The 144,179-nt window shown below is 37.4% G+C and overlaps 5 protein-coding genes across 14 annotated transcripts in view; 1 reads left to right on the top strand and 4 right to left on the bottom strand.

The window, feature by feature from the left end:
• LOC142335831 (uncharacterized) overlaps positions 1-4,756 on the bottom strand; it is a 10,683-nt gene extending 5,927 nt beyond the window's left edge. The window contains exon 1 of the mRNA XM_075384159.1: positions 3,219-4,756. Coding sequence (XP_075240274.1) covers positions 3,219-4,756 — 1,538 coding nt within the window. The remainder of the gene's footprint in view (positions 1-3,218) is intronic.
• Positions 4,757-26,148: 21,392 nt separating this feature from the next.
• On the top strand, positions 26,149-46,135 carry LOC142336783 (uncharacterized). The gene is made up of 6 exons (XM_075385701.1): positions 26,149-26,238; positions 30,920-31,147; positions 35,701-35,978; positions 41,026-41,252; positions 44,704-45,185; positions 45,784-46,135. Exons 2-6 carry the CDS (start codon positions 30,927-30,929, stop codon positions 46,067-46,069), a joined length of 1,494 nt encoding a protein of 497 aa, XP_075241816.1. The 5' UTR covers positions 26,149-26,238; positions 30,920-30,926; the 3' UTR covers positions 46,070-46,135.
• A 12,752-nt stretch (positions 46,136-58,887) lies between these two features.
• LOC142335872 (U4/U6 small nuclear ribonucleoprotein Prp3-like) lies at positions 58,888-66,183 on the bottom strand. 2 transcript variants are annotated; one of them, XM_075384217.1, is made up of 3 exons: positions 66,092-66,183; positions 61,015-61,203; positions 58,888-60,944 (listed from the first exon to the last, which is right to left on the bottom strand). In XM_075384217.1, exons 1-3 carry the CDS (start codon positions 66,092-66,094, stop codon positions 59,037-59,039), a joined length of 2,100 nt encoding a protein of 699 aa, XP_075240332.1. In that variant the 5' UTR covers positions 66,095-66,183; the 3' UTR covers positions 58,888-59,036. The 2 variants fall into 2 exon arrangements, with proteins under 2 accessions (XP_075240332.1, XP_075240333.1); XM_075384218.1 differs by having other exon boundaries at positions 58,890-60,944; positions 61,028-61,203.
• Positions 66,184-66,624: 441 nt separating this feature from the next.
• LOC142335871 (uncharacterized) lies at positions 66,625-99,056 on the bottom strand. Of its 9 annotated transcripts, XM_075384209.1 has the most exons (5): positions 92,582-92,705; positions 83,625-84,001; positions 69,191-70,417; positions 67,790-68,706; positions 66,625-67,131 (listed from the first exon to the last, which is right to left on the bottom strand). In XM_075384209.1, exons 3-5 carry the CDS (start codon positions 69,775-69,777, stop codon positions 66,812-66,814), a joined length of 1,824 nt encoding a protein of 607 aa, XP_075240324.1. In that variant the 5' UTR covers positions 69,778-70,417; positions 83,625-84,001; positions 92,582-92,705; the 3' UTR covers positions 66,625-66,811. The 9 variants fall into 9 exon arrangements, with proteins under 9 accessions (XP_075240324.1, XP_075240329.1, XP_075240325.1 ...); XM_075384214.1 differs by lacking the exons at positions 83,625-84,001; positions 92,582-92,705 and adding an exon at positions 98,584-99,056; XM_075384210.1 differs by lacking the exons at positions 83,625-84,001; positions 92,582-92,705 and adding an exon at positions 97,193-98,422.
• A 3,169-nt stretch (positions 99,057-102,225) lies between these two features.
• On the bottom strand, positions 102,226-105,266 carry LOC142335870 (protein PTHB1-like). The gene has a single exon (XM_075384206.1). The coding sequence runs from the start codon at positions 105,261-105,263 to the stop codon at positions 102,555-102,557; it is 2,709 nt and encodes a 902-aa protein (XP_075240321.1). The 5' UTR covers positions 105,264-105,266; the 3' UTR covers positions 102,226-102,554.
• Between the last annotated feature and the right edge of the window lie 38,913 nt (positions 105,267-144,179).

Here is a 144,179-nt window from a genome sequence, read left to right as displayed (position 1 = left end):
TGATTTGTTTAATTGGGGCAACTTTGCATTTGCCTATTAGGTAACAAGTTTCAACATCAGTGGCTGAGTTAGGAACTGTTTTCAAGTATGCAACGGCTGCAACTGCTACAGCTGAGGCGTCGACAAATATATGGATTTCATTTTCACTTTCTGGTGAATGGCAACTCTTATTCAGAGTTCTGTTCAATGTCACTTCTGGGGAAGAAAAGTATAAATCCAAATTCTTTTGAAGTGGTTTAACTACTTGAGGGGCAATTTGATCGTCCCATTTTTTCCCAAGTTTCCACAGTTCTTGAAGAACTATTTTGAAACGGATCGTTGATGGCGACATTATTCCTATTGGGTCGAAGATCGAGGAGACAAGACTAAAGATCTTACGTTGAGTGTATGCTGAGGCATCTTTTGGGAAATCAGTGAGAGGTTTCATAAAAAAGCAGTCTTTCTCAAGATTCCATTTAACACCAAGAACTCTAACAATATCTGTCTTGTTCTCTTTGTCTTCTGGAGGGATTTGGTTTAGAATTAGAGAGCTGTTTGAAACAAATTTTGTGAGTCGAAACCCACCTGTTTGCAGACAATTTTTTGTTTGAAAAACTGCCTTACAAGCGTCTTGTTCTGTTGCATGTGATTGGATGTAGTCATCCATGTAAAAGTGCTTTCTGACGGCTTTGAGGGCTTCTGGGAATTGTTGACTGTTTTCTTTGGCACAATGGTTAAGAACGTATATTGCGCACGAAGGTGAGCAATTTGCTCCAAAGATGAGTCTGGTAAATTGGTACTGTTGTATCTGATTGTCTGCTAACCAAAGAAATCGAAGAGCAGATTGATCAATCTGATGGATGGCGATTTGCATAAACATGCCTTCGATGTCCGCAAGAACTGCAACGGGATGTTCTCGAAATCTCATCAGGACACCTAAAAGGTTATTAAGGAGATCTGGTCCTGTAAGAAGGTTTGAATTAAGCGATTGGCCGCGGAATTTTGAAGCGGCATTTGCAACTCGGCGGACTTTTCCGGGCTTATTGATATTTTCCACAGGATGGTGTGGCAGGTACCAAATTCTGTCTGGTTGAGGATCTTGCATTTCCACCGGTTTGACATAGTTTTTCTCGAGGTCTGTCAAGAGAGTCTCATTGTATTTGTCCTGCAACAAAGGTTTACGTTGAAGGCGTGTATTGAGGCTTTTGACTTGGTTCAGTGCAGAATAGAAGTTGTTTTCCAAATTTATTTCTGATTTCCAAGGCAGTTTGATTTCATATCTCTCACCATTGTGATTGATGGAGTTCTTCAAAATATCAAGAAACTGTTCTTCTTGCTTTGTGTAAACTTGTTCACGGTCCTTCTGAATGCCATCAGCTTCAATACTCCAGAACTGTTGAACAAGTTCGTCAAGTCCGGGTTCATCTGATCTGTTTCTTGACACATGGAAAATAAATTTCTTCTGCTGAGTTGCGGGCTGTTGAGTGGTGGCTGAGATACAATTCTCATATTCACCAGCGAGGGTCCAACCAAGTTTAGTTTTCACACCAAACGGTTGATTTTGATTGCCAGGTATAACATGTGTAGGGTAGGTGAATGCGAATGCGTTAACACCGAGGAGGGCGCCGATTTTGCCATCGGCAATATTTGGGAAATGTATGTGGCGCAAACTGTTGAAGGCATCACAAATTTGATTAAGTTCAAAAGTTTTTGCAGCTGCGACGTTCAGAGACGGGGTGCTGAACGTCCGAGAGAGTTCAAACGATATTTCAGTTGACTTATATGGAGTTATTGTGACTGGCTCAACAATTTTTGAGAGGGACATGCTGTTCTCTGTATTGAGAAATTGTAGTGGTACTGACTGTTGTGTTTCACGGGGAAGCTCAAGAAATTCAGCTACGGCGTCCAATACAAAACTGAATTGGCTACCGGGGTCTATGAGGGCGTAGGTATCGAAGGCTTTATTCCCCTTGAGGAATGAAACTGGAATAAGCTGCAATTGCTCATACCAATTCTTCGGTGTTTCTGAGCATTGGTTAATGCTGAACGATTGGTTAATTGCATTGCCGTTTAAATTACGTCGTTGCACGTTTTGCTGGCTTTGGTTGTTGAAAGTTTGGCCATAACGGTTGTTGGGGGCTTTGTTTGTTTGACTTTTCTGTTGAGAAGATGTATTTGGAGTTTGACTTGAAGCTTTGCTACTAGACGAAGCTGTTGGATTGTTACCAGAAAAAACTTCAGTAGAAAAAGCTGCTGTAGGGCGTTTGATTTGCTTGGCGGGATCATGAAGGGTTGTGTGGTGGAATCCACTGCAAACCTGACATCGTTTTTGCGATGGGCACGATTGTTTGTGGTGTTTGTTGCTCAAGCAGTTTGTACACAAATTATTTTGGCTGACAAGGTTGTATCGATCACTTGGTGAGCACAATTGATACTCAGGGCATGTGGCAATGCTGTGTTCTTGTTTGCACTTCTCACAAGATCGTTTTGTGTTAAAGGTTTTGTTCGGAACGTTTTGTGAAATTGACGGTTGCTTTTGCTGAGGCCCAAAGTTCCATTGTTTTCTACTGTTTTCCGCTGATGCGTTGTTGACTGACACTGAGAGATTGCCACTGTATTGCTTGGTTTGCGGGTTGTTCGAGTTGACAAACTTTGAGGCTTGAGAACTGATGGTTCTTTGATTGCTTTCTCGACTCACTTTGTCGTAGATTTGAGCTTGGAGCCCCAACCACTGTTGAAAATCCACAAGAGTTGGGTCTGAGTTGAGCTCGGTGAGACAATGTTCTGTCCATTTCAGAACCAAATGATGTGGCGTTTTCTCTTTGGCTTTCTTAATGAGTGTTGTAGACTGGAGGTCTGCTGTAAAGCCAAGGTATTGGAAGGCTTGCACAAGTCTTTTCAAAAATGAGGAAAAGGCAATGAAGCTTTGCTTGTTTTGGAAGTTCATTTGCCAGTTTTCAAGCTGGTTAATGAACGCATTAACAACTATAGTACGATCACCGAAATGTCGGATTAGTTCATTCAGTGCTGTCTGATAATAGGATGGATCGCAGGAGTAAGCATGAATCAAGTCTTTTGCTTTCCCACTCACAGAATTCTGTAAGTAAGTTATACGATGAGTGTCTGTAATGGAAGGGTTGTTGTGAATCATTGTGTTGAAATTATTGATCCACTCGTGAAAGTGGATAGGATCACCATTGAAATTCTGAAGTTTCAAAGGTGGCAATTTGATTGAATGCTTGAAATCAACATTTCCTTTTTCCTGTGTTACATTAGGGTTCGAGTATGCTGAGCTTATGTGTTGATTGACAGTGGGCAGTAAACTCTGGTTAATTAAAGGCTGGTTCAACTGATTTTGTCCAGCAGGATTTGAGTGTTGATTAATGCACATTGGGGCATGGATCGTGGAAGTTAATGGAGCTTGACAGTTCGATGGAACTTGAGAGTCAGGAACAAACTGGTTGTTACACAACTGACTGGGTTGTGTCACATTTTGGTTAACTGGGAAAGTGCTGGCAAAACCGTGTTGACTGTTAACAGGTTGTGGAAATTGCGGAGGAGCCGCAATTCCGTTTGATTGTGGAGCTACCTGGTTTGGCAGAAAATTAGGAGCTGCAGGATTTAAGACGGTATTTTGATGCTGTTGTTCCATCAGTTGTACGGTAATTGGAGGAACACTTGCGGAATGTACCCCAGTTATAGGATTAATATATTGATTGGATTGTAGGCAATTGTTTTCTGCCACTATTTTATCAGTTGTACTTGGAAGATGTGAGGTTCTGTTTGCCACTGTGGGTAAGCAGGGGAGTTTTTGCAGATCACAGTTCAACACTTGACTATCGAGGTATCCATTTGTTCCTATTTGAACCTCAGAAGGTCCAACATTCTGTTGTAGATTGGGAAAATTATGATATTGAGGATTTCTGTTGGCATATGAATCCTGATTGTTTCTTCGCTTTGGCAACTTTAAATTAAGGGTTTTCTCCAATGCCGAGTTTTGGGCAAAAAGACCATCTGCTTGTAATTGAATAGTTGGATCTGCCAAAATGAAGGGGTTTGAAAGTGAGTGATTACCTGAAAGGTTCAAATTTTGGATTGGAGGCAAAAGGTTCTGCGACGTGTCAGAGTTGTCACTCAAGTTGATTTGAGCTGTTTCAATATCGCAGACATCTCTATTTACCAGGTTGGAGGCAATTTCAAGTTTCCCTGATCTTGTTGGAGATGTGAATTTTTGGCTGATATCTTTGTCAAAGCAGGGAAAAGGATTCGGAACGTTTAATTCGTTTCCAAGTTTAGTTTTGGATTTTAGAAGACTTTCATGAACTTCCTTTTTAGGATTTCTTTGATGGGCTTCAAGCACATGTTGAATTTGAAGTCCTGGTTCATTAGATGTTTGCAGAAACAGTGATGGTTGTCTTGGCCGTGGTGGTAATGGAGGCGGCTGATTGAAGATGTTACTGCTGGTCTGCTTTCCTTCTATGTCGCGCTGATGCTGGATTCGTTCCTTGTCGTCACTGGGCGCAGGTGTTGATTGCCGAGACAGGTTTCTTCTGCTGGAGATCATGCTGACATCATCTCTAATGCGACTAGAAGACTGACTGAGCTGGCCATCGTCGTCCAACAGATCAACTTGCAGTTCCAGTTCATTGAGGCGAGTTATTAGTGTCGTTTGCCTATTCAATATTGATGATGCAGTGCTCTGATGTGGCTGCTGTCTCATCACTTCCTCTGAGAGTTTCTTGAGCTCTGTTTCCTGGCCTTTGATTTTGTTGATCATCAAAGACAATGACCGGAAACTCTTTTTCTGCTCCACAGTTTTCTCAAGGAGATCGAGCAGTTTCTTCATTGACATTTCTGTCGCTTTGAACATATTGATGGCAAACTGACATTCAGCGCTGTTCTGCTTTGACATATTGGTGGCTGCTGCTTTGTTGTAGCTGATTGTTGATGATGTAGGTGAAGAAGCTCGTTACTGAAGGTGAAAAACGGCTTAGAACCGGAGCGACGCAAATTTTTGATGTAAAAAAAAAAGTTGTCTAAGGTTTGAATGCTAATGATCCTAGTTTTTTCTTGTTCAAAAGACCGGCGACGCAAATTTTCTCAAAAAGTGATGTCCTAGAATGTGTTTTGTGTGCTAAATCTTGCCTTTTGCGCTAAAAAAAACTTAAAAGCTTTTCCGAACGTTCGCGCGCTTTAATCGACTTTCGTTCAACAGACTTAAATAATTGCTTGTTTTTTGTTGAATTAACACAAGTTTTGGTTAAATAGCTGGCTTTAACTGTTTTAACTAGTGTCTCTGGCTACTGTAGTTGACAGGAAACTTGTGCTTTGCTACAATTATGCAGTTGAACCAATATTAGACCAGAACTCAAATAATTGTTACATTAAACTCCTTTTTCTTGAAAACTTCAAAACACTCGTCTGTTTCCCTCAAATAGGAATAGATTACCAACCAGAAAGCTTATGAAACTACCCAAGAAAATTTGTCTTAACTCCCTAACCCTAAACAAACACTATGATTAATAAATACCTCTCACAGTTTTTGCGAATTTATAACTTTGAAACCTGTTCTTTTTCTAGGAGTTTATTGTTGTTGTGACGGCTAAAGATAAGAAATTAGTAAAAATGCGATGCGTTTAGGCAACAAGGGCTACAGAAGGGCTACTGAATGCTAGAAATTTGCAGAGACGAATCATATTGTGGAAATCTTTAGAACTCTTTGGTGTATTGTCTTTTTTCGGGTTTTGCAAAAGCTTTTTCGTTATCTTTAAAACTGTGTGACTTTGTCTGCTGTTTTTCACTCTGTTTTCGTTATTTATAGATTGCATTGACTCTAATAAACTCTCAAAACTTTCTCCCACAGATAACGTCTGAGATCTGCTTTTCAAAAATATTGAAAGTAGAAAAAAAAAGAGACATCAAATTTTCTGGTGACTACTGGAACCAATTTTCTTCGAAAACTCCTCTTCTGCTGATGGTAACGTCTGAAACCAATAGGGATAAAGGGACTTCGCAGACGGCAACTTCGCAGACCGAGGACTTCTGCAAAAAATCAAGTTTTGGAAGTTTTTTCCAAAAAAAATTAAAAAGCTAGTTATTTTCGTCAAATGAAAGTTTTGATATTTGCTGTGGCGCCTAATGACTTTCTATTTACTTCCATATACAGGTGAAACCATCAAACTGAATGACAATGACTTGTTGTAGGGGTTTGTTTAGTGGTTTATTCGGCAATTCAAATGAATATGTAGTCAGAAAATTAGCTTGTGTTTTTAGAATTTTCTGATTTCAAAAAATTTTTCCTGACATTTCTCATTTATATGATACTGATTGGATAAATCGATGAAAATGGCTTTCTGTTTGATTACAAACTAATTCAGGAGAGTAGTTTAAGGGTTTATTCCGCAATTGAAACGGATATGTAGTCAGAAAGCTAAATTGTGCTTTTTGATTTTTCTGAATTCAAAAAATTTTTTCTGACATTTCTCATTTGTATAATACTGATTGGATATATCGATGCAAATAGCTTTCTGCTTGATTACAAACCAATTCAAAAGAGTGGTTTAAGAGTTTTTTCCGCAATTCAAACGGATATGTAGTCAGAAAACTAAATTGTGTTTTTTGAATTTTCTGAATTCAAAAAATTTTTTCTGACATTTCTACTTTATATAATGCTGTTATGATATATCGATAAAAGTGGCTTTTTGTTTGATCGAAAGCCAATTCCGAAGGGTGGTTTAATAGTTTTTTCCGCAATTCAAATGGATATGTAGTCAGAAAACTAAATTGTGTTTTTTGAATTTTCTGAATTCAAAAAATTTTTTCTGACATTTCTCATTTGTATAATACTGATTGGATATATCGATGCAAATAGCTTTCTGCTTGATTACAAACCAATTCAAAAGAGTGGTTTAAGAGTTTTTTCCGCAATTCAAACGGATATGTAGTCAGAAAACTAAATTATGTTTTTCGATTTTTCTGATTTAAGGAACATTTCTCTAAATTTTGTGCGTTTTTTTCGCATAATTTTCTTTCAAAGTTAGAAAATTGCCTTTACTCGCTTTGAAAATAATATTACTAGTCAAGGTTTATCAATCGAGGTGTTATAGTAACAAAAAGTTTTTTTTTTTGGGACAAAAATCAATTTTTTGAAGGCTTTTTGTCGAAAAAAAGTAGAGATTTTGGATGGCTCTAACCGGGGAACAGGACATCAGAGGTAACGTCTGAGACCTCGGGCGGACTTCTGCTGGTGACGTCTGAAACCAGTAAAAAAAACAGATCCTCTCGTCGGGGTGACGTCTGAAACCCAATTTCCAAAAAAAATCGTCTGCTGGGTAACGTCTGTAACCCAATCTTGGCTTCGTCGCTGAAAAAATTGCTTGTCTTTTCTTTTCTGTGACTTTTCTGTGTCTTTTCGGTGTCTTTTCTGTGTCTTTTCGGTGTCTTTACTGTGTCTCTTCTGTGTCTCTTCTGTGTCTTTACTGTGTCTCTTTTGTGTCCTAAGAGACTTTTGCCAGTAACAGGGGAGACTTTTGTCCTCAAAATTGTTTTGGGGAAAGAAGGTTTTGTTCTTTGAACGAGGGGTAAACCATAAAATGTAAGAGAATGTAGATAAGGTTCAATTACATTGTTCTAGACAGTTTAGTTTGGTAAGTTTTTATATCAGTTTTAAGTTGCGGGAACAACCAACTCGTTTTGGTTGCGATAAGGACAAATGTTTTTTCAAGTTTTACTTCTGACTTGATTGTTGCATGACAAAAAGATTCAAAAATTCTTGTGGGGTGTCAGTATTGACCAGACTTACGCAGTTGTTAAAGTCGGCCAAAGTTGTTTTCATGGCTCAAGTAAAAAAAATTTCATAGGCAGTTTGGGCCGAGCATGGTCCCTTCATAGGTCCAGACATAGCTTTTTAGTATTACAGCTAAGGCATCCTTGGGGCGTACACGCCCGAGAGCATTAACAATTGAGCGCATGAACGTCTGATGAGGGTCAATTTGTTTTATGAGGGTCTGATCAGATAAAAGACCTGTCTGGTTTGGGAACAATACGGTTCCATGTTCGATTGCGCAATCTGTATTGCCAAAATGTATTCTGATATATAAGATGATGTAGCGGATGAAATACTGAATGTACACCTTTAACCAATCAGCTACTGAGAAGACAAGACTCTATTCTTTTTTATTTAGCGCCTGCACACCTGACTTCAGTCAGTCTAGAACATCAGATAGCTGCAGTATGCGTATATTCTACAAGTTGCCTCCGGTGATATTTATATTATACACCGTTATAAATGAATTAACCTTCAGTGTTTTACAGAGTAGGTTGTTCTACGAGAACTAAGTAAGTCTACTTCACGCGCAGAAATAGGTAGCCCTAACTCTTAATACCTTAAGGCTGTAAAAGGAGCCCAACAAGAGTCTGACGTAAATGGTGCGACCAGTGTGTTGACAAACTCTATTCGTAAAAAGACGTAAAAAGAGCTCACAGAAAACACAATTATATCTCCTCCAGAGAAACGAAGTTTTAGAGTATATATCTATGCATTCTTTCATACTGTTAGTTTTATTAATAGGAGTCACAATGCTATCAGACAGTTCAGCTGTAACGGTTAAAAAAATATTCTACTACTAAAATCACAATGAGCCAAAAGCATAGCCAAACAATGATCGCAGCGGATAATTGATCCGAAAGCAACCAATTGGCTCTACTAAGAAAAGAGAATGAATATGTGATAGAAGAGATTGAAACCATTTAAAATTACACAATTGCACAATTAGGATCAACTAAATATACTTTTGAATTAGGTATTACAACTGAAAGCTCAAAATTTTGGTAAAACGCAACAAAACTATCTCCCTCTATCAAATAAAGCTTCACAGATTGCTCAAACAGCGTTCCTTTATTAATTAATAAAAGTTTATGGTCAACGAAAACATCACGATACGTTTTATTCGCAACCCAAACACAAGTAGACACATTTTTTCTTTTTTTAAATCTATGAGACAGTATTCTGTCCACTAATAGATACATCATTTGAATTCGTAATAGGAGTGCTTGATGGGATGTACACTGCTGACAAAATAAGTTCAACCAAAGAAAATCATCAACCGAGTTTCTCAAAAAATAGCACTTACACTAAATGCAGCCGCTGCACAGTCGAGAGCGGAAAGCGTACATAAACAGCTAGACAGGGAATAGATGATTTCAACCACTAGATAAAACCATTTTTACGTTCAGTTCGAGATTTACATCTACCAGAACTAAAAATATTACAAATACCTATACTTCTATCCTCGTTCAATCGTCGTTTTTGGAATAACCCTGTCCGTCACATTTCCAGCTACACAATCAAACCAAAAAAATCTCGCTTTCGGGTCTCAAACATGCCAGAAGTATTAAAATAAATTTATGACTTAAACTGCTTTTCAGAAAGTTATGTATGTATTTCAAATATACCACCAGCACTCATATACAAGTTAAGAATTGAACATTCCACAATCACAATGCGGAATCATAATGCGGAAAACATTCTGAATATATTTAATAAAAACATAGAAGCAAATACTTTCATAAAAACATTAACAATAAAACAACAAAGTTTAGCAGAATTGTACTTTCACAACCTATTGATACAAATCCGAAAGCTTTCACTTATTGATTTAGAAAAGGAACAAAATTTTTGAAAACAATCATAACTTTCAGCAACCAATCAACTCTACTGAACTGCCACAAAGTTCAAACCAAGAGGTAAACACTACCTTGCCAATTTTACCTAAAGTTAACGCACCCTACCTTGTCTACAAAGAAAAAACTGAGTTCTTGTTTAATACTGAACCAGTAATTCTAAAGACTTCAACTCAACATTCAAAACGAACTCCGAATAAGAAACAGAATATTGAAAAGACAGCGCAACACTTAGTGAATCTTTTTAGACAAAAAAATAAAAGAAAATTAAACAACTACGAACACCCGTATTAATTACAAGTAGCATCAACTCAAACTCCTTCTCTTGTAGTGAGAAGAATTTCACAAATTTTATATGCCTATTTAAGAGTCTGAATTCCAATACAACAGTCAATAAGAGCCTCTGATGGAACAGATCCAAGATGAACTACAGAGGACTTTACAAACGCTATTACAGCAAATATGACCATGACAGCAGTACCAGAACAAACCGGTTCTCTTTTTCACGGAAAATGGATTCTATAACGAATTGCTATGAAAGAAACAGCATTAGAAGGCCTGAAAAGGATAATAATGGTATGATTAGAAAAGAAATGCATAATCAATTGAGTAACTGTCCCGGCATAAATCGTACTTATGAATATCAAATCAACACTAGTATCGTCAATACGATTAACAAACCTTGCACTCACTTTGGATTTAAAATCTGAAAACATTTACTATAAAAACACCCGGATAAATGTAACACTGAAACGGGGTACTGTCTCCAAATCACGCTATCAAAACAACTGCAAATCAGGAACCAAATGACCCATTTGCAACAGACGACGATCACAGGCCCTAATGATATAAAATCAAAAACAATATTTTATTGAAACAGTAACAAACAATGAAACTAATAGTGATCATAAACATAATGCATAAATCCCATGTATAAACAAGTGGTTTTCAAGACAATCTATACGACCAATCGCATCTTTTTAGAATCAAAATAATCACTAATCAACTTTAAAGATGTAAGGAAGATTGCCCGTACTATGCTACACAATATCAAAATAATTTCATACAGTATCAAGAAGAGTTTAACTTTGCTTCTGGTAAACCCTCTTACGAGTTTAAGAAGTTACACTTAACAAACTAAACTGAGCACTAATTGTGTCACTTACGCAAAAAAATCGAAATGATAACGTTATACCACAAGAATCAAAAGTGTACCGCAAACAAGAATAGTACAAACATTTCAGAAAAGAAAGTTGGTTTGGCGCGGTACATCCAAATATACAAATTGACGCTAAAACCGACTATGCTATTACCCGAGTGCTTAAAAGTCAGCAACGGACAAGTCTTTCTTTTTATTAACGATTACGTGATCTCGGCAGAAATCTCAAGTAAACTGCTCTTTTTACTCACAGAAAAATTTCCCTTCTTGGGTTATTTTATCACGGGAAACAGAAATACATTTGCTACACTAAAAAACTCAAATGTAATGCTTAATTTTCAGTGTAAAAGAGTTTCTCCCCCTCTATATACTAAAAACCAATGTTTCGAACGAGTCCCTGTTTTCTAACAGCAGTAAAATTTGTAGATCAAATGACACGCAAAACACACCTTTGTTTGTTAAAAACACCATGAAAACAGGATATTTTTTATCAGCTGGGCACGCATGACGCAGACAACGACTATTCTTACCCTCTGACGCTTTAACCAATTAAGGAGTGAAATAATGTTATTGTATTCAAACCCGACGAATATGAACGCCGCTTCCCACTTAGCCAAAATGACTGGAGAAAATCTGAAATTCTTTCGATAAAAAGGAAATGTAAACAATTAGTAGATGACGCAGTGGAGAAGTATGAATTTGCAAATATTGTCAACTTTGCAATGTTAGCACAACAAGCTCGATCACAAGTCAAGTACTCAAAGTTACTGAGGCAAAACAAAGAATAATTTAACAAAGATTTAATGAACGGCGATTAATTTACATTTCGCCACCTAGACTGGCGTGACCTTATGATCAAAATTTTTCTGAAAGACTCTTTCATTGGAATCTTTGGCTTTTCCTGGTACGTATTAAAAGAAATAGCTATTGCATGAACAGTGTTTAATTTTGTACCATGTTATTTGTTATTTTCGAAGCGCTTTTTACGCATACGTTTTATAAACTTTTTTGATTATCACGTTAGCAAAAATAATTATGTCACATATAATTGAGATTATTTCACAAACTATCCTACATGTATTACAAATTGACTTGAATAACCATAATCACCATCTTCTAGAAGACGGCAAAGAAGACATTCTGCAAATAGCTAGCATACACTCTCTCAAAATGATTTGACTGTATCACACAAAAAATTTGAAAACTTTTATCTCAAATATAAGAAGAGCATCGACTCAAACAACATCAATTTACTGTTGCTAAAAGCTACCAATTTGATCTCAACCCAAACAAGATCCTAACCCTTTAGATCTTGAATATTTGAACAACGGTAAACGAAAACGAACCCAAGCTATTTCCTTGCCACAAAATCTCTTTTCAGAAAGATTCTGATTAAATCTTCCTTAAATTTCCAAATGAACTGATCCTTAAGTTACCAAGTAATAGAAAATAACACTACTTTTATTTCAGTGACACCGGAGTTGTCAACAAACCCACATCAACTCAAGCAGAGGGATCAACAGTTCCCACCAACGTCGAACCAACTGAATACGATCTCATCATGCTGGACGCCCATGATATCCTTCCCTCGCCACTTACACCTCTGGTACTGACTCCTCCAATGCCCGAACCAGTGAGCGAGATGCAAACGACGGCGCTCTTCAAAATAGCGCTAGCGTCACCATAGCCTCAGTCTGCGGCTGCCGCAACATACTCACGGGTGAAACCATTCCTCCTCTTCTTTAGGAGCTGAATAGCTTCCGGTCCTCAGAAGAGATAATAACTCCTTGACGCTGCTGTTAGGAACAGTTAGCTTGTCCTGGGAGCTACAGCAGGAAGATCAGCAGCCAGCATCGCAGGGACCCTCATGGGCTGATGAATTGGCTGCAGAACAGTCTCAGCGCCCAATGCCAGACAAGGTAGTAGCAAATTCATATTACTCTGGATGAGTGCAAATGCCACAGCCTAGAACTCAACCCTTAATCTACCTTCCTGCGCAAATGCAGACACCACTAAAAGTAAGAGCTTCGTATTTCATGACACGATACATCAACCCTACGGTACCAGCACTACGACTACAATCAGCCGTTCATCAATCTCCTCTATATGCGAGACTGGTCCACAGATAACTACCTGTGTACTGATCATTTTCTCCGAAGAAGTCCCGGCCCAAAGACCGCAGCGACCCAGCTTCCAGTTCCACCAGTTAATTAACCCTCTCGGGATCAAAACAAAACACGGCATTCAGGTCCTAAAATGATCAACTACATCTCCACATCCCCAAAGCACGCACCCAAACCCTCTTCTCGTTCATGCACCACTGGGCAAATGGAAATTGAGTACATGGAGGAAGGCCTCAAACAAAAAATTCCCTTGAGTGTGCCTGATGCCTGACAAATCCTAGGTTTACGGAAAGATTTTGGCACACGTCAGAGTATTTCTTTGCTTTGGTGTATCATCAAAACAACTATCTATACACGATGTTCACAATGGACACAGCTCCCTATGATGTTTACTGGAAATACGATTAAATCTATTTGCAGTGGGATTTTTTACATTCCACGGAGACGGATTTTAACATTCAGTCACACAAAGTCTACAGCACAAAAATTTTGCAAATAAGGTAGTTGTGATACTGTGCAACTATTTTGTTGTGCAACATCACTTTCAAAAAACCAACCCTCTCATGCAGTTCAGTTCGCGACTCAAATATGTAAATTGGATATATTCTTGTGCCATTGATCCCAAGTACTACAAAGGAGCATTGAGGAACCTTGATAGCATCAAAAACTATTCATTCTTTGTTCCCCTGTACGCTACGACGCATCGGCCAATTTTCGTACAGATCCAATATCGGCAATGTGTAGAGGGAGGGGCAAAGTGTATATACGGCCAGACTTTCAGCCTACTCTGCCGAGATTGTATAGCCGATAATTTAGCAAGCAGAGAAGCATCCCAAAAGGAGGAAGAGATCTTGGACCATTTTCTTGCTATGCAATTGCATTGCAACGCGGATCTTTATGCTCAGGCGCTTGCTGCTTGCTTGGCACGCTGCAACAACTTCCGCGAACTCTTCCCGGATCCTGACAACCAGGCCCCGGACTTTGAATTAGAGCACCGTTTATGGGCGCAGTCCTAGCCCCCTGCGCACTGTCCAGAAAAATAAGACACCACTCTCCGAAATCTCAGAAATTTATATTTGTATGTCTCTAGTTTTTTATCATTCCTTTTCTCTCTTTATATCAATATTGCTTTTCACGAATTGATGATAAGGAACATTTTCTTTTTCTTCTCTTATCTGGTTGGAACTCACTTAGAAGCATAAATACTTATAAAAGTTGAAACTCCTAAGTAGCTCACAATAGCTAATGATGGGTTCTAATCAGCAGATAAGCTGGTAAATCTGATCGGAATAAAAAGGTTCTTAAGGAGAGTTGAATCGAAATCTCTCTGTACCAAGGACAGAGAAAACAGACTACGAGCTGGGAACAACTCTTCACTACACAACAGTGGGGAGGCAGCAGGATATTGCCGTCACTGGCCAGCACAACCTGTAACTGGCACCCTTACTGGGTATACAAACGAAAGGATGTGGATTACTCACTGACGACTCTAGTCACACACTTCACTAGACAGAGACCTCAGACGACAAAACCAGTCACTGACTCCACAATTCGACAAGAATGGCACACTGAGCGTATTTCAGCTACATTCTAAAGACGGACAAAAGAACGTTTAACATAGGACGGATGTAGAATTTGAAAAACTGAATGTACACCTTTTATTATTCAGCGACTGAGAAGTCTCTGTTCTCTTTTTTATAGCGCCAGCACACATTACTTCAGTCTCTCTAGCATAGTAGATAGCTGCACTATGCGTAAAATTTAGAAGTTGACACGGGTGATATGTATTTTATACACCGTTATAATTAAAGTTTACCGACATTGTTTCTCAGATTTAGTTATTCTGAGAGAACTAGGTAAGTCTATTTTGCACGCAGAATTAAGTAGCCCTGACTGTTTATACATTAAGCCTGTAAAAGGAGCCCAACAAGGGTCTGCCTTAATACAAAATTTAAAGTTAGGCTCAACACTAGACATTTTAAGGGCTATTTGGCCTTAGTTTTAACTTTTTGCTGTGAACAAGTCTTTGGCCTTTTGCCAATCTGTGAGAGTTTCATTTCAAAACAATTCTTTCAATCACATTCGTTTGTATTTTCGCGCAGCATTGTTTGAAATTCCAAAATTCTTTGACTGGGCGAAAAAACATGAAATCTTTCTCATTATTTCAATCTTTTCTTATCATCTTGGGAGACATGAATTTTCTGTCGACTTGTTTTTAGATACAGAAATTTGTTGTTTCGATGATATTGATTATTTTTTTCACAAAGTCACTATCTAAAGCCGAGCAACCACATCACGCAATTCAATAAACTTATGCAAAACCAGATCTAGGTTCAACCAACGGAAATTATCAATGGTAGAATTGAGTTAGAAGTAAACGGAAGGTTTTGTTGAGTTACAACAGCCTTCGCAAATGGGGGCAATGGTAAAGCAGGATAACAAAAGAAATGGTTGGCACTCCCTATGTTAAATTGATCCTGTTTTTTCATAAGAAATTTGACCCTTTAAAAATTTTTAAGTTTGATTGCCTGGAATTGAGATTTTTTCAAACAACTCACCTGTTTTTGACGTATCTCTGAGATGTCATTCAGCGCGGGGATGAATTCTTAAAACTTTTGCTTCAAAACTTATTTTTCCAAACTTATGTCTCAATGCTACAACGGAAGAAGAAAACGTGAAAAAGATTCGTATACAGGGGAAAAAAAGAGTTTTTAAGGTAGTTGACGGCTAATCTAAAATGAGTCATATTGCAGACTTGAAAATCTTCTATATTAGAATATCATTGAAAAAAGGGAAAAGATTGACAGAAAAACTTCCTAGAGAACAGAGGCTCTGGTTCGAATACAAAAAAGATGTTTAAATATAACAAAGGCAAAAACTGTCTATTCTCTTTTCCTGTTTGAAACAAACAAGATAAAAAATATCAAACAAGGTAAATCATCATATCCAAAATGAAAACCGTATGTTTGAAAATTTTACGCCGGAACAACTTTTTGTAGAGAACGCACTTCAAAAACTAATTGAAAAAGTCTTCGAGCTTAGTACTTATTCAATTTCCAAATTTTCTATGTTTGAACAAGAATCACGCCAAAGAACCAAAAACATCATAGGGGAAATCGAGCATGCAATTGCTCTCCCTGATCACTCAAAGTATCACTCAGACCTTGAATAACTACTCAAATCCGCCAGAGAGACAGCAAAAATTAAATTTTAGGTATCAGAACAAGAAATTTGAATAAATTTTTATCGTAAACTTTTATCGTATACTTTCTGCGTCCTAGTTTAATCTTTTCAGTCAATTACAATTGAAAATTAAAATAGAACTCCTGGTTAAAATGAAAGAACCACATACAAGTCGATGCAGCTGCGACAGCTTTCGGCAAGCGATTATCTTCTCTTTATTAAAAAATGTCCTAATGGTAAAAACATATGAAAAACCGGTAAAACCAAACAATAACAATAACAAAATATGACCTAGAAAGACTTCAAATTGAATATTTTTGTTTAAATTTTTATCATGCAAAAAGGCCTCTCTTGCGAAACAAACCGTTGTCAATTAATTCATAACCAATATTTCCATATTAAGCTAATTGCTGTTAATTCTTTTCGGATTACTATCAGCAACCTGGCAACATCGCCATGAATTTTTTAAGAAGATGGAGCTCGCTAAAATTATTGACCTTTTGTCAGTTGATTTAGTTTCAACATGTTAACTTTATCTCTAAAATCTGTCAGTTAGTAAAAACTCATCAAATAAAAAAACTTCCTTGAGCGACAGGATCCTGCATTCTAATAATCCGACCCTCCAAAAATTATGCATTAGTTTTGTGAGTGGAGATGTGGACCATAAGTTTATCGCTTCGTGCTGAAACAATAACTCAATAAAGTGACTACATTTTTTCTTCGATAGAACCTCAGGGCTTTGCCAATTTTAATTTCAGCCACAACGAAAGGAGAAAACGTAAAAAAACATTCGCATACAGGGAAAAAAAGAATTTTTAACGTAGTTGATGGCCAATCTAAATTGATTCATATTGCACACTTGAAAATTCTTCTCTATTAGAATATCAGTGAAAACAGGGGAAAGATTCATAGAAAAACTGCCAGTAGAACAGAGGCTCTAGTTCGCATAAAAATGATTTTTCAATATGTCAAAGGCAAAAACTGTTTATTCTCTTTTCCAGTTTGAAACTGGCAAAACTCGAACAACTTTTTGGAGAGAACGCACTTCAAAAACAATTTCAAAAAATCTTGGAGCTTAGTACTTATTCAATTTCCAAATTTTCTAGGTTTGAACAAGAATAACGCCAAAGAACCAAAAACATCAGAGGGGAAAACGAGCAATCAATTCATGTCTCTGATCCCTCGAAGTATCACTCAGACCTTGAATAACTACTCAAATCCGCCAGAGAGACTGCAAAAATTAAATTTTAGGTATCAGAACAAGAAATTTGAACAAATTTTCATCTTAAACTTTTATCGTATATTTTCTGCGTCCTAGTTTAATCTTTTCAGTCAGTTACAATTAATAAGCATTAAAATAGAACTCCTGGTTAAAATGAAAAAAAAGAACCACATAAAAGTTGATGCAGCTGCGACAGCTTTCGGCAAGCGATTATCTGCTCTTTATTGAAAAATGTCCCAATGGTTAAAACATATGGAAAACCGGTAAAATCAAACAAAAACAATAACAAAAAATGACCCAGAAAGACTTCTAAATTGAAGTTTTTCGTTTAAATTTTTATCATGCGAAGAAGCCCCTCTTGTGAAACAATCCTTTGTCAGTGGATTTATAACCAATATTCATATATTACGCAAATTGCTGTTATTTTTTGTCTGATTACTATCAGCAACCTGGCAACATTGCCATAAAGTTTTTAAGAAAATGGAGCTCGCTAAAATCATTTCACTTCTTTCAGTTGATTTAGTTTTAACATGTTAACTCTATCTCTAAAATCTGTCAGTTAGTAAAAACTCATCAAATTAAAAAACTCCCTTGAGTGTGAAGATCCTCCGTTCTAAAAATCCGACCCTCCAAATATTATGCGTTAGTTTTGTTAGTGCGAAAAATTTAGCGCGTAAAAATTAGAAGTTGACACGGGTGATATGTATTTTATACACCGTTATAATTGAAGTTTACCGACATTGTTTCTCAAATTTAGTTATTCTGAGAGAACTAGGTAAGTCTACTTTGCACACAGAAATAAGTAGCCCTGACTCTTTATACATTAAGCCTGTAAAAGGAGCCCAACAAGGGTCTGCCTTAATACAAAACTTAAAGTTAGGCTCAACACTAGACATTTCAAGGGCTATTTGGCCTTAGTTTTAACTTTTTGCTGTGAACAAGTTTTTGGCTTTTTGCCAATCTGTGAGAGTTTCATTTCAAAACATTTCTTTCAATCACATTCATTTGTATTTTCGCGCAGCATTGTTTGAAATTCCAAAATTCTTTGACTGGGTGAAAAAACCCACTGGGTGAAAAAAAATGACTGGGTGAAAAAAAATGAAATCTTTCTCATTATTTCAATCTTTTCTTATCATCTTGGGAGACATCAATTTTCTGTCGACTTGTTCTTAGATACAGAAATTTGTTGTTTCGATGATATTGATTATTTTTTTCACAAAGTCACTATCTAAAGCCGAGCAACCACATCACGCAATTCAATAAACTTATGCAAAACCAAATCTATGTTCAACCAACGGAAATTATCAATGGTAGAATTGAGTTAGAAGTAAACGGAAGGTTTTGTTGAGTTACAACAGCCTTCGCAAATGTGGGCAATGGTAAAGCAGGATAACAAAGGAAATGGTTGGCACTCACTATGTTAAATTGATCCTGTTTTTTGATAAGAAATTTGACCCTTTAAAAATTTTTAAGTTTGATTGCCTGGAATTGAGATTTTTTCAAACAACTCACCGGTTTTTAACGTATCTCTGAGATGTCATTCAGCGCGGGGTTGAATTCTTACAACTTTTGCTTCAAAACTTATTTTTCCAAACTTATGTCTCAATGCTACAACGGAAGAAGAAAACGTGAAAAAGATTCGTATACAGGGGAAAAAAAGAGTTTTTAAGGTAGTTGACGGCTAATCTAAAATGATTCATATTGCAGACTTGAAAATCTTCTATATTAGAATATCATTGAAAAAAGGGAAAAGATTGACAGAAAAACTTCCTAGAGAACAGAGGCTCTGGTTCGCATACAAAAAAGATGTTTAAATATAACAAAGGCAAAAACTGTCTATTCTCTTTTCCTGTTTGAAACAAACAAGATAAAAAATATCAAACAAGGTAAATCATCATATCCAAACTGAAAACCGTATGTTTGAAAATTTTACGCCGGAACAACTTTTTGTAGAGAACGCGCTTCAAAGACTAATTGAAAAAGTCTTCGAGCTTAGTACTTATTCAATTTCCAAATTTTCTATGTTTGAACAAGAATCACGCCAAAGAACCAAAAACATCATAGGGGAAATCGAGCATGCAATTGCTCTCCCTGATCACTCAAAGTATCACTCAGACCTTGAATAACTACTCAAATCCGCCAGAGAGACAGCAAAAATTAAATTTTAGGTATCAGAACAAGAAATTTGAATAAATTTTTATCGTAAACTTTTATCGTATACTTTCTGCGTCCTAGTTTAATCTTTTCAGTCAATTACAATTAAAAATTAAAATAGAACTCCTGGTTAAAATGAAAGAACCACATACAAGTCGATGCAGCTGCGACAGCTTTCGGCAAGCGATTATCTTCTCTTTATTAAAAAATGTCCTAATGGTAAAAACATATGAAAAACCGGTAAAACCAAACAATAACAATAACAAAATATGACCTAGAAAGACTTCAAATTGAATATTTTTGTTTAAATTTTTATCATGCAAAAAGGCCTCTCTTGCGAAACAAACCGTTGTCAATTAATTCATAACCAATATTTCCATATTAAGCTAATTGCTGTTAATTCTTTTCGGATTACTATCAGCAACCTGGCAACATCGCCATGAATTTTTTAAGAAGATGGAGCTCGCTAAAATTATTGACCTTTTGTCAGTTGATTTAGTTTCAACATGTTAACTTTATCTCTAAAATCTGTCAGTTAGTAAAAACTCATCAAATAAAAAAACTTCCTTGAGCGACAGGATCCTGCATTCTAATAATCCGACCCTCCAAAAATTATGCATTAGTTTTGTGAGTGGAGATGTGGACCATAAGTTTATCGCTTCGTGCTGAAACAATAACTCAATAAAGTGACTACATTTTTTCTTCGATAGAACCTCAGGGCTTTGCCAATTTTAATTTCAGCCACAACGAAAGGAGAAAACGTAAAAAAACATTCGCATACAGGGAAAAAAAGAATTTTTAACGTAGTTGATGGCCAATCTAAATTGATTCATATTGCACACTTGAAAATTCTTCTCTATTAGAATATCAGTGAAAACAGGGGAAAGATTCATAGAAAAACTGCCAGTAGAACAGAGGCTCTAGTTCGCATAAAAATGATTTTTCAATATGTCAAAGGCAAAAACTGTTTATTCTCTTTTCCAGTTTGAAACTGGCAAAACTCGAACAACTTTTTGGAGAGAACGCACTTCAAAAACAATTTCAAAAAATCTTGGAGCTTAGTACCTATTCGATTTGCAAATTTTCTAGGTTTGAACAGCAATCAATTCATGTCTCTGATCCCTCAAAGTATCACTCAGACCTTGAATAACTACTCAAATCCGCCAGAGAGACTGCAAAGATTAAATTTTAGGTATCAGAACAAGAAATTTGAACAAATTTTTATCTTAAACTTTTATCGTATACTTTCTGCGTCCTAGTTTAATCTTTTCAGTCAGTTACAATTAATAAGCATTAAAAAAGAACTCCTGGTTAAAATTTTAAAAAAAGAACCACATAAAAGTTGATGCAGCTGCGACAGCTTTCGGCAAGCGATTATCTGCTCTTTATTGAAAAATGTCCCAATGGTTAAAACATATGGAAAACCGGTAAAATCAAACAAAAACAATAACAAAATATGACCTAGAAAGACTTCTAAATTGAATTTTTTCGTTTAAATTTTTATCATGCGAAAAAGCCCCTCTTGTGAAACAATCCTTTGTCAGTGGATTTATAACCAAAATTCATATATTACGCAAATTGCTGTTATTTTTTGTCTGATTACTATCAGCAACCTGGCAACATTGCCATAAAGTTTTTAAGAAAATGGAGCTCGCTAAAATCATTTCACTTCTTTCAGTTGATTTAGTTTTAACATGTTAACTCTATCCCTAAAATCTGTCAGTTAGTAAAAACTCATCAAATTAAAAAACTCCCTTGAGTGTGAAGATCCTCCGTTCTAAAAATCCGACCCTCCAAATATTATGCGTTAGTTTTGTTAGTGGAGATGTAAACCACATATTTGTCGCTTCTTACTAAAACAATGACTCAATAAAACGACTAGAATCCTTCTTCGATGGATTCTCAGGGCTCCGCCAGTTTTAATTTCAGCCTCAAGGGAAGGAGAAACAGTAAAAAATATTCGTATACAGAGAAAAAAACAACTTTAACGTAATTAGCGGCCAATCTAAAATGATTCATATTGCAGACTTGAAAACACTGCTATAATTAAAATCCATTGAAAAAATGGGGAAAAGATTGACAGAAAAACGTCCTAAAAATACAGGCTCTCGTTCGCATAAAAAACGTGTTTTTCAATTCGCCAAAGGCAAAAAATTTCTATTCTATTATTCAGTATGAGCCTAAAAAAGATAAGAAATATCAAACAAGGTAAATCTTCATGTGCAATTTAAAACCCATATGTTTAAAACTTTACGCCGGAACAATTTTTGGAGGAAACGCTCTTCAAAAACTATTTCAAGAAGTCTTCGAGCTTATTGCCTAATCGATTTGTTTGAACGCCAAAGAACCAAAGAACCAAAAACATCATAGGGCAAAACGGGCATGCAATTCCTTTCTATGATCCCTCAAAATGTCACTCAGACCTTGAATAACTACTCAAATCCGCCACAGAGACAGCAAAGATTAAGTCTTAGATATCAGAACAAGAAATTTAAATAAATTTTTATCGTGAACTTTCATTGTATAATTTCTGCATCCTATTTTAACCTTTTAGTTCAGATACAATTAATAAGCATTAAAACACAATTACTGATTAAAATGAAAACGCCATATACAGGTCGATGCAGGTGCGCCAGCTTTCGGCGAGCGAATATCTGCTCTTTATTGAAAAATGTCCCAATGGTTAAAATATCATGAAAAACCGGTAAAAGAAAACAATAACAATTACAAAATATGACCTAGAAAGACTTCTAAATTGAATATCTTTGTTTAAATTTTTATCATGCAAAAAGACCTCACCTTTGTCAATTTTTTCATAGCCAATGTTTATATATATTACGCTAATTAGTGTTAATTTTTTTTCTTCTGATTACATTCAGCAACCTGGCACCATTGCCATGAAGTTTTTAAGAAAATGTATCTCGCCAAAATCATTGAACTGTTTTTAGTTAAGTTAGTTTCAACATGTTAACTTTATCTCTAAAATCTGTCAGTGAGTGAAAACTCACTAATTAAAAAATCTTCCCTGAGCGTAAAGATCCTCCATGCTAATAATCTGACCCTACAGATATTATGCGTTAATTTTGTGAGTGAAGATGTGAACCACAAATTTGTCGCTTCGTATTGAAACAATAACTCAATAAAGTGACTAGAATCCTTCTTCGATGGAACATCAGGGCTTTGCCAATTTTAATTTCAGCCTCAAGGGAAGGAGAAAAAGTAAAAAAAAATTTGTATACAGAGGAAAAAAACAACTTTTAACGTAATTGGCGGCCAATCTGAAATGATTCATATTGCAGACTTGAAAACACTGCTATAATAAAAATCCAGTGAAAAAAGAGGGAAAAGATTGACAGAAAAACGTCCTAAAAAAACACAGGCTCTGGTTCGCATAAAAAACTTGTTTTTCAATACGCCAAAGGTAAAGACTGTCTATTCTATTATTCAGTATGAGCCTAAAAAAGATAAGAAATATCAAACAAAGTAAATCTTCATGTGCAATCTAAAACCCATATGTTTAAAACTTTAGGCCGGAACACTTTTTGGAGGAAACGCACTTCAAAAACTATTTCAAGAAGTCTTCGAGCTTAGCGCCTAATCGATTTGTTTGAACGCCAAAGAACCAAAGAACCAAAAACATCATAGGGCAAAACGGGCATGCAATTCCTCTCTATGATCCCTCAAAATGTCACTCAGACCTTGAATAACTACTCAAATCCGCCACAGAGACAGCAACGATTAAATCTTAGATATCAGAACAAGAAATTTAAATAAGTTTTTATCGTGAACTTTCATTGTATACTTTCTGCATCCTATTTTAACCTTTTAGTTCAGATACAATTAATAAGCATTAAAACACAACTACTGATTAAAATGGAAACACCATATACAGGTCGATGCAGGTGCGCCAGCTTTCGGCGAGCGAATATCTGCTCTTTATTGAAAAATGTCCCAATGGTTAAAACATTATGGAAAACCGGTAAAAGAAACAAAATATGACCTAGAAAGACTTCTAAATTGAATTTTTTTGTTTAAATTTTTATCATGCAAAAAGACCTCACCTTTGTCAATTGTTTCATAGCCAATATTTACATATATTACGCTTATTGGTGTTAATTTTTTTTCTGATTACTATCAGCAACCTGGCACCATTGCCATAAAATTTTTGAGAAAATGTAGCTCGCTAAAATCATTGAACTATTTTTAGTTAAGATAGTTTCAACATGTTAACTTTATCTCTAAAATCTGTCAGTGACTAAAAACTCACTAATTAAAAAATCTTCCCGGAGCGTAAAGATCCTCCATGCTAATAATCCGACCCTCCAGATATTATGCGTTAATTTTGTGAGTGAAGATGTGAACCACATATTTGTCGCCTCGTGGTTGAACAATAACTCAATAAAGTGAGTATAATACTGCTTCGATAGAACGTAAGGGTTTCACGTATTTTAATTTCAGAAGTAAATTTTTTATGTTGGCTTCCGTTTCATACTTTATAGTGTTTGTGGGGTAATGTAACTAATTTCTTATCTCATACTCAACATTTTGACTTCGAATTTAATTTTGGATAATAAAAGTAAATTTGATGTCTCACGAGCACTGCAGTTGGCATAATCCCTACCGTGTATCAAATACAAAAAATGCAGTTTTTCTTGCAGTTAACATTTTTTTTCTCTGCAGATAACTTTATGGAGGCCTGAGTTCCATGTCTCGAGAAGCGATTATCTACAGAGTATCAAACAACTTAGTTATAATTTCAATTACACTCCATTTTATTAAATAGAGTAAACGCTGTTGAAGCAGGAATCGGACTGCGTGTATAGGCAATCTGATCTTGTTTAAAATAATCTCATAATTTTTAAATTTGTCTTACTAAGTAAATAATCTATCCAGCCAGAGTTTTATTGCGTAATTTTCTTAACTTTCTAAGCCTTCCGAAATAAATTGACCAATCAGAACTCAATATATAAAAACGCGACCAAATTATTGTAAACTGCGTGCAAAACGCAAAAAAAACCTTCTAATAATCTAATTTCTTGTGAAACTATTAAACTAAATTGATTAACACTCCTTTTTATATGTTTTTATGTCGTGAAAACGTATTGTTGATCAATCTTAGCCAAAATCGGCTCGAACAATAGACTTGTTTGCCCACTAAAGTCGTTGCTTTAAGTTGCACGTTCTCGGTTCTTTTTTGCGCTGATGTGAGCTTGAATACAATTAGCTTCATTGATGTGTCAAAACGCTGCTTATGCTACTATGCAGAAGTAAACCTATGAACGTCCGTTTTTTGACAATATTGTTGATTCTACCAAAAAAAAATACCGCAGGAAATTTTCATCGTTTAAGTCAACTGAGAATGTTGCATATATGTGATATCGCTACTTTACTGTTAAAACGAAGTAGCCAACTAACGCAAAAACCGATTTGTTGACCAAGTTTGACGTCCTTCGCGGTCTCAGTTACAAATATGCATTATACTAGTTGTGTTGCTCAATTAATTTAATCTAGAACCTAGCAATTTTGTTAATATCTGCGTTGACAGGCGAAAAACGTGAGGATTCAGAAAGAACTCGGAGCAGAGAAAACGAAGAAAAAACTATCTTGCGTTTCAAGATGGCCTGGATACATTATATTTGGACGTGCCGTACACAGCCGTTAGAATTGATTAAGAATATTAGGATATTAAGAATATTAAGAATATTAAGAAAATTAGTCCAAATTTTTAGGAAGGATATTAAAGGATATTAATTTAAGGATATTAAGAATATTAAGAAAATTAGTCCAAATTTTTAGGATATTGATATTAATTTAAGGATATTAAGAATATTAAGAAAATTAGTCCAAATTTTTAGGATATTAAAGGATATTAATTTAAGGATATTAAGAATATTAAGAAAATTAAGAAAATGGTTCCCTAATATTCAAAGTTAAAATTTCAAAAATTTACGCAAAATTAAATTCACACATTGCAATTTTTGGAAAGAAAAAAATAGACCAATGATTCCCTACGCTAGTGCTCTGGATCAGATCGCTGATGCGAGATCTGAGATTTGTCGACGTCTGAGATGTAAAGCATCTATAAATCCCAATGTATCTTTTTGTAAAGATGTCGAATTTTGCCTAACTTTTAGTGACACGAAAATGACAACACCAAAGCAAAGTGTGATCTAATCTGTTATAATATGCTAATAATATGCACCCACTAAGCTGTGGGGGTGGGTGCGCTCAAATGGAAAAGACCCCAAGTTTTATCTCCTTGTCTGATCACTGCAATTCGCTAAAAAACATTTAAAATCAATCACGTGCACATTTTAAAATGCCGAAAGTCTGCAGTGCCAGAAGTTAAAATGCCAGAAGTTGCTACTTAGCCAGAAGTTGACTTCCGTTGACTTTCATCATTTTAAAATGTGCGCGTTTCGTGTTTTAAGCATGGTTACGTGACTCTGTAGAATTCACTTCGAAATTCTGACTTAATATCTTGAACTCCTTCGCGGTTCTCGATAAACGCCAGAAATTCTCAGTGAATTCAAGCAGAGTAACGTAACCATTACAGAACGTGCGCGTCAGGGCGTCAAATTTTCCGACCCACTAAAATGAGGGGTTGGTATGGGCGTTCATTCATTCGAGTTCATAGTATTCGAATGTGCACGAATGAGACTAAAATTGCACGTGTTTAATATGGAACTGAGTTGAGGCCATTCTTTATTTATGGGAGCTTAATTTAACTTGACGGGGTAAGTAATCTCAATTTATACTAAAATCTTGGATCTGTTCTGCCCCCACTCCACCCCCCCCCCCCTCCCCCGGTGCTTTTTTATGCCCCTGAAATACAAATTTTGTGTTACTACTATTTAAAAATACGCCTGGGGTGTTAAAGTTAGGATCTATTCTAATTCAGCCCCCCCCAGTGTTTTTACGCCCCCCAGATACAAATTTTATGTTGTTATATAACAAATTACTATGTAACAAAATAGCACGTGCGCTTGGGGGCGTAAAAAATATTAGCCCGCTAAGCTGGGGGGGGGGGGGGGGGGGCAGAACAGAATAGATCCTAAAGTTATATGCCTACTAGCAGGAGGATAAACAGAATAGGGGTCTTTCCCATTATAGCCCCCCAGCTTAGTGGTGAGACAATCTATAACCCCCTAATCACGGTAATTATACCATAATGGGGGCTATAATTTCATGCGGGGGCTATAATGGGAAAGACCCCAGAATAGATCCGAAATCTTTTTCTATGTAAAACTGCATAAATATTTTGGTTGACTGCAAATTTGAAGCCAACATCTATCTCCTCTCCCTCTTTCAATGGAGCAATATTGGGGTCTTTCCCATTATAGACCTACCCCCATCTTAGGGGTCATATAACCTTAATCCCCCATTTATGGTAATTATACCGTAATGGGCGGCTATAATTTCGTGTGAGGGCTGTAGTGGGTGGGAAAGACCCCAAAATTGCGGCCCAAAAATTATTTCTACGCCCCCATCTGCCCCCCCCCCCCGTGTTTGCCCCCCTTTCACGGAGGGGGGACTTGATAGAGCCCAAAATGTACAACCGATGACAATTTAGACCCACAAGTTACGAAATAGAGATATTTTCCGTTTAAACCCCCAGTACGTTACGCACCATGATACTTTTCCGTTTGTGCGCCCCCCCCCCCCAGCATAGTGGGTACATATTATTGTCAGGTTAGTGGGTAAATATTTTATATGCACCCCCAGACGCACGTCCCATATTTTGACCCCCTCCCCCCAGCTTTGTTGCCATTTAACTTACACGGTCATTTAAACATACAATAGTGGGCGCTATAATGTAATTTCATGGAAAAACATACAATAGTGGGCGCTATAATTTCATGGAAAAACGGGGCTGCGATGTGAAAACCCGAAAAAATATTGTGGGAAAGACTCAAATCCTGTAACCGTCAATCATGATTCCGTTATTTTCCTTTGACTAAATAAGGATCTTTTCCGTTTGCCCCCCCCCCCCCCGAGGGGCAAAAATCTTGGATAAATTTGGAAACTTTTACAAGAGCTCACTGTTGAAATAACATTAAATGTGACCAGATTCCACCAATGTATTTCGCAGTGTATTTTTGAAAGTTTTTTGTACACTTCTTTCCTGTTCAAGGGTTATGACATATTTTCAAATCTTTGGGCTATTGTTGAGTCAATGACGGATAATTTTGTTTAGTTTGTTCTAAATTAGAGAAACTTGGTTGTTTCATATACGTAAATAATTATTTGAAAACAACCTGCTTTCAGGTGGGCTCTTTTTGAACACAAATTTCTGGAAATTAGTGTGTTCCCGTTCGGAAATAATTAGATAATTGAGGGTGGTTTTTGGGTTTTAGTTCTCTTTGCTGGAAGTTCTTTACAAAAATCAACACCCAGTTCTAGTTTCCTACTTTTGATATACTGACTAACTGTCACAAATTCCCTTCTTCTCCGCCGATCATTTGATATTCCAATATTTTGTTTTAAAATAAAATTTGCGTTGAATTCTTCTAAGGACAGCGTTAAAAATAAAACAATATACATTGACCACAGAAAGTGGTGAGAAAATCTTGGATAAAATTGGCAACTTCTACAACAGCTCACTGTTGAAATAACGTTAAATGTTACCAGATTCCATCAATGTGTTTCGCAGTGTGTTCTTGTCAGTTTTTTCGTACGCTTCTTTCCTGTTGATGGGTTAAGACATATTCTGGAAACTTTTGGCTGGTGTTGAGTTAATGACGGATAATTTTGTTTGGTTTGCTCTAAATTAGAGAAACTTGGTTTTTTCATATGCGTAAGCAATTATTTGAAAACCACTTGGTTTCAGGTGGGCTCTTTTTGAATAAAAACCTGTCCTGGAAAAAAGTGTGTTCCCGTTGGAGAATTTTTAGATAATTGAGGGTGGTTTTTGGGTTTTAGTTCTCTTTGCTGGAAGTTCTTTACAAAAATCAACACCTAGTTCTAGTTTCCTACTTTTGATATCTTGACTAACTGTCACAAGTTCCCTTCTTCTCCGCCGGTCATTTGCTATTCTAATATTTTGTTTTAAAATCAGATTTGCGTTGAATTCTTCTTAGGACAGCGGTAAAAAAAACAATACACCTTGACCACAGAATATGGTGAAAAAAACTTGGATAAATTTGGCAACTTCTACAACAGCTTACTGTTGAAATAACGTTAAATGATACCAGATTCCATCAATGTATTTCGCGGTGTGTTTTGTCAGTTTTTTCGTACGTTTCTTTCCTGTTCAAGGGTTATGACATATTTTGGAAACTTTCGGCTAGTGTTGACTTAATGACCAATAATTTTGTTTAGTTTGTTCTAAATTAGAGGAACTTGAGTCTTTCCCATTTTAGCTCCCATGTAATTATAGCCCCCCATTATGGTATATTTACCATGATTTGGGGGGCTATAGGTTATCTGACCACTAAGCTGGGGGGGCTATAATGGGAAAGACCCGAAACTTTGTTGTTTCGTATGCCTAAGCAATTATTTTAAAACCACCTGGATTCAGGTGGGCTCTTTTTCTACACAAACTTCTCCTGGAAAATAGTGTGTTCCCGTTCGGGAACAAGTAGATAATACAGGGTGATTTCTGGGTTTTAGTTCTCTTTGCTGGGGGTTCTTTACAAAAATGAACACCTCGTTCTAGTTTCATACGTTTGATCTCCTGGCTAACTGTCAAAAATTTCTGTTCTTCTCCACCGATCAATTGCTATACTAGTATTTTGCATTTAAATCAGATTTGCGTTGAGTTCTTCTAAGGACAGCGTTAAAATAAAACAATACACATTGACAACAGAAAGTGGTGAAAAAATTTTGGATAAAATTGGCAACTTCTACAACAGCTCACTGTTGAAATAACGTTAAATGTTACCAGATTCCATCAATGTGTTTGGCAGTGTGTTTTTCACAGTTTTTTCGTACGCTTCTGTCCTGTTCAAAGGTTAAGACATCTTTTGGAAACTTTTGGCTGGTGTTGAGTTAATGACGGATAATTTTGTTTAGTTTGTTCTAATTTAGAGGAACTTGGTTTTTTCATATGCGTAAACAATTATTTGAAAACCACCTGTTTTCAAGTGGGCTCTTTTTGAATAAAAACCTGTCCTGGAAAATAGTGTGGTCCCGTTTGGGAATAATTAGATAATTGAGAGTGCTATTTGGGTTTTAGTCCTCTTTGCTGGGGGGTTTGTAATGGCTAAGATTTTCAACTTTTTTCGCGTGAACTAACTTTTGGTAGTAAACAATTATTTGAAAACCACCTGGTTTCAGGTGGGCTCTTTTTGAATAAAAACCTGTCCTGGAAAATAGTGTGGTCCCGTTTGGGAATAATTAGATAATTGAGGGTGCTTTTTGGGTTTTAGTCCTTTTTGCTGGGGGGTTTGTAATGACTAAGATTTTCAACTTTTTTCGCGTGAACTAACTTTTGGCAGTTTGTATGGCCAACACGGGCTTGGCAATTTTGGCAAACTCCGCTCAATGTTCTTACGTAATTTTGCAGTAAAGTACTTGATTTTATAGTCTTACAGCTTAGATCTTACATATTTTCAGCGTTTTCAAGCGTAGATTTTGCATATTTTTTTTTAAATTTTAGCGTTTTCTAAGAGTACATCTTTATAATTTTTGCGTTTCTAATTGTAGATCTTAGATAATTGGGGCGTTTCTAATCTAAAATCTTACAACAGGTTTTCGTTTGCTCTAGCATAGTTTGATCGTTTAGACAGACTTTTTTGTGATATTCGAACCACTGACCTTCCGCATGCTCGTCGCCCTTGTTTCACTGTACCACTTGATCCTAGTTGTCTTCAAAAGTGTATTCGTTATAAATAGGACTCAAACATTCGGGTCTTTCCCATTATAGCGCCCCCATGAAAATATAGCCCCCCATTATGGTATATTTACCATGATTTGGGGGGCTATAGGTTATCTGACCACTAAGCTGGGGGGGGGGGGGGCTATAATGGGAAAGACCCAAACATTCTACGTGGTGATTACCTTGAACCCTTTGGTGTTTCTAACCCCTTCTAAAAATAGATTTACCTAAGTTTAACGTTTCTAATCGCAGATATTATGAATTTAGCAGCTCTACGTGTTGCTGTTGCATAGCTTTAAGACACTTCTCTGTACCGATTAAAATTAACATTTTTTGAAAACTAATCTACGCTTATTAACGAACAAAAAGAGCAGAATAGCTAAAAGCTAAATTTCGTCTAAAAACACTTAGAGACGCCAATTAACAAACGGTGATGTTTTCTTTACAACGCATTTAGCGTATATTTCAAATAAATTCAACAGATTCAACGAGAATCTGACACCTCGGCCCAGGGCAACTTATGGTGCATTCGGTTACTATTAGAATAAATATCTTTGAGGCTTCACAACTGACACCTTGAATTATTAAACTGGTTTCAGCGCATAAATGGGTAGCACTCAATCGGCTCAATTTGACGATGACAACCAGGGTAGAGGGTGTGAGTTGGGTGGTCTGAGGGGAGGGGTGCTTGCGGACTATGAGACCATCTACAACTACTTTGATGAAGATGGGAAGGGAGACGAGGGAGAGATCACACTCCACTTCCATGATCAGTGTTCTGCAGGGATGAATTCAGCACCACAAAACAGCAAACAGGCAAAATCCAGGTATTTTAACTACCTGGCAAAATTTTATAGTCTGTTTCAGTCCTTGCACTTCAGTAATCATATGGCTCTTTATGCACACATAACCAACCAGATGTTATAATCACGCGACTTACGATCAATTACCCGACCTATGATCAGAATATAGTGCAAATTTGCCCTCTGATCAGACCGTAGTGCGACCTTTGTCCAACCATCGTGCGACTCAAGCGTTTCCCAGACCATGTGTCTGGGTCGCACCACGCCACCGGTATGGGACCCAAGTGGTCTGATCAGAGCCGTCTAGTGTCGCGCACCTAAGCCTGGGTATCAGTTTATGATAATGGCCAATATTCTACCGGGCATATAAATTTTCTCTGCGTTTTTCTTCATTTACAATTGTTCCCTTCTCATTCATTGGGCAATTTAAAAATTACGGTTAATTAACAGCAGTCACCAATTTAAAAATGCTCTCGTTAGTTGCGAACTTAACAAAGGTTCATCAAAAAGAAGCAATTTTGACTCTTTTAATTATGGAATCCTATTTAAATTTCGTCAAATTGTACGAGCCCAAAATCATTGAGGCAGGCTCCTTGATTACAGCTGTCGACAATGATTGCGACAATCTGTTGTAGGTTACTGATTGTAGCAACTCCAACATTAAGATTTTACTGCCATTCTCTTGAAAGCTTTTTTCAAGATCAACGACAGACTCCCAAAAACTCTAAAGTGATTTTGGCAAAAAAAATGTCTGGTTAATGGCACTTACAGTTTTGTCTAATTTTTTTTTCGGCTGCATATCTCAAGTCACGGAAAAAATCATAGGCAGCTGGTTTGCAGGCTGTCCATAATAGAATGAAAATGTCAAACGATCTTTTTTGCTTTTAGAATTCAACTGTTTATTCTCTAAAACAAATGAATGATATCTAGACAAGAAAACTGCAAAAAAACGATCTGTTCTCTGATCATGACCTGCAATTTTGTCTCCTTGATAGTGTCAAGTGACTGTATGGCCGCCGAAGAGAACTATGGTTCCCGTTTTTCCTTATATTCGTTTTTGTTCTGTATGATAAACCGGAATGCCTTTACAATATTTGGTACAACTGATTCGGTTGCAAAAGAGGGACTAGTGCTGAGATAGAAGGCGCTGCAACCTATGCTCCTGCTTGAGGAGGTAACACTGACAAAAACGAGCCATTTATTTTTGGCGTGTTTGCCTGACTATCAAATCTCTGATGATATTCACATCGGATCCTTTTGGAAGTTTAATTCGTGTGTAATTGGTGATGGCTAGTTGCAAAATGTTAACACGAGGTGAAACTCTTCCTCTAGCAGTTGGACACCTACAGTTTTAGACACTGAATAGGAAACTGATATACAGCTTTTGTATGAACTCACGTGATCCAAATACTTGCTCTTTCCTAAACAGGACAGACTAAAAGAAGGCTTTTTGAAACCAAATTTGATCTGAAATTTATCTAAGTATACTGTTTTTCAAAAATAAATCTTTGCACATTATCAAAGGATTTGAAGACTTCCAAAAAATTTTCGGAAGGATAATTACACCTCTGGGAATCAAGTATTTTCACATCAAGGAGACATTGACAAGGAATCCGTCAAACACTTTGAGAGTCATTTTGGTAGTCAGATCGTTACAACAGTGCTAATTGTTTCATGAAAACTTTCGGCAAACATGAGACTGTGTGTTCAGGGATCTTGATCTCAGCACCAAGTAATTCGAGTCCCTGCGCTTTGTTTTACTGGATCTTCTTCTAGAAGTTCAGATGGTGACCAATGTTCACATTTGTCCTTTAGTTTAAATATAAGTTTTTCTTTTCTGGCCCCTCCTCGCATAGAATTTGCAACTTCATTTTAACTCAATTTCTTCAGAGCTACAACGCTGTCATCAACAAATACTGTAAAAAAAAACTTGGTGAGAAGTTTGAGCGTTGTTTCTTATTCATTTTGCGCTATACAATAATCCGCGTGAACCAAAGACTTCTTGTGCACCTTACTGGAACGGCCTGGCTTTGTTCGGTGAACCACTTCAAATGATCAGAGTCGGTGTGATCACAAAACTGATGAGATCGGAATAAGTCGGGTATTGCTGTTGTAGATATTTTTCTTTGTTAGGATGAAATTCTCCAACGCTCACTTTGTGGTTTCCGAAACTGAAGTTAAGCCGTCAGACACTATCATCTTGGCCGCTAGGCCAATTTGTACCAGCGAGCAGGGATTTTGTAGCTCTAACGGATAGAAGGTTTCTGATCTCAAGACACATTTAGGCAACGAAAACAGTATTTTCTAGCTATTAAAGTCTGTAGAATCCTTTAAGTAACATTGCAGAGTTTTTGGCCAGCAACTGCGACCGTTTATTGTAAAATTTCCCCAAAACGAAACGTATCGTAGAAAATACTGAAGCGTACATTTCTCAAAGACCAGAAACTTGCTGCTAACTTGCTTTTCGCATGTTTTTAATTTATTCAGTAAGTCCAAACAAAAGTTTGCCTGCGGAATGTGAGTAAAGTAATCAATTTGCTTGTACAGCGCTCTGGGTATCAGTCGCACGTTACAAAATTTTTTACGGAAGGAAAGTTATGCCCGAACTGAGGTAGAATTGATTGAATTGTCATTTAGTGTCTACCACCTGATATGTCGTTTTTGATTGGTTCTCCAATTTATCGACAAAAAATAATTTTGCCTGCAGGAACTTCACAGAAGTCATGTTTTTGATTTTTTTTTGAGTGAACGTTGAATGCAGAGAACCCTAAGTTACGATGTATCGGCTGCATAAGTTTTCCATAACCTGGGTCAGACCTGTAGAGCAAATTCAATTGATTGGCCAGTGCTTGACTTGTTTCACATAGCGTTCTTGTTCATTTCTCAACTTTCAGTTGATGTGATTTGATTCACTAGAATCAATATGATTTTAGGGGCTACTTTACTTGGCATTGAACTCAAATTTGGACAGAGAGCCGAATATTCTGATAGGTGTTTACCACAAATTATAACCTTCTCCCACCCAACACACAAGAAGAAGGTGTACCTTGGATTGATCTCACTGCTTTGCCTGCTGAGAGTCTGTGTCTTGCTAAGAACCCTCTGCGTAGATTTCTGAAAAACATTGTTGACCATTATAGAATTTAATGATAATCTAGACGATGTTAGATGGGCAGTTTTCAAAATTTTTTAAAAAAAGTATATCGGTCTAACAAGATTTGTCATCAAATCAAAATAAACCAATTTGTCTCATAGGACAGCAAAAATACTTCTGATCTAATCTCTTATTAGATTGCCATAACCAGCTCCTCCGCAAAATTGTTTGATTATCTTGCAAAATTATCCATGCAGCCAGGTTGACTTGAAGACTAGCATCTATCACCTGCGAAAGTGGCATCAGTTTGATACCTTCAATTTGTGGCCCTCAGCTTTGTTAGAGCGTGTTTTTTCCAGCCTCTCAGCAGTCGTTCCAAATTTTATCTAATGGCTTTTATGTGATCTCATGTTCTCTTTAATGGGTGTAAACAAATACCAGAGGGGGTTGCTATACCAACCCAGTGTTCTTATACGTTTCCTTCGTGATGTCTCATTAGGTTAAAACAATAATTCTATCATTAATTTTAATACAATCAACCGGAGAAATTTTGTTAACCTTTTTTTGAATCTTTTTTTTCACATAATAAAACGATAGACTCATTCAGTGTATGGGCAGTCTATGTAGATTGAACAATGAACAAGATTTTTGCAAAATTGAGCATGAGCATGATTTCAGAAACAATTTGAATGATGAGAATTATTTAGATCATAATTTTGTACCTTGATCAGACAAAAAAGATGTCAAATCAAAATTTTTAAAAATGTTGAAGATAGGACATGTCGGAATGGCATTAAAACTGTTGTTGCAAGCTGAAAAGACGAAAAGGCACGTTATCACGTCCTGAGTTTCATCTTTTGTTATCATCAGAATTGGTTCATTGCAGTCCGGTAGCAATCTATTTTTTTATGCGGCGCAGTCACAATTCGGCGCACCCTAATTTATCCCGATTTTCTATCATGATCATTGTAAATTTTAACTTGGACATAAAAAATCCAGACTAAAATACAGAATTAAAAATACTATGATTCATTCAGGGATGAAAAAATGCAAATCCAGCCCGGGTATCCGCAGCAAGCGGGATTTTGACAAGTTTACACTGGCGAGACTTCTAAATGTACATACTTTTTACAATAACTTCGATCAGTTTAGCAAAAGAAATGGTCTTCATTTGATTTGCACTTAACTTTAATTTACCTAAAACTTTAGCCTCAAATTGTTTTTACTCTCTGAACTTTTTACCGGACCTTGCCAGAAAAACAATTTAAAAATTTACAATTGAATATTGAAAAATCCGGGATCAACGCAAAAAATTTCAGTCAAAAAGCTAGCGGAAGAATCTGAGTCGAGGTAACGTCTAGCTTGTCACTAAAGTTCAGCTAAAGTCTGTTCATAGTACATTTTGTTCGAGCAATATGTCTCTTCATAAGTCTGCACTTTGACCTGGGATCAGTAGGGTTCACACAACAAGAGTGTATTTTAGACCTCGTTCACACAGTGGAAATCAGAACAAGAAAAGAACAGACAGCAATAACAATATCTATGGCAACATGAGCCAATCAAATTATGCCACGTCATCCAAATACGGGGACAGAAAAGGGACAGCTGCTGGAGGCGCCAACAATCGCAAGTCCCGTAGTCTCTATGAGGAGAGTTTCTGTGGGGGAGGAGCAGAAGAGAGGGCGCAGGGAGCAATGTGCGAGCCGATTTACAATAAGGGCAAACGGGGACAATCAGGGGAGAAAATTTATCACAACACAGGTTGGAACACAAACTTGCTCGGGTTGACAATTGGAAGAAATCATGTAAGAAATTTAATAAATATAGCGAAAAAATTTTGAAACCCGGGTCCAGGTGTCAACGTCAAAAATCGCTCAAAATGTAAGATTGTGGTTTTCAGCGCTGTATGCGGTGAATACGATTAAAATAAAACTTTTACCGTTAGAAATTGCGCTTCGTCAATTCACCGGAAAGAAATCGCAATTTTTAGCAGTAAAATCTTAAATTTACCACTTCCTGTCGGTGGTCGAAAAAGATTTTTCTTCTCGTTAATCGGTGAAAATTAAATTTCCACTGCTAAAAATTGCTAATCTTACAGCAATTCACCGCTAAAAAAAACGCACATATTACGTCAATTAACCCGTAAAAAAACACTGCAATAAGTTTGGCTGTAAATTTTTATAAGACTTCCGGTTCTTAGCGTTGAAATATGTTCATCGCTTCCTATTGATAGCAGTGAAAAAATGTTTTTTATCACTTGAACTGTGGAAATAAAACTTTTGTAACTCAATAGCTAATCATACAAAAATTCATTCCTAAGAACCGCAAATCTTACAAACATTCAACGCATATACTATACACTATAGTACCAAAAAGCTACGAACAGCATGATTCATGCTTCATAAAGATGATTGGCGCAATAAAGATGATTGAAATTTAGAAGTTTAAGAGAAATTTCATTCTCACTTTCTCCGTTTAAACAGAAAAGGTGGTTAAACCACTCTGGTCTTTCAGCGTTTGCTACGAGATGTCAGGCTACTAAGATGTTTTTCATGGACGAAAACATAAGGGCAACTCAAGTTGAAATCAACAACCAGTGCACAGTATGCATACAAACGTTAGTTGAAAAAAAAAACAGTTTCGACGTCCAAAAATCGAGCGGAAGTCCCCCAAAATTGTAAAAAAAATCAGAAAAAAGTTAGTTACCGACGTTTTGAAAGATCCCAAAACCTCACTGGAGCGCATTAGAGTGACTTTTAACGGTTCCTCTTGCTACGACATAATTTTCAAAGTAAGTTAGACAAATTCTCAAAAATTTGTTTTTGTTCAGGAAATGCTGCAATAAACGTCAGTTTAAAGAAAGAAAGCAAGTGTTTTCGGTCAAAATGGTTTGTCAATTTGCTCGAGAAGCCCTTTTCTTTCTGGCAGATTGTTTTTTAACTCATGAAACAAAGGTGCGCATCTCCAGTGAGGAAATTGTTAGAGTTTTTTGAAATCGAACGAGATTTCACACAAAAAAATTGAGTCCGGACAAACGATCACTCATGTTTTAGGGTGCAATACGATCAGGGGAAGGAAAATTCTTGCTAATTGTCCGAACACGCTAAACGCTAAGAAGAAAAATTGCGAAGAAAAATGCATCCAGGACATAATTGCCAAGTTGTTACGCTAAGAGATGTAGGATTTTCATGGTCTAAAATACAAACGCAACTCAAATTAAAATCAAGATCCAGTGCACATATGGCGTTTTTTCAAGAAATGCTGCAAAAAAAAGTCAGTTTGAAGAAGAAAAGCAAGTGTTTTCGTTCAAAATGGTGTATCAATATGCTCAAGAAGCCGTTCTTTTTCGGCAGAATGTGGTTTTTACTGATGAAACAAGGGTGCGCATCTCCAGCGACGGAATCGTTAGAGTTTTTCGAAGAAATGGTACAAGATTTCTTGAAAAAAGCACAAAAAATTTGAGTTCGGACAAACGATCACTTATGTTTTGGGGTGCAATACGATCAGATGGACTGAAATTGCTTGTTAAGTGTCCAAACAAGCTAAACGCTGTCGGTTATATGGAAATTTTGAAAATTTACGAAGAAAAAATGCATTTCCTGGACCTTATTTTTTAGCAAGATAATGCTCCTATGCATAAATCAAAAATTATTGGCAATTTTTCCAAGAAAATGAGTGGAAGGTACTGGAATGGCCCGTATACAGTCCAGATCCGAATCCTATTGAAAATTTAATGGTGTTTTTGAAGCAACAATTGTGAAAACACACTTTTTTGTGAACATTTACAAGTGTGAAATTTGGAAAGAAATTGAAATTGAAGCAGACGTCGTGATAAACCTGTATGAAAACAATACTAATTGTCTGCAAGATCTTTAACAGGCTAAACGTGTAATGATGCGTTATTAGAGAACAAAATTAAACTCAAAATGTTATATTATTTGATGTTTATAATGCTTGTTAGAAAATCATCTGGTGTACGTAGCTTTTTGGTACCATAGTGTATTTTCCATAAACCTACAAGCGACCTGATTTAAATTCAAAAAATATCTCAAGAGAAAGTGAAGGATGACGCAGTGAAAATAAAAGTGGATGGCATGGAGGAGGTGAAAAGTTCGAAACAATAGTGCGGAATTTTTTTTTGAGAGAATTGCGTTGAATGCAGTAATAATAAAAATTTCACCCCTTCAAAATATCCAAATCATACAAAAATTCACCTCATTCATTGTATGCACCGCCAAAAGATGCAAGCGCTTTTCGGTAAAACGTTTTTCACAGCTAATCATCGCATTTCCCACGTTTTGTGTAGCAGTGAATACTGGTGACACTTCGACCTGGTTGAGAGACACTTAACTGACATCTGACCGGATCGACCTCCAAGTCCAAATTAGTACTGGGCAAGTAAAAACCTGAATGTTTATAGAATTATCAATACGTTCACAACACTGATGAGTCTGAAAACTGACATGAGCACAGTTCTGAATCAGCACTCATTTAAGGCTTGCAATTAGACGAGCCCAGTATTGAAGGTGAATTGATGTTAGGTACTGTCGATTAAACGAATACAATCCAACCATAGTCCGGAAGATACCAATAAAATCTGATCGCAATAAAATTGTATCTTCCGGACTATGATGATAGGATTGTATTTAATGACGTCAGTCAAACAAGCTGATAGACAAGCAAGCAGAATTCTAGTCGGGTTTCGAGATTACATCTCGTAGTGGATGAGAGACATGGCAATGAGCAGCAGTCTCCCAGGGCTCGCAATCGCTAATGAACTAAAAGTTACCTGTTTTTGTTTCTCTGGTGCCTTGAAATGCATTTCAAAGTAGAACTACTATGCGTTGTCTTGTTTGTAATGGTTAACAATGTTTTTTTTTGAAAATTTGCATAACTATTACATAGCATTCGGCTTTTCTCATGTCGGCTTACTTTTACTTTCGCTCACTCCCGTTCATTGTTTTTAGTTATCTTGATTATCTGGAACTGTACGCAAATTTGGTCATCAAATTTTCTTAAAGGTTTATGCACATGCTCAGTTGGTTATAAATAACAAAGAGCACAATAACAAAACACTATAACGTGCAAAATCAAATTAAAATCTGGTCCCAAAACAAATAGAAAAAGTAAGGCCCAAGGATGAGGGTGGGAACAAAGCCAGTTTCGATCAGAATGACTGACGTCGGGCAAAGGGATACCAGGCCATCTAGACAATCAACGCCGATCAAACCAACTTGAGTCGCGCACAAGGAGTAAGACCCGCTTGGGTCGTGCACAGGGTACTCGGACATTATTGGGTCGCACACTGGAGGCTCCAGACTAACTTGAACTTGTAATGCAAAGACGTTGCCAGATCCTCTTGGGTCGCTTACAGGGACTGACAAGTTTAGCCGTTGAAGTAGCAGCAGTCATTGATATAGTGTTTTGTTTTCAGGAAAATAAATGTCATTTTATGCAAATGAATTTTGAGATCTTTAGTAAAAAAACATATATTCCAAACACTGAAACAATTTCAGCTCAACAGCAATTTCCCAAATTTAGTCTTAGGTGTGTTCTATGTTCTTCATCAAGTAAAACTGGGAATTACTTTTCAAAAAGCAGTTCACTCGGGGGTTACCCAGGTCTAGGTACAGAATTATGAAAAGACAATGCTCGACCCAAATGTACCATGAAAAGACCATACTCGACTCATTTGAGCTATGAAAAGATTTTAGCTGGACTTTAAGACATTCTGGACTTTAGTTCGACTCAGATTTTAGCTGGACCCAAATTTTTACAAAAGACTTTAGATCGACCCAATACTTGGTCGAACCACTAATCCCTCAAAAAACTTCACGATTTTTTTAAAAATAAGACAGTTCATAATTTTGGAGGGGAAAACAAACTGAATAACGCCGAAATTCTGTCATGGCTAATGAGACTAGGACCAATACACTTAAGCTAGCTGGTTTCATTGAATCAAGTAATGTGGTAATATACTCAAGCTTCGATAACTTAAGATTGATTATCCTAAGATTGGTCGAAGATCTTGGGCTTTTGGCAGTTTTCCAACTGTTTCTTAAGTTGAACTGCTCTGGTGCAAAGCTCCAGTTCTGCTCCTGTTCTGCTTCTGTATGTACAGAAGCAGAAAAAAAATGAAAAATTTTGGATTTTGAAAAAAATAGACTTATGAAAAGACTAATGGTGGACCCATGAAAAGACCTTTACTCGACTTTGTTGGTTATGAAGTGAATAATGGTGGACCCATGAAAAGATCTTAGCTGGACTTTCTCGTTTTGAAAAGACTTAAGCTCGACCCATGAAAAGATATTAGTTCGACTTTAACTAGGAAGCTCGACCGTGTAATTATAGTCAATGTTGCCCCCCCCCTACTAGACTTTTATAGTCTTTTCATAAGTCCAGGCCTAGGCCTGGGTAATCTTTTTTCGAGTGACTGGCCGGTTTCTTGGTTGGAGCTCATGTTTCTGAGCAGACTTTCCATAATCTGGAACGATTTCTGATTAGGCCGTACAGACTCTGGAAAGGGCTCTCTTCCAACTATTTAGATCCTACTACAACGTTATCCAGACTGTAGACCACGCACCGCCCAGACAATTCAGACTCTGGGCGGCGTTCTGATCTGATTTTCCAGACCGTACGTAATGCGCTGATCAGACCTAGCAGTTTTATGGGTGGTGCCCTGATCAGAATTTCCTAGTCCTGCCAGACTCTGTGAAGGGATCGCAGTTTACCCCCGTATTGGATAAAATCAAATAATAAAAAATTAACCAGTAATAGTTCAGCAAATTAAGCATTGTGTTAATATTAGGCAACGACGCTGCCGGAAGCAAACCGCGAAAGCAGAACAAACTCAAAACTGAGAAACAGATCAACGCCGAGTTAATGGCCAGAAATGCTGAAAACCAATTGAGGGCGATGGAAAAGAAAACAAAACTGACAGAAAGGGCTGCTAAGAACAGACGGAGTAAGAGTGAGGCGAAACAACCCATACAAGTTGACACGCAGAGTGCCGAGTATTGGCAAAAACGACGGCAGGAAAAGATTTTTTCCTTTTCCTATGCAAAATTTTTAGTCAATTTTCAGAAAAAAAATTGTGCTCAAAAATTTTCACTCTAAAAATTTCTCGTGAGAGAATACATAAAGATGGAGTGTTTGCACGCAAATTTTTGTTTTTTTGGGGGGGATGACACAGGAGAAAATTGCAGAATACATAATTTTTCATATGAATTTCTCGGGTAGGGCATCGCCATTGGTCGTGTGATTTACATGAAACTTCATAAGATTTCCAATTTAAAATCAGTTTCTTTGCGCATGGAGATTTGTACTTTTTCACATTCATACAATTGTGTGCACCAACTAACGAGTGCTTTGCTCCCGCGACCAATTCTATGGACTAATTTTAGTTGAGCCTCGCCCTTAATATTTACTTTACTAACCTGTAAAAAGTAAAAAAAAATAGGTGGTCAAAATTTTGCATGGGTTGAGAAAAGATTTCCAAATTTTCTTCTAGGACAGTTAGTTTCGTTGATTTTTCCTTGATAATCCAGTACTGAGTCCCATTATTTTTTGAAAGAACGCAAACGTTCTATGTCCTCCATGAGAGCTTAAGATAAAAAGCTTCTGAATTTGTGGGCAATAAGCTTAGGAGGACGCCGGTAGAGCCAAACGGGAGCGGAGCAGAACGCCAAAAAATGAGATTTAAAGCCGAAAATTTCCCCCGCTTTGATTGCTTGATCTTCAAATCATGACTTTAGAGGCGATTTTCACTAACGAAAAAATACAAAATAGCGTAACGAAGGACTATCCGTGATCGCAACCTCTCCCGTCAGGGGGGGGGGGGGGGTTGCGGCCACAGAGATTGAGTGGAGCACAACCCGATCACACACCATGGATAATATAGCGACAAATAATAATTCACCATTTCTTACGTTTGTTGTACTTCAATTTAATCCAATCAGATTATTTGGCCAATCAAATTTGAGCATTCGGCTCTGATTCTCATTTATTCCATGTGGCCCTGCACATGTTCGGCTCTAATTCCAATCTTCATGCTATTATTTTTGCTCCTTTAGCGAGGGAATATAAATTAAAAAAGAGGAAAACTAGGTGCAACATTATAAAACCCTCCGCGTAGCAAATAAAGAAATGCGAATCACCACATGCAGCAGCCATGGAAAGTGCCATCAACTAAATTCTCAATAGCGTCACAAAAAAGGGGCCAACAGAGAAAGCTGTTTTACATGTCCTTAAAATCTGCAAATTATTGCAAATTTATAACAGTGCTTCTATTACGGTTGGTAGTAAAACAATTGTCTCAAAAAGTAAATACCTTTAGTATATGTTATTCAAGACCCCTACATGAACTATCACAGGCCTTGAGTAGGCGTTCTAAAGCACAATAAAAAATTAGTGGGGTTGGTGAACGCGATTTCGATGGTTGTTTAGATTCTCTGTGTAAAAGAGAATTTTTCTCATCTGATTTTCATTGAGCTCTCCAACGGCAACACTCATCTTTTCAGAGTGCTTAGAAAACATTTGAATTTGTGATAGAGGAAAAAAGACAGCCTGCAGAATTCCCCCTTCAAAAGTAATGATGGAAGAAATAAGTAAAGCATGAAAAATCTATTCAATTTTAAATCATAGAGTCAAAATTCTTGATCAATTTTTATTGAGAAAAGTCGGTACTCTCAACGTCTATCATTTGCTATAATGTGATCTTCGGTTTTTATATGTTTAAGTGTCATGAAAACGGGATGTAAACAAATCGAGTAAAGCTCAGTGCAGCACGTGAAAAAAGGTACTTAGGTCAATCTGCTAGACTAAGAAGCAAAAGAAAAAAAAAGAAAAACAGTTTCTTGTTCATTTATCTTTCTAAAGAGCGAGAATAGTAGATGTGCCAAACTTTTTGCTAAGCAAGCAAAAGGCTTTTTAACGGGCAGAATTTTTGAAGAGTTTTCTTGTTTTAGCTTTTGAATTTTTTGGTCAAAATTTATTTAAAAGTACATGTTCAGAAGCATTTTTAACAAATGCGGGATTTTCTGGTGGAACTTAAATATTTTAAGATTATTCCTTGATTAATATTGGTTTTGATTTTATGGGAAAAAATTGGACTCAGTTTATTTTTGGTCAATTTTTATCTGGTTCTCCAAGTTTTCTTTTTATGTTTTTAATTCTGCTTTTCGTAATCTTTTTTCAACTGCTGTTGTCACTGTTGCATTTGATAAATTTGTTTCAAATCAGATTTTTCTTTCTTGCGTTTTAAATGTTGTTTTGTGTTTATCTGGCAGGTATTGGTATGAGTCACTGATCGATCAGAATGTCAAAAGAGGATTTCCAAGAACAAGTGTTGGGAAATGGCATTCCATAGTGAAAGATGTTTTAATTCTTTATTTTTATATTTTTTCTTTTTCGCTTTTCTCGGTTTTCATTACACACACACACACGCACACACACACACACACACACACACACACACACACGCACACGCACACGAACACGCACACGCACACGCACGCACACGCACACACACGCACACACGCACGCACACGCACACACGCACACACCCACACACGCACGCACGCACGCACACACACACACACCCACACACGCACGCACACACACACACACACACACACACACACACACACACGCACGCACGCACGCACGCACACACGCACGCACACACGCACACACCCACACACCCACACACACACACACACACACACACACACACACACACACACACACACACGCACACACACACACACACACACACACATACACACACACACACACACACACACACACACACACACACACACACACAGACACACACACACACACACACACACACACACACCACACACACACACACACACACACAGACCGTTTTTCTTAGTTTTTTTTTTAAGTTTGAGGTTATTTATTGACTGAAAGCTAACGATATAGTAAAATATTTTGCGATAGTTGCTTTGGCGTCGCACCGTGTCAAATTTTATCAGAGTTTAACAATTTTTAACAACCTTGCTTTTCCGCATGTTTTTTTCCTCTACTAATGTTTCAAAATGATTGGAATAATTAAGTAGAATGCTTGTTTCAGCCAGTGCGTAGTTGGCTCTGGCCTTAGTGAATATCGGCCTCGAGACGTTACAGAGTTTTCCGGATACGGCTTTTGTTTTCCTCGTTTTTTTTTACTAAATGTGAATTTGTTAAGAGAAAGCAGATAAATAAGCATGCATTCATTTCGATGTTAACACGTTTTAAACTAGAATTTAGATGAACATTTCACATTCAAGAATGGTCAAGATGAATTTTGAGAGGTGACTTCTGAGAAAGGATTCACATAAAAATCAAGATTGTGTAACAAAAGGCACCACAATTATAGCACCTACAACAAAGCAAATATTCGATGCTAACTTTGCAAAATCTACCAATGAAACAAAATTAGGTTTTGTACGTTGGAAAAGGAACAATCCAACCTTTACAGCTAGAACGAGTTCTGAAATCCGACGAAATGAACGCACCCACCGAGAAGAAAAAGAACAAAACAAGTCGAAAGAAAGAGTTAACTGTAGCGGACGAGCAAGCTTCAAAACCAGCCGCGAAGCGAGAACGTGCAACCAATAATAACGAGGGTCCGAAAACCCTTCGTAAAAAGGAACGAACCCGTCCGAATAACGAGGACGAACAGCCGAATGCGGCAATCAAACGCGAGGGTCGAGCGGCAAATCGAAATGCTGACGTCAGCAAAGAGAAGCCAAAAAGTCGTTCTCGATCAGTTCGTTCGGAGAAAATTGAAAAAGTCGAGAAAGATGTGGTGCCTGCGAATACGAAGACGGAGGCAGAGCTGCTTGAGGAACTTCGACAAGATGATGACAAACCGATGCGACCTCAAGATATCAGACGGGGGGAGCTGGTGTCACAACATGTCCCCCATTATGCTTTGCCCACCAAAAAGCTGGAACTGAGGCAACTGTTTCTTCGCACGCTTTTAGCGAAATTATTAGCATTGCATGAATAGGCGTGTTCCCTAACAAATAGAACCGACTTTTATTCGAGGTTTTGCAAACATGCAGCTTTTGAACGCATTTTACTTTTCCATAAGACATCAGATGGTCGGCTAATAAAATGTACTCGAAATTTTTTGAGCTCGATTATCAAAAATGCTTTAAACACAAATATGGGGGAAATTATAACTGTTTTTGGACCCCCAGCTTTGTTAGTGCAAATTATTTGCACTCCACCCGACGCACGTGCCATATTTTTACATTATGAGCATATTGTACTGGGGGCACTAACGGAAAAGATCTGTTTTTTTTGTTTGTCAATTAAACGGATGTTTACAAGAAAACATTCCTTGCATAAAATTTTCCAAAAGTCAAATAGGAAAAAATTTGCGTTGTTCTATTGCCTCCCGTCTGGCGATTGACAGTCAGTTTGAACTAAAAGACCCAAAGCCTGCAAAACAGACTACACCATTTTTAAAAACTCAAACATTTTAAATTGAATTTTAAAAAAAATTGTATTCAGAGCATGAATTAAAAGAAACAGTTTTTGATGCCTCTAGAACTGACGGACGTCTGAGCAAGCTGTACGTTCCTAAGAAGCCTCAATTCAGCTCATCCGAATGGCCAGATGACCTTGACAGGAGTTACTGCAAGATGGTAGTTGACACTTTCAAGGACATGTACCAGGAGCAAATCAGTGACCCTAACTGGGTATACAACCAGAGAAAGAGTTACCTCAACTTCCTCAACACTGCCGAATGGCAAGAGATGGATCTCAAACTGGCAAAGATGAGTTTCCAACAGTTGCTTCAAGAGGAACCGCTGCAAAAGATACCTACCTTTTAAGGAACCAACTTAAACAACTTATACACTGTTTTCAATATGCTATTAGCAATTAATTCTCAGAACAAATGTTTTATGTTTAATAGCCGCCCTCATCTTCTCAGCCGGCTATTATAGCGATCCTATTTTTTAATAGCCGCCCTCATCTTCTCAGCCGGCTATTATAGCGCTCGTATTTTTTTTTACAATTCAAAGAATTATTACAATTCAAAGAATGTGAATTGTATTGGGGCGCTGTCTTTTTTTTTAAGATCTGTTCACACATTTTCATGATTTTTGAAGTCAAATTGCAGTAGTGATTTTGGTCACGCCGAAACAGGAAACGGAGCGAAAAAGCGAGTGGTTTTGCGGCGTGAAATTTTTTCGCTCTAAATTTAAAGTAGAGTGAGAAAACGGTGTTTGAACAAAAATTCGGTTTCTCGGTAGTGGTTTTTTGTTCACATGCGGCAATTTCACTCTGATTTTTACTGTTTTTTCGATTTTTTGGATCGGATGTTTTTCTAAATGGTTTTCCCAATCCATTCACAGCTCATTTTAGGCCTAGTTTTTTGTTTGAATTAAATTTTCATTTCTCGCTAGTGGTTTTTTTTGTTCACATGCGGCATTTTGACATTGATTTTCTGGTTTTTTTTTCCTATTTTTTTATCTGATTTTTTTAAAAATGGTTTTCTCAATTCACTCATAGTCCATTCTAGTTCTAGTTTTTGTGTTTAATCAATGAAAATTCTTTGAATTGTACTCAGGACTTGTCCTGCTATGTTTTTTTTAAGATCTGTTCACACATTTTCACGATTTTTGAAGTCAAATTGGAGTAGTGATTTTGGTCACGCCGAAACAGTAAGTGGAGCGAAAAAGCGAGTGGTTTTGCGGCGTGAAATTTTTTCGCTCCAAATTTAAAGTAGAGTGAGAAAACGGTGTTTGAACAAAAATTCGCTTTCTCGCTAGTGGTTTTTTGTTCACATGCGGCAATTTCACTTAGATTTTTACTGTTTTTTCGATTTTTAGATCGGATTTTTTTCTAAATGGTTTTTCCAATCCATTCATAGTCCATTCTAGGTCTAGTTTTCTGTTTAGTCAATGAAAATTCTTTGAATTGTACGTCAGGACTTGTCCTGCTATGTTTTTTTACTTCGTCGAATAAAAAAATTTTCGCTTTACCTCATTTTGCCGCTTTTTCAACATTTTGCGTGAAAACTTTTTGACTTCTCTAGGCTAGTTTCTCTCTTCTCTCATTCTGCTAAAAGTGATTTTGAACATCAGATGCTCAGCAAAGCAATTCAAAATGAACAGAGTCAGTATACAAAATTGAAGTCAGAAGTAGAAACGGGATAAACCCATAAAGCCCAATTTTAGATGCCCGCTATTTGAACGTCGTTCCTATAAGTCTTAGTTACCATCTCTAATGCTTATTGGTATTGATAGTAGCCCCTGTAGCCTCTCTCTAAGAAACAGAAATACGTTATGTTCAACTACGAAAAGCCATCAAAATAAATCGGACTTTAAAATGTTTTTGTACAAAAATCTGTTTTTTTTTCAATATCTTCTATTCTTTCAATCCCAATCATGCTTATTGGAATCAACGGCGGCTATTTTCCGGCAATCTGCCGGGTATGTTTTTTTACTTCGTCGAATAAAAAAATGTTTCGCTTTACCTCATTTTGCCGCTTTTTCAACATTTTGCGTGATATCATTTTGACTTCTCTAGGCTAGTTTCTCTCTTCTCTCATTCTGCTAAAAGTGATTTTGGACATCAGTTGCTCAGCAAAGTAATTCAAAATGAACAGAGTCAGTATAAAAAATTGAAGTCAGAAATAGAAAAGGGATAAACCCATAAAGCCCAATTTTAGATGCCCGCTATTTGAACGTCGTTCTTATAAGTCTTAGTTACCATCTTTAATGCTTATTGGTATTGATAGTAGCCCCTGTACCCTCTCTCTAGGAAACAGAAGTATGTTCAACTACGAAATGCCATCAAAATAAATCGGATTAAAAAATGTTTTTGTACGAAAATATTTTTTTTCAATATCTTCTATTCTTTCAATCCCAATCATGCTTATTGGAATCAACGGCGGCTATTTTCCGGCAATCTGCCGGGTATGTTTCACACTTTCGCTACGATTGAAATGAGGGATGTTTTATGTTCACAAAGATTGAAGTAATGCTATTCCTCAGCAAAAACTTACTCTATTTGCTCTTAAACGCAGTTTGTAGCAATTATAATAGTCCGGTGGTCGTTTTTATGCGATGTTTTGCTTGATCGATTTTCCGTCTGATACTTCTAACTTTTGCTCCTCAAAAGTGGTATAGACAGCTAGACACAAGAGAGCATTACGTTGCCGAGCACCAATTTTCGAAAAAGTACACTTCATTAAAGCTACTTCATTAAAGTTTGGACACCTCCTCTAAATATCCCACTCATTCCCACCTCTTTTTTGTACCCATCTTACCACAACCATTACCCCACTCGATGAAAACAACCCCCCCCCCTCCCCCCCAGAATCCTCTAAGGCTAGCCGTCTTAAGCCCAAGCTCGCTACTTTAGTCAATCATCTTTAAAAACCTGCAATGTTCAGATCTTAGTAATATGCAAATGACCAGATCTAATTCAAAACTCCGACTCGCTCAAAATCGACATAAAAGATATCAAATAAAAAATTCTGCGTTCTTTTTAAAGTCAGATTTTTTAGAAAACAACTAAATTATGAATAAATCAGAGCCTCGCGGAAAGAGAAATTATTAACCTAGAAACTATTAACCTAGAAACTATTAACCTAGAAACTATTAACCAAGAAACTATTAACTTAACTAGAAAAACCATTTACAGTGAGCCAGGTGGCAATAAATGAGGTTAAAAATTAAAACTGAAAAACTTTGAAAGGAAGTAAACATTAGCTTTATTGCTCAGAATTTTCTCTTCAAACTGTTTTTCAAAAACTAAATAAATGCCCAGGATTTAAGTAATGAAAAACAACAGAATTTTGCCTCCTATAAAGCATTTTTTGGCGTCGAGGAACTGAACCCAGAAAATGAACTCAGAGACTGATTGCTTCTATTAAAAATTAGATCACGAGTTGCAATCTGAGCTGCAGTCTATTTAACCATTTGTGTCTGTTTATCCTAAGTCGGCACCAGTATGCAGGAGACCTAAGAAGCCAGTATGCACCTAAGAAGCAGTAGACAGTTATTCAGTAGTCGCTATTGTTGTTTTTTACTAAACCGCTGCACCCAATTTTTAAATTAACCTTCTAATTAATGAACACTAAAGGAAAATTTATTGCACTGATGCTTCTACCTCTAATTTTATAGGACTACAAAAAATGCAACATCTAAAAGTCGTGTTGTAAAATTATTTTATACAAATAGCAAATACTATCAACAAAGGTTAGTCGAACTGCTCGCAAACAACAGGAGGGGCGATCTGCGCCTTGCTTCAGTCAAGAAGAGCGCATAATATTACTAGGGGCCTTAGAATATTGGTATCCGCGCTTAAATTAGACAACTACTGAGATTTAAAATGCAACCAGTTCTAGCTTTTTTTCAACTTGAATTTTAGTAAATTTTTCGCCACTTTTAGCTTTTTTTAATATAAAATTCAGGGATCAAAATTTTCTGATCATAATTCAAAAAAGCATACCTGGAGTTGATTAATAATAATGCAATAGATTTTACAACCGAGCCCAAATCTTTTAAAATCTTGCGTTATGGCTTTGAGTAGTAATCACGCTGTTGCGAATTTTGTAAAAAAAAAACGAAGCTAGCAGAAAAAATACAAGGGAAAAGCAATGAAGGGTGTCATGATAATGCTCTCCACGATTATCATTCCCTTGTTTCACGTAGCTGCATTCCACATCCACCTGATCTGTTTGAACCAACACTAATGACTTCTTGACTTTTTACCAGCAGAAAGTCAGAAGCAACTTTCTCTCCCTGAATACGAGCAAACATTGGTTAGTCAGGAAATATCCTTACAGTATGCTGGCAGTAAGAACGGTTGAATTAAGTTGCAGTGCAGTGTCCTGAAATCTTTTATAGCCCCAAATCTGCGCAGTCATCCGAAATTGGAAGATGAATTCCATGATGTATATCAATATTTCAGAAAAATTCGACGGGCTGTCTTGTTTTTTTTCTGCTATTGATAAATTATGCATCCATACGGTAAATTTCGGCCCATCAAATTTTCTTAGTAGATTTAAATCATCTGTTGATCTTCCCTATGTTTTGAATGATCTACTCTGATATATGTATAATACGCAATTTCGGGGAGCTAATTCAGTAATATATTCAATCATTCAAGTCTTTAGCTTCAAAATGCTTTATAAAAATTATCTGAATTTATTAGAGTTTGTCTTTGTGCAGGAAAGGTCTGCAATATTTTTTAACTCACGTTGACCGTTTTCGAGTCAAGCAGATGATTGACTCAAACTGCTAAGAGCAGCGCTCAGTGACTGAATTTTTTCACAGTTGTATTTTGCTTTTAATTTTTCATGTAGTCGCTTATAAAATTAAACATAGCCGGCAGATCGCCACAAAGTATAGCCGCTAAAAGACTATAGATTTATTAGGAGATAGGACCAAGAAAATGAAGACAAAAAGAACATATGCCATTTAAAAACTAGTTTTGATCTAAATTCAAAAAATTTAAAAACAAAGCCCAAAATATTAAAAGCTCATAACTAATTCCTCCAAATTACTTAGCCGATTGGCTTCTGAATCGACTCCATCATCCTTCTCATTTTCATAAATGAACAAAACCGACCGTGTTTAGCGATTTCAACTCCAAATACAGGGGTGCGCTTAGTTTTCTTGTAGCTCGCTTGAAAACAGAGGCTTGATTGAAGAGATCTTTATGGGGCGTTCACATTAATCACCTCAGATTGAGCTGAGGTACTTTATGCGCATAAAACAACAACTGTGAAAACAGTTAAGAACGAAAACTGCCAATCGAAAAGCCAAATCAGTCTGTTCGCTCTGAATAAAATCTGATGGACACGACAAAAATTGCTTCAAGCTGCATTCTAGAGCTTTTAATCCAAAAAACGCTTTCCTAAACAATTAAGCTTAGCACATTAATTCAAACAAACAATTTTCATCAACATATTTTGTTCTAGCACCTTGATTTATTTAACGTATAAACTGAATCAAAAACCCAATATTATTTATTAGCAACATAGCAAGTAGAAGTTCTTTTGATGATGAACAATTCTCAAAAAAAGTCGAGATAGAAGAAAAGTTCTAAGCGGTAAAATCTGAAACACCACTAAATAACCTAATAAGATCAACAAACGGAAACAATCTCAAGACGAAAGACATTAAAAAAAGAGAACTTCAAACTAAACGAAAAGCGAAAACTAAATCAAGTTCAAGGCGCGAAGACAAACTTGACAAACAATTAAACCGGTAAGTATAAAAATCATATTTTAAGAGTAATTGCGATCAATATAAACCCCTTCAAATGCTAAAGATTTTACAGAAGAAAAAAGTTCTCAGATGACAAGAAAACAAACCCCGTCTTGGCATTTGAAGTCTAACAACTTGCAGCTATCTTTTTGAAAGACCATGATCAACACAAGCTGTCAATCTGATAATCAGCTTAGTTCAGCAGCCTGGCTCAGAAAAATATTCGACCTCCGTTATTTTCTATTCCGCAAACATTTGATGCCTAAAAATAGCTGGTCCCAACAAATTGTTGAAAAAAACCGGTCGTTGAAAAAATCGACAGTAGCTAGACTCAGCTTGCTCTGAAACTAATAGTAACTCCGATCACGCATAAGTAAGAATTCAACCGTTGAAGCGGACGCTTCAAAAGCTTTAAAATTCATGTGCTCAATTAGATGAAGAGCACCAAACAAATAGTTTGCATGAGGAGCATAGTTTGAAAGCAGTTAATATTTTATAAATCATCTGGGTACATGCGACAATTTCCTTGCTATTGTTACAGTAATGATTTTGTTACAGGTGCGTATTTGACGCTTTATTATAATCACCCCCCTTAAAAAAACGCTCAATTGAGTGCTGACGCGAAAAGGAAAAACAATTTGATACGTTAGTTCTCACTTGCCTAAGCAAGGGCGAAAAGGTACACTACTAATTTTAATCTAAGGTTCTATTTTATTTTAATCTGACAATTTCCATTCTCCCATCAGGTTACTGTAGGAACACAATTTGTACAGCGGATTTCGGTTTCATTTACTATTTTATGCTTTCTGATTTTGCAAACACAAAATCTCGAGCTTTGCAACTTGAAACCTTAGGCTGAAAAAACCTGAGAACAAGAACCTTGACAATTTTAGACGTAATATTACAAATGACAGGTATATTCTATAGCAGAAAAGGCAATGAAACTTGCTTTAGCTGAATGATCGCGAAATTTCCATTTCACTAGTTTGCATAATAGTTATTAAAAATAATTTTTTCATTAAATGATTGTAAAGTAAGCATTGACAGGACTTTTTTAAATACTCCAGATTATTTGACACGTTAAGAGTTAAGATTGTCCTTCATAATCATGTCGGCCATTAATCTAGGTATAGATGAACTCTTCATGTGTTATGCAAATAGCAGGTCAAATAGCTGAAACGAAATTGAGATCGATCCAGTAGATTTAAAAACCAATTCATGAAAACTTTATTCACGAGGACTTGCATCATACACTTACAAGACAAATGCCATATAGTTCTCCCTACGTCATTTAAGAAATCGCAAAATGCTTCCCTTTTGATTAAACCCATTTTGGTTGCAACACTAGCTACGCTGCATAGAACGCATTCTTTAATTACCAGTCCTCTTTTTAATAATCTTTGAAGCACACTGATGAAGGCACTTTAATGTTTAATTTCGCTTGATATTGTGACGTATTCCTCTCCACCTGTACCTTGTTTCTCTTGAAATGACCTTAAAATAACTTTAAATATAAGTAAAGGTCATGCCAGGACACTCAAAATTAATTAAAGTTCATGGAACAAAGCCTGCAATAAGTACATTTTACTTCTAATTCAAATCAGGTTTAAGTTTTTACAAATCAGCTTCAAAGTACTGAAGCAAGAGATATAAACAAAGACATGAAGCTTCTGAGAAGAGCGTGAACAAATAGTCTGTTCAATAATGTGTTCAAACATAGTCCATTCGTCGCCGTTTTAAAATTAAATTGCTTTGTTTATGAGGACTAAAAGATTAACCAAGATATAAATCAATTTCACTGTTAAAAGTTCTAAAAAGTATCTCAATCACCCCACCTGGATTTCACTACCCTTCATTCGCCACATATTATTATTAATGTATGTACAATCAATTTAAAAGGCATCAATAATTAAAATAGAAAGTTCGAAATTTCGGAAAGATGAGTTTACGCTCCTGTTTTTTCAGAGTTTTTTCCTTTAAAACCAATTGATTGCTCTTGTTGCTGGGAGCCATTTCAAGCGCCGGGAAGGGCTCCTGCTGGCTCTGCTTGCTTTTACTCTTTTTCTTGGTGTTCTCGGCTAGCTTCGTAGAAGTTGATTAGTTCGTTGTATTTCAATGCGTGGTAAGATATCAATAAATTTTTTGTTCAAATTAAAAAAGTCGTTTATTAAGAAAAAATTATTCAAGAAATAATAAATATTGAGAGTGGGAAAAGTAGATAAAAAAATAAATAAACAAATAAAAATTGGGCTGCGCTCGCGTCAGGGAATGAATTACTGAGCCTCATTTGATCAGAGAATTAAAGGATTGCGCTAGTCGTAAAAAGTGTTATTAGTGTAACTTTGTTCATGAAGGCAAGCGTTAAGACGCGTTAAAATAAAATGATGGAAGGAAGCGTTTTGAAGAATGAAGTAAAATACAGAAGGAATAATAAGTTAAAAGTGCTATGCTAACCTAAACCTTAAACCCACTGAACCAAACCGCGCATAGCACTGTATTATTTCGTTAGTTGTATAACCGTAACTTAACTTTGATAAAGATATCAGTGGAGCGAATATGAAAAAATGAGAACATTTTCTAGGTTTAAAATGATGTTAATCGATTAACATTCTTCAGTAGATAAATTGCTGTTGTTTTCCTTGTGTTTTTCACAGCTAAGCCCCGAATTTACTAGGTGAGCGGATGGCTTAGCTGTTCGGTTAGGACGTTGTTGGTTCGACTTTTGCCCCGAATTAACTACGCAAGCGGCTGGCAATAAGTCATTGGATGATTGTTGTTCTGGCTTTTCTACTATATTGAAACTGGTAAAGAACATTAGCAGGACAGATGGTCCAGTGTGCTTTGATAACTATTTTTTGGACAATGTCTCTTTTTCTGGATCAGTTCAAGTACTGATTCGATCTTGTTTCCTTTTGCCCGTTTCAGGTACTCATTTGATAATCTAATCTGAAAATCTCTTACTGCAGGTATATTGGCCTCTTCATGGAGTTTTTTTGACACTGTACCAGCGGGGTTTCCTCATACAAATTCTTAGTGCTCTATTTTGGGTCAGTTGTATGTTGTTAATAATTGAATTAGATTGGTCAATCCAGCAGGTATTCGCATAGAGAAATAGAGGTCGAACCCATGATTTATACAAGGTCAGTAAGCAATCTTCATCAATGTTGATCTGACTGAGCCGCCATAGTTGGTAGATTCTTTTGTTTGCTCTTGCCAGCAAACTTTTGCAGTGTTGGTTCCACTTTAGATGTGGCGTAAGGTTTACGCAAAGAAATTTGATTGAATTTGCGCCTTCAATTCTTGTACCAATGATAAAAAGGTCTAAACTGGAAACTTTTTTGACGGATTTTTAAAAAGCATAAAATTTGTTTTGCCTGATTTATTCTTATCTTTAGTTTTTCGCACCATTTGATCAATTTGTCCAGTGAATACTGAAGTTTCTCTTGAATTATTCTACAGGAGCGCGACCTGTAGTAAAGGGCAAAATCATTAGCAAATTGAGAAATTTGTGCCAGTATTTCAGGAATGCCGCTGACATAAACCAGGAAGAGAATTGGTGCAATGACGCTGCCCTGAGGTACTCCAGCTAGTGTTGAAAATGTGCTACTTTTTGAGTTATTAATTTTCACGAAGATGCTTCACTGAGAGAGAAAAGAGTTAACCCATTTTATCAGAGGTTTATGCACACCAATTTGTAGCAGTTTGTTTTGAAGTCCCAGTCTCCACACCGCATCAACCGCTTTTTCAATATCTAGGCAGACAAATCCGACCATTTCGGACCATTGAAATGCTTCTGTTACGTGCTGAGTAAGTTTGAGCAAATTATCAGTTGTGCAACGGTTCCTTCTATACGCACTTTGCATTTCAACGAAGACATCATTTTCTTCACAGTGCGCTAGGACAAAATTCTTTACTGCTGTTTCACAAATTTTTGCAATGCAATTGGTTAGGCTGATTGGTCGGTAATTTTCTGCATCTTTTTTGTTTTTGTTCGGCTTTGGTAACATTTTGACTTGTGACTCTTTCCATGTAGCTGGAACATAAGAATTGTTTATTGAGCTAGTTATCAGGAGACAAATATATGCTTTGAGACATTTAGGTAACCTTTTCAGGATGTTATAGCTGATTTTATCTGGTCCTGGACTTAACCTTCTTGTTTTGTTCAAAAGTTCTTCACAATCGTCTAATTTTCTAATGCAGTAGTTATTTGGTTTAGTATTTTCGTATTTAAGAAACATTTTTGTCTCGTTTTCGACATTCTCGAAGTGCTCATTTAGTTCCAAGTTTTCGTATGTATGATCTTTCATTGTATCCTGTAGAATTTTTGAAGGTTTCGCATTTCTCAATGTCTGTTTTTGCTCTGAGTTGTTTATATGAGACTTCAACACTTTGTTCAGTTTCATTTGGTTTTGTGAATCACCACATAAGGCTTTAACTGCTCTCCAAAAGCTTTTGCTTCCCTTATTTTGAGCACTTGCGATCAATTTCGATTGCTTGATTTTTTCCGATCATTTCATGGACCTCTTTATTTCTCTTTGGAGGAAATTTATTTCCTTTTTCAGGAATTTGTAATGTTCTCCGTTTGTTCTTTTCAGCTCTTCTTTTTTTCTTTTCACGGATAAGTTTAGTGGTTTCATGTCCAAAGGGAAATCTTTTTTTGTTGGATATACAACTTCTGTAGCGAGAATTGGATGATCTGTACAAGTAATTCATTTAGTTGATTTAGTTCTTCTGCTTTTGGATAGACTGGTGGATATAGCACAGAGTTTTCGTATTCTTGTCTGACAATCTGGTTGAATTTTTTGAAGTTGATTTTTGCCTTCAAATCGAATTTTCTCTGAGTCATTATATTCAGGGTAGTAATGGTTGAGCTGTGGTCACTTCCAAAGTCATCAGAAACATAAAATGTGTCAAAAAAATTGAAGACTAATTGATCGGCGAAATGTAGATCAAGCATATTTCGACATTCTCCTTGATATGACTGATATGTGTGTTAACTGTTATTTAAAAGCTTGAATTTTCCAGTTTCAATAGTTTCAATTATTTTTCACCATTTTCAGTGTTATATGTGCAATTCAGCTCTTGATGTGGAGCGTTGAAATCTGGACAGATAAAAACGTTCTTCATTTCAGTTTCAAAAATTTCTGATAGATTCAAATCGCGACCTGGTGAGTTGTAAAGTGCTATACCCCAGAAATGACCTATAACAGGTACTTCAAAGCATGCTTATATTATTTCCAAAATTTTTCCTCGCTCGTTTCTACCAAACTTTTCTGGTTTAACTTCTATTATTGTCGTTCCCTTCTTTGCTAAAAAGATTGAGCCATGTGACTTACTTGCTCTCGTTTCCGTAACTACGAAAAAATCAAACGGTTAGATTTTCTTTTTGCCAGCTCTTGACTTCATTCAGGCACAGATTATCAATATCTTTTTCCTTCAAAAATACGAGAAGTTCTAATATTTTGTTGGATAAGCCTCTGCAGTTCCATTGCAAAAGTTTAATTTTATCCATAATGGCTGAATTGATGGCTGTTTGTTGAAATTTGTTAAGTTGGAACATTCGTGAAATTGTTGTTAGCATTTTTGATGCTACCATGAACTTTTTGACCTTCTATTTTATCACCAAATAGTCTGCTTGCACTAAAACTGACAACATTGATGATATCACTGTAAGACACTGTATTGAAGGTTGAACGGATTTTGCTGACTACTTCAGCAACCAGAACACTTATGTTTATTGCTGAGACAGTTGAGATTGTTAGTAGCATTTCGGTTTGTCTTTTTGCCACTGCTGAGTACTTGATATCTAGTTTTCTCTTTGTCGCTTCAACAACTGCGTTTTGATAGGAGGAGCATCCTTTGTACACAGATGCACATTTGGCATTTTCTTTTGGTTCGGCGCATTGTTTTACTGTGTGTTGGCCAGAGCATCGCAGGCAACGCTGCTCGTTTTCACACTCAATGGCGGAGTGCCCATATTTCTGACACTTGAAGCATTGTTTAACATGTGGCGACTCTTTGCTTGTTTCACATCTGTAGATTAGCCAACCAATCTTTACACCGTGCTTTTTTGCTGCTAAAACATGATTTGTTGAATCTGTTATTACTCTGATAAACTTTGTAGGTTTGCCACTTGCTCGGCTTATAATCCTTGACACTTTTACTACATTCATTCTGTTATTGCTCAAGAGTTCCTCTTTGATTTCATTTTCTTGGATGCTGTGATGCACATTGACTATAACAAAGCTTGGTTTGGACTTGGTTTTTGTCAGTGTATTTCTCGTGTTCACATTAGCGTTAGGGAATACTATCTCTGGAGGCTTTGTTTTCCGGTTGGATAAAGAAGTCGGAAGAGTTTGGCAATTCTCTAATTCGTTGTATTTTCATTGTGGGAATTTTGTCTTCATAGCTCGGGCAAATTGCACTTGAGTTGGTCTCGGATTGATTGTTATTACTATTGGTCTAACTGTCTCTGATATCAAATTCCTCTCGTTTTGGTTTCGAAAACGCTTACGTTTTTTTTTGAACTTGAATAAAATCTTGTTCATCCTGTGAAGTATCATCAGCGGTTGCTCTTGCTTCTGATAGGAGAGCGCTTAGTTGGCTCATTTTGGCCAGGGCCCTACTGAGGGCTATTGTTTAGCAGAACGACGAAGATAAGAATATGAAACAACTTTTAAAGCGTAGAGACTAAGTGAAAAAAATCCAATTAAAAGTCAGGATTTTAAAAAGCAACTTTTAGTGAAAAATCTCTTTTTATAAAAGACTCACCCCCAAAGGACGTTCCTACACAAAGTGGAGTATTTGCTTGTGGCTTTCCTATCACACTTTGAGGTACTGATCCGAAAGTGACATTAATAGCGGTTTAATCATCATGGACAACAATTAGGCTTTCACATTATTTACTTCCTTTGCAGTCTGTACATAAAATGTATAATAGAAAGGCAGTTTCTATAATACATTTTGTGTATATATAGTGCAATGGAAATCATGTTCGTTTTACATTTTTGTCTACATTGATTTTGACATTAAAATTGCGTTTAAAAAGTATTCCTGTCGTTTCCAGGGGAAAAACTTGAAAAGAATGCTTTAAACAATAAATTGAGCATGTAAGTTTGATCAAGATACAAAACGAACTAAACAAATCAAATATTTCGAGCAGATATTTCACCATGCTTCCCAGCAAACTTCAATCCTATTGAGATCCAATCAATAACTCCATGTATTTCAGTCTGTACCAAGTACAACTCTACCATCGAACCAAATAATGAATTAGGACACGGCAGAAAAGTTTTAAGAAGATTCACTTTTTGATGTACTTTGATGAAAAGCATAGAAACAATAATTCAAATTTCAGCATCTTTAGCCATCTGAAGGTGATTCGCTCTTCTTAAAAACTCAAACCCCTTTTTACATACTTTCCATTATAACATTCAGTTTTCAAAAAGATTCAAGGGAATAAAAAATGGGTATTTTTCTACAGGGTAAATTGTCGTGTAACCTCTTTCTCATCCGCGTACGACAAAGTCGCACGAATCACCTTTGAAAAATTATTTTTAACAAATTAGTTGAGTCACGAGTCGCTGCTATCCAGAACCGACTCAGCATGGGCCAGTTCCCAATAATGTTCAACATTGAGTCTCTTCAGAAAATCCCTCACCAAACTTACACTCTGGAACATTTTGGGCTTCAACTGTGGAAAAGATCTGTATTTAGTCACACCTTCCCACACCAAATCACATTTATTCTTCCGCAAAGCCTCCGACGTTTTCTCATCATTTGTGAGAATCGAACGTTTCTTCAAATCTTCCTTCCACTGAATTCTTCTCAGCATTAAGTTTTTGAACTTTTTCTGCTGTTTCGGACCGCCTTCGACAATCACAACTACAATATCTTCAGTTATGATTGCAACCCCAGTCATCAAATACTGCTTAGCGTTTTCGACAACTTTGAATTTATGTGATGGATTAAACAACGTATTCAATCTGTAAACAGCAACGTTCACTCCTGTTGTAATATCTTCCTTCATTTTCTCAATTTTCTTTTTTCTTCGCTGTTCGTCTGTCAACTTCCTAGACGCATTTGCTAACTCATGGGCTCTTTGCCGCTTCGCCATTTGGGCTTTCACGTGCGCCTCGACTTTGGTTGGATCCTGAATTGCATCATTACCCAAAACCCGCATCAGGTTTGAAATTTTCACTTTGGGTTCTGGCGGGGGTAGCAATCCAAGTCTGATTTTCTCAGTTCTCTCTTTTTCCTCTTCCCTGCGTCTCTGCCTTCGAAACTTTTTCTGTTCCTTTTTCGTTAAATGAAGTTTCAGTGGTTTTATTTCTGTTTCTTCGTCAGGTGACTTTACTTGAGTAGGGTGCTCCACAAGGTGCGTGATTGTGTTGTACTTTTCAACTTTTCCCTGTTTGTTCACGCTGCCCTGGCGACGACAGTCGTCGTACGTGTTATTGGGCAACAGAACTCCATCCCACCACTCAACTTGAGGCAGGACACCCTCTTTGTGTTCAACTTTGGGTTGTACAAGCGCCAGTTTGACTGCCGCTTGAATTCCAGTTCGCTTAGCCGCATCGCTAATTTCGGAATGTAACTTTTCAAGCTGTGCTTTCATTTTGATTTTCTTAGCCATGGCTTCGAACTTACCTGCCTCGTGAAATTTGAAATTCCTTCTGGGTTGTCGTAACGATGGCTTCAGATCGACTCTTGGGTCAAAATGTGGCGAACTTTCAGATCTATTTTCTGAGCTTTCCTTCTTACTCATCGTACTTGATAGCAACTGCTTGAATTCTTCGTGCTTTTTAGCTCTAATATTGGCTTTCAATGTTGGCAATCGAGGAGTTAAGGCCAACTTTTCACCAGTTGTTGCATTAACAGTTTGCCCTTCGTCGTCAAGTAGCAAAGGTCCGGGCATTTGCTCTTTTGGTTTCGCATTAGCGGCTAATGCGGCTGCTGTAACCGACTGAACACCGCCTAAAAACGCGGGTGTTTGAATTCCTGGAAAGATAGGAGTAGCTAAACCTTTTGCTGTGGACAGGAAACCACCAGGTGTTGCCATTCCAGATGCGATATTGACTCCAGGAGCTCCAACCGGAACCGAAGGTGTAATCAGACCTGAACCCAGCGCCGAGTTGATTCGGTTCCTCAATTCTGCTGCTCGGGCTAGAGCACTTGTCTGATCTGTAGCCGGAGTCACAGCGTTACCTGCATTCGGGGCGACTGATGACGTACCAGGAACTGTAGGCCCAATCTTCTGTTTCTTTTCCTCCAGCCACTTTTTGGCATCGCTCATCATACGCTGGATCTCATCCGGGGTCAGTCTTTTGGGAGCAACCATGTCGGCGACCATCGGCAGATTTGAGTGACCATTTGGTGAAGCTGTAAAGCGACTTCGTTTCGGTGGTTCCGACTCGGAATTATCAGCTGTAGAGCTGTCTTCTGACTGTTCACTATTTGGGTGGTCGTTTGCCGACAATACCTGTTACAGAGGTATCTAGATTGTTCTGATCTTGTGGTGGTTGAGGTTGTTGATCTAGTTTAGAAAGTACCTTTTCTACTAACTTGGTGGCACTCTTATCATCCAGCTTCGGCTGAAGTCTGGCGATGATGTCCTCCTTGTCGTATCTGAGTTTGATGCCCGACACCACCCTGTCCACCACTGACTCATCAACACTTCCCAGCACCCTTTTGCACTGCTTCTCAACCACGTGGCGAGTAGTGCTCATTTCACATACAATCTGAAACGAACAATTTACTCAATTTCACAGAACACCACTTCTCTGCTGTACTTCTGTTTCAATCCCAAATTTTGATGTTCATCACAATACAATGGTTATGCTTTTAAACGCTTGAAACGATGTGATACCAAATTTAAGATACTAATTTTCATCGCACAAAAAATATTTATCGGCCAAAATTGGCTCAAGAAAAGCAGGCAGGAATAAGTTTCTAAAACCCCAAATTAGGATTTGGAAAAAAAATTATTTGCTGAAGTATTTGTTGCTCATTAAAGGAACACTAACAAAATTAGTAAAAGGATATTTATTCTATACAATGCACACTGAAAAAATTATTAATATCGACAAAATTTTGCCATTTCGATTGACAGACGGGGTGAGAAAAAGGAAAGGTAGTTTTTTTTCTATAGTGTTTCAAAGACTGATTATATTTTCATTTAAATTGTCAATGTTCAGTAGGAAAAACGGTAAAGTGTTGAAAAAATATTATTGGTCTTGACACGTAGAAATTAAAGTTTTCAATCTTTTACACACGAGCCCAGAGTCAAAAAGATGCGGCTATTCGATTCGTAGATTTTTCTTTAATTTCAATATTAGTTTTGTATAAGAGCTTTAACTGAAAGTATCTTTTTTGTTCCGACCCCTCTTGAGGGGGAAGGAACTATACACTCAAATCGTTTTCTTTGTTGTCAATTTTGGCCGATCGATATATTAATCATAGAGAGTTGAGACTTGTATCATTAGAAAGCTTGTCCAGCGCAGAATATGGAATTAAAAAGATTTTTTTAATTTTCGTTTTTTACAGGGAGTTATCGAGGTTTAAATTTTGAGAAAATAGTGTGAACTCCGGTGAGATTTTATTCACAATTTCGGGAATTTTTGACAAAAAACTTCGCCAATTTTGCTAAAATTTGTTAATTTTTTTAAAAAGTGTTGTTGATTTTTGTTTGTAAAGACAAAAACATTTTTGTAGGCTATTTTTATTATTTTTTTCTCAAAAATTCTGGCTAAATTTTTCAAAATTAAGACGTTTTCATCAAAAACAGCACGAAATAAGTTTCTTTAGTCGTTTGATTAAATTTACAGGAAGTACAGACCCAAACACCACTAACACAATCTTTTAAGACTCAAAATGGGGCTTTTTCTACTTCAAATTCCGTTGAGAGTGCTATGTAATTAAAACTTTGCATTTTTTTGCTAAATTTATTCGTTGATTATCAAAAACGCAGCATATATTTTTGAGTTTGTAACTAACAAAATATCAATATCTAGAACATTCGAATAACTAAGCGTCCCTAATGGACAAACAACATTAGCAGGTCTAGTTGTGAATCAATCTTGGTCTGGTATAATCCAAAAATATTTCGGATTGTAATCAGTCGGTCTTTTTTTTTAATAAAAATCGATCTTTTCTACATTAATTAAATAACAGAACATTTAAAACCAAAGCTCATTAATGATAGGTTCAATTGGATTCCTAACTAACTCCACGTTGTTGTATCTAATTGACTACTTAAAAGCTTATGGTCGTTTTGACTTTTAAAAGTAATTGATTTTTAAATAAATAATGACTTATTGAAATTGGCCTCTATTTTTCTCTCAATTTGGTCAACTTGTAGCTTTTTGTCAGCAAGGAAAGAATGCTTCTTCTTTCTATTGAAATCAAATTCAATCTTTATTGCGGTTTTACGCCATAAGTTATGGTATTCTGGATTTGATATTACTAGATTTCACATTTTTAAAAAAAATTTTAGGTATTTGCCCATTTTTCACATTTTCTATTTTTGTCACATTATCACATTATTGACAGTTCCTATATCACATTATTGGCTTTCAAAAAAATACAATTGATAATATTAAAATCCTTGAAGATATAGATTATGATTTTAACGGCTTCAACACTACTTTCTCGAAGAATTTATTTGAATTTTAAAAATTTTGTCTTTAACTGTACTTTTCACTTTGTCTTTTTCGTCGTATGCAAATTCCAGTACAATGACTCTGAAAACAATTGTTTTATAAATTAAAAAAATACTTTGTAACTTCGCAATTTTGCTCTTTTATTGTCTGTTTGTTATCTAGTCTCGTTAATTACAAGCCAAATATGACATTATTGTTGTCAAAGGAAAGTTTCAAGAAGGATTGGTGCCACACAATCTAATGTTTAAAGAATTCGTTGACTTTATGGCTTTGACAAGAAAAAAAGTAAATTAATTTTTGATTTTTGTCATGTTTGACGTTCTTTTTGTAGACGTAAGACATAGTCAGGATAATTTCATTTCTTAGAGGCTTGCTTTGGGAGAATAAACTAACCTATTTAATTATTTCATTCTGTAATTAATGGCGTTAATGTCTTTGGAAATATTTTTTTCGAAAAGAAATTGAAGTGTTACTTAATTTTGCAATTTTTTTCAATTTTTATCTACTTGTTACCTAGCTTCATTCATGAGAGGTTGCATAATATATTATCGGTGCTTGCAGAAAGTGCAGTCGAACATATTTTGATGGCCATAGTATGGCTTTAGGGTTTCGAAAGCGTTTTCTGCCTAGTTTTAATTGATTTTTTGTTTGTTGTCTATTTGTTATTCTTTTAGTAACCGCACAAAAAATTGAATACCGGCAGTTCTTATTTCCTTCTATAGAAGCATTGGTAATTGTACACCTATGGGACATTTTAGTTGAATTCTAATGGTTTTCATTACTTTCAAATTAATTGTTTAAAAATAATTGCTTTTTACAACTTTACTCTTTTTGTTCTTTTTTGTCTAATTGTTACCAAGCCTTTTTATTGAGCAGTCCCATATCTTTTCTGGTGAATTAAAAGTTATTTTGTTTAATATCAGTTTTATCTGACCCTATTTTGACTTTGTTATTAAGTTTCGTTTTTTAATACGGACATGAATTTTTGATGTAATTAATTTTTGTTGTTGCTGATTTTGCCGTTCGTCTCGACTCGCTTCCTTAATATTTGCACGTCTTATCAATCTAATGCGCCACTACTCACTCCACCACTGAGTTATTTGCTTTAGAGGCTATCTTTTCGTTCATGCATCAATTTTCAAAAAAATGGAATTTTTGGGTTTTTCTATGTTCCTCATTTGGTAGACAATCATGCCAAAATTGTGGATGAGCGGGGTCGGAACCTTATGTGCAATTGCACATCACCGAGTCGCCTTGTTTATCTTAAAGCTGCAAATGCGCAACAGTAGAATAATTTTCTTCATAATCTTGAGCAACTGCAACAAAAAATCCTTATCAAACTTGAAGACAAATAAACAATTAATACACATTATTGTAAAACGATAGATCATTGGACAAAAAATGGCAAAATAGATGATTTTTTGGAGATTAGAAAAATAAGCAAAATCATTTACCGATAAATGATTTTGCTACAAAAGTGACTCATATACAATGTTTTTCATTGAAAAGGACTATCACAGTAGATAAGGCACTGAGTGGCTGTTGTTGCGTCCATTCCATTCATTTGCATAGATAGTGAAACAAAAATTGACTAAAGTCGGACGAATTGCTCTCCAACGCCTTGCGAGGCAAACAATTTAGAAGGGGGTGTAGACTAGAGAAAATTTTATGACGTAAAAACTGCTGACTCGGGCGGGACTCAAACTTTCACATTCGACTTTTTTTTAGCAACAGACTTAAATTCCGATTGATCGCAATTGAAATCACCCAGAAAATCAAGCGTGATTTTAAATCGAAAGAAACTTCTAGAAAAAAAACGGTCAAACAAAATTTTTCATAAAAACGAAAGACATACAAGTTTAGAAATTTGCTCAAACTTCGTTCAGGAGCAATTAATAAACAAATTTGGTGGGAAGATGGAGAATTTCTTTAGTATTACTATTATTAACTGCCTTCATTAAGTTATATAAATTTGAGTAAGCCTATTATTTCACAGCCACAAAGGCATATTAGGCGATCACTCAATCAGGCAAAAATAACTTTTCCAAAGTAAGGCGAAATCTTTTACTTAAATTCTGTCGAAATTAGGTGATTACCAATCAAAACACTTGCGAATTGCACTTAAAAATCCACTTAACAAAAAGAAGTCAAAAGTCTCAAACATTGGTTTCAACTTAAAAAAATGCGGAAGGCAACAATAAAATTACATTTTCAACTTTTGAGCAGTTTCATCTTCAATATCTTTCGACATTTTTGGCGCAATTATTTCTCCATAAAATCAATATTACGTTCCATTTTTATTCTCATGATTTTTCCAAAGTTTGGTGTCATGCGGTACCGATGAACTTCACATCAACTTTTTAAAACCCATTTTGTTCCGAAGACAAATGTTTGGCACTTTTAAAACCACTGTCATGGTGTTTCAAGTTCCGCTCTTAACCGTTTTAAATGTAATTCGCCCAATTTCCACAAAATTTAGTTGAAAATTTTTTCATAATGTCAGCGAAAATTGCTTTTGTTCAATCGAGATTTCATCAAACATCTAATGAGGTAACCAACTCTTTTTTAACTCTTTCGCTGATGATTTACTCTTTCAACTTTATATGGTGGTGTTGACGTCACGCTTCCTGTAATTTGCAAGTTTGAACAAATTCTCCGTGTTTAAGGTAACACGGCTCTAACAGATCACTCATATTGGTCTAGCAAGGAAATAATTTCGTCTCCGAGCCAAAATTAATGTGAAGGAAAAATAAAGGAGCGAACTTAATAGAATGCGATTTGGAATTTGATTAAGAATCTCATCACGTAATCCGCATGTAACAAAGAATGCGCATCGCTTAGAACAATTGGATTAGTATTTATTACGATACAAGCTATTTGGTTTCAAAACACAGCCGAAGCAAAACAATATTAGAAAAAAAACATATGAGGGGTATAATCCGTTAAGATGGTGGGAAAGAGAGCGTACCATTTTGTGAAAAGATTCTGAAGAAAAGACCTCTTTTGAAGATACGATTGAAGGTGATCAGTTTAGGTAATACTCACAAACTAAGACGTAGCTCAAATCCATTGCAAACTGACATTTAAACCTCAAATAGTTATCTCTATTTTGGTATTATTACGTTCACACTAAATTATGTAATAATAAATTCCAATCAACTTTGGAAAAAGCCAATTGGAAAATATTTGCTTATAGTTGAGAAATGTAAATAATCAGACGCTGAAATGTATCACTCACAAAGTTAGCTAAACAATACAACAGTTGCGCTGAAGAGAAAATTGTGTTGATAGTGAGAAAATGTTGAGTTGCTAAAGCGATTGTAAGCGCTTTAGCGACGCAAGATTTTCTCACTGTCAACGCAAATTTCTCGTGCATTCCGAAGAATAAAACCCGGAACAATACAGGTTTGGGGGGGGGGGGGGGTTTGTTCAGCTTTTTTTTCCAGCGAAAGCTTTGATTAATAGATTTAAAAAAAATTGTGTCTTTGTATGAAAAACGAGTATCAAAAATGATAAATTTGACATGAAAGTAGCCATAGCGCTATCAAATATGATGAATATCGGATGTTAATTTAAAATGAAAAGTCATTATTACAGCTATGTTATTTGTAGAACATTTAAATCAAACATTGAGAACGTTCGTTTCACCCTCTGCATTGGGAACCCTCATTTTAAAAGTGGAACTGTCTCATACGTCCGTTATTATATTCCTCGGATCTAAACCCAAGCTCGAGTGATGTCGAGAAACAGAATTATGTGCGGCGTCGATAAATGCGCTGCCCGTTCCGGTTTGAATTGCACCCGCGCCCGCTGAGGACGATAACTGGCAGGGTACTCCGGCTGTGTTAACTCCCAGTCTGTCGTGGTTCAAGTGACGTCTTTCAGGAGGACATGAGACAGAGTTCGAATGTCGAGTGAGACTGTTGGAGTCGCAATGAGCTCCGTGGGAGTACTGGTGGTACTGATGATACTGGTGTTCAGTGCCGCCACTACTCCGAACACAGTGACCTGTTTTTAAAACAGAACTATTAAAAAAATAACTCGCTGAGGAGAGAGTCCTTCAAGCCACAATGGTTTCCACTAATTCTTCTAAAAAATTTTTTGTACGAAACAAATTCTCAAAATAATAATACAACGTTTTTAATTGAGAATTTTAGCAAGCGTTCATATCAGGTATCTTATGGTAATTTTTCCCGGAAATATTTCAAGTTCAGATAACTATCATTACGTTTTACTAATAAGACTATTACCATTATTATTATTATTAAATTGACTTGGTACCCGCGATACGCGAATAACTTTGTTAATTAGTTACAAAAACAGGACCAATTTACAGGAAACTGATAGTACTTAAAGTTCACAGCCTTCAATTTCGAAAGAGAGTTCAACTGTTTCCGAAATATAACTGTTGGACACGTCCAGTCAAAAGTTGAGATGTCATTTCACTGGGTGAGATCATTTGCATATTTTACAACTCTTAAAACAAAATATTCTTCCAATTTGACTGATTTCGTCCAATTAAAATGTGTCCTGAAAAATTGTTTTGCTGCAGAACGGTTACCGCGCTGTCCCTTGAAAACTATGGTCGATAATTATTACAATCAACAAATGTCCAATATAATACAGGATAAAATGTTAAGAGAATGGGTCAACTTGTTTTTTTTACCTCCAGTGTGGGTGTTGTGTCTATGGGTTCCAGAAATTGCAACCCGCTCTGAGGCCCTATCGTTACCATGGGAAGCTGAGAGAGCTGTCATTCTCAAGCTCTGATTTCCCGAGGAGGAAAGGTCGAAAACACCTCCGTATAAAAGAGACCCGTTTGGCATTTGGTGTCCTCGGCTGGTATGTGTTCCACTAGTGTGACGTTGTAAGTTGGGTGTACTCGGATTTGAAGACTGCAGTTGGTTATTGTTGTCATTGGCGCCAGATTTGCGCTTCATTTTTCCAGAGAGAGCGGCTGAAATGGAGTGGAAATAGCTGTTCTTTGCTTCTGTCCAATTACCTGACTCTTTTTCCTCCTCTTTGTCCGATTCGTCACTTGATTCTTCCCAGTCAACACAAGCCCAGCCGTCTTCTTTCCATTCGTCTATTTTACTTTTGGCCCATTTTGCAAGTTGCCATACGATAACGAACAGCCAACCTTCTATGAAAGAAAACAGACAGAAAAGTAATGGAACGAGCAACACGTTGCCTACAACATCGGATGGAAAAGAAGTAGCGATAACTGAAAACGCGATAGAAGCATTTTGACATCCAGTTTCAAAACCAACTGTCCGTTTTTGCTTCGCGCTGAGACAGAATAGTGCTGACAATATGTAACCCAAAACGAAACCCAAAATTGGCATTGCTGCAGTTGCTATCCAGATATCAAAATCAGATCTGACCATTAGATTCCAATGCATGAACATGAAGAGTAACATAGATATCACAATCGCAAGGACGCCAGAAAAAGATCCAGTTTGAGCCACAACTCCTCGCATGTTGGGATACTTCATAATGAACATGTAGCCAGCTGTGACTGGAATCAAAATGAGGAGTAATGAGAGCAAGATGGAGGCGTAAGGTATTTCCAGTTCAGATCCACTGAAGGGAGAGAGGAAAGGTGCGGGTTTGTTTGTACTTTTACAAATTGTTCTGATCGGTTTAAGTATATAATTATCCTCCCTTCTAAACCACTATGCTTCATTAATTTACAAATAAATGCCAGTTAATCTCGAAGAGTACTAGATAAAAACACTGATATAAAAATTAGGATATTTTCCGTTTGCCCCCCCCCCCCCCCGTTTGTTACGCACCCCGTTACAGGGCACGTGCCATTACATAGTAAATCATTATGAGTAAAAATATCGCACGGGCGTACGGGGGTTGCAAATAAAATACACCCGTTAAGCTGGGGGGGGGGGGGGGGGGGAGGGTGCACAAACGAAAAATGAAGGTTATACTAAGAGGCTATCAGTATTAAGTGTCACTAACAAGAAGAGCTGAGTATTATAATAGGGAGTAATAGGATACTTGCAAGCATATTGCGATCTGCGAAAAATATCTGGGAAAAGGAAAAGACACACACCTTCCCTCCCTACTGCTGGTCCAGCTTCTCGTGTACAGCCAGAGATTCGCCGGCATCATTCCAAATGCCATAATTGTAGATAAAGTAGTCATCGTAATACTCAGGGAACAATCTCCATTGGTGTAAAAAGTGACCATATTCGACATAACTCCGCCGGGCGAACAGGCCATAATCAGGGCTCCGATTGCATGTTCAGGAATCATTCTCAAAATGTGTGCCACGACAAAAGCCACCAAAGGCATAATCACGAACTGAGAAATAAACCCTGCTAGCGGACCCATCGGTTTCTGAACGTGCTCTCGAATGTGTTTCAATTTCATTTTTGCACCCATCGCTATCATAATAAGGATCAAAATAAAGATGTTGACTGTTGTGAATGCGTTTTGCAACGCCGTGTCCAAATTTTGAGCGGTCATTCCAGTAGCAGTGGATGAGGTGGTAGCCCCCGAGTCTTCGGATGATAATGAGATGCCAGAAGTTCCACCTTCCACTCTTCCTCCTGGCAAATTCCCCTCATTACTCCCCAATAAGCCACCACCGGCTGATGCCTGTACGTTTATGTCTCGAGGCGCGTAATTAATACTCATTCTTTTGTCTTTTACAGCCGTCAACTAGAGTTGTAAACAAAACAAGCAGCCTTCCAAGACCGGGTAAGAAATAAAGCCACAAGTCAGCGGCAGTATTTCTTCTTATATCACTAGCAGCAGCAGCAGTAGTAGTAATAGTAACTTTCTTAGTTTGCTGGTAGTTACTTATATCCAATTTTTTGTCCCTTTCTTCCTTGAGGGTAACAAAAGCAATTTCTTCCTGATTTATGACACGGTGGTGACGATAAGCCCAAAATCCATTTTACGATCTCTCTATTTTCACAAAGTTATAAATCGAACAGTTGCTGCAATTTTCTAACTAGCCTAACACGCCGGTGGGACAACGTGCCGCATAAAAGATACGATCTAATAATTCTGGACTAATTCTGCTTGCTCCAGAACAACCCAATTTCACGGCCTGGCAACCTCCCGGTCAAAATAACACTGGTTTACTCCGGCGTATAAGTAAACAACATTACAAACATATCATGCGCTGTGGACTTATAAGAATAAACGGATACAGATTTTGATTTGATAACAGCGGGGGAAGTAAATATGAAAGAGTTCTGATTGTTTTCAAGGTGTTCTAACTTGCAAGTCTGTTCCGCTATTTATATTGCTGGTAGGAAGGGCACGATGCCTGCAAACAAACAAACAAGTGAACAAACCAAGCGGGGTAAACAAGAAAAAGTGAGGGGTAAAACAAACAACAACAACAATATAGGACTATGCCCTCTTGAGATTACAATTCAGATGCTCTACTTCAGTTTTTTACTTCCCAAAAAAGCGGTGGAATTTGGAATTAAAATAGGGAATCACTGGAGGGAAAAACTGTTCACACTATTTCTATCAATACCTGATGATATCTTCTCTGTCATTCAAACTACCTGTTCTCTAGTTAGTTATAATATATCACCGCAATCCAATAACTACCGTCACAACAGCCACCCCTAACCAACTCAATAACCGACGCTATCTTTCTGGTTATGAATGGTTAAAGCCACACAGCAAACGCACATTCCCAGTACCTCTCTCTCGCTCTATCCTTCACTGCTCTGCGCACGTCGAATACAAACTGGCACGGCTCGCTTCACCGAGAGACTTTTAGGACCGCATTCCAACGGCCGTAAAACAAAGAGCGGTAAATGTGCTCCAAAAAAGAGAAAAAAAGCAGAGAGAGAGAGAGGAGAGAGAGAGAGAGAGAGAGAGAGAGATCGCGTTCAAAAAAAGAATTGGATAGCATAATATTGGTGTGGATTATTGTCAATATTTACTGTGGTATGTATGCTTTGAACGCTTATACATCTACATTTATGGTAAGTGGTATAAGAGCTTAACCGGTAATAACGGTAGTTGTAATAATGTTAGTAAAGGTAGTAATAGTATTAGTAAAAGTAAAAAGCCCTAAATATAATTATTAGTGCGATTATTGACGGTAGTGGTGCTACCTCTCTACCTTCTGGCACCATTCAACATACAGACACTATTGTGATACATCAGCCGTGTGGCTTCATACCTTAGAAACACCATATAAAACTCATGTAGAGATGACTGCGACTGGTTGCTACACAGCCAGAGGCACGAATATCGAGTGGGGGGGGGGGGGGGGGGGGGTGAACTAGCGAAGGGGCTATTATAGCTGCAAAATGCATAAAATTATCCAAGATTGCAAACCAGCCAAGCCGGTCACAAAATTCTGCTGATATTTTTGTGCTTTTTGCGTTCCATTGCTAAATACATGGGTAGTAAAACAGGTTAAATCAGAATGGGAGAAAGCAAGTGCAATGCAATTGCAAGAAACGACGGCACCCGACCTCTTAGTAGCAAGTGATGGCGGGGAAAAGGAAATAAGGCGGAGTGAAGTGGGGGTAATATATGCTAATGATAATTCATGTAAAACCAGGTGTATGGCTATCTTCATAATCACCTAAGTCCCTAATCATCCACAATTACTTACGTCATCAATTACCTGTCTCATTGCCTAATGGGCCGAGAAGTGCCCAACTAAACGGAAAACAACCTGAACTCACCCCACTAATAAACTGACCGTGTCCACACATCAAAAGCGACCAACCGAAGTACGGACAGTTCAAAGTCACGCACAGAAAATATCTCTTGCGCATCTGTGACCTTGCACGAGTAGATGCATGCATCATTTTGTAATAAGGAAAAATTCGAACAAAATGATTCAAATACTGATATCTAATCGAAGTGCTTAGGTGACGTATAAGATTAAAATATTGTTTGTATCTTTTTTTTTTAATTTCGACTCATTGATCGTTCCTGGGTCTAAGCCCCCCCCCCCCCCAACGTAAAAAAACACCTAATTTAGATACAAAAAAATGCGGTAAATGCGCAGCTCTTCAATAGTCAAGCGGGGGTTCATTTCCGTGGGCGTTTATTTCCTATCTAAAATTAAGTGGGGGCTTTTTTTCCGAAACCAATCATTCCTAAATAAATACCGGAATCGATATTCACAGAAAAACGAATAAACCGAGTAGAAATGAAGGAGCAAAAAATGCTATTACAACAGCCAGGACCTGTACCTTTGAACTTTGAATCTTTGAGCCAAGATCTGTACCTTTGAACTTCGAATCTTTGAGCCAGGATCTGTACCTTTGAACTTTGAGCCAGAATCTGTACCTTTGTGAAAAATTGCTTTCACGTATTTGATATGTCTGATAATGGACCAGGCTTCATCAGAAACTAACAGCATTATCAGGAAGAATAATCCAGTTTTTTTCTCAACAAAACTTTAACTATTAGGCACGTTTCAGAGATTGTAGTTTAGAAATTTCAAACTAATTGTCAGAAAAAGATGATATCATAGCATTTATAAGCCTAACTTTCAGGGCACATAATAATCCGAACTCAAATTTCTAGTGAACTCAACTATTTTGAAATTATTTTTTAACACGTCTGTGGCCGTGACTTTGCACAATGACTTGCAAAAAAGCATTGCACAATGACTTGAAATTCAGTCTAAAAAATTTTGAAAGTGCTACAAGTTGATGAGCAGCATTTTGAATGCAATTAAATTTCTCAAAATTTCTTGCGTCAAGGAAAAGTGACCTTTTAATCTCTTCAGACTACTTCAATCATTTTGATAGTCAAAGATACGCTCTTGAAAGATTGAATCGATTTCTGATGTCAAAATTAAATATCCTTCGCTTGCTTTGGAAGAAAACAAGGGTTGAAATTTTTTTACCTTTGTTTTTTTCCTAAGGAAGCAAAAAGTTTACTTTTTCACGCAGATTACGAAACTTTTTTAAAATATATTAATCAAATTATCTAGAAGTTCACGGAAAAATGTTTGCAACGCAGAGTCAACATCGAAAGATTTTGACACCATGATGATTGTTTAAAATGTGGATTGTACTGACTGACCAAAAAGCAGCCAACTTGGCTATAATCGCTCGACTCCCCTCAGAAAGTAACATATTTTGAAATTCAGATTCGAAGCACTTCATATCGTGTACAGTTATGTCACAGAACGCAGCAATTTCAGTTCAATTTTTTGCAAATTGAAGTTTAAAAACCATCAAAATGTGTTTTAAGCATCTATGTTCAACAAAACTTCCAAACTGTTTAGTGTTAAAATTTTTAATGGTCTGCAATAAAGCGAAACGTACTGAAATTAAGCGAAAGTAATAGGCAAAACCATTACGTCAAAGCCAAAGAGGAAATCTCGCTTTCCACAAATCACCTTTCACGAGAAGTAAATTTACCAAAAAATGATTACTTGCATACGACCCTGAATTAGTTGAAAAATTCTCCCAATAAAAAAGAAAATGAGCGCAAAGAAATGGCCAGAAATATTGAGTACAACTGCTAAATGGGTATCTAGATAGAAGTTTAATATTCTGATGACAATGAAACAGCCGACAAACACCAGGAAAAATAACCCCGAAAAGGAAGAAGTAGGGGCTAATTGCAACGTGCCTTGACGGAAAAATTTGAACCTCCCTGAGCAGCTAAAAGCAATATCAGAACCTTCAATAAACAAATATCTTTAAAAAGCTTAAGTTTTTTGCATGGAACTTCGTTTAAAAGTATTTTTCTCGGAACGATACTAATCGGTCACAAAATAAATTTCGAACGATAATAAACTCCCGTTCAGATAAACGCAACTATTAACGTTGAATTCGGCTTTCAATTCAAACAGAATTTACGAACAGTCCGAATGTCTGAGATTAAACTAAACAAAATTAATCCCGCAAAACATTCAAACTTCAAACAAATTATCAACATAGTGCTAATCGAATATGTCACGTAATAAACTACGGACTCGAGAAAGAGTAAACAGAGTAATAAAATAGACTCTTTAGAGAAACAAGACCCGCAATAAAACTTCTGGAAACTAATCCTCGAATAACACAAGGGACGCACATGCACTATTTTTAATATTCCCTCGGTACAAAAAATTTCACTCAAATTTCATTTGCAGGCTTCTTGTAGATATTCTACTAGATAATTTCAATATTTTCAATCGTCCCGACACCTTTATCAACAGAAATATGAATTACTACTACCCCCAAATGAGCACTTGCGTTCAAACAGGCATCTTAAACTATGAACAGCGACACACTGTTTCCTTCAAACGCGCTTAAACGAGCATAAATCATTCATTTGAATGCCTAACATCAAAAAAACAACAATATTGCCTTAAATAGCAGGGCCCCGCCCCCACAAGGCGCCTCAACTATCAGCAACATACAAAAAGTACAGGAAAAAAGCGTGTCATTTCGAAAACTCTCCTCTCGAGGATAGCAAAAAAAAACGCGTTGCGTGAAAACATTCGTCATTAAAATTCAGTCTAACAAATTTTTAAAAGCGCGGCAACAAAATGATGAGCCGCATTTTGAATGCAGGTATATTTCTCAAAATTTCCTGCGTCAAGAAAGAGCGACCTTTTAATGTCAAGCATTCCTGAGAGGCAGAAGCTTCAAAAATCTAAAAGAGCAGACTTCAATTAACTAATAACTAGCACGTCCATAATAGCAAGCTAAATAAATATAACTTTCACTCAACCTCTGGAACAACGTATGTGCGCATCCCAAAATTAACTTCAATGAAGCATTTACCAAAAATTGATTACTTGCATACGATCCTGAATTATTTGAAAAATTCTTCCAATAAAAAAGAAAATGAGCGCAAAGAAATGGCCAGAAATAACGAGTACAACTGCTAAGTGGGTATCTAAATAGAAGTTTAACATTCTGATGACAATGAAACAGCCGACAAACACCAGGAAAAATAACCCCGAAAAGTAAGACGTAGGTGCTAATTGCAACGTGCCTTGACGGAAAAATTTGAACTTCCCTAAGCATCTTAAAGCAATATCAGAACCTTCTATAAACAACAAATATCTTTAGAACTTGGTGCAATCTTTGCCTCACTTTCGAAAGAAAAAAGCGGTTTCGCCTTCATAAAAATCTGCAGGAGAGCACAATTTAGATCTCACAAAAAAGAAGAAATCAAAGGCAAATGTATAACAAAAAACCACATCCGTCAAGCAATAATTTGACAAGAAAAAAATTTGTTGAAAAACAATAAATCATTTGATTGAGCAAAAAAATATATAAAACTTCCTAAGCCAACAAAACCTACTTTACAACAGCCGAAAAAGAGGAGTAATATTATTTGTCCTCCAAAAAAACTTGTCGACGAGTTAAATAAAAATCAAATTGAGGCCAATAATAGCTCCGCTCATCTATTACTACAGCGGCTAATTACCTTACTTTCAAAAATAAAATGAAGTTCATAAAAATCCGCAGGAGAGCAAAATTTAGATCTCGCAAAAGTCGGGAAATCAAAAACAAAGATATCAAAAATTCAAATCTGTCAATCAAAAATATTTCATGACAAATTTTGTTGGAAAGCAATTATACGATAAATCATCCGATCGTGAGGAATAAATCATAAAATTCCAAAAGCCAACAAAACCTACTAAACTTAAATCATTCGACCGTGAGTGAAAAAACATATTGTAGTAAAGCAACGAGCCAGTGAATAAAAGCAATAAATTGCAAAATGGGAACAGCCGGCAGATTGCCGGAAAATAGCCGCAATAGACACTGGTGGCCTTCCATGAATTGAAACAACTCAAGAAATAAGATAGACAGATTGGCCACCAGTCCTGTAATAGGCCACTAGACTTTTTGGGTTAGATTCTGAGTGTCATTTTTACGAGACATACACGCTTTTTAAGGAAAAAGCAGTACAAGAGCTTTTTCAAAATTAAAATACGAAATCAACAACGAGAATTAAAGCATATATATTTGGCACAACTTAGATGCACACTATTGATCTTTCTAGTAAATTCATTAGTGAACTATAAGTTCACTAAGTTCACTTAGTGAACTAGTATGTTTAATAAATGATTTCAGAAGTCCTTTTTTGAGTGAGGTAAGTAAAGAAACTGACCTACAAGCGGAGCAAATGACGTCACGCACACAAATTTTAACTGCAAAGCATGCGAATCTACTGAAATTGAAAAAGTCTTTTTAAAGAAGTCAGGTCGCAAAAAAACACGATGTTCCCAATAATAGCCGCTATCGCTTCGGGGCTATTAACAAACAAACCGAAAGCAGAAAACGAGGAGTGTAACCTCATATGTTCGCAACAAACATCTTCCAGACGAAAAAAAAATAAGTAAAGATCAATATTAGCTCCACTCAGCTATCACGATCGCCTTTTTTTTCGGACATTGACTTTTAAGAGATCGATCAACTTTAGGTCATTGACCTCACTTCTCGCGATCTGCCCTCTTAGCCATGCTGCACGAAAGCTTTTGAACATGCTCTTGGAGAGCTCATAAACATGCCCCAACATTTAATATATAGGAAGATAACCAATTAAATTAAGATCAGCACAATCTGAACACATCATGAATTTTGACCTGAAACCAAGAATACCAATAATCCTAAACATAAATACTTAACAATGTCTAGAACGAAAAGGTTCGCTTTTGCGTGGCTCAGAAGGTTTCAACCTTACCTTTTATACAGCTGAGTCATCATGAAAACCTTTACAGACAGCAAAACAATGCAAAAATGTGTTTTCGCAATAGATGAAAACGGCGATTAAACTGATTAACTAATAAACAGAGGAAAAGATTGAGAAGTGTATGAACTGGTGAGTTTACGGTTCACCACATGCCCGAGCTACTAAGATGTGTTCAATTATATATGAATGAAATGTCGGTGCTTCACAACATCAAAACTAAAGAGTAAAATTGAATCTAAGTTTCAACCACATCATGCTTTTTAAATTGCTTTTAGTTTTCTTTATTACTTACAATCTAACCATTTTAATTTTTTTAGTTTATAATCATTAAAAAAAATTGAAAGATTTTCAATAATTTATGAAATTTTAACAAAAATAGAAGAAGCGTTGCAGAATCATGACTGTTTAACTGGAGATATTTTTCTGGAAAACTTAACTTTAACTTCAGCAACTAATTCATTAAAAGAACGAGAAGATTTCAAAACTAGTTCCAAAAAACTCAAATTGGATGCTACTTAGACAATTCGGTGCTACCGACCGCATACAGAATGTTGAAAACGTTTCCATGAGGCATAAATTCAAATAGAACGACAAACCAATAAAAGCAACGAATAAAAATTTTACATAGCCGAGGTTGAGGCTCATGCTTCGATTCCTAAAAGCGCATTTTTCGTAGTAAATTATGCTATCTGATCCACTAAACCTTGAGAAACATTTCAAAAAGTCAGCTTTCTAGCTCTAGCTAATTACAAGAGATCATCAACTCTCCTTAAAAAAACTACAGGGGATCCGAAAAGCAAAATAAAGATTATTGTGTCGGAGTTTATTAGGCCTCCCAACAAAAATTGAAAGAATTAAAAATATACCTAATGGCAACACATGACCAAATGGCAATTTAATAAAAAAAACAAGCCAGCATAAACCTTTTATAAATCAAAATATGCCCGGATATTTTGTAAGTAAAAAAAAATTCCATATAATATATAAAAATGCTATATATTTTTTAATACTTTTAAATCTATTATCACTTACTTAACTCCTCTCTAATGCCAAAACAATTGCAAAGTTACCAAAGAAAACTGGATTAAAGTTAAATACTTCATTCTTCTTCAATGATTGAAATAAAAAAGAAAAATTGAACCATTTTTGAAATTTTTATTAAAACGTTGACAGAGAGTAATTCTTTGAATCATTGACTGTTGCATCTCTCAAACAAATAACAGCCCAAGAAAAAAATTAGAAAACTTTTTTTTGCTAAAATTGTATTAAACAAAATATGAGAATGGTAGGTAACATCCATGGTCCTCTGTAACTCATGCAATAACAAGATAAAGTACTTTAAAAGTTAGAAGTTTGACAGTTGCTCAACAAAGATATCTTTAACTTAATTGTCTCCAGATGGCTACTACAATCTATGAGAACAACAATTTAAAGAAGCACAGTATGATATCAAATTCAGATTTAATGAAAAATGTTACAAAGAGCTGAAAAAAGATAGAACAAAAACGTGTTAAAAAAATTTTTTATAAACAAACAATAAGCCAAACAAAACAAAATGGATGTGAAAATTTTTAAAACATCTGGACGACATGAGGCCAATTGCCAAAGTTAGCGAAAGGAAATAATTAGCTGCAGCAAGAACGAAAAAATCAACACTTTCAAAAATGTTAACCATAACTTCTTAATGAAACGGCGTTTACGTGATGCTCGGTTCCTAAGTCTGCTCAGGATTTCTTTTAAGCAACTTAAGTTATTACATTTGTGTGATATCTAGCCAATTTAAAATTGTCAACTTATTTCTAAAATCTGCTGACTTTAAAATTGTCCGTACAGAAGGACAAAATTTTCAAAGTTACATTCAAGTGATATTATTCGATTGTACGAATACTATTGCCTCGCTATAAAATTAACCAACTTTATCATTACTCTAAGTTTTATTAATTTTGAAAGGTTTTTCTGATTATTTTATAACTGACTCTGAATATTACCTCCCCTACGTCTGGCCTACCACTTCGTGTACGACAAATCTTGAAAAGGCAATTCGTTGGAAACAAAATCAAAGTTTTTCAGGTAAGAATTTGCATTTCATGAGCTTAATAATAATACCACTTTTTATTTTTCTAAGATGCGTCACTTTTGCGATTCGGCCTGGAGAAAAAAGCCAGCTTTACTTAAACATTCCGCAATCTTCAGAAAGAAATATTTGAAAGCAGCTGGTTTTCAGCAAATTTGTACAAATAATACCAGCTATGTCAGAAAACTACTTTCACGGAAAAAATTATATTTCAATTGCAACATAGGACAGAAAATAATTGCATTTTCGTCGAACTGTAAAAACAAATAATTACCTGGGGAAAATAATATAGCCCACTAACTTATCTAGAAATTATAGTGGACAATAATATGGACAATTTTGTTTATTTTGAGAAACTGCGGTAGACTTGGTCTGTCTGGAGCTGGAACTAAATTCCTATACTTATAACGGGAATTACATTAACAGGAAAAGAATTCGTACATTCTCACGATGAAAAACCATAGATAAACGTTGCCATACTAACTGAGACGCAGAAATTAGTAGAGTCAATGACTATAAAACTGACTGACAAATACACACAAAATATCGTCCATAAATCGATCAAAAGCCGCTGCTGGGGAATTTGAAATTCAAGAAATTGAGGAAAATATAACATTTTCTTCCGAAATAAACAGGGAATATCCAACTTAAACCCACAAGTCTCTAGTTAATACTGCTTTGCCTCCGGGCTTTTAGTCTCTAAGTGGCATGATCAAATAAAATACCTATTTGTTGGGGCAAAATTAATCCATAATGAACGGGGACTGCTTTATATTGTAGCTTAATTATGTCAATGTGAATAATCATAGCTGAAATAATATAACAGCATTGCTTAAAAAGCGTCGTAAAAGGCTTTTTATTTTAAAATAAACAGGTCAAAGGGAAACATTTAAAAACTGAAATAATTCAAATTGTGACCGTTAAAAGGTTCATGTACTTCGGTTAAACTGAAAGTGAACATTTCCATTGAACTCATTCCCTTTTTTTCGCTCTCAAAAAAACTGCAAAAGACCATATCTAAGAGGAACCGCAAATGACATGCTAAAGCAATAATAATTTTGCAGATTAGCAACGATTGATAAATATTTATCATCGAACACGGCTCGTACCAACGCATACGGCACTTATATAATCCTCAGAAAAAGAATAAGTTTTCATCTTAATCAAACGAAGCACAGCCTAACAGGAATTGACAGGATTCGAATTCCCAAATTTGAGGGAAATCTTTCGGGAGGTAACCTGTAGAGACGGAAAAGCGGACTGATTTAAAGTTGTCCGATTGAAAGATTAAAGTATGAGAACAATAAGCTATTTAGTTAATACCCACATAATAACCAAGTGAAAGTCCCCCGCTTAGCTACTTCGATCCTTTCTCTATTTTCTCTCTGAACAAATGGAATTAGGCCGTAATCAATTTCATATAACACAAACCTGTTCTAAATCAAACTAATGCATTCTGGATAAATGAAAATAAAACAGCAAAGAGCAATTTTAATAAATCTATCGACACAATTTGACAACTAAAAAACCTTAAAATAACCATTCTTATTCAATTGGACGCCACAATCAAGAAACTGTTTTCAATTTTTGAAAACAATTCCACATGCCTTCAAAATATTACAAGAAAACACGGAAAAATAAGAATTTATAGCAAGCCTTTCGAACAGCGTTCATTTAAGACGGATATACGTTTTTTCAAAAAAGGCGTCAAAAAAACTTAAGGTTTCAAAGCTGAGAATATAAAACGCTAAAACAACAAAAAGAAAGATTAAATTTAAGTAGTATTTAGCCCATACACATCAAATTCCGCCTTCATTTTGTAGCATATCTTTTTCGTTAACCCCACAATTTTCCACCCGGAAACCATTGCCCAAACCCAGCAAAATAAACCCAGTAAAAGGAGGAACAGGACAAAACATCTCCCACCGTCCGAAAAAAATAGGTGTAAGACTGAACAATTGATGTTTGTTTTGTTTCAATTGAGGAACTTAAATGCAACGGAGCAAACGAAAACTTGGAGATTATGTTAAGATCACGGCGATAATTTGACCTGCGTAAAATACTTGAACAACATGTATACGTTTGTTGATCAACTCAAAATTCATGCGCATACTAAGAGTACGAAACAACCTCCAAATTAGCTATTCCAAGTTATTATCACAAAAAATTAATTCGGAAATTGTTATAGGCTTTGTTTGATCTGTTAAAAAAATGTTCAGCAAAATAGATACTTGATTCTGAGAAATATACTGGACGAAATTCAGAAGTGATTCAATTTTAATTCCTTTGTCTTGGCAAGTTATTTACCGCTTCATCTAAGTTTGATTGAATATAACGGCGCAGAATGAGCATCAATATACTTTTTTGTCAATATACGTTTTTAAAATAAACAAAAGAAAATTGCCTTAATAAAAACAATAAAGCCCAAATACGCCGAAGCTGTGGTCTCTTAGGATAATAGAAATTGCAACTAATTAAAATCAATTTCATTGAAAAGTTGCCAGCTATCGAGTATTGAATTAACGTGGCTTGCCGATTGCCAGAAAATCGCCGCAATAGCTTTGTAGATCTGCGGTCTCAAAAAGATAGTAAAAGAAACAGATCAAAAAATCTTTTTATTAAATGCTCAGATGATACATTTTAATTAGGACTCTATCAACCTTATTGCTGCTTCTACTAGCTGCTCTCAAATAACATTCAATTATAGTGGTGCACACTCACTTGACCATTAAAGTAAAGAAAAGTCAATTTATCAATATTAGAATGAGGACGTCATTTTTGAGAGTGAGGTAAGTCAAGTGTGACCAGAAACTTCACGCGAATGAACCAAAAAACTAGCTCAACTAAGAGTAAAAAATGATGTCACGAACGCAATTCAGATGAAATAGCATGAAAGAATGAACAAAAAGCAGATTTGGCTGTGACGTCATATGGTCGTAACAAAAATCTTGACAAAAAAACCGAAAGAAGGCCAATAATAATACCAGTTACCGCTGTGCGACTACTAAACATGTTTATCATACCTCTGAGCATTGAATCAATCATTTGTTGACAGAAAACATCATGACGAGAATGAAAAACTAAATGACAAAAAACGCCATCATGACGAGACTTAAATTTTCGCTCCACTTCGTTTTGCTAACCTTCCAAACGGATTTATCATTTTCAAAGTCTTTCTACTGACAACACACTGTACACATCAACACTATACGTCATTGATTAGAAAATTTAAACATAAACCTACTAATGTCGGAAAAACTGCTCCCGAACGACACTGAAGCACTGCCCACTCGGCTATTAGGCCCTTCTTTTTGCTATGCTGCAATCTACTTTATTTTAGCAATAAGCTTTACTTCGGAGTGAGAGCAATTTAGATCCCTCAATGATGAAGAACGAAAGCGTGAAAAAGTCACTTGAGAAGTCAAAGAATGTTCTAGAAAAGCGCAAAAACGGTCAAGCAAAAAAAAATGCATAAAAAAGACCACCACGCTTAAAACAATTGCTATGAACTTCGTTCAAGGGCAATTAAAATAATCAACATAACAGACTAAGATCGGGCGAATTAGTATCGAACGACCGTCGAGTGGTTAGCTTTGGTAGTAGCCAACTGGGGCTTAGGGATGCTATCATTAGAGAGGGGGTGAGGCAGAGTGCGAGGCGCGAGCCGGAGTGGGTGGGCGTGATGCGCTTGGGGGGAGGGGTAGAGCAAGGACAACTTAACGAGAGGGGGTCCAAACCGCCGGGTAGAGGAGAGCGGACGCAGGAGTGTTGGGGTGGAGAGTGGGTGGGGGGTATTAGGGGGGTCAAACTTTTAAGAACCGCACTTTAAACCATAAAATTGTCCCTTCAGAAAAATCTCTCAAAAAGACCACAAGACTAAAATAATTGCCAAACTTCATTTGAGAGCAAATAATGAAAATTGAACGATAGGGCCCTTGATGATTAACTTGGCAATTTGAAAACCTGAATAATTGATTCAGGAAACCTAATAAAGATAGATATTAAAAGCTAAAACTTGGTTGATTGGAAAATATTAACATAACCGACTAAACATCGGAAGAATTGCTCTCGAACGACTAGTGGGAGCTCTAATCAATTGCAGCCTGCTTCAGTCGGGGGGGGGGGGCGAGGGGCGCCGAAATGGGACTAAGAAGTTGGATCTTTTCCGTTAGTGCCCCCCCCCCCCCCTCGCTTAGTGGGCGCATATTATTTGCACCCCAAGACGCACGTGCCACTTTTAAATGATGATTTACTATGTAATGGCACGTGCTCTGTAACTGGGGGGGGGGGGGCAAATAACCTACTGGGGGCACAAACGGAAAAGATCCAAGAAGTTCAATAGTGGGCTTCAAATAACCACATTAGAGGTTAATATATATACCACTATTAAAATTTAAAGTGAAAAATGGCACCAGTTTCGGCGCACTTTTCATTTGACTTTGAGTATTAAATTGCCGCCAATTGAGTTTAGCTGCTTGAAATTGGGATTGAGAGAGAATTTTAGAGTCAAGGACGTAAGAGTCACTCGAAGAGTCAAAACGGTCAAGCAAAAATTTAGCATAAAAAAAGACACGTTTACAATAATTCAAAAAACAGATTAATTCGTGGCCGGAAACATAGCCTTTAGATCAACGCTGATGAAACTATCAAACGAGAATAAAAATCCCCAAATAGTCAGAGACCCAAATTGAAAAAAAAATCTGATAATCTTCATCGATAAAGGTGATACAAAGTACAATCAAATAAATTAAAATAAACAACATACCAGTATTTATTGTGTCCACAAAAATGATAACTCAGTGGTATAATAAATTGATAAAAAGTTAAAACACAAGTTTTATTCTAAACAACACTGAAGAACGGCCACACTGTCAGCGATAAAATTGGTAAAATTTTAAATCGCACTGTAATTGATGTAATTTAATGGTATAAGAGTTTTAGCACAAACGTAGTATTTTTGACCGCATATAATAAAACAATAGATCACAAACTACTAAACATCAAAGGGCTGGCTAAACTTTCAAGTAACGATGAGTAAAACCACAAAACAGCCGATAGATAGGAGTGAAATTAAAATACAAACAATTTACAAATTTGCGCAGCGCTTTTTAGCCGTGAAAATTTTGAAGATTAAGTTTATCCCTAAAGCGTAGGATTGGAAAAGTGTTTCAGGCTTTGTTGGAAAAACAAAAGAATTATTCAAAAAAGAAAATGAACGAAAGCGCAAGCAATTGAGTTAGGCTTAAACAACAGTCACGCCAAGCAAAATAATTACAAAAATTTGGTTTTTGGAAAACAAAATCTATTTTTGTATTTATATTACCTTGAATAACGGTCTAGAAAAACAAGACAAAACTGACCAATTTGACAACACGGAAAATCGTTATGACAGCCATGGTTCCTAATAACTTCCTCTACGCTTATCTATTTTGATCAACTCTGTGTGCTAAAAGAGACCACTTTCAGGTATAAATAACAAATTGTTTTCCTCAGCCTGGGAATTCACCACGCACAATTAACCTGATTTCAAACACCAAAATTAAACATTTAATTTTTGGTCGAAACCATATTTCATGTAACTATAAACAAGTCCCTTAAAAAGCGAGAGTGCCTGCGTTCCCTATTTCAAACTTCCAGCCAATTTGAACTTATTTCAGCGTAATTGTATCTGAAAATAGCATTTTATCAGTTTTGAATACGTCCCGTTTCGGACCATGCTGGCTTAGAGAAAATTTTTCTTCCAACAAAAGCTGGGGCAGTCTTTTAGCTATTTGTCTCGACCCCCCCCCCCCCCCCCCCTCATTTAGTGGGGGGAAAAGAACTATATACACAACTGGTTTTTTTTTGTTCAGTCAATTTTAGCCGATCGATATATTCATCGTACTGAGCTGTAAATGGTATGTATCATTGGAAAGCTTGTAAAGTGTAGAATACCGAAATAAAACGATATCTTTAAATTTCCTTTTTTCGGGGAGTTATCGAGGTTTAAATTTATGTGAACATAAGCCTCATTTCCGTGTTTCGTTTGCATTTTTTTTTCGTTTTTCGTGATTTGTTCACAACTTTTGTTCAAAGTTTGATCAGTTTTGCTAACTTGGAGAAAAAGGACGGCTAAGAATAGTCTTACTGGTTTTACGCCCAACATTAAAAAAGTTGCTGAATTGTTTGAACCGATTCCTTTGGTTAAAATATTTGCGCTAACATTTTTGAAAACTCAGCATATTTTTAATGAAAAATGGCCCCATACATGTTCCATTAGCTTCAAATTTAACCGAAGTAAAGTGATAAAAACTGCTCACAAAATCTTCTTTCACTCATATGAAGGCTATTTTACCTCCAGTTCCCAAGAAAGTTCTTACTAACATTTTGCCGGCCCTTCGCTTATTTTGATTGATATTTTTACAAATAATCACTTATTTTTGAAATAAGATTTTTTTGCCAAAGTATTTATTACGCAAATATTGAAAAAATAACGCTTTTATCAGTCCCTCAACAATAGCAAGGCCAGTTTTGGTCTTGTCGTGTATTTGTACGAAAAAAATACGAACTCTATTGAGGAGCCGTCTTTGTAAAAAAAAACTTTTTGCATTTCATCTAAGAAACAAGTCTGTATTCATTTTAAGGATCCATTAATGAAAGGCTCCATTTATCTACAATTTAGATCCAATCAACAAACATTATTTTCATCATAAAGCTAACGGTTTTATAGCTCAAAATAAGTATTTTAGTAAATTTTTAATGAATTCTTGTGTTTCGCCAGCACCTTTTGCTCTTATTTTTAATCAGACTCTGTCCCATTAATCAATCGTATATTTCGCCATTTAAAGAGTTACTAATGAATATAATCAAGGTTTCAGTCCACACTTAACGGCTATTGTCCACGAAAATAGTCTTTTTTAATAATTATTATTTATTTATTGATATTTTCAAACTATTTAAACCTTATTTCTGTCAAATTGTAGCTCGTTGCTATTAATGACAGGTCCAATTTTCCTTTTTTTAAAAGCCAAATTAATCAATTAGTGTCTTTTATGCTTTGACTAATGGTCTTATGACTTTGATACGCACAGTTTTCCTAAAAAAACTTTCAATTAGAGGTCTTGTTGCTGTTGAGGAGCGGTTGAACATAACATTTTTTCGATAGTTCACGATTTTAACGGCTTTGAATTTTTTCTAGATGTTCTTGTATTCGTATAACTTTTTCTGAATAATGATAGGTCTCAATTGCTTCCTATGAATGCACAAATGAACCTTCTTGTTCCCTTCAGTTAACATTTGATGGTTTAAATGACTTTGAAACTAATTTTCTCAAAAAATATCAAGAAACCTTTGAGTCTCTAACTTTATCTTCTTGTGAGTTTATAATTTAGTCCCATTCATCACAGATCACACACTGTTTCCTATGGCGCGGCTCTAATCTACTGGTTTTCTTTCAATCAATGTTTCGTGAATTTGAAGCTGTTTTGTGAAGAAAATTGTGCGCTTTTGATACTGGTCAGTGTTTGTGGTTCCTTTTGTTGTCTATTCACATTGCTCTTTACGAAAGTGGCCCCATTGATGTCCAAATAAGTCGAACGTGGAAACATACATTTTTCCCTGGGTACCACGTGGGTTTAATTAAAGGCTTCAAAACTTGTGTTTTCTAATACTTTTGTTGATTTTTTCAGATTCGACTGCAACTTGTTTTACATTGTAGTCTTAGGACTTAGTGTCGTTTAAAACGGGTGATATTGGCTTCTCAAGCAGTTATTTGTGAGTTTATCTAATATTTAGTACCAGAAGGTTGATGTTATGATTTCTTGAATGTTTGGTTTCAAAAATCAATAGATTCGTCAGCTTAGACCTATTTTCATTCTCCTTTTTGTCGACCTCTTACTTAGTCACATTAAAGACAATTCGCGGCCGTTTTGTAGAAAACTGAAAGTTAATTTGTTTATTTTAGGTTATATCGCAGATATTTTAGACTATGCTTTTTAAAAAAAAGATTGCGTTTTGTCTCTAATTAATGTTTTTTTTTGCGTTTTTCTTGCCTTGTAGTCTTATTAAAGCAGTTTTCAACATTCCTCTAATACGGCATTAATCAATCCAATTCGAATTTAGAGTTTATGACAATTTGTTTACTCATACACCAAATATTGACAATATTAGAATTTTTGAATGTTTTCTATCTTTTCAACTGGAAGACAATTATTTCAAATGTGGATGAGTGGGGTCTGAACATTATGTGCAAACGCACATTAACGAGCCTCCTTGTTTCATTTATTCTCAGATTTCCGCAGATCTTGTGAGTGATGTTATAATCTAGCACCCAGCACTTTCAATTTTTGAATAACTAAAACCCGAGACGTTAAAATTCAATAAAAATCAGTTGAACCGCAAAACCCAGTTTTGGAAATTAGAAGCTGTTTTCTAGTACGAAAATATTGAAAATATTTTTCTAGAACGAAAATATTGATATGTATAACAGTTTTTCTAGTACAAAAATATTGATATGTATAACAGTAACATAACCATGGCTCCTAACAACGCATACCCGCCACTGAACAAGTTAGCGCTTACCAATAAATACAATATTTGATCCCAATCTTTTGAATTTGAAAACTAATTGGGAAAGAACAAAATACACAAAAAGCAATACTTAAAAAAATTCCAAAAACTCAACATTAAAAACTCAGGCAACCTCTAGTTAGTTTGCTCAATTAAAATATTCAAAATCATTCGCAATTTGACAGACATATACAGCCACAGTGCCACTATATTCCAAATTTAAATTAATCACTCAATTTATATTTGTTATTGGATCAGAAATGCAAAACTTGCAAAATTAAACTTCAATTCCGTTTTGATATTCAACATACACCAGGTGACACACCTGCAGTCTGTGTTGATTTGTTTTCTTCATTCTTGGAGTGCTGTTCTCTTAACAGCTTACATTATTTACAATAAATTTAGCGAATACCGACAACAAAGCTGGCCATAACTCTCGAAAATTTGAAGAGCCTTGTATAAATTTTTAAACCATAATGACATAAATTTGCTCTGTTTTTATAAACGTTTGTAATATCAACGAAATTTCTCGTAACATCTTTTAAATAAATGCATCATATACCTTCAATTAAAAAAAATAAGGATTCAAGAATTATCGACATACCGTTTGCTATATTTTACATTCAACTTCATTTAAAAGCACTTTCAAACAAATAAGCAGAAATGAAAATCTTTCTGAGTGCAGCAAAGGATATCGTGTGCTGACGTTTCCAATAACGCTCAGCAAAAAATGAATTTTACAAGGAGCTAAAAATGGCAAAGAAGAACCAAGTCAAAGAAAGTAAGCAAAATCTGTTCAAAGTTGGTCACATAATGGCATCTTCCCCGGCAGAAAGCCACTCAGCTTGCCTTCTACTAATTAAACATAAAAGCAAATAGCAATTGAGACAGCTTATCATTTTATGTGTCTGTGTTGTCAAAAAAGCTTTTAAAATGGTCAACATTTAAGGCAGAGCTCTGCGACAGTACTCCAAAATCCGGACACAATATCAGCAAAAAGAGAACTTTATCAAATTTTCAATTAAATTTTTGTGGAAGATTGACCTTATATATGAACATATTTCATATAAACAGAAATTAATGAATAAACGTGGCTGAAAAAAATGAAGCATCATGACGCACATTTTTTTTTTTCATTATAAAAGCTATTGAGTGAGCACGACAGTTTTTTCGGAACGCACAAAAACGAAATTCCGAATTCAAATACAACAATCTTGATGTAAAATCTTGTCCACTCCGACATCACAATTCTCTATCTGTTTGAAATTGCTTTTACACTCTCTGAATGATTCACTTTCATGCTGAGACTTGTTGCATTTGACCTTTTTGATTGTATCGCCAATAATTAATTTACCGTCTGATTAAGGCATGTCAAACGTTCTTCAAAGAGAACAACAATTTGTTTTGATTATTTGAGAATGTAGCATATCCAACTATTTTCGGGATAATTTCTCTCAAACGACCAGCGAGCGGTTGACATTTGAAGTAGCCAACTGCGGCTCAGGGATATGCTAGCATAATGGGGTGGCGATGAGCGGAGTGGGGGGGGGGGGGGTCTCTGAGGTAAAGTGGCTGAAAGGGGGGCTAAATCGGCAGGCGGAGGAGACTGGACCAGGGGATGACGAGAAGACAAAGTGAGTTCGTTAGGGGTGAAAAAGGACTGATGATCAAAAGCAACAGAAGGACTTATATAATTGCTACACATTTTTACACAATTCTTTGAGAGCAATTAACAACGAACGGCTTGAAACAATAACCGTTTTCAACCCTTAAGAGGTGGAGCGTGCTATTAAAATTTATTTTGACGGTTAAAAAGTTCTAAATTTGATAACTATATAGATGCTCATGGCAGGGGAAGGATGTTTCAGAGACCAAAATCTTGCTGAAAAATCAAAAAAAGAACTTCCATCACGACGCACACAAACCCATTTATCCTATGAAATCCTATAAAAACCAAAGAATAATTCAAGGTCTATTTTTCGTGGACTATATAACATACATCAATTTAAGGCAAAAAGGTGAAAGCTGAGGTTGAAATAAAGTCTTCAACAAATTAAATTTGACCACTTTCAAGCTTTCTTGAAGCATTAGGCAGCTTCAAAATACTGCGTTGTAATACGGTATTACAATGTTTACGTCAAACCTGTCATACAATATGGTGTATTGATATACGGTTGCACTTCGCACAACCGTTTACTTCCAATTTACTTGCAACAAAAGAAACTACTCAGGTTAATTTTCTTCAAAAGCTCAAGGTATCATTCCAGTTCACTTTTCGAAGATTCAGGAATTCAAAACATCTATGATATTTATACGTTTGAATTGTTAAAATTCTCCCTTTTTTCGATCAAGCAATTGCAACCGACTTGCTACCTAAACAATATCTTCAAAAAGCAGCTGAAAACTTCCATGGCTACCCGAGCTACAATGTGTGGCTTGCATGAAGTGTGGCTCGCAGCAAAATGTCTGAGTGTTAGGCATTCTCTAAGATATCGCGGAGCCAAATTACTCAATACGCTAGCCCAAAAAATATGTCTTCATAGAATACCTTGATGTCTCAACAGCCGCGAGCAAAAATCAGTCCTTTAAAACTTTAGCTAAACTTCAAACTTCACTAAGGTTAAGTGATATCTGTTTCAATAGAGAAGTAGGTTAAAAAAAATAGGTAAAGAAGTCAAACGCGATCAATGCTCTGCACTTTTAACTCGGGTCCTCATAATAAAAAGTGATTCACCTTTAGGAGGCTCCCCTCTGATCCATTTCTAATTCTTCTAAACTCTTCGCGTAATTTTAGTATTAAGAATCAGAGAAATTAATTCTTTCTTTCTTTATTTCTTTCTTGCTAGCATTATGGGAGCTATCTATTTGCATGGCAAAAGAAAAAAATTACAAAGTATAATGAATGGTTTTTGCGCGAATTCATCTTTTCAAATCACTCCCAATAACAAGGAATTCAAAATGATTTTTTGAATTTAAAAGGGATCTCATTTAATTGTAGCGATTAGAAACGGTGCAGTCTCCCCTAGTGCCCAGTTTTATCATTTGTATTACAAAGTCCCTGTTAAATTGATAACAGCCAACCGTTATTGTTCCAATATTTTTTTAAAAAGGGATATATATTTGCGAGGCTGGCTTTCTTCTTCAGTCAAAAATTTACTTCTTGTGTAAGCATCGTAGAGAAAAAATAAAATCACCATTTTGTAGCTCTCAGGATCTAGAATTGATTCATATAAAAATATCGGAAATTTGAGGAAGGTGAGCTATTTGACCAAAAGTTTCCAAAAAAACTTTAACGAACTTAGAGTTAAACATGAAGTTAGAGTTATGTTTAACGAACGAAGTTAGAGTTATGTTTAACTTCTTCTCAGAGTTATGTTTAACGAACTTTTTATTCGCCTCTCCGTTAAAAACAATCGTACCGATCAATTTCTCTCTCTATCAAGAAATTGTTTGGGAAATCAGATTTCAGGCAACTTGAAGCTCTGAAAAAAGGAAAAATCAACTCCAAAGTTCAGATATTTGTTTTCTTAATTTTAGAAAAACTTTTGCAAACAATTCTTCCTATTTCATAAAAACAAACAAGCTCAGTATCTTCAGAAAAATTGGAGGCGTAGAAAACAAGTTTATTGAAAAGAATTCGACCAAATCGACCAAATTCATTTATGAAAAGTAAGATGAAAATCTTTAATTATCTTTGTAATTTTCGATTTGTCAGAGCAGATCGTTCGATCTAATCACCTCCAGTGTAATTAAATACAGAAAAAATGAGATCTGGCGAGTTGGTACATCGCTAGGCTAGGTTGGCAAATTTAAAAGGAATGTTCATAATTTTTTTTTAGAAAATTAGAAAAAATTTAATTCCCACCTCTGTACTTTGAAATTAGTCTTCAAACCCATCTTTTCCCCGTCTTCGCTCCATCTTTTCAAGTCTTAAAACCTGATTGTTTAAATCTCTTCGTTAAAACATCAGCAAAATTTCAAAATATCAATTTCCCATTTCGAAAAACTTCAAAAAGTTACATAAAGTTTAGTGTCGGAAACAATTAATGACACAATTGCCTTAAAAACTCCGCACCTAGTTTTAGAGAAAAAAATCCAGAAGACCTAAATGAGCAGTGGCAAACCTTAATTTTTGACCAATTTCCAAAAAAAAACAAAATAAATGTTTCTTTTTGTTGTCGGGCTTTGTATGTGTGTTGGCGTTTGTTTGTGTAATATGCGGCGTATGGGTTTGCATGGTTCTTCCCCAATGCATAAGTTGCTTTCAGATAATCCCAAGGGTTTCTCGGACAGAACTCAAAAGTTGTTTTTGCAACCTTGAGAAGTATCTTGAAACATTCTGTGCTATGCACAGACTCGCATGAGCCGTCTTGTTTATTTTTTTTTAAAAGTTTAGCCATTATCAGATGTCTCAAAATTTTTTGTCGGTATAGGGCTTGGTTTACCATAAAGTAATCTGGAACTATATTAATTGGTATTTTGCAACAAATTTTAGTTCCCGAAGAACAATGTTCGATACATGATATATTATGGCTTAAAAATTGGAAAATGAAATCCTACAAGAGACTCAAACTCAGAGGCTTTTCCTGTTATCGGGGAGGAAAAATTTTACAAACAAAAGGTCCATCTAATAACACGCAATAATGTAAATAACTTTGTAAAAAGGTTCGTAAATGCATAACACAATACTACTCCTGAAATTATAATCCAAAAAACAATTAAAGGGCAAGGATGAAAATTCAAAAGAAAATACTCGAATTCAATTGGTCAAACGCTATTAAAACGCATTTTACTCAGGTATATAAAATTTCTCCAAAAGTTCTAGACAACCTCAGAATGCGTTTCAAATGACTACATTAGCCAGGATCAAGGTAAAATGAAAGAACTATTCAAGGTCGAATTCTCTTTCATTTCAGGCCTTTTGTGTATTACATTACATACTTCAACTCGAGGTAAAAAGACACGAATGTTGAGGCAAAAACACATTCCTCAACGACTTAATATTTTGCCACTTTGAAGCTTCCTTGAAGCATTATGCTGTTTGAAATTATAACTTTAAGTAGAAAATGAAGATCAACTGAACTGATCAAAATTTCTTTTCAACAGGAAAATTTTAGGTTATCAAGTTGCAATAGATTACCCGCTAAAAATTTCCAGCCTGAAAAACACCAAAACAGGTCTAAAAGCTTCCGTGAAGATAAAAATTACAATTTGTACAAAAACGCTCATGAATTGCGGTAACTTTGAAATATCTCACAAAATTTAGTAGCAGAGTTAAGCATCATGAAGCACAACACAATTTAATGGTAGTAAATTCAGAACTAACCAGTAAATTTATATCAATAAGTCAATTGCCAAAACATTCTGAAATCAAGCCGAACTTTCCGAAGAAACAAATATGCCAATTTCAATTTTCCTTTGATTAAAAAATGTAATAAAAATGTTAGAAACGACAGTTATATTGATATTAATATTCGTTTGTAGCGTCAAAATAAAATGAATAAATACAACTAGCGTGATGGTCACACATGCTAAGCATGATCCAATTGTAGGAATGTTATTCCGTTGAGTGAACAAATGTCGTAGATCGTAGACACTAGAGAAATATGCTGCCATTGCTAATTTCCCTTGAGCTAATATCAATTGGAAAAAAATAGCATAGAGGAAGAAATAACAAGATTAGAAACATATATGGACATTTTTAAATTTATATAAGACTCATTTTGAGTTTATACATGACCTCAACCAACTTCTAAAACAGGTGATTAGGGACAAACATTTAAATGGTAAAGATCTAGGAAAAATTCTACCCAGCAATAAAAATTAGCTAATATACATGGCTCATTATAACAGCCAGCTTATATTTGCACTATCATTGTCTGTCAAACCATTTGAAAAACAATAAGGTTTAATTTATTTACATCAGCAGTTACTCAACAGACTGGATGGTTACTTTGCATAATTTCATTTATTAAGATCTTACAATACGGTTGGTAATTTATCAATAATCTTCAAAGATAGTTCTGGTCAAGTTCTATTCTCAACCCCATATAAATTAACACCGTATGTATTCACCTTCAGTCATTTAACATCGCAATTCATTCAACCCGAATTTAGTTTAGTACCGAAATCATGTATCTATTTCGGCGTCCATATGACGAACTGGCTAAGCTGAAGTTCAAAGGACATAAAGTCCCATAAAGTTGAAATAATCGAACGTTCGGAAAAGGCCAAATACACGCAATTGAGCATACAAATGAGCAATACGGACAGGGTTTTTGAGACGTTTGCTTATTTCAACTTTATTGGAAACATCATAACACAAAACTACAGACATTCAAGAGAGCGGCATTAAACAAATTGCGTTTTTCGAAATAGCAGAACAATGACGAGACGGCTTTTTAACTTCACGCCTTGATCTAAAAACACTTTACAAGTCTCACATCTTTGATCTAAAATGGAAAAGTTGAAAATCTGTCTAGAAGAGACAAACTGGTACTTGGCAAATCAAACTATCCAAGCTAAGTTTAACAGCTATCTATAATTAGAGCGAGCGTAATTGAGCGAGTCGAAAAAACCATATGAGGGGACGACGCAACTCCTTGAGGAAGCAAAAAGGGCGCCAACTCAAAAATATTAAGATATTCCAAATTTTGATTAACAATAACTGAACATATTTCATAATACACAATTAGGACAAACTGGCGACAGCCCTGAAAAATGAACAATTTTGTCCCTGTAAAAAATCATTAACTTCTAAACCCTTACTTTTAAGCTCTCATACTTTCTTAAAATATTACTTTTGTCCGGAGCAGGCATTCCAGAAATTCATCGTTGGAACAGCGGCGTCTTTTTGCAAATCAACCAAACACGTCAAAATCCCTTGGTGGGATCGACTGAACAAGGCGTATTCCATAATCGCAGCCCGGAAAAGCATTTGTTGTTCTTTCAATGCCTTATATGACTGCATCTCTGTGATTCCAAGGAATATAGGAGGACGGTTCAATAGTGGACACCAGATATCGTTTCATTGGAAAAATAAACAGAGCTCGTCTAATTTTTCAATAAAAAAGCTATCAAAATGCCTTTGATCTGCCACATTAGTTGTTTCCTCAACAAAAGCTTGGAACGATTTTTCTATTCCTCTTGTTTTTCGAAAGCGAGGGCAGGGATCATTTTTAGAGACAGAGCAACTTCATGAATTTCGGACACCATAAGTTTCAATCCGAGATCTCCAATTTTCCGTACAAAATGTTGGGTTAAGTGGAAATAGCAGCCCAACAACATGGAATTTCAAGTCGAAAGAACATTGAATTGAATCGAGAGAACTTCTTTTACTAGTAGTACTGCGGAGGCTAGGACTACTGCGGGCATTAAACATTGACTCAAATCTTTGATTTCTATCATAACCTTTCGAGTGGCAGGCTTTCTAATGAAAACAATGTGATTGTAGTATTCCCCGTTGACGCGAATAAGTTGGTCATCTTGTGTAAATTCGGAAACGCGGCATTTATAGTTTGATATTAGACTCCAAGCAGTGGTATACTTATTTACTTGTTTGATATAAGACGCAAGGTCTTCTACTATCAATAGTTCTTTGTTTTTTTGGAAGAGACAGTAGGCTCAAAGTCGGTAGATATCAAGTTGATTTGAAGATGGAATAAAAGAGGAAAGGGTCTAAAGTGCGAATCGCTTCTCAGTTACCTTTAAATGCCCTAATAAGGACCATATGAAATAACTAATTCGAAATTGGTTATAATTCGACTTAGTATTAGCAAATTTAACCTCTAGACAATTATGAGTCATTAATTTAAACGATAAAATTGGCTTGAAATGACAGGCGTGCAAGCACCTCAGTCATTTTATTCTCCGTTAATTCTCCGTTAACAGAAAATAAAACAACACAGTTTTATTCTCCGTTAATGGGTCCGATAAACAGGAGCCACATAAATGCTAAAAACATTGTTTGACAGCGATTAACCAGAAACTTGGTACGCATAAATAAGCATTCAAAATTGTGGAAACCGCTATTCCACTAAAGAAAACATAACGGCTATTGAGTTGAAAAACATTATCTTTCTTAAATACGACACATGAAAAGTATCTACTCATCGAAAAGAACGAAATAAAATTCGATTGATACCTACATGTAACATTTGAGTTTTATCGACTAACAGTGTGAAACTTAATGTTTTTCTGACTAATAAATTTGACGCAATTTCGTAGTTTGACAAAATTTTCATGCATTAAAAATCAAGCATTTTATTCAACATCTATTGATAACTTATAACGGAATTTTAAAGTTTTTCTGACTAATACATTTGATGCAATTTCGTAGTTTTACAAAATTTTCATGCCTTAAAAATCAAGCATTTCACTCGACCTCTATTGATAACTTATTACGGAATTTTAAAAATGCCATGATAACCTCAACACTAGTAGATAGATTAGGATCTAAATTCGCGAGACACCAAGACGTACACGGTCCTTCATTAGAATTGTCAAAACCACGGAATCTTATTTATTTCTATCAATAGTAAATGAAAAACTCAAATGTGCCACGAAGTGTAAAAAAACAAGCCTTTTATTACGGTAAACTTCAGACTTTTTCAGACTAAAATCAGGAGCAAATGACTGACATCAAAGATTTATTTATCTATCATCGTAAAATTCAAAAATGCCAGGCCACAATAATCGATACCAAAATACCAAATCTCCCAAAGTAACCAAAACTATACTCAAAATTGGCCCTTGACTTCAGGACCTATTAAAAACTTTTTTGGCATGATCATTACTAAACGTGATAATATATGTAAAAGCCATCACCGTTCCCCAGCGGTCCGCAATATTTGCATTGAAATAAAGCAAAGGAGCATTCAAGGAACATCACAATTTTTTTCATCCCATAAATACAATTGGAATTTCTCTCCCATACATATCAGAATAATTTAATTTGAATATTACAGTATTTTGAATAAAATTGAAAATTGAATGTAAATCTGGGAAATTGATTGAGGATATAAACTTCCAATTATCAAATTTATCTCTGATTCAAATTATAAAAATAACTAGCTATCGTCGGACGAACTACTGGCAGAGGGTTCGCTTTGGCTGTAGCTAGCTCACGCACAGATAGGTTAGTAAAGCACTTATAGCTTAATCAAGCTATAAAGAGCCACTCGAAGAATTGAAGCCCTCATGCTCTACGAGTTTAACCCGTTTTGGCAGACGGATAGTCGAATTAAATAGTCGAAGAATGCTCAAAAACGTTCTAGCTTGAAAGTCAAAACGATCAATCAAAAATTTTGCATACAAAAAAAGACAAACACGTTACAATAATTGCTTCAAACTTCGTTGGAGAGCAGTTGAACATTCAAAAAGATCAGGTTAACTAAAAACTGTTTTATTCTATATCGGATCACTGAGAATTACTAGCTGTCTCTATAGGCATAAATTGGCTTCTCTTACAAAATTATCTCTGATTAGCTATCAATTGACTTATTCCTATACTGCTTGGATTTTACGTACCCAAAACGTAAGCAGATGGTTTTCAGTTTCCTCGAATGGTAATAATTTCTCAAAATTGGCGAAGTCAAATATTAGTAAAATCCGAATACAGATGCTCTCTCTCGCCCACTAAGATTCTAAAATGGATTTCTTTTTCTAATCTGAGCAAATGTACTCGATCGTATATTTGAGCCAATTGAGACGCTGGACAGAAAAAAAGAAACGTCACAAAAAATTAAGGAGAAATGAAGTTGTAATAAACGCTAACAAAACACTCACTTGTCTCGCCGAAGGAGGCCAAATTATAAGATCTACTCAATCTCCCGCCTGAAGCTGCGTGTGAACAACTCTCATGATATTCCTACAAGTATCTAATCTACTCTGGGAATTTTCCAATTTTAGTGACAGGCGTGGAAAAAACAGAGCATGAATAGTTAATAAGCCGATATCAAAGACGGACGAATCAGGTCAGTGATCAAAAACAATTTTTAAGTACCAAAAATGGGAACACATCAAAAAGATTAAACACAGATAATCTCAGGTAAATTTTTAAAAATGAAAAACTTGATCTTCAAGTTTCTTTTGTGTGACCCTTTTTAAAATATCGGTTTCATTTTGTGCGACCAAGGAAATAGTGTATTTTAAATACTAGTTCGGTAAATGGAGTCTTGCAAGCCCGCTTGCTTGAAAAGGGGTGAACGGGGGAGGGGCGCGAAAGGCGGGTGCAAAACTGGGTCTTAAGGGCCCTAATTGATACGTCAAATCCTATTATGTTGCTTAGCTGAGTGGTCCACGAGAGAGGAAAGCCAGGGTTAAGAGGGGGAAATGTTAATAACAGCATTGTAACATCCTAGTAACATACTTACCTTTCTACCACTAGTTGTGGTGGCGTTTTAGAGGCGGGCGGGGGGGGGAGGGGTTTGCTTGGTCGTTCGTTCACCAGAATTCCTCTCGCTGCGTTGCTATTAATCAGCAGTACGCATTCAAGCAAGATATAATAGCCACTACTATTTTAGGGGTTCTAAATTTAACAATATCACAATTTAAAACCCCACCAGTTCTAATGCGTAATATGGGTAGAAATAATAAACTCGCATCCTACTTCATTGTAATGCAAAAAGGTTCAATTACTTTCATGCCGCGTTACGCTCGATAAACGATCAAATATTTTCAGGGGCGAAAAATTGTGTGAATGAGGAAATATTATGGAAACTTCAAAAGAATTTAATTAACAAGGCGTAAATTTGAAATGGACGTTTGCAAAAATATAAGGCCACTTTTAATATCAACACTGAGAACTAAAAAACTTTTACATCCACAAAATCGAAAATTACTGAGCTATTCGAAAAAAAAATGCAAAAAAAATTGCAAAAATTTTTGCGTTTCGAAGTGCCATTCATAAAATCGCTCACCGAAATAAAATTAATCTACCGTCAAAAACACGACGAATTATGTGTAACATGCTAGCAAAATTTTTATTTAATAAAATCTAGCTAAAATTTTTACGGCGTTTTATCGCCAAATAGTAATTTAATTTTCTACAATAATTTAATTTTTTGCTATAAATATTAAATATCTGAAACCAATGTTTCAAAATGAAATCAATGATCATGCTATTAAAATAATCTAAAAAAAACAAGATTCAAATAAAACGTCCGAAGTTGGCTTACCGTTAATCAGAGCCTGGAAAAATAAACCGATCCAAAAATTTACCTCTCCAGAAAAAGTTCTCAAGATTTCGGTTTCGAGCCCTGCAGCCTGTAACGTTAGAGTGAACTACTGGAAAGAATAGGAATTTTTGCTTCCTTCATAATAAAGAGGAGGTAATTTTCCCGAGGGAGGGGGCAATTTTCCCACTGGGGAAAGCAATGTCGCAATAAAAGCTTTGAGATAAAATCCACTTTGTAGAGGAGGAAGCACTTTGAGAATATTAATTTCCATCCCAGATAAAAAATGGCCAATGGGTCTCAAAGGATGAAGAGATAAAACACGTTTAGCGCTTCCTTTTACAGCGCAAATCAAGTTAACCCAATGTCACATTAAAAGTCGCTACATTCACCTTTCAACAATTTAAATCATGCAGAAAAGTTGAGTCTAGACAATTGATGACTACCTTTGATATAATTGATATGCAAGTCTATCTTTGAATCAAAGAACTGTATCACTAACACGAATAGCGTCAAATAACAAAGATTAGCACGATATCAAAGTAGCATCACAGCACGGAAAACGTTTTAAGATCCGGACCGCAACGGCAGCTTTCGCTTTTCATTTCTATTAATAAATGACCCGAGCTAGCTACCGCTTTTGACATTTGTCAATACATGTGTATTCTCTCATACCAAATTGATAATTTCCGCTTACTGTCGCAGATTTCGAATAAGTGCAAAAAGTAGAGGGTGGATAAATACACTTAAAAAACCTGCTGCTATGAGTAAACACTATTGATTCATATTGGTACATCACGAAAAAGTTGAGATCAACTTAAACTTAGAAGATTAAACTGATATAGGTTAGGTCCCAGTTAGGCCCCTTACCTTTGAGCAAAGACCATATATGCCAAATGTTCAGAAGCGAATGATTTCTCAAACCAAAAAACCTATTGAAGGACAACTATTTTAAGGTCAACTGTTGTCTCATATTTAGCTAAGTTACGCAAATACCTCATATTGGATGTTTCGGAAGAAAATTGGACTAAAAATCAGATGGAATCTTAAAATTTGTGCCAGCCTAGAAGGTTATTGTATATTTTAACATTAATCTTCACCTGTTCACGGAAAAATCGATAGTGGTCGATAGTTTATAAAATCAAAAATTGATTCATGTAAGGGAGTAATTTAGCCCCGCTGGTACACAGGAGAGAAAACAGATTTCTTGAATCATTTTCAAGTAATATCACTAGAGCGAATACAGAAAAGCAGCTTTTCAACAAATAGACATTGTGAATAACTGCAATTAAAGTCTGATTATAGCATAACTCGACTTTTAACTGACGTCATGGACGACATGCATGCAGAATGAGAGCGCTTTGGTGTTGATTCTAATTAAACTGACGCTATTATAGCCTTCTGATAGTCTCTCAATGCTTCTGAAAAATTTTTTTAACTCATGTACAATTTGTTGTTTACTCTTAACTGATAATCCATTGACCTTAGCTTCCGATTGCACTGGGTTTTTTGAGGTTCACCCTTAAACTTAGAAATGACTGTCCCAATATCAGAATTTGAGTTTTCGATTTTATCTCTGAAATAATCTCTTTACTTATATCCACTGCTACTTTGTTTCGGAGAACTTGTGCTCAAAGATTTATAAATTATTAGAACAATCAGTTAACACCTTTTGCGTCAACACGTCCTACTTTGTTCGCGAGACTCTTTATGTAATTATCATAATTCTGGTCATATTTAACTTTTGTCATTACGCGGTTCAACAGACGTCTTCAAGTTTAAATTTCTCTGCTTCCTTCAACTGTAACTTGGCTAAAATTGTAACTTCTAATGACCCATGGGTAGTTTCATCTTAATCATCTCTATGCCTTGTTTCACTCAGACAATGATACTCGGCTTCACAAACATCGGCTGCAATGAAGAAAATTAAGCTCATCAAAACTCATAAATATCTTCCAACCATTCACTCTGCTTCAACTGTTTTGACAAAAGAAAGCAAAATTTGCCTGATATTTTGCTCGAGAGATCAAGATTGCTAAGGAGCAACTTCGCGGTGTTGATTTAAGTTATCAACACTGCGAGATTGCTCCTCATTTGAAATTGATACAAAAAAAATCAGTAATAAATTAACCAAAACAATTCTATTACTTTTGCAAAGCTCATATTACAGGAGATTGTTGATAAAACAAAGCCATTTCCAAAAATAAAACAGGAAAACAAGAAAACTATTGAAAATTATTTCAAACTTTGTACTTTTCTCACATAATTATTAATCGTTTCCGTTTAGTTTCTCAATATTATTTTAAATTAAAAGCTGCATTCTTCAGTTGAAAATTAGGGAAAAAATAGAAACTATAAATCGCATTCAATCATTTAAGAAAAACCTAGAACAAATTTTAATTCTAACAATCACACAGCCTCCTTTTCTGAGGTCCGCTCGAGATTACCAATACTGTGTCTACGCAAGTACAACTAAAGTAATGAAATGAACAAAATTTGAGCCTTTTTCAATGTTTTGCATCTTTCCTCTACTGTCACCAGGGCCAAGGATTATTATTTTAAAAAGGAACAGGGAAAGAATAGTGAAGGTTTTAAACTACTTATCAATAGCGTATTTAAAATAATTTATAGATTAGAACTAAAAAGCACAGAAAATTGGGGTGTTGGAGCTAACCGGATCGTGAAAATGCTCAAAATCGGAAAACTCTGGTCAATATCGTTTTTGTGAGCAATTATCCCATGAAGACAAATTTTATAGCCACTTGAATACTTTAAATTACCAAGCAGGCGGGTAATGCACTACCTCCTGTAAGCGTTTTAATTGATTCGTCTAATTTCCAAAAAAAACTTCCTTTCAGAATTTTTGCCTAATGGCTACAAAAACTTCATTCGCCTAATTGAGTTTTCGCCTAATATCCTACGCTCCGTTTTGAGCCCTTAAAGTGTAATTTTGAAGTAAAATTTGAACGAAAAATTACCTATCAGTTGACCAAAAGCCTCAAGGGGAGAGGAGCGGTTTGATTCCGAAACAACGAATTGCCCTTCACAAAATGGACTAACGTCTACTGAGCACAACAGTAAAATTGCATACTTAGACAAGAGAATAGCTAGCTCATCAAATTAATGCCCGGGCTTTTCCAGTTTCTCAAGACAAAGTCACGAATTTGTTGGTCAGACAAATAACTGATTAGCTGGAAAAAAGATAGCACGAAAAATTGCATGAAAAAAACCCAAAAAATTGCATGAAAAAACCCAACAGTATTAAAACCAACTTTGTAAAGTTAGATTTGGACATGAAATTTGAAAAAAGATATCCAGTTGAAGTTATTCGAGTAACCTTTAAAAAAAACCATAAAAAATTATTCGAGCCTCTTTTCTGAGCTCCACCATATTCATGGCATGTACCACATCGTTAAATGAATTATTTCTACTCTATACGCACGAAAGTTCACGACCAGTCACAACCAGAAAATTATTTCTTTAATCTGGTCCTTTCAATTATAGCCCTCATTATGGTAAATATTCGCAATGGGTGCTTTATGCCTACTAAAGGGAAGGGTTATAACGGGAGAGACCTCACCATTCAAGTTATATTTATTGCCCTCTGCAAGTGTGAGCCAATGTCAAAAAACATCAAAATTGTCGTTGAAAAACATCAAAATTAGCTTTATTAACATGATCAGAATTAGCTACACCCCAATTTATAGAATGAACATTTACATATACACTATTTACAACACACGTATTTTTCACAATCTTAGAAGTCAGAGCAAATTCTACAATATTTTAGTTCTTTTTTAACAAGATAATTGATCGTAATTATTGATCGAAACTATTGAGTATTTTAAGCATCTGCTAGCGGTGAAATGACAAGAACAATAAGAAAGCTAAATAGCACGACCATACTACTAAATAATTTCTAAAGGCTTGAGATCAACTTTTACTCATGTTGACACGAGGTTTTTAAATGCAAATTATAACTCGCTGGAGAAGTCGAAATGTTCCAATCCATTCAATACTTTACTATAACTCCCGGGAGCAGTTAACCTTGCATTGTCACGATCGTCCTCTCTCGTATAGCCTGAATTTTCTATTTCGCTTTCATTTTGTTGCAAAGGGTTAGATCTTTTCTGTTCTAGTGGTAGATGGCCATTTTCTGCTAAGTGACCTTCATTATCTTGTCCGTTTTCTTCTGGCTCTTCGTCTTCTTCGATAATTGCGCTTGCTTCTCCGCGACTTTGCTCCACCTTCTGAGAAGGATAGCTTTTCCCTGATGTTCGACTAGACGAAGTGGCAACCGATGAGCTCCTAGCCGATTCTCCACTCGGGGAAGCACCCTTGAGAACCCGTTCAATAAACATTTTCATATGACGGAGAAATTTCTCGGGTGACGGGTGTTTATCCAAAGTTACAATTTGGGTATTATCCTCTCTCGAATCTTTGGACATCGTTGTTTTGAGGAGGTGAGTAATTGCAGCGTCCGCGTGCTCCTCCCACCCTTGGTCTGAGGGGTTCGAGAACAACAGTGCGGTTGAGAATGCGTTTTCCATAGTTTTCAGCTCCTCGATTCCCAAGTTCTTGATCAGCTGGCACAACATAAAAACTATTTTGGACACGGAACTCAACTTACACCCGGAAAGCTTTAGCTGTTCCTCCATCTCCTCTGCGGCATCGCTTAATGAACTCAACTGTCTGTAAGTTCCCTCCAATAGAGCATCCATGTTCATTAAAGAGTCTGCGTTTTTCTCTTTAAACTTGGTCAAAAGTCGTTTCTGAATCACTCTGAATTGATTTGACCGCTGTTGAATCAAGTCAGAAATGCTAGCTAGATTTAATCGCGTTTGCGAATGCATTTCGACAGAGGCGAGCAGCTCTTGAAGCGGAATCTGACCTGAATAACCCAAAGCGTCCTTGTTGGAGGCACCCAGTAAGGTCTCGAACTGATTCAGGGCCAGCCAAATAGCGTCAAAATCATCAGACTGAAATCGATACCGATTAGACTTGCTAGCTGTGAGAATCGTCACGATAGCTCCTGAGAAAAATTGAAAGGCAATTGCATTAGGATTTTCACTGGATACTTGACCTGGAAAAGCATCTCCGAAAATCTGACCAACTGGTATAGGCGTGCGGTTAAAATCGAGCGTCAATTTATGCTCTTGCGTTTTCTTTGGCTCGCATATTGTGCAGCACAAGTTGAATGGAAGTTTGAAGGAAGTCTGGGCCACTTTTGGGCGGCCTGAAGTAGTTTTAAAAGATGCTGAAACTGAAACGGTTAAATCTGAAGGCGTCACAAATTGCTGGACATAGAATGTGAATTCAACTCTCGAAGCGTCCTTCCCTCCCCCAGCGGTGCTCAAATGTAATTGCGATTGCACAGTCGTAATTGGCGGTAAAGGTGCCGCAACTATTTCAATCTCATTGACAACAACCTTGCTTGTCACCAGGACAGAAACGGTAATCGAGGGCACGCCAGAACCTCGAACCCTAGAGGGCGAATCAAGAGTTTGTGGAACTTCGGCTGTCAACTCAATTTGATCTTGGGAATCGTCACGTTGTTCAACTCCGAGTTGTCTCCCGCTAATCTTGGAGCGAACACCAGATAACTCAGACTGCAATTTCTCATAAGTATCGGTAGTTCTCGAATCGAACCTTGACACAAATGACGTCAAATCTGGATCTGTTCCCAGGTAGCCAAGCATAAGTTTTCCGCTCGAATCAGCAGCTAAAATATAACTTTGCACGCCATTGTGCTGAATTGTGGCAACAAAGCAAGGTGTAAATGGTAGTTGTGATGTCCAGATAAGTTTACGATCACGCAAAATTAGCAAACTTGCGTTGCTAGTTGCAACCATGAAACTAAGCGAGTCCTTTTCTAGCGAAGCGTACACGTGAAAACAAATAGGAGTACAGTCAAGCTTCTTGACAAATCTAAGGCTACCACTATCCGAAAAACAATAAAGATTTCGGTCCCCAAGCGCCAGAATTGAAGGTTGGCAAAATTCGTAGTTCACGGCTCTTAAATCGCAAATATTTTCTCCACAGATGAATGTCCATTCTGATTTCATTGTCTTGCTGCCATAATCGGATGTGAAATTCTGATATTTATAGGAAGACAGCGTTTGGGAAAAATTGGCCATCACAAAGCAATCAGATGTTACCATGTACATGAATGAGGACGGTAACAGAAATTCGGGAATTCCACAGGATAATCCAATTGTTTCCTGTTCAAATATCGTCAAAAATCCGTCGAGAGATTGCACACAAATGAAATCCCGCTCAGAGTTCCCTTTCCCAAATGGCCCGCAAACCATGTTGAAGGAGTAACGCTCTAAAGAATGCTCATAAGCTTGCTCCAAGGACACCTGCTGGTTTTCGGAAACATTGAAGTTCAAGAAATAAACACGAACTGATCGCGGACACAGAACGCAAAGTTGAAAATCAGAAGAGCTCGAAACAAATCTTCCAATGGAGAGCTGATGAATCTGGGTACCTATAGAAAATTCGGTCATCTCGTCATTCGGGGGTTCCTTTGCAGGGCAGAATATTTTCAAAATTCCATCAAGACTTCCTGTTATAACAAATGTATCAGACCCAACACTCAAAGAGCAGAAACTGGAGGGTGTATACTCGAGAGTTTTATCGGGATGCTTACTCCAAACTTCTTTTATTTTGAACAATGACATCACTATTCTGAAGAATTCGAATTACAAATTTGATATCTATTCTGTCCCCCCCCCCCTCCAGCTTAGTGAGTTTAATCTTGTACGCCCCCTAGGCGCACGTGCTATTTCTTACATAGTAACGTGCTATGTTACAACACATAATTTGTAACTGCGCGGCGAAAAAAACACTGGAGGGGGCCAAAACAGAATAGATGTCAGATTTGATGTTATAGTTGGGGATTCATATTTTTAATGCAGTGTACACGGGTCCAAGGTCTTTTTAAAATGAGTTCAACTTACTATTGCATCCAATACACATAAACCGACTAACGTCTGGCAAAATGCTCTTGAACGACAAGCGGGGCAATTTAATTCGGGGACTGTAGGCCAGTTATAGTTCTATATGGGTGAAAAAAAAACCGACCATGGCTGGATTCGAGCTCCGACCTCCGCGTCATCGACAGGAGCATTCATCGCTCGGCTACTAGACCCTTGAGATTTAGTGGTAGTTAAGGCTTCTGGATACTATCAACGTATTATTCGACTTACTAGTTTAAAAGTAGCACGATTTTTAATGGTTAAGATTTGAGTTTGGACAGCGAGCTGCAGTTTCCACAGAAGCATAAAATGGGCCATGAGCAGTAATAATTTTCATTGTACTGTAGAAAAATTCGCCAATATGTCTTGGTGAGAGTTTCCGGATCTATTCTGTGTCTCCCCAGGCGCACGTGCTATATAACGAGCAAGTAACGAGCTATATAACATATAATTTGTAACTGGAGGTCATAAAAAACACCGGGCGCCGAAACAGAAAAGCTCCGAGTTTTCTTGTTGATGTTCTCTGCGTTGGGTAGTAGAGTACATCGCAAAATGTTCAAAAGATGCAGCCAGTATACGGTCAAAGCAGTAGTCTACTTAGTTTAGTCTTTGCATTTTACTACAAGTTGCACTACTAAAATCGCTACAATAGCAACAGACTTTAATTAGCGGTGAGATCATTGGGAGATGAAGAAGATAAGCGAATAAGAAGCTTCCTACTTGAGAAGGTTCTTATTCGCATTTTAGCCTAATTGTTAGGCTAAAACGCGAATAAGAATTGCTCTACTTAAGGTTCTTATTCGCGTTCTTATTGTTCTGCTTAAGAAGGTTCATATTGTTCTACGTAAGAAGGTTCTTATTCGCGTTTTAGCCTAATTGTATTGATAAACTTTTTAAATAGCCCCCGAACAAATTTACCTCCGCTGTATTTTCAAATACGTATGCGCGCTGGGCTGAATCAAACCTACACCTTTTCAAGCCTCGCCACCCCAGCCGAAAGCGAGTGAACCAATCTCCCACTCCGACTCATCCCATCAGGTCGTATCATTCTAACTGATTTCATTTTTAGAACAATTTCTTGTTTTTGAATGTTAGCAGGCTCCGTGAATTGGATGTTTTGATGCCAACCATCTTCCTTCATCACATCAGGTCGTACCATTCTAATTGATTTCGTTTTAGAACAATTTCTTGTGTTTTTGAATGTTAGCAGGCTCCGTGAATTGGATGTTTTGATGCCAACCATCTTCCTTCATCACATCAGGTCGTACCATTCTGATTGATTTCATTTTTAGAACAATTTCTTGTGTTTTGAATTTTAGCAGGCTCCGTGAATGGGACGTTTTGATGCCAACCCTCTTCCCTCCAGCTGCTCGGACTTGTTCTTGGGTACTTCTCGTACCAAAAATATAGACGAGGGTCAAGTACAGGGTTGTGTTCACTCCTATCGAGGTGCTAAACTGCTAGATCTTTGTGATATTATCAATCAAAAACACGGTTGTTGTACTTGCTGGCTTCAATAATCACCGTAGTAGTTTTGAAACTTTCATAGAGCATTGGAAATTCCTCATTCAGCTCATTATTGTTAAATTTAGCCCAACTAATTTGATTGATCCCAGAGTTATACCCGCCAGCTGTAATCGCCTCATAAATAAGAAAATCAGTGCCCTTAACTACGCTTTGTATAATTTCATTGATTCTTCTACCTTAAAGCTGTTTTTTGTTTCACCCTCACTTAGAAATGTTTTTGAACCTAACCTATTCTGTAAAGACACCGTGCACTTCTCCTTCCATTGAAACCACGTTTTCACTATTATTCTGTTTAACATCATTCAATACTTTAAATATCGTTGATGTTATTACGCTCCTGTAATTAACTTAACCTAGTCCCCCTCAGTGCAGCCTTCCCCACTGCTAGCCCGTAGCCTGATTCAACCCATTGTTCACTCTGCAAGGGTCCCCTACGTAGAGGAGGCGTCTGGTGTCAATCCTGTTGTAAAAATTTTCAGGTGAAATGCAGTGATCTTGCAGCAGCGAATGAGTGGATCGAAAACTTCAGCTGCAAAAGCTGCTCTGAGGTCACTGCAGCCACCGAAACAGCAATCGCAACGCCGGCACCACACAATGCTTTGACCGTTCCCGACACTGCACTCATAGATCCTGCAACATAGCACGCCCCGAACGTTCCGTCCCCGCACCATGGGATAATTTTTGGGACAACTTCCAGCCTCATCACGCGGTAACAGTGCGCAAAATATACCGCGAGGTTGTCACATGGAAGCCCTCGTTCTTCACTCTTAGTAAGAACAAGCCCGGGGAACAGTTCGCCAAAGCCCTTCACAGTGTTCTCTCCCCGATTGACGTAAACACGGATAGATCGGATATATCTCTGACCCTCTGTATGATACTTCCGCATATAACCCTCAGTCGAACAAAGAACATGGACGATGCATCTAACAATAAGACCATCAAGCGTAGACTGGCACAGCTGCAACACCTCAGAACTGTTATGTGAAGCGAAGACAACCCAAATGAGAATGAATTCAAGGAACAAAAAGCAGCACTCTGATCAAGATGTTCAATAATTTCACGTCTCGGTGTAAAATTAGTAAAGCTATTCGCGTTTTTTCGGATGAGCATAAAGGCGGCGTGCTCGCACCTACCAATCTCATAGACGGGAGACCGGTCTATGAGATTTTACGCCACAAACATCCTGAAGGGCAACCCTTGGAGCCAACTGCATTCAGAGCAAATATCCACGCCCGCTTCCCTACCTCCTCGCTGTTTTCGATAAAATCAGTGCCTGGCTCGTCCAAAAGCATGCAATGAAGACTCATGGCAAGGCCGGGCCGTCAGGTCTTGATGCCGATCACTGGCGTAGACTACTTTCTGCTTTGGGGCAAACCTCCAAGAACCTGTGCAAGCTTGTTGCCAAGTTTGCTGAGAGGCTGGCCACGCCCATAATACCACCGGATGATTTGATTGCATACAATGGTTGTCGACTAGTGGCTCTGGATAAAAGCTTATGCCCATCACTGCATATTGCCTTACAAAATTCCTACTGCCATCCGTCTCATCTCTACATCGTAAGTTGACCATTCTGTCTCAGAAAGGTACGACACAAGACGATCCCCTTGCGATGGCAATGTATGAAATCGCAATCCTACCCCTAATCAAAAGACTTCACAATCACTCTATGACACAAAAATTTGTATGCTGATGATGGTAGCAGAAAGTTGAAAGATATCAGGGCACTTTTCGACAAGCTCACTCAGCTTGGTCCCAAGTACGTATATTTTGTCAATCCTCCGAAGTGTCAGTTGATAATTAAGACAGGAGGCGAGCGCCAAGCGTCAACTGTGTTTGCAGGCACAAATGTGGAAATCACGCGGGGCGTTCGAGTCCTGAGATCAGTTATCGGGAGCTCTGAGGCCAGTAAAAATTTCCTGAAAGATACAGAAATTAAAAACACAAAAAGTTTGGACAAACTTGGTCAATTGCTCTCACCTCTCCCCAGAATGCCTATGCATGTTCCACGAAGGTGGCTCAACAGAAGTTGAGCTTCCTCTCGCATACTACACCTTCGATGGACGGGGTTCTGGACAAGGTGGAGGGGCACCTTGGCCGAGTCATACCAAACATCGTCGGCTAAGAAATAATCCAAGAGGAAAGAACTGTTTTCTCTCCCTCTCAGAATGGGTGGGATAACATCGCCCTCCCACAAGATCTTAAAGAAATTTTGAGCAATCAATTGAACTCTTAAGTCCATTGGCGTCATTCAATAATGATTCATTCGAAATTCAACCTTGTGAATTAGAACAAACCAAAATCAGTCTCAGACAGAAAGCAGAAGAGAAACGTGAACTCATATTGAAAAAATCCAGAATCAAAAACAATCTACCAGAAATCAAGTATACGATCCAGCTGGCCTCGGAAAAAGGAGCATCTAGCTGGCTTAACGCGCTTCCGTTATCAAAACATGGTTTTGAACTCACGGAGACTAAGTTCCGTGATGAAATAGCACTTCGCTAAACCTGGGAAGCGAAGAACACGCCAGCCATATGCCCATGCGGGAAAAAATTTAGCCTCACCCATGCCCTACATTGCCTCAAAGGCGGGTATACGCACCTACGACACAACGAAATCAGAGATGTGTTTGCAAACCTGATGGATGACGTTTGCCACGGCGTCCAGATAGAGCCAAAACTTCAATCGCTTGATCGAAAAATTTTCTCGAGTAATTCCACCACTGCTGATGATGACGCTCGACTGGACATCAAGGCGAACGGTCTGTGGGGCTCCCGCTTTAATCGCACTTTCTTCCGTGTGAAGATTTTCAACCCTCACGCGATTAGCTGAAATATATATACCGCAAAATATACCGCAATGTTGTCACATGGAATCCCTCGTTCTTCGCTCTTAGTAAGAACAAGCCAGGGGAACAGTTCGCCGAAGCCCTTCACAGTGTTCTCTCCCCGATTGCCGTAAACACGGATAGATCGGATATATCTCTGACCCTCTGTATGATACTTCCGCATCTAACCCTCAGTCGAACAAAGAACATGGACGATGGATCTAACAATAAGACCATCAAGCGTAGACTGTGTGCATGGCACAGCTGCAACTTCTTAGAAGCAATTCTACTACTTGATGACAAAAACGCATTTAACGTGCTCAATAGATGAAGAACATTAGAGCATAGACAAAAGCCTTATGCCCATCACTGCATGTTGCCTTACAAAAATCCTACAGCCATCCGTCTCATCTCTACATCGTAAGTTGCCCATTCTGTCTCAGAAAGGTACGACACAAGACGATCCACTTGCGATGGCAATGTATGAAATCGCAATCCTACCCCTAATCAAAAGACTTCACAATCACTCCATGACACAAAAATTGTATGCTGATGATGGTAGCAGAAAGTTGAAAGATATCAGGGCACTTTTCGACAAGCTCACTCAGCTTGGTCCCAAGTACGTATATTTTGTCAATCCTCCGAAGTGTCAGTTGATAATTAAGACAGGAGGCGAGCGCCAAGCGTCAATTGTGTTTGCAGGCACAAATGTGGAAATCACGCAGGGCGTTCGAGTCCTGAGATCAGTTATCGGGAGCTCTGAGGCCAGTAAAAATTTCCTGAAAGATGCAGAAATTAAAAACACAAAAAGTTTGGACAAATATGGTCAATTGCTCTCACATCTCCCCAAAATGCCTATGCATGTTCCACGAAGGGGGTTCAACAGAAGTTGAGCTTCCTCTCGCATACTACACCTTCGATGGACGGGGTTCTGGACAAGGTGGAGGGGCACTTTGGCCGAGTCATACCGAACATCGTCGGCTAAGAAATAATCCAAGAGGAAAGAACTGTTTTCTCTCACTCTCAGAATGGGTGGGATAACATCGCCCTCCCACAAGATCTTAAATAAATTTTGAGCTATCAATTGAACTCTTAAGTCCATTGGCGTCATTCAATAATGATTCATTCGAAATTCAACTTTGTGAATTAGAACACACCAAGATCAGTCTCAGACAGAAAGCAGAAGAGCAACGTGAACTCATCTTGAAAAAATCCAGAATCAAAAACAATCTACCCGAAATCAAGTATACGATCCAGCTGGCCTCGGAAAAAGGAGCATCTAGCTGGCTTAAGGCGCTTCCGTTATCAAAACATGGTTTTGAACTCACGGAGACTAAGTTCCGTGATGAAATAGCACTTCGCTAAACCTGGGAAGCGAAGAACACGCCAGCCATATGCCCATGCGGGAAAGAATTTAGCCTCACCCATGCCCTACATTGCGTCAAAGGCGGATATACGCACCTACGACACAGCGAAATCAAAGATGTGTTTGCAAACCTAATGGATTACGATTGCCACGGCGTCCAGATAGAGCCAAAACTTCAATCGCTTGATGGAGAAATTTTCTCGAGTAATTCCACCACTGCTGATGATGACGCTCGACTGGACATCAAGGCGAATGGTCTGTGGGGCTCCGCTTTAATCGTCCTTTCTTCCGTGTGAAGATTTTCAACCCTCACGCGATTAGCTGAAATATATATATATATATATATATATATATATATATATATAGCACAAAATATACCGCGAGGTTGTCACATGGAAGCCCTCGTTCTTCACTCTTAGTAAAAACAAGCCAGGGTAACAGTTCGCCAAAGCCCTTCATAGTGTTCTCTCCCCGATTGCCGTAAAAACGGATAGATCGGATATATCTCTGACCCTCTGTATGATACTTCCGCATCTAACCCTCAGTCGAACACAGAATATGGACAATGGATCTAACAATAAGACCATCAAGCGTAGACTGCGTGCATGGCACAGCTGCAACTTCTCAGAACTGTTCTGTGAAGCGAAGGCAACCCAAATGAGAATGAATTCAAGGAACAAAAAGCAGCACTCTGATCAAGATGTTCAATAATTTCACGTCTCGGTGTAAAATTAGTAAAGCTATTCGCGTTTTTTCGGATGAGCATAAAGGCGGCGTGCTCGCACCTACCAATCTCATAGACGGGAGACCGGTCTATGAGATTTTACGCCACAAACATCCTGAAGGGCAACCCTTGGAGCCAACTGCATTCAGAGCAAATATCCACGCCCGCTTCCCTACCTCCTCGCTGTTTTCGATAAAATCAGTGCCTGGCTCGTCCAAAAGCATGCAATGAAGACTCATGGCAAGGCCGGGCCGTCAGGTCTTGATGCCGATCACTGGCGTAGACTACTTTCTGCTTTGGGGCAAACCTCCAAGAACCTGTGCAAGCTTGTTGCCAAGTTTGCTGAGAGGCTGGCCACGCCCATAATACCACCGGATGATTTGATTGCATACAATGGTTGTCGACTAGTGGCTCTGGATAAAAGCTTATGCCCATCACTGCATATTGCCTTACAAAATTCCTACTGCCATCCGTCTCATCTCTACATCGTAAGTTGACCATTCTGTCTCAGAAAGGTACGACACAAGACGATCCCCTTGCGATGGCAATGTATGAAATCGCAATCCTACCCCTAATCAAAAGACTTCACAATCATTCTATGACACAAAAATTTGTATGCTGATGATGGTAGCAGAAAGTTGAAAGATATCAGGGCACTTTTCGACAAGCTCACTCAGCTTGGTCCCAAGTACGTATATTTTGTCAATCCTCCGAAGTGTCAGTTGATAATTAAGACAGGAGGCGAGCGCCAAGCGTCAACTGTGTTTGCAGGCACAAATGTGGAAATCACGCGGGGCGTTCGAGTCCTGAGATCAGTTATCGGGAGCTCTGAGGCCAGTAAAAATTTCCTGAAAGATACAGAAATTAAAAACACAAAAAGTTTGGACAAACTTGGTCAATTGCTCTCACCTCTCCCCAGAATGCCTATGCATGTTCCACGAAGGTGGTTCAACAGAAGTTGAGCTTCCTCTCGCATACTACACCTTCGATGGACGGGGTTCTGGACAAGGTGGAGGGGCACCTTGGCCGAGTCATACCAAACATCGTCGGCTAAGAAATAATCCAAGAGGAAAGAACTGTTTTCTCTCCCTCTCAGAATGGGTGGGATAACATCGCCCTCCCACAAGACCGTAAAGAAATTTTGAGCAATCAATTGAACTCTTAAGTCCATTGGCGTCATTCAATAATGATTCATTCGAAATTCAACCTTGTGAATTAGAACAAACCAAAATCAGTCTCAGACAGAAAGCAGAAGAGCAACGTGAACTCATCTTGAAAAAATCCAGAATCAAAAACAATCTACCAGAAATCAAGTATACGATCCAGCTGGCCTCGGAAAAAGGAGCATCTAGCTGGCTTAACGCGCTTCCGTTATCAAAACATGGTTTTGAACTCACGGAGACTAAGTTCCGTGATGAAATAGCACTTCGCTAAACCTGGGAAGCGAAGAACACGCCAGCCATATGCCCATGCGGGAAAAAATTTAGCCTCACCCATGCCCTACATTGCCTCAAAGGCGGGTATACGCACCTACGACACAACGAAATCAGAGATGTGTTTGCAAACCTGATGGATGACGTTTGCCACGGCGTCCAGATAGAGCCAAAACTTCAATCGCTTGATGGAGAAATTTTCTCGAGTAATTCCACCACTGCTGATGATGACGCTCGACTGGACATCAAGAAGAACGGTCTGTGGGGCTCCCGCTTTAATCGCACTTTCTTCCGTGTGAAGATTTTCAACCCTCACGCGATTAGCTGCCCTAGGACCATAAAGGATGCATACAAATGTCACGAGAGCATTAAGCAAAATAAGAATCCGCAAAACCGAACACACTAGCTTCAACGCACTGATTTTTGCTTGCTCGGGCGGTGCTGGACCATCAGCATCGCGCGTTATGAAACAACTCGCAACCAAGATCAGTGAAAAACGCGGAGAGCTGTACGCCGACAATATAAGCTACATCCGAACGAAAATCAGCTTCGCACTTCTGAGGAGCTGTGTTCTCTGCTTGAAGGGGATTTCGCGTCCGCAAGCCTTGTGTTCTCAGTGAGACTTGAATTAGCGCCGTTGTGGAGGAGGGAAGGCTGCACTGAGTGTTTGGCAGCTTAACTTTATTCCTCTGCCTATTCCTTGATATTCCATTTTTATTTTAATCCTTCCATATCATCAGTTCCCTATGTGTGCTATATATATATATATATATATATATAAATTTATAAAAATAAATATAATAACATAATAAAAAAAATATAAATATATAAATTTAAATATATAAATATAAATAGATAAATATAAATATAAATATAAATATAAATATGAATATAAATATAAATATAATAAATATAAATATAAATATAAATATATAAATATAAATATAAATTCGATTTATAATATATATATATATATATATATATATATGAAGGTTCTAGGAAAAAAACGGAAGTAATGCTAAAATTTTCCTTAAAGAATACATACACGTTTACAATAACTGCTTCAAACTTCGTTCGAGAGCAATTAAACACACCCGACTAACGTCCAAACGTTTGGATTCGGTAAGCTTTGGAATTACCTAAAATAAACTCTAAAATGGATCTTTTCCGTTTGTCGTCCCCCCCTCGTTTAGTGAGTGCATATTATTTGCCTGGTCTATATACCCGCGATATCATGGCTTCAATTGTAACTCAAATGTCAAAAAAAACTTTAAACAATTGAAAATATACAAAACCTATAAGATAGCAGTTTCTAACGAGGTCAAACGGATCTCGTTCCTGGTCAAGATCTTGAAAATAACACAATTAAAAAGAACAAACCCAACTACAAATCATGACATTTGTGGTTTGACATATTTGTAGTTTCCTTACCATGACATTTTTGTAGTTTCGTTATCAGGATAGCTTTCGAGGAATCCCAGCACAATCTAGACGAAATTGAAAAGTGGGTGGATGAAAACCAGATGCAAGTGGACCAGAAAAAAGCTCCAAGATGTCTTTTCGAAAAAAAGGGCGCGTTGCTTTAAGATCCCGACAAGGGAGAAAAACCAACAGTCTTGTACTTTCTGAGGAGGAATGTAGCCACCAAAATTTTAAAAAATTAACTAAAAAAATCTCTCTTCAAAACAGTTTTTTTATATAGCCTCTGAAGTGTGATCGGAAAATGCGGTGCACCTTCAACTTTTTGAGTAAATCTAGAGTAAGGATGTTGTTGTTGTTGTTATGGCTTCCTGGGGTTTGACACCAGAGGGATTTCTCCCATAACTTTTGATTAGAACGATGTTCAAATGTTGCGACAGTCACAGCAGTCGCAACATAGTTGCCATGTGCAAGGGTTGGAATCAGAGAATCTGTTGTCGACAAACTTCCACATCAGGTTGACTAATCGCGATTTTAAACCGAGAAAATTGGCAAACTGGACTTTTTCATTTATTCTGTTTATGATTCTGCATGTCCGGTAGACAAATTCTCCACGAGTCTTTTCTTCCTTGCACTTGTTTAGCTTGAAAAACATTGTGGACCTACCAGATTTAGGGTTGCAAGTGGGAATGTTGATGTTATGTTCTCCTTCAACAAGTAGTTTGGAGATAAGCAGAATGTCATTGCACTGCATGAAGAGTGGAAGTGGTAGTACGTTGAGGAGACGTAGCTGTTGGAGGTAGCTTCGATTGGATTCATAGCAGACCCAGTTCAAGGCGCGTTTTTGAAAGCTCCCTAAGTATCTGGTTGAACCACGGCTCAAACGTACGCAGTTCATTCCGTAGAGCAGTATTGGCAGAAGAATAGATTTGTAAAGTCCGAGTTTGACAGACACATTGACTTTCGGCGAAACGTTTCTTCTGAGCAGGTAAAGAGCCCTGTTGGCTTTCTTGAGTCTTTCGGAGACGTGTAGAGACCAGGTCATGTCTCTAGTTACAGAAATAACAAGAACTTAGATGGAGTCAGCGCTATGCAGTTGGCTTGTGCCTAACATCAGATCTCCGGAGTGGTGGTGGATTTTCAGTGCAGCGCACTTTTCAATTGCGAGACCCATTTTGTTTGTCTTCACCCAGTGCTGAATGTTGTTCAGGTCTTCTTGAATTTGCCAGTCGGCTTTTCCTGTGAAAAGGAACTTTAGGTCGTCTGCAAAGGTGAATGGTTCGCTGAATTTTAACAAGTCAGGTAGGTCGTTGATGAAGATGCAAAATAATAGGGGCCCGAGCAGGGAGCCCTGTGGGCCACCGCTTGTATCTTCGAGAGTTGCAGAAGAACAACTATTCATTCGAACACACTGTTCCCCTCCAGACAGGTAATCATGGAGGATTTCGAGGAAGCAACCAGCGACTCGAATTGAAGCTCACTTTTCTAGTAGTAGACGGTGCGGCACGCGGTCAAACGCCGTTGAGAAGTCGGAGTAAAAAGCGACTACATTGTCTTCCTTGTTGCACTCAAGTGACTGACGCACTCTTTGAAGAAATTTTATCATGTTGCTTAATGTCGACCTTTTGCGCACAAAAATGTGCTGATGATCACTCATGAATTGTACAAAATGAGTGTAGAGAGGCTCATACATGCATTTCTCAAAGCATTTGCTGTCTATGTTAAGGAGGGATATTCCGCGATAGTAGTTCATCAGTTTTCTGTTGCCTTTTTTGTAGATGGGACTTACTGCGGCTACTTTCCACTTCTTCGGCAATCTTTTTAGTCGCTTGATGTTTTTGAAAACTTTGTGGAGTGTTGAACTCATCTGTTCGGACGTTCGCCGGTACAAGATTGGTGGGATGCAATTGGGGCCTCGGGTCCTTGTTATATCTAGTTCTCGTAAGATGGACTTGATATTGGCTTTGGAGATGCTGAAATTTGTCATCGTTGGATTCTCAACTTTAATATCTTCGATTCTGAAGGGTTCTTTGGCGGAGAACACTGAGTTGAAGAAAAGATTAAAAACAGAGGCCTGGTTTTGGGTTGTATATGCAGTTCTGCCGTCGTACTCCATTTCAGATGGAAAGTTTTGAGTCCTTTGTCAGACTTTTGAGACGCTTAAAGATCAGTCCGGTTGCTCGTGATCCTAGCAAAAGATTCTGATGTTCTTAACGATCTTGTTCGATCAGTTCAGATACCAAGTTTTGGAGTTACGAAGGTTTTCCGATAGCTTGTAGGTCTCAAAACAAGCTTCTTTTTTGGGTCTCTAATTTTCGAAACAGATGTGACGTGCTTGGTTTGATCCAGGGAGGGAGAGATTGACGGTGCCTAGTTCTCGATGGGACATTCCTGCATATGAGGTTCGCCAGGTATTCTTCGATCTCTTCATAGAAGTTGTCAATGTTAGTGAAACATGATGGCAGGAAGGGAGTTTGCACCATCTCACTGGTTATTTTGTCAAAATCAGCTGAACCAAAACTCCAATACAATTCTGGTACTATTTTGAACTATATGTGGTAATTCGATTGTGCTAATGTTCCCAATGTGGTCAAAACAGTTGAAAACTTTCGTAAATCATCTGCATTTGTTGAAAACACGTTGCAATTTTGGTGGAATACGACATCAAGAACGTTCTTGCTACAGGTTGGGAGGTCAATCGATTGACGGAAGAGTCTGTTTTCGAAGAGTTCAAGTACTGAATTTTCTTCAGAGTCGGTACTGGTCCAGTTCGTCCAATTCGTATTGGGGAAGTTCAAGTCTCCACAGACGAAGGCTATGCAGTCTTTTGGGATGCAAGATAAAACTCTCTCAAAGTCTTCGATTGAGTATCGATAGGGGCTGGTCTTCGGGGGGTTGTAGAAGGAACAGAAAAATATTTTGCTTTTGTTTACTTGAATTTCGCAGATAGCACAAATATCGACGTCATCCAGTACCAATCGACAACAGTTGAGGGCACTTTGGATAGCAATGAGTGTGCCGCCATACGAATTCTTGTCTTCGGTGCATTTTCTATCTGAGCGAAAGATTAAGTAATCCTTCAACAGTAATTCGGAATCGTTGTTTTGTTATAGAGCCATGTTTCACAGATACAAATCACGGCAGGCTGGCATAAGCTGATGGCTTTTGATAGAAGGAAGCGTCTTTCGTAATTCACCAGGCTTCGTGCGTTGATCTGCAAAACATTCATGTGGTATAGTCATGAGCTTGTTTCAGGACCTACGAAGTCGTTCGACTTAAGATCCACCCTGACGTTACTGTTAGGTAACTCAAAGTTTCTTATCTTCAGTTTCTCTCGAGGCACACCGTCATTCAATAGCTCTCTCCTGCGTTTGAGGCAGAGACTTTCTTTCAGCGCTTCTTCTTTAGTTAATGCATACGTGAGATGGACCTTTTCGTTTGTCTCGATTTCACGAGTTTGTCTCGATTTTCAAAGCTTTTTGCTATGATCATTCTGGCTTCGTGTTCTGTTGATACGGTAACCAGAAGTGTTCTTGGTTTCGCACGTTCCTTGCTAAATTTTCTGATTCTCTCATTCCTACTATCTGAGGTTTGACGCCAATAGTCTTCAAAACATCGTTAATTTTTTCAGTTGTGGGGACAAGGTTCTCACCACGTGATTTTTTGACATCTTCGGGGATGCCTTGGATTTGGAAATTCTTCTTGTTGTTGTGATCAATTTGTCGTCGTTTTTCGAATTGCTTGTCTCATTTTTTTTGGGAATGCTCCGAGCAACTACTTTTGCATAGGTGTCTTCAACGTTCGCGGACGTGGTTTTCATCGCTTCTTCAACTTTAGTTTCTATTAACTCGGTCAAACTCGTCTTTAGCTGTTCCCTTTTTGCCTCGAAGTTGGACTGCTCTAGTTTTTCTTCCAGTTTACGACTCGTTCTGCACCGTATGAAAGTCTCGCGTTCGTTTTTCTCCACGCATTTGTTGCAAAGGAGCATAGCGTTCATTCCAAATGCGGCAATGCCGTTGACAGCAACTTGTGTTAAGCCAGTGCAAGCGACGGAGTGATAAGTTTTGTCGCTAGGATTGATGTTTTTTTACAGGTCTTGCAGTTGCGAGTCATCTTGATGTCGTGGAAATCTAACTGACCCTGGAGTTAACCGGTTCAGAAAGATTTACACGATCACAAGATTGCAGGAAAGAAAAGAATAGACTACCTAGTTAGCAGATCTTGCTAAGCGTCTCCGCTGAGCTGAGGATGGTCGTTTGTTTTTTCTCTTGAATCCAAGAAGATCGCCCTTGACCTTCTCAGCAAGAACCAGAAATTTCAACTCTAGTGATGGGCAAATATGGAGAGCTTGCAATCGAGATGCTATCGTAGTATCTCTCTATTTCCTTTTTGACAACAGATCTCTCGAAAGGTGAATGACAGGACACCAGATTTAGTCGCTAGGTACTGGTAAATATCAGGTGCACCGTTTCTTTGCACGTAAACAGTTCCAGAGAGGTTGCGGATCTTAGTTCCTCGTTGGTGAGTGGGGCACGTCTAATACGGGGATGATGTGTAATCGAGTTGTTTATAACGTCGTGCCAGATGATAATACTCTCCTCTTTGTGGACACGCGATCTCAGAAAGTTGACAACTCTTTTTTCGGGGTCGGCTCTAGGGATCAAGCTGAGACCCGGGGTTGATTTGACGCCTGGCTCTTATCGTCATCTGATGTTCTCCCACTTTGCTAAAGCTCTGTGAAGAGAGGAGGCAGCAACAATAACAACCTTTCACAGAAGTCGGGGGCCACCGCGGCTGCCCCACACATTTTTTATCTGAGGAAAACTATTTAATAAGTTTTTGAGTAAAACTATTTAATAATTTTTTGAGTAAATCTAGAGTAAGGATGTTGGATGAACAACGAAAAATTAATCAGTATATTTGATCAGCCAGCCCAAACTGTTCAACACTGTACCCTTGCCGACTTTCATGCATGTAAAAGATATTCTCTTTCGCATTCGCAAAACAAATAAAGGTTTTACTCGAATGCTGTAACAGGATCAGCCCTGAGCTGAAACGATGAGTGACTTCTTTAACTTGTCAAAAGATTAATGAGAAAGCAAAGACGGAATTTGTGTTCAATATATATCGAATCACAAATTGTGTGAGAAATATATCCAAATCACCAATGAACAAAACCTGAAGAGCTGATTATTCAAGATGATGTGGAAATCTATTGATACTAGACTTTTGGGGTCTTTGCCATTATAGCTCTCCCCCCCCATCATACTAATTATACCATAATGGGGGGCTATAAATTCATGGGGGGCTATAATGGGAAAAAACCGACTTTTGGAATGGACCATCTGCACTAAGCAAATGTCTTATGACTGCAATGACTAAAAAAATACGTGAAAAACATAGCTGGCAGACTGCCAGAAAATAGCCGCAATAGATTCGTAGATCAACAACTCAAGAATTAGGGCATATACATTTGGCACAACTTAGATGCACACTATTGATCTTTCTAGTAAATTCATTAGTGAACTAGAAAGTTCACTAAGTTCACTTAGTGAACTAGTATGTTTCGTGGATCGGCAGTCTAAAAAAACAGTAAAAAAGACAGACCAAAAAAATTCGTCTTTTTATTGAAGGCTGATCTGTTCTATTTTGATTAAAAATCTGTATAAGTTATTGCTGCCTCTATTAGCTGATCTCAAATAACCTTCATTTAGAGTGACACACACCCATTTGACCTTATCTCTTTGAATTAAAGTAAATAAAAGTCAATTTCCAAGTGAGGAAGTCATTTTTGAGAGAGGTAAGTCAAGTGTGACCAAAAAATTAATCACGCGCATGAACAAAAAAAATTGCTCCACTAAGAGCGAAAAATGACGTCAAACATGCAGTTCAGTAGAAATTGCACGAACGAATGAACAAAAAGTGACTGTGACCTCATACGGTCGTAACAAAAATCATGACGACGAAATAAAAAACATAGCAGGACAATAATTTTCATTGACTAAACAGAAAACTAGACCTAGAATGGACTATGAATGGATTGGGAAAACCATTTAGAAAGAAATCCGACCCAAAAAATTGAAAAAACAGTAAAAATCAAAGTGAAATTGCCGCATGTGAACAAAACACCACTAGCGAGAAAACGAATTTTTGTTCAAACACCGCTTTATTACTCTACTTTAAAATTAGAGCAAAAATTATTCACGCCGCAAAACCACTCGTTTTTTTGCTCCACTTCCAGTCTCGGCGTGACCAGAATCAATACACCAATTTGACTTCAAAAATCATGAAAATATGTGAACAGATTTTAAAAAAAAGACAGAGCCCCAATAGAAATCAAATTATTTGAATTGTAAAAAACCAAGCGAAGGCCAATAATAGCCCCAGCTATCGCTGTGCGGCTATTAAACATCCTAATACTGACAAGCGGGGAGCTAAATTGTCCTGCAACAGATGCTGCGATTTCAAAAGAAACAACACTAAAAAAATTACCTAGAATTAACAAAGACCGATACTTAGCTATCTTCAACTGCAAGAGTGTCGGTTGAAGCGACTACACTGGTAGCTTAAAAAAAGTGCACTAGACTTTACAAGAAACTCAACAATCGGAACGCCCCAGAAGCACAGGAAAAAAATCACCGGAAAAATTGGAGTGGGGGCAACCACTTGCTCTACAACCCGCCAATTGGTAGCCCCTACCGCCTAGCCGAAGAGGCAATGCTGAACTTTGTAGAAACGTTTATAGCGGCCAATGTAATTTTAGCTGGTGATCTCAATATGCCAAACGCAAACTGGGAGACCTACGAGTCTACGGATAACTATGATGAGCATATTCTCGGAAAGTCGGTTGACTTGAGCCTTAAGCAGATAATAATGTTCAACACCACAAAAACCAATGACTGGAGGTTATAATGACCCACAATGAAACGCTGATAAATCATGCGGAGCCGAATACTTCTATAACAATTTTTTCTGATTATCTACCGATAACTTTTGAACTTTCAATGAACAATCGCAGTCCAAAGAAGAACGGCTGTACTTTCTTTAGTTACTGCAAATGCGAGTTCGAAGGCATAGCGATCGCCATAAGAAAGCAGACTTTCAAACCTTACTGCTACAGCAAGGTAGATGTTAATTGTGGTATTCTTGGCTGTTTGAGCTGATTACCCAAGAGATATCTCACGAGCGTAAAAAACTCAATACACTCACCGGAAGAGCATCAATAAATGCAAAACTGATCGCCCAAGAGAGCCACTGCCTTGAACTACAAGAAGCGGATAGGAAGAAGTACGAGCACATAATATTTGCAACTCGACGAAAGAACAGAATCTTCAAATACTTGAAGAGCTTGCATAGAGATAATCTACCCACAAAACCGACAAACAAAGCCACCAAAACAGAAGCCCACACAGACTATGAAAAATCAGCCCTCTTCAACAATTACTTCGCATCGATAGTAACAGACGGAAAATAGAGCGAGCTAAAACTGCTTAACGCGAACAAAAGTCGTGAACCCGATGCAATTTCTCCAGTTGTATTTTAAAAGGCTATGAAAAGAGCTGTCGCAATCGATATTGTGCCTTATTAACTATATCAGAGGACTTAAGAAGTTTCCAAGCAGGTGAAGGCTAGGCATAGTTTCACCTAAATTCAAAGACAACAATCGAGGAGAGTCTTCTACCTACCGGCCAGTCACTCCATTGAATATAATATCAAAGGTATTTGCGAAACTCTTGTTCAAGGTTTTAATGAATATGTCTAAACGAAATGTGAACAGCAACCAATTCAGATTCCTTCCCAGAAAACCAGTTGTAACGCAGAGATTACCTAACTGGAAGAACACAACAGATGAAGATCAACCGCGAGTTATGTTATCGCCTCCACTATTGGTCACCTCTGGTGTTCCTCAAGGTTCAGTCTGGGGACCTCTAAAATTTTTGATATAATTTAAAGATCTGCCTGATACTGTTTCCTCTTGCGCGGCACTCTTTTTTGCAGAAGACCTGAAACTGAAAGACCGGAATCAATAGAGTTGATTCCACCACTTTGGCAAGACTGCAGGAAGATGTAATTGCTCTGCATGCAAGGAGTATTCAAACCTGGCTGCTTTTCAACCTAAAAAGATGCTCGAGCTTAACTCTCCTGCCTGCAGGACTGAAGAAAAGCAAGGATTAGGTAGCTGGGCTTCACCTCGGTGGCGTTCGGATAGCTGAAAAATCCTCTGTGAAAGATGTAGGACTGATGATAAATTCAAAATTGCAATGGACTGACCACATTGACTTCCGAATCGGAATTTCACTGAAGGCTTTGTTTCTCCTGAGACGAAATACATAATCAGTTTTGTCGATCGAAAGCAAAGTGCATCATTTTTGGGAAGTCATCAGTCGTTCGTTATTCTTTGGTTCGGAGTGCTGGGATCTTAAAAGGACGGACGGCTATAAACTCGAGAGTTTCAACAAACGCGTGCTTAAGTGGATTTGTGATAACAAAGACTACAGAAAAGCAATTCTACGGACGAATCTAATCCCATATCTTTACTTTCAACATCCAAAGGATATTTTTTGTCATAAGCATTATCTTCAATGGTCAATACAACATCAATTTTTCAAAGCACCTGAAGGCATACGGATCTGACAGACGGAGAAAAATTGTTCTCTCCGACATCAAATATGAATACCAAAGACAAAACTTCTGGTACAGGACGTCTGGAATCAGAGTCAAAATTCTGCAACAACAATTAAAATTTTTTGAATTTGAATGCAAACTAGTAAATCCTCTTCTAAACAAACTTATGAGGAGCAACATTAAAAGACATTGGTCCCCTAACAACCCATGTACATGGACATTTATCTTTCTATGCCATAACTGTCGTGCCAACCCTATGATGTAATGCAGTAACCTCGGGACTACCTTCCCAGTGGCTCACCCACAAAACCATAATAATAATAATAATAATAATAATAATAATAATAATAATAATAATAATAATAATAATAATAATAATAATGATAATAATAAAAATAATGATAATATTAATAATAATAATAATAATAAAAATAATTATAATAATATTAATAATAATAGTAATAATAATAATAATAATAATAATAATAATAATAATAATAATGATAATAATAATAGTAATATTAATAATAAAAATAAAAAAACTAGACAAAAGCCAAAAATGGAGAAACGATAGCAAAAAGTGCAATTCAAAATGCTGACTCACTGTGGATATTTGATACATGCAATCTCTGCTGCCAGTTGTTCTAATGATTTTTATGATGCTGTCGAGAAAAATTTTTCCCAAAGTTTTGCTTCTTCCTAAATGGAAACAATTTATGGAAGAACTATCTTCAATACGAAAGCATTGAGAATAAAATAAAATGAAGAACAGTTTTATATGTTCCACAGTATTGCATTGATAATGACTTGAGAATAACCTACTTGCTTTTCTGATTCAGCATTACAAGCTTGTGGAATTAAGAAACCAAAAACCTATTTCCAAGAGCGGAATTTTTGTACGTTTAACTTAGAACATAGCAGAGACTGAGTGAGTACGCACATATCTTAGGTCTTTTTGCCCTGAAACTGTCTACTATATTCGAACAATAAGTAAACCCAGCGATGTACTAAATAAGTTTTGCCATGAAAATCAGAATCTATTAAAAAATATTTGATTTAATAGAATTAGCGAATTTTCTTAAAGAAGGTGTTTGCTATGGTCCAAAGCTCTCCATTGAATATAAACCTAATCAGGTTATTTATTTGCCGACTTTTGACATTACTTATAATTACTTATAGCAAACAAATATGGATTGGGAAATATGAGGGTGACGTCACCGCCAAATTTTACGCAATGATTATAACCTCCTCGCAGTACCATATGACAGTAATCGGAAAAGTGTAATGAAGAAAGTACCATAGAAAACAAAACTCGTCGATGTCTTGAATTGTCACTATTTGCAAAACTATATTGCGAAAATAACATCCTGCTCAAGGTGAAAAAACAGATTTCTTGACAAAACGAGAAAAAACTAGTGACATATTACATCAAAAAATTGAGGTTAACCAGCTATTAGCCGGGACGATTATATAATTTGGCAAACGTGCATAATATTAATACTCCTCTGCGCCACCTATTGTTTTTCCAAGAAGTTGCTATCACAAATTGATCAATCTGTTCAAGCCTCTTTGAGAACATCAAAATAGCGAACTTCAAATTTTCCAACAAAGAGGCCGGTCAAAACATTTTAAAATACATGCTATTTCTGGGAAACTAGTTCTGGGAAACTAGATGTAAAATTTTGTTAAGCATAATCGCCCTTAAAGGAATGATTTAGTTAAGGATGACAAACTCTGACTCTGGCAACTGCGCTCCTAAAATTAATCATCCGACCCTAATTAGTCATCCTACTTGGCAAGGTCTCCTGGTTCCCTGGCAATGTCACTTGCTTCCCCCTGGCAAGGTCTCTAGGTTCTAAGCACCGCCAGGACTCCGAAGGAATTTACGAGGATCGACAGACCAAAGGGAGACAAATATATCCTTGATCTTTCCAGACTTCGAGAGTGCTATTCGGGAATTCCGCAGGCGGGTTTTCGTTCCTGGATCAGCCCTTGCCAGCGATGCTGATCTGTGTTCTATTTTTCATTGCTGGCATAGAATCCCCGGACCAGACACAAGATGGCCATGTGGTATTTGCGGGAAGAACGCCACCAGAAGATGCATTGAATGTGTAATGTGCAGAAGATGATTTCACTTCAACTGCATCGGAGACACAGAGCCAAAGCAACCATGGTCCTGCTATGAATGTTCAACCGAGAGCAAATGGTCTTATGGAGTATGTGAATTGAACGTAACTCAAGATATGGCATCACTACAGCTGAGTTGGACAAACTAGTGATGAAATTCGATCATCGTTCTGTCAAAAGTGCGAAGAAAAACCAACCAAGCTTTCTTTAACAATGTTCAAAATTCTATAACTGAACATCAACAGAAAAAGGAAGAAGAAAAAAGAAATATCGATCATTCTAAAAAACGACAATATTGACATAGATCTTCTAAAGGAGACCAAAATTTATCAAAAACTGCAGAGAGTTTTAGACCATACAGCGTCATTCGGAAGGACACAAATCAAATTGGGGGAGGAGTATGCACTCTGTTAAGAAAAGGTCTCAAGTACAGTGTGATTGCCATTGAGGATGATCTTGAAGTGTTGGTAGTGGATGTTAATGGAATGGAAACGCTTCGAACGATCAACTACTATCTTCATGTGGAAGTAAATGTCAACCAAAAACAAGTATTCAAGAGCCAACCCGTCTCGACAGTTTGCTGCGCAGATGTCAGTGCCTATAATGTCGTATGGCATTCAAAAGTGCCTGGAGACGCAAGAGGCACTGAAAGTGAAGAAGCGATATCCGAAAGTAACCTTGTTGTGCTTAATGAGTACGGACCCACCAGAAGAGTTCTAACGGAAATCAAAAGCAGTCATGCCCTGGCGACAGAAGATATTGCAATCTAGCCTTCCTGGATATTCTCGAAAATCATTTAATTGATCATTAACATATACTCGTCAGGGTAGCTGCTGAGACCCTTCCTCGTGGCAAGTCAAGCAAAAGAAAAACACTACTTAACTCCAAAAAAGCAGATTGGAACTGCTTCACACAAACATTAGATGATCTGCTTTCCAAATACAAAATTCTGAATACAATTGAGAAGGGTGAAAAAGTGTCCCATGCAGCTGTTCTGAAAGCCTTTAAGCTAGCCATTCTTCATGGTCGCCATCACGACAGCACGATCACGAAGAAATAAGAGATTTGATCCTGCAATTTGACACATCAAACGATGGAAAAGTAGTGAAAGTAAAGAACGACCGATTTCAATCCGTTTTACTAAAACACAGAAGAGATCAGTGGATGGATTTGGCGGAAAGTAACAGGCTTCTGACCACTAGAAAGCTGTGCAACACAATCAAACGAATGAATGGAAAGAAAACAAAGCTGGAAAATGAACTCATTAAATTCAATGGCACAAAAGTAAAGGATCCAAAGAAAATCGACAACAGTTTCAACAAAGAGTTCGGAAGGCTTTGTCACGTTGAAAAAAGCAAGCTGAAACAACAAAAAAAAAGAAAAGCGAAAAAGGTAGGATGCGAAGGTTTCATTAATTCGACTAAGATGATTGACGAAGCTCAAACTGAACAACCACAGTAAAGCCATAGAATCACGAATTTACATCTGAAGAAGACTGAACCAGTCGTTGGAAAATATCTAGCAGGACTGGCCACCTTGAGCTTTAGCTGCTGCAGGATGCGAGCAATCTGGAAGCGAAAAATTGCAATTCCGTTGTTGAAACCAGGGAAACCAGCGGATCAGGCATCCAGTTACAGACCGGTCAGCTTACTCTTACCCTTGGCACGATTGTTGGAAAGAATATCTAGCAGGACTGGTCACCTTGAGTTTTAGTTGCTGCAAGATACCGGCAATCTGGAAGCAAGCAATAGTAATTCCGTTGTTGAAACTATTGAAACCGGCGGATCAGGCGTCCAGTTACAGACCGGTCAGCTTACTCTCACTCTTGACACGATTATTGGAAAGAAAACTACTACCTGTTTTGACCTCAACCTCTTCCTCATTTCTAACACGGCTTCAGAAAGAAACACTCAACTACAACGGCATCAATTGTGTTCACTCAGTCTGTTTTCTCCGGCTTTAATCAGAAGGGGAACCCAACTAGAACTGTTGCTGTAGCCTTGGATCTTATGCGTGCTTTCAATACTGTGAATTTCAACCTTTGCACGGAATCCATACAGAAATCCAATCTACAAAACTCAATCAAGAACTGGCTCTCAGGATACCTCACTAGAGTAGAACAAAAACGAACTCCGTTGAAGTCATGTCTCGAACGGAATAATTGAGAAGCGGGGTATCTCATGGAAGTGTGATCTCATATTTCTTTTCTGCTGGTATCTGAAAGATATGACCCAGTCGCAACGCAATGTTAAAGCTGTCTGTTACGCTGATGACATAACTGTCTACTGTATTACAAAGAAGCTTTGAAAACGATAATGGATACCCCGAAAAATCTTCATATCTTCTTCCACGGAAAACAGCTGTTCTCCTTGCCCCTGAAGTGCTCTGCCGTTCTACTATCTACCTCCCACTCAAACATGAAAAAAGATTTTTTATGTTGTTCTGGTACTGAACGGATAAAAACAGTCAATGATCCCACCCTGCTTGGAGTTAAGGTTGATCAATCGCTGACCTTTAAAGATCATGTAAAACACCTGGGGTTGAAAGCGCCTCAAAGAGAAGCACAATCATGCAATCCCTGACATCAAAAGCATGCGGACTGCAGAAAGAATCGCTACCGATTGTTTACAAAGCCGTTACTTGTTCCACCTTCAACTACGCTGCTCCATGCTGGTCTTCGAATGTTTCCAAAACCAATCGCAATAAACTTGAAAGTAAAAAAAACGAAGCATTGAGTTATAACTTGATGTAGCAAAATTAACTAAATTGACCATCTTTGCCGTGAAACGAGAAATCTCCCCGTAGAAAATTACTGCAAACTCTTGCCATCCCAGTTTGCAGCCTCAATTCATGACCGCAACCACGACTGCAATGATTTACTGACCAAACCCACCAAGAAGAGGAACGAAACGTTTTTCAATTTTGAAAGATATTGTAAAGAAACGTACAAAGTTAGTTGACATGAAATTCCAAAAACGCAAAAGATCCTACTCACCAATTTTGTGGAACCTACGATGAGAAACAGTGATCCCAACAGAATAATTCACGCCATTCTCAGACGACCCCCGAAGAAGTTGACAGAGGCAAGGCAGGACTCTCCTGAAAAGAAGAAGTGTTCCTCTTTCAAATGAGGTCTTCCTACTGCCCTCTGATAAGAGACTTCAATAACAAAATCAACAGCCACGAACCAGAAACTTGCAGGACATGTCATAAACTGCGTGAAACAGGCGCAAACGTGGTTGAATGTATTAACGGAATCCAGTGCGAAGGTCTTTGGCGGTCCCGCGATTTCTTGAGGCTTGGTGAAATCCTTGTCTAAACAACAGCAACATCCGACCCTAAAACGCTTTCTTAGACTTGTTGCTGCGGATTTAAAAATTAATGTTAAAAGAAAAAGCTTCCGACAGAATTGCTATCGAAGCCAAGCTGGCAGTGACTTGCTGGGTGTTAGAATGAAGTCTTTTAAAGAACACTTAGGCTGGATTTTCTACAATCGGACGATGAAATTTTGCAACCCAAAGTCAATCCAAAACAATGAAGCATATGTGAGAAGAGCGAAGTCGGTGGAAGTTAAGAGAGTCATGGAATCAATATCATCTGGTAAGAAACAATAGCATCTTGCAAACTAGCCTCTTGATCTCACAGTACACAAAAACCGTGAATTCGCTTTAGAATGGTTGAATTTAGTTTTCTCGATGTGTTCAAACATGTAAAAGAATACACACTGTTGTATTTTGATAAGAAAACCAAAAAGTATTGCTGTGATTTTGAACTAAAGATGTTGTGCGCAAAATTTGAACAAAAAACATCCTCGAAAGAAATTTTCAAAGAATATTTAAAGTAACCGGCAATTGGCCATAAGTTGATCAAGCTACAGAAATTGGAGAACCAAAAAAGCCATAAAAAGCTTGTAATCCAAAACACCCGCCCAATAGCAACAATTTATAATAACACAAACTGAAAACCTCCTTGCCCTCAGTTTTTGGGGCCAAATTTCAAGTGGTTTATGATATTGAATGTTGTGGACGCACCTTCACCTATTTTGGTCAAATTTGGCGACATAAAACAACAAGAATGTCGGAACGACAAAGTCTGACTCACTGGTGGGGTGTCATTTGGTTGAAAGCCCAGGGCCCAGAATAATCCTTGAATGGATAGTGATTGACGAATGCAGTAGTGGGTGCGGGGGGTTGGGCAACGATGAGAGGGGGGTCTTTGGCTGCACAGATCCGTTATGGCGTGAAAAATGTGCAGGGTGGGAATAGGGGGAACTGACGTGGGGTTCTCAAATGACGTTTACTATGCAACTAAAAGTTAATTGAAAAGTGCTCCACAACGGGCATTCTTTTTCACTTTAAAAATCATTGGGATTTTTTCCGTTTGTGCCCCACCCTAGTATGTTATGCTCACCCAGTTACAGAGCATGTGCCATTACATAATATATCATTATGAAAAATTATGGCACGTGCGTCTGGGGGCACGAATAATATGCACCCACTGAAGTGGGGGATCACAAGCAAAAAGATTCTATTATTGAAGAAGAATTTTTAAATAAAAGGAGTTTGCTCTTAAGCGGCGTTGGACAATCCAATGGATGAGTAGTGATCCCCCACTATGAGACATCACTGCATCGTATATAATTTTAAAGACAAGGCACTATTGCTCTTTTAGAGCTGCGTCATGGGAATTATAAACATAAACATCACTGCATCGATTATACTTTTTTGAAAAGGGCACTATAACTCTTTTAGAGCAGCGTCAAAAGAACTGAATTTCTATAAAACTTCTTTGTTATGAATCTAGTCTACCCTCCCGCACTAAAACACCGCAAGAACTGTTGATTTCGGTCGGCCGTTCGAAACCACGGCACCCTCTGACGCATATAATAGCGCTTAGCAGAAGACAAAAGCTTATTTTCTTGCTTATGTACGTTATTGCGTCGGAGTATGATTCGTCTTTCTTTTCAGCAATTTTGCTGGCTAGTTGTTTAAATGTGTGCGTAGCGGACAGTCCTCCGCCCCCATGCAGAAAAACACAAGCGGAACGAAGTTACTCTTCTCGACATCAAGTATTCGTTGCTCATACTTCAGGCACTTCAACTAGTCATGATACTTTTACGCTTCTACTGAGTTTTCGGGCATGACCTGGCAAGTGAGTTAAAGATCTTCACGTCGAACAAATATCGGCTGAACCTCAACCCCCATTGGCCATTCGCTTTAATGTCTAGTTGCGCGTTTTCATCAGTGCTAGTAGTTTTGTGTATAAAGGACTCGCCTTGAAGCAACTGAAGAGTCGGCTCAACTTCGACATCAAAGCAAATGTCATGCGTGATTTTAGCAAAGGTGTCTCGTTGTGTCTCATGTGTGTATACCCCCCTTTGCACAGTGGATAGCATGTGATAGGATAAATTTTTCACCACATGGACATTTAAGGGCCGTGGTTCTGGACTCCATGTTATATCTAATGCAAAGCCCGTCTCTAAAATCGGAATTCTTTAGTGTAAAACTGTAGCGTTTAAGCAGTAGACCTGTGAGCAAGTTCGAGGCTCCTTTCTCCGAAGCCATTTCTTTCACGTGGCGTTGCTTGGTCTGAGGGTTTTCCCATATATTCTTCGTTCGATCGAATAATATTCAGGCGTGCGGTTTGATGGTCGTGCGTTATGCGTTCTTGGGTGAGATGAGCTTTCACCCAATCCTCATTTTCATGAGGAGTGAATTCGGTCAGCGAAGCAGCGTAATCCGTTTCGTAATGTATTGGCTCCTTCATGTTAAGTCCGCCCTCCCGGGTTGGTGGCGAGTACAATCACCGTGCGGATTGAGACACCGGAGAGTCAAAGAACGACGGTAGGACGAGCGTTTGGATGTTGGCTTCTGCGTGTTTGAAGATATTCCGTGAGATTGACGTTGTCCGTGACACAAAATTTATTTTTTTGTTGCACGCCTCTTGTGCGGCATGCGTAAGCGTTCTGAAGGGTTGTTTTTGCTACCTGTCCCAATTTTTTAGACAAATTGGAATACTTTCCAGCTGTGGTTACATCAAAATTATCCTAGGTTTTCTCATTGCCAATTACAGATCCTAGTAAGCAACAGCCATCAACAATTTCAACTGCCCTCCCCTCAGACAACCTGAGAGCTTCGAGTTTTGATGCCTCTATTACTATTAATTGACCCTTCGAGAAGTTAACACGTACCGTTGTATGCGTACCATTTTTGCGACACGTGCGTATTCTGGACAAGCATGAGCAAGGGGAGGGTGGCTACTCCATACATAGCAGTGGGGTTCCCTTGAGATGTGCTCTCTAGAGAATGCAGTGTTTTACCTGCGACATCTAAATCCAACGGGGCTTAATATGAGTTTTGAACAACAAAACTTAGGGCAGGGCAAATTATTTTGATATTTTCAACTGCCAAGTTATGGTGAAACACTTGAAGGCGTTCTTTGCGTCTGTTAGGAGAAAAGCTTCATTTTCAGGTTTTTTATATTGCGTGAGCAGAAAGTAAATTGCATGTTCAATCCCGCATTTCAATCCCGCATCAAACAAAGTTGTTAGTTGCTGCCCAAGAAGCGTGTGTTGTTTTCGATACGCTTGACGATGCATTTGCCTATGATGCGACAAAGAACTTCTCCCACGCCAATAGGTCGATCACCCGGGTCTTTGTTTAAGGGGATTAGCCTGCGTGCGTTGTACGCTTCGAGAGATTTTTAAGATACTTCCATTTGCCAGACAAACTGCACTTTTGGCTAGCGTTTTCGCTATATTGGCTGAAATTTTTTTCAAACAAGTGAAAATTTGTTTCCAACCGTTTGCGTCTAAACCGGACGGGCCGTTCCTGCCATGTGTTTTCAAGGCTGCCCTTTTAACTTCCGGTGCGCGTAAGTTTTTGAAGATTGTAGAGTGGTACGGGATTGACTCAAACAACGTGTTCTCGTCGACCATTTAATTGAGGTTTACTTGGGAAGGAGTTGGGTGTTTCTCTTTAAGCAAATCAAATAAAGTTTTTCCAATAACTGTATCCTTTGGTGATAATATTCCTGATACTAGTTCACCGGTGAGACACTTGATGGCGTTAGAATTTTTGCCGGTCTCCTTGAATTTGTTGAATTTTACCGATTTAGAGGTCTTACGATGTTTATATTGAAGAGCTCTGTCTTCCAGTAGAAGCTCGTCGAGGCTGTCTTGGCACCCTAACTTTAGGCGTCGGGCGAGAGTCTTGATAACTGACCCATCTGTGGTTGATTTCACGCAAGGGAGAACCACTTGGGGGAATATAGTGGCAAGCTTAAGAACAGCTCTTTATAGATGTCCCTTTCTGCAAACTGTTTCAGAATTTCATCAAAACATTCAACGAAATTCTGCCTTGCTTTGTTTTTGTTCAGTATTATGAAGTTTGACAGATCTTTTTATGAATTCTGTCGATCTTATCGGCGTTTCCTGGCAGTGTATGCCAGAACGTTTCGCAAATATTTTCGTTCTTTTCCGCTACGTTATGGTGTGCCGCTGCGACTATGGCTCCATTGTTGGCATCATCAGCAACCTGGGCTTCTCGTGGCGGTAAAGTGGTTGTATGGTCTTGGTTTTGGGTATAGAGGTCAGTGGACAGGGCTGTAGTTGGGATGCTGCGATCAGCATGTGTCGCTTTTAAAAGATATTGCGGACATTGAAACCCGGGAGGGCGGTCAGCGGAGCGTTTCACACCACTGCAACCTACCTGAAGCCAACCGCAACCATTGCAGCAAACGCTCAAATTCTGCAGAAGAGTTTTACAGTAACTGCTTTCCGATTGATCATGAAAACGGTTCAGCAAAGTGTCACAACCATAGTCGTGGGACAACGCGAGAGAGAGGAAACTAATCTTAATAAGGAGCAAAAGTATAACTCAAGAAATGAAGCATTCGACCAAATGACTTATTGACATAGCATGAGAAATGTACAATATCTCTAGAGAAAAAGTTAAGTAATAGATATTGTCAAAACTAAGGGTGATTACACAAGGATTAAAGTTAAAAAGCACCAACTGCAGAGCACTATTTAGAGCATATAACTTCTTATTGGTATGGGGTTGATTAACTGAAAGAATGGCTTTTGGCACAATTACAGTTGAGGGATTGAACATATATATTATATCCAAATGACACTGCCAATCAATAGCGAACTGTTGGGGATTACTTCGATTATCATTGAACCCGGCAATAATAAAAACGCTTTTGAGTTTTTGTGAGGGGTATTGCGAGATGACTCTAAACAGCTCTTTCAGGGTGGCACTTCTGTAGGAGTGAACACTAGATTGCACGTTTCTAGGATACAAGTGCATTGTTCATGACGTCCCCGGAACAAGCCTCTGAGACCAACTTGGCATCCATAGGGGTTTGAATCGGCTCATGAGCTCCTAAGCAGAGAAAACAGGAAATTACTCCTGGCAGAATGAAACAAGAAATTACAATTTTTAACCTAAAATATCGATTTCGGCTTTGATTGAAAACACAAATTCGATTTAGTTTTTCAAATAGAAAAAATCATCAACAATACAAACTTTCAAAGATGAGCTGGGTCTTGCGATGCTCAGGTCCGCAGTAGTTCCAGGTATGAGCGTCAGGCGTTGGGAACCACCATCGTGAAAATTAAATATATCTATTTAATAAGTTTATCTTATTAATTAGGTAAAATAGAAGAAGAAGAAGACACTTTATTGTTTGGCACTGTAATTGCTGAAGCGGGACACTATCAATGCTAAAGTGTACAATTAAAAGCATAAATCACAACAAAAATATGTTTAATAAAAAATTGTTGCAAAATTCTATATATATATATATATATATATATATATATATATATGGAGTGAGGTTTTGAAAAATAAACTAGTCAAAACTCACGCCACAAAAGACATTCATAAATATTCACGCTATTAAGAAATTGATCTTTCTAAAGTTTTATTAACCTTTTTTGAAACACACTTTTGCTAGTTTTGAAATCTCTTAGTTGATTTGGTAGTGAATTCCATTTGGTGACGTAGCATCGTAAAAAGACTCGTCCAGAAAAGAAGCTGATCTGTGGTCAAGAAAATTATTTTTTGAGTGTTTTCGTTATTGAAGTATTTTGCACTTGGTAAAATCTAATTAGTTGTATCTAATTGGTTGAATCTATTTAGTTTGACTTCATACAGCTACCCGCACCTACCATTAAATGAAGCGGACTGAAAGAGAATATAGCTGCCACTAGCTCTTGAGTGCAATTCCTCTTACGTGCCTCAGTTGTTTCCTGCGAATGCATCTGGCCCTATAACGTTCGCAGGAATAGAATTATTGCTCCTATAACGGTTCACTATTTCGTTTTCAAATTCCATAGAAAAAAATTAAACGCAACAGTAGTCAGCGATATGATCATTGTAGGATTAGGAGCACCTCAGATTACATTAAGTATATTCTAAACTCAGAGAGAGTGGAATTTATAATAAAGGTTGAAAACCAGGATTCAAAACAAATCGAACCCTTTTTGAAGGTTAGCAACAAAGTAAATTAAGAAACAATGAAGCATCAGAAGATTTAAGAAATCAAGTATTTGCTTATGGCATGATCAAACAGAAGATAAATACAATGGATTTGTCGCCAGGGTCACTGACCTAAACTGAAATCAGATAGCTGCTTTTAGTATTGTCTGGTAAAATTAGTTAAACAAATCGCAGTTAGTCAATTATAAGAAAACAACGAATGAGGCAGGTGAAAAATAAACCGTGCCGCCTTCCTTCTTCAACAATTGCAGACACAAAAAATTAGCGGGTGTATATGACTTCCTGAGGTCTCTAAATCACCTGAAAATTAAGACAAAGAGATGCACCTTGGTTTAAATTCAGTTATGTCTGTGTATTGTTCGTTTTTCTTGTTGGATATTTTTTCGGCTGAATTTTTCATGACTTTGACTGTCCCGTAGAGTCGAGTTTGCCAAAGCCTTTTCAGATTGATGTCCAGTGGAGCGTTCGTCATCGGTGCTTGTAGTTATATAAAGCGACTGAGGCTTTGGCACGATTTGGACATCATAACAAACCTCGTTGTTTAAACTCGCGAACGTGTTTCGGATTTTTTTTGGCGAATGTGAGTGTACCTGCTTCTTGCACTGTGCCGGGCATGCGTGTTGTTGAATTTTTTACCACATGGACATGTACTTGGCGTTTTTGTTAGCCCGCGGCCACACCGTAAGTCAAGTCGATTTTGATACACTAACTTGCTTAGCCAGAAATTTTACTTTTTTAGTGGCAGAGCATTCAACCAGCTTGAAGCAGTGGATGCGGCGCTTTTCATTCTGATTGTTCCTTAAAACATTTGGTAGTCTCAGCTTAAGGGCTTTCAGAAAACAGCTCATCTATTTTTGTCCTTGGATCGACATCTCGAGTCGCCTGATGATGGTCTCATTGAAAGAACCGCAATTGCTTCTCTTGGTGCGGGGCATTATAAGATGAGGATCCAGCATGGCATCGTAGAGGGCAAACTCTACACGTAACTTTTTTTGGCTATCAGTCGGAGTATGTCATTAAGGGTGTCCAAAAAATTATAACATGTTTTGTTTTTGTCCTTATCGAAATGTGCTTTCCAATGGGCTGTGGTGTTGAAGTACTTTTGGGTTTTGTCTTGGATAGCATTTTTGGGACTTTTTATTGAAAATTCATTGTAAAGCGAGCGGGTAGACTGGTTAAGAGAATGTCGGAATTTGCAGAGTCAGTGAGGACTGAGGAGGTAAAGCTTGAAAAATTACCAGCAGCGCGCTTGGGGATGCTGTGTCGGCACTCAAAACCATCAAAAAAATCACGATCAGAGACCGAACCACTACCATTAATGTAGATATAACCACAAAGAAGCGTACCCTACACCAACGGCTCTGAGATTTCGCTGGCACTGGCTACAGTGGGACTGGTTCGGCATGAGGAATGAAGGCTACATAGGACTAGGAGTCAATTCAGAGAAGTTTATTATTGACAGGCTCGTATAATGGAAATTTAAAATTCGAGAAACAAAATCTAAAAAATTGGAGAACAGGTGATTATCATGAAAAAACGCACAGAATATCTCCAGAATAAACGAGATATTCGAACATTAATAAATTCAGGGGAAACTTTAAAATGGATTACAGGACTGGAGTCAATATGGTTATAAAGCAAAAAAATTCAAGTTTTATTTTTCAATGTTAAGGAAACTGTCATTCCTTGTGTGAATTGGCTTAGGTAAAAACAATTGTGAAAGAATAGATTTTACAAGAATTATTTGAAGTAATTATTTTAAATGCTCAACGAAAGAGGAAGGGTAATGCGATGATCATTAAAGCCGGCAATTACTACCACGGTGCCAAACTTTTGGTTAAGGTAGCATTTGAAAACATTGCACAAGTTCACCAGCCTAGACCCTCTTTATGCGCGAACTCCTCCACCTTCTTGTTCTTCCGTGATGTGCTTGGTTCTGGATGTGCAACCTGCCAAGTTAGATCACGTGTCTGGTTGCTCACGTGGTGAGAATATTGAGCTCCAGGTTCACATCTAAACGAACCAGAGACAACAGGGGAAAACAAAATGTAAAGAGGGCAGTTATGGTGAATGACAATTAGCAACCGTAGGGAAACAAGACAACCTGCTGAACTGATGGTGTGGGCAGGGGTCTGCGTAACAAGTGGGACTAATGAGCCAGAACCAGTGTGCCAGAAGCAGTTAGCCAGGTTTAAAACACAGTGATAAGGTTTCTACTGGACTGGGTAGACGTAGCGTTTTTCCTGTAGGAATTTAGAAGCCAGCACACATGTTATACCTTGAAGGTGCAAATTCTCTTAACCACACCACTACAACCAACGACGACAGTTGTTTGGTAGAAGTTATTCAATTTATCGATTGAGATTCAACTCCGTCTCAGTCAACAAATTGAAAAACTTCCAGAATTGTTTGACAAGAAGAGATGCACTTGACAACAAGCATATTATCAATTGGACCTACGTAATCACCAATATAATATCTCCAAACATAGAAGCAACAGAAACACGGTTTGTTCAACCGAAGCACTGAAAGAGACCCTATAAATTTTCAGTGATAGAATAGAAGCAATCATATACTGCAAAAAAGAAAACAAATAGACCTGAAGATAATAAATGACCTCGTTCAAGTCTAGCCGTCAATTGAGCTTGAGTCGCGTCTACTAAAATCATGAGGTGAAAAGAAACATATTTGTTCAAGTCCTGAAAACAAAAAAAAACAGAAGAAGAACCAGCTCCCAGAAAAAAAGACGCAAGAAACGCAAAAGACAGCAGCAATAATTGAGTTATTCTCTGCTTTTCCCCCTCGTCTGTTCGTTCTGTGAGCTTAGTTCCCTCAAGTCCCTCCTTAATTGGAAGGGATTAGTTTTTTTCAGGATGCGCCTGCCTTCAGCAGCTGCTCTTTCTCAGTGCTTTCATTCTCTTCTCTGAGTGGAAGGGGCTGAGAACTAAGTGATCCACCAGTTCCTTAACTCGGAAACCGCCTTAACCTTCAAAGTTTTTTCTTGTTGGAAGGAGGTTAGGTGAAAGAAGTTTCTTGAATTTTTCCCACATTTTTTTCTACACTTCATCTACTTCACTTTAGCTACTGAAGCAATGTCTTATTGGTTAATTAGTCAATCTATCAAATAGACCGGCGGTGAACGCTGTGGAGAATGCAAATATGGAACTTTAGTGTGCTTCAAAAGCGGTCTGCTCACCATTCGGTTAATTTTTCAAGAGTTCGAACAACAGTAAAATGCTTATTAACATAACGAAATCTCCAAGATTTCTATGGCTCTGCAAAACCTGCAATGACTGAGGAAAAAACTACTACGAAGAGCAACATGCTTGAAACCATCTGGTGTAAATAACAAGCTTCAGATGATAAACAAAAGCCAATGATGGGAACCATGCATTTACAACCAACATACAGAAACAAACTAAGTTTAAATAAATTCATCAAAATGGAAAGCAGTTTAGAATACACATGGGATACTTAAAAAAACAAGAAAAACCCCTTGAAAAATAACGAACACCTGGCAAATCCAACCAAACATACCACCAAACAATATGAAGAACATAATTAAGGAATCTTCAATGCAGCATAAAAAAGACGAATTTGATTTCAAAAAGAAGGACACCAATGCAGCGCTCTTCAATGACTCAGAAAGCAGTGAGAGCTGGACAAAATAACGAATTGAGGACGATATGAATTTCTTCCAAGATTTTGCACAGAGGGATTGAAATCACACTTGGGCTTTGAAATTGAAGGCGCAATCAGACTTCAAAGAAAACCTGCTGGCTCTGATTGAAAAGACCGATGGAAAAAACCTGCCTATACCAAGACTTTTGAAGGTTGTATTAATCTGCAAATACAACAAAGACAACATTTTTGAAGAACTTAGGAAACTAAGAGGATCAGTGATGCCATACAAATCAATCACTGTGTCTCACGACCACTCAAAGCGAAAGAGAGATAGAAACAAATAGATAAAACAAATGATAGAAGATGCGAGGTAAAAAGTTGTCACAAATGTTGTCAACTACAACTAATTAGTTAAAGGAACTGAGTGCGAGCTGCAAATATTGAGAAGGAAGCTGAAAGCTCTCAAAACGCGAAATGATGAGGGCCAACTTTAACTACCCGATAAATACAGAGCTTTGCTGTACTAAGCAAGAAGCTTGATTTACTTGAATAAAAGACAGAGAACAGCAGACTTAGTAGATTGTGAAAAAACGTGAAAATTACAGGATTCTCTTAATTTCCGAAACATGACTAATTAACAACATTAGGAGTGCAGAGCTTTTCATTACAAACTTCAAAATCATAAGAGCTCACAGACCAACAAAAAAAAGCAACACATCGTATCACGGACAGGCGATGATTGCAGTCAACAATAAAATCAGACACCACGAGACTTGTATCGAACATTTAACCGCTCGAGCTAGAAACAGCTGCAGATTTGTGGTACTAGAAAACCACGACATTGCCTACGTCATCTTGCCTAACAACCCTTCTAATGGTAGCCACTAACACCTAGCCGAAGAAAAAAGGATGCAATGCCGAGATTTGTACAAGCGTTTTCCTTGTGAACAAAATTTTTGCAAATGATCTCAATATGCCAAATGCAAATTGGGAGAACTTCAAGTCTACGTATAACTATGATAAGAGCAATCTCCAAAAGTTGTTTGAGTTGAATCTTAAGAAGATAATTATGTTCAATATTACAAAAACAAATGCCTATGGTTATACAGATCAGCAACAAAGCGCTGATAAGTAATACGGAGGCAAACAATTCCTTAGCAAATTTCTCTTATCATTTGCCTTTATTGCCGGTAAATTACAATCATTCAATGAACAATCAATCGCACTCTGAAGAACAATTTCTTTATGTTCTTCAAATGCGACTTAAAAGGGCTAGCAATCGCCATAAAACACCAAACTTTCAAAAATTACTGATACCGCAACGTAGATACGAATACTGAATTGTGGTACGCTTGGCTGCTTGAGCTGATTAGAGTTTATACATCCAAAAGAACAAAAAGGCGATGAGACCGGCCTCTCTGGATTAATCAAGAGGATTCTCACAAGATTAGAAAATATAAGCCACTGAGACGAAAAGCAGTTCAAGCTCGAACAGTATCAATAAATAAGAAACTGATTGCCCTAGAAATTCGCCGGTTTAAACTAAAGGAAATGGAAAAAAAGAGCACAAGCACAAACTATTTGCATCTCGACAAAGGAACAGAGTAGTCGAACACTAAAAAACATTTCAGAGTTATAATTTACCCCTGACAATGATAATTGAAGCCACAAGCACAGAAGACTTGGAAAAAAACCTGCTGACGGTGAACCGGCTGTGAATGACAAGACCGATGGCAAGAAACTGCCTATACCAATCTTTTGAAGGTTGTATTTGTGAGAAAATAAAACAAAGACAACATTTTTGAAGATCTTATGAATCTAAGAGGATCTGTGATGCCCTACAAATCAATGACTGTGTCTCACGACCAATCAAAGCAAAAGAGAGATAGAAAAAAAACAAATGATTGAAGATGCGAGGTAAAAAGTTGGCAAAAATGTTGTCAACTGCAACTACTTAGTTTAAGAAACTGAGAGTAAGCTGGAAAAAATTGAGAAGGAAGCCGAAATCTCCCAAAATGCGAAATGATGAGGGCCAACCTTAACTACCCAATAACTAAAGAGCTTTGCTGTACTAAGCAGGAAGCTTGATTTACTTGAATAAACGACGGAGATTAGAAGACCTCGTAAAACTTGCAAGAATATGAATTTTCCAAATTTCTCCTCATTTCCGAAAACTGACTAAGCAACAACATTAGGAGTGGAGAGCTTTTCATTCCAAACATCAACATCATAAGAGCTCAGAGAGCAACAAAAACCAGCAACATATCGTATCACGAACGAATGATGGTTGCAGTCAACAATAAAATCAGACACCACGAGAAATGTATCGAACATTTACTCGATAGAGCTAGAAACGGCTGCAGAATTGTGGTACTGGAAAACCACGACATTTCCTACGTCATCTTGCCTAACGACCCGTCTAGTGGTGGCCACTACCACCTAGCCGAAGAAAAAAGGATGCAATGCGGAGATTTGTAGAAACCTTTTCCTTGTGAACGAAATTTTTGCTGATGATCTCAATATGCCAAATGCAAATTGGGAGAACTTCAAGTCCACGTATAACTATGATAAGAGCAATCTCCAAAAATTGTTTGAGTTGAATCTTAAGAAGATAATTAAGTTCAATATTACAAAAACAAATGCCTATGGTTATACAGATCAGCAACAAAGCGCTGATAAGTAATACGGAGCCAAATGATTTTGTGGCAAATTTTTTCTTATCATTTGCCGGTAAACTACGATCATTCAATGAACAATCAATCGCACTCTGAAAAACAATTTTTTTGTGTTCTTCAAATGCGACTTCAAAGGGCTAGCGATCGCCATAAAACACCAAACTTTCACAAGTTACTGATACCGCAACGTAGATACAAATACTGAATCGTGGTACGCTTGGCTGCTTGAGCTGACTGGAACTTTTACGCCCAAAAGATTAAAAAGACGATGAGACTAGCCTCTCTGGATTAACCAAGAGACTTCTCACAAGATTAGAAATTATAAGCCACTGAGAGAAAAAGCAGTTAAAACTCGAACAGTATCAATAAAAAAGAAACTGATTGTCCTAGAAATTCGACGGTTTAAACTGAAGGAAATGGAAAAAAAGGAGCACAAGCACAAACTATTTGCATCTCGACAAAGGAACAGAGTTTTCGAACACTTAAAACATTTCAGATTTATAATTTACCACTGACAATGATAATTAAAGCCACAATCACAGAAGACTTGGAAGAAAACCTGCTGGCGGTGAACTGGCTGTGAATGACAAGACCGATGGAAAGAACCTGCGTATACCAATCTTTTGAAGGTTGCATTAGTGAGAAAATACAACAAATAAAACAATTTTGAAGATCATAGGAATCTAAGAGGATCAGTGATGCCCTACAAATCAATCACTGTGTCTCACGACAAATCAAAGCAAAAGAGAGATTGAAAAAACAAATGATAGAAGATGCGAGGTAAAATGTTGGCACAAATGTTGTCAACTACAACTACTTAGTTAAAGAAACTGAGAGCAAGCTGCAAAAAATTGAGAAGGAAGCCGAAATCTCTCAAAGCGGGAAACGATGAGGGCCAACCTTAACTACCCAATAACTAAAGAGTTTTGCTGTACTAAGCAGGAAGCTTGATTTACTTGAATACAAGACGGAGAATAGCAGATCTAGTAGAACGTGCAAGAATGTGAACTTTCCAAATTTCTCCTCATTTCCGAAAACTGACTAAGCAACAAAATTATGAGTGCAGAGCTTTTCATTCCAAATTTCAACATAAGAGCTCAGAGAGCAACAAAAACAGGCAACATATCGTATCACGATCGAATGATTGTTGCAGTCAACAACAGAACCAGACACCAGGAGAAGTGTAACAAACATTTACCCGCTCAACTTAGAAACTGCTGCAGAATTGTGGTATTGGAAAGCCAAGACATTGCCTACGTCATCTTGCCTGACAACCCCTCTAGTGGTAGCAACAACCACCTAGCCGAAGAGAAAGGGATGCAATTTGGATATTTGTTGAAACCTTTTCCTCGGTAAACGAAATTCTTGCTGGTGATCTCAATATGACGCATGCAAACTGGGCGAACTTCAATTCTTCGTATAACTATGATAAGCGCAATCTCCGAGAGTTAATTGTTTTGAGCCTTAAGCAGATAATTATGTTCAGTACTACACAAAACTAATGCCTATGGTTTTACTGACCTGCAAATAAGCGCGGGTAATTAAAACGGAGAAGAAAAATTTTTTTATGTACTGCAAATGCGATTTCAAAGGTCTAGCAATCGCCATAAATCTTCATAAAACGCAATGAAACATCGACATAAAACACCAAACCTTCAAGAATTACTAATATGGCAACGTAGATACAAATATTGAATCGTGGTACATTTGGCTGCTCGAGCTGATTGGATCTTTTACGCCCAATAGAACAAAAAGACGAGAGGACTGGCCCTCTGGATTATCCAAGAGAGTTCACGCGAGATTAGCAAACTCAAGACACTCAGACGAAAAGAATTTAATACTCAAACAGTATCAGTAAATGCAAAACTGATAGCCCGAGAAAATCACTGGGGCTTAAACTAAAGGAAACGGACTAAAATGAGTAAAAGCACGAACTATTTGCATCTCGACAAAGGAAAAGAGTTTTGCAAATACTTAGAATACTTATTTCAGTGATATACTGTACCCCTGACATTGGTAATTAAAGCCACAAGCTGAGAAGACTTGGAAGAAAACTTGCTGGCGGTGAACCGGCTGTGAATGACAAGACCGATGGAAAAAACCTGCCTATACCAATCTTTTGAAGGTTGCATTAGCGAGAAAATAAAACAAAGACAACATTTTCGAAGATCTTAGGAATCTAAGAAGATCATTGATGCCCTACAAATCAATCACTGTGTCTCACGACCAATCAAAGCAAAAGAGGGATAGAAAAAACAAATGACAGAAGAAGCGAGGTAAAAAATTAAAAATTGGCAAAAATGTTTTCAATTACAACTATTTAGTTGAAAGAGCTGAGAGCGAGCTGCAACAAAAATGAGAGGAAAGCCAAAAACTCTCAAAGCGCGAAATTAGGACCAATTGTAACTACCCAATAACTACAGAAAATTGCTGTATAAAGCTAGAAGCTTGATTTACTTGAATAAAAAGATGGAGAACAGCAGATTTAGTAGAACGTGCAAGAAAGTGAATAATACAAGACTCAACTTCAACATCATAAGAGCTCACACACCAACAAAACAGGCAACATATTACCAAGGACGGGCGATGATAGCAGTCAGCAAAAAATCAGTCACCGCGAGAAGTGTAGCGAACATTTACCCTCTCGAGCTAGAAACAGCTGCAGAATTGTGATGCCGGAAAACCAAGATATTGCCTACGTCATCTTGCCTAACAACCCGTCTAGTGGTAGCCACTACCACCTAGCCGAAGAGAAAGGGATGCAATTTG

Source organism: Convolutriloba macropyga, chromosome 3, assembly GCF_964194025.1.
Source record: "Convolutriloba macropyga chromosome 3, txConMacr16.3, whole genome shotgun sequence".
NCBI classification, from domain to species: Eukaryota; Metazoa; Xenacoelomorpha; order Acoela; family Convolutidae; genus Convolutriloba; species Convolutriloba macropyga.
The sequence above is the reverse complement of the archived record's forward strand: the minus strand, read 5'-3'. Positions and strand labels throughout refer to the sequence as shown.

Excerpts from the sequence above, each read along its gene's own strand:
- LOC142336783 (XM_075385701.1), top strand. The coding sequence starts at position 30,927 with ATGGGTAGCACTCAATCGGCTCAATTTGACGATGACAACCAGGGTAGA. Across the intron at positions 31,148-35,700 it reads AGCAAACAGGCAAAATCCAG|ACCTCGTTCACACAGTGGAA; the intron begins GTATTTTAACTA and ends AGTGTATTTTAG. Across the intron at positions 45,186-45,783 it reads ACCAAAAAGCTGGAACTGAG|AACTGACGGACGTCTGAGCA; the intron begins GCAACTGTTTCT and ends TGATGCCTCTAG.
- LOC142335872 (XM_075384217.1), bottom strand. Across the intron at positions 60,945-61,014 it reads CCACCAAGTTAGTAGAAAAG|GTATTGTCGGCAAACGACCA; the intron begins GTACTTTCTAAA and ends CCTCTGTAACAG.
- LOC142335871 (XM_075384214.1), bottom strand. The coding sequence starts at position 69,777 with ATGAGTATTAATTACGCGCCTCGAGACATAAACGTACAGGCATCAGCC. Across the intron at positions 68,707-69,190 it reads ACCAGCAGTAGGGAGGGAAG|TGGATCTGAACTGGAAATAC; the intron begins GTGTGTGTCTTT and ends CTCTCCCTTCAG. Across the intron at positions 67,132-67,789 it reads ACACAACACCCACACTGGAG|GTCACTGTGTTCGGAGTAGT; the intron begins GTAAAAAAAACA and ends TTTTAAAAACAG.
- LOC142335870 (XM_075384206.1), bottom strand. The coding sequence starts at position 105,263 with ATGTCATTGTTCAAAATAAAAGAAGTTTGGAGTAAGCATCCCGATAAA.